This window comes from Monodelphis domestica, chromosome 8 (assembly GCF_027887165.1).
Source record: "Monodelphis domestica isolate mMonDom1 chromosome 8, mMonDom1.pri, whole genome shotgun sequence".
Classification (NCBI taxonomy): Eukaryota; Metazoa; Chordata; class Mammalia; order Didelphimorphia; family Didelphidae; genus Monodelphis; species Monodelphis domestica.
Genome location: NC_077234.1, coordinates 249,785,059 through 249,929,237, shown reverse-complemented (window position 1 = coordinate 249,929,237; position 144,179 = coordinate 249,785,059). Strand labels below are relative to the sequence as shown.

The 144,179-nt window shown below is 37.2% G+C and overlaps 2 protein-coding genes across 4 annotated transcripts; one reads left to right on the top strand and one right to left on the bottom strand.

The window, feature by feature from the left end:
* Window positions 1-30,608: 30,608 nt before the first annotated feature.
* CGGBP1 (CGG triplet repeat binding protein 1) lies at window positions 30,609-34,218 on the bottom strand. 2 transcript variants are annotated; one of them, XM_001363764.4, is made up of 3 exons: window positions 34,080-34,218; window positions 33,197-33,399; window positions 30,609-31,243 (listed from the first exon to the last, which is right to left on the bottom strand). In XM_001363764.4, the coding sequence occupies exon 3, from the start codon at window positions 31,222-31,224 to the stop codon at window positions 30,721-30,723; it is 504 nt and encodes a 167-aa protein (XP_001363801.1). In that variant the 5' UTR covers window positions 31,225-31,243; window positions 33,197-33,399; window positions 34,080-34,218; the 3' UTR covers window positions 30,609-30,720. The 2 variants fall into 2 exon arrangements, with proteins under 2 accessions (XP_001363801.1, XP_016280212.1); XM_016424726.2 differs by lacking the exon at window positions 34,080-34,218 and adding an exon at window positions 33,642-33,776.
* On the top strand, window positions 34,141-137,345 carry ZNF654 (zinc finger protein 654). Of its 2 annotated transcripts, none has more exons than XM_007500755.3 (9): window positions 34,141-34,269; window positions 72,723-72,868; window positions 97,715-97,796; window positions 104,961-105,096; window positions 108,428-108,630; window positions 109,128-109,267; window positions 125,663-125,804; window positions 130,784-133,103; window positions 133,628-137,345. In XM_007500755.3, exons 5-9 carry the CDS (start codon window positions 108,514-108,516, stop codon window positions 133,633-133,635), a joined length of 2,727 nt encoding a protein of 908 aa, XP_007500817.1. In that variant the 5' UTR covers window positions 34,141-34,269; window positions 72,723-72,868; window positions 97,715-97,796; window positions 104,961-105,096; window positions 108,428-108,513; the 3' UTR covers window positions 133,636-137,345. The 2 variants fall into 2 exon arrangements, with proteins under 2 accessions (XP_007500817.1, XP_007500816.2); XM_007500754.3 differs by lacking the exon at window positions 34,141-34,269 and adding an exon at window positions 34,415-34,754.
* Window positions 137,346-144,179: the final 6,834 nt, after the last annotated feature.

Here is a 144,179-nt window from a genome sequence, read left to right as displayed (position 1 = left end):
GGAAGATGGGGGTCTGTAAAAGTTAAAATAGTCTCTAGTAATAAAACTGTTCTATTTTATGAGGTTTATTAAAAATCAAGGATACACTATAATAAACCATGTGTCTAGGGCTGATTAGCCTATTCACATCTTACTCACTACATCTTGCTATCTCCGAGTAGAGGAAGAGAGAGGCCGAAGTAGGTGTTACAGCCAGTTTAAATACAAATAGTGATCTTGCCCAGGAGGGGACTCAGGTGAGATTATAGGGAATTCTGGGAAGTACCAAGGACTTCTGGGAATTGAAGTCTGGGGTTCAAATCTCCATTTTACATTATCCCCCTGAGGCCCGAGGAAGACTAGTCTCTCCACTTGTAAACATACCAACTTTGAAAATACAATAATTTGAGGATAAGAGGAAAAGAGAACAAAACCAATGACTGCTAGACGCATTGACAAAAATGTTTGAGTCTGATTCTAGGAAACAGGATCAAAAACAAGCATAGAGATAACCTGAATAGTGCCAAAAGAGCACACAGGTCAACAAAGAAAAAAACCAATCCAGATAGGATTGATGCACTTCTAAGCCAATACAAAGGACTTGAACCGAGTGTGAGACTCAAGGTTGCAACACTTGACATACGTTAAGACATAGGCCTTCCTTGTATCCACACTCTTTGTGAAAATAATTACAGACAAGTACCAAAGGTTGGCTATCATCCTGGCTCCCTCTATCCTGGAGAATGAAGGTAAGATCAGACCAGGGAATGACACTTCTCTATCAAAATAAAAATCTGGTCCTTTTTTTCCTCTCCTATAGTATGACAATTTCCTGTAGCGTTGGTTGCAAATGGGTGAGTGAAATATTACTGCATTCTGTCCTACAAACTTGTGGGATTAGAAATTACTTAATTGGACCCTAATACAAGGGCCTGTGAGAAATTTATTCTTGCTTTCTCAAGATTTTGTATGCATAGATTTTCAATATTTTGATACTGATTTTGAATTCTTCTTTAAATATATATATATGTATATAAATTAAAAGGGTTTAATTTTATTTCATTATTTTTTTTTCTTCTTTCATTTTTGTTTTTGTTTTTTTATTGACACACACACCCATAACTAAACCTTACATCCTCAGCTGAAGTGGGTGTTTTTCAACACCTTCTTCAGGGGGGATTGTATTTTCATAAAATCCAAGATTTAAATTTTTGTTCAAGAAAGATCTTTGAAACTTGCCAACTCCTAAATCCAGAGAATGAACTTTTTGCAGAAAGATACCTAAACCCTTACACTACAGGAAGATCCAGAATGAACACTGGGGTGCGGTTGATTGAACTGAAGGTTGACTGAACATTTATTTTGAATGTATACTCTTATGCCAAAGGAGACTGCTCCCTAATTGGCTTTTGTCAATGTACCCAGCAAAAACATTGGTTTTGCTGTCTCTCTCTCTCTCTCCTCTATTTCCCCCTCATCTATAACTATTGTCGTTTTCCTCTTAGAAGGTAAATTTTGTATACACCAGCAGTTAGAAATTTTTGGGGTGTAGGATGCTTATGTTTAGTGATCAATTGGGGAGACTAGTCCCCCAATCATCATCAGGAGGGATTATGATTTTTAGATTTCCTCCATCTTGCTTGGTCTAGCACTCAGGAATGTGCATACCCACATTATATGGGCATGTGCTAGCAACTGACAAATCAGAAACAACTGACTGCCCCCCTGGGCTGTCCTAAGCCAAGCTTGAGCCACCATTGGCACATGTGAGACGCAGGAAGTGAGGTAGAGAACTACCTTTGGAGTTCTTGTCACTACCTGTGGAGAGGGCTAGATGCCAGTTTGATCCTGGAGCTTGAGCTTGGAGGAGCCTGGCAGACAGCTTTCCTTCAGATTGGTCACGTGAGTGATAAGGACTGACTCCCTTCTCTGCCTTGGCTCTCCAAGGCCTTAAACTCCCATCTTGGCACAGCCTGAGCCAGAGCAGTTTTGAGTTAAACTCCTTTCCCTCTTTCTCTCCCTCTCTCTCTTAATTTCTTCCACCTGCTGTAATTAAATCACCATAAAACTCCATTCTGACTTGAGTGTTTCATTTAGGATTTTTATAATAAAATCCTTGGCAACCAATAATTATTATATTTAGTCTCAACCCCTAAATTTAACCCTAACAGGTCCGGGTTTGGGTGAGGAGATCCGGTCCCAACCACAAGTGTGGTGAGCTGCTGGTGGGGGTGGCTTTAGCTGCCTCCACCTGTCCCCCATTTGAGTCTAAGGGAGAGTACAAGGGAGCATATGGGGGTGGTGGTATGAGCAAATCGGGAAGGATGCTATCATAGTCCAGCAGGACTGATGGTGCCGAGGGACCCTAGGGTTTCCCCGCGCCCTCCCCCTCCATTTTATCTTTTAGGACTAAGGCATGGACAGGTTGCTCTGATTCCAAGAAAAAATATGGCTACAGCCAAAAAGGGGGTTCCAAGACTAGATCTTGCCAAGTAAGAATGTAAGGGACTTGGTCAAGGATTTTGGTCTAGACTTTGGAAATAATGTCTCAGTGGAGGGTACCGCCTTTAGGCCACGTGAGGTTGAAGGTGGGCCACTTGGAGTCACAGAAGGTCACTAATGTCCCTCTTTTGACTTGCAAAGAGAGACTGTGAGTGCGGGTCTTGAAAATTTGGAAGTGGGAGAGAATAAAGGCCAGTGGGGGAGACTCTGTCTGCCCCATGGTTTCCGAATCAAAAGGCCAAGAAATCAGGAGCCCGAATGAAAATAACAATGCCAATGATAAAACAAGGGCACAACCAACAATGCGAACAGTACTGGACAGTAATGACATGAACGCACTAAAACTACTCTACAACATTGCCAGAGGACAATATAGCGCCCCTCCACCCCCAGCCAAGGCCTCAGAGGACTCTAACCTCTGCTGCAGAGATCCAGGCTCTGTCCCAGGTTCCCAGGACTCTGGGCAAAGGGCCTCCAACCCCTTGAAGTGAGTCTTTTCCACTCAGACAGTTGAAAAGGGTCAATTTACTTTTGCTTTTTTTCAATAACCAAACACGCTTCCTGGTTGTTCAGGCTCAACTTCTTGTGAAGTCTGAGAAACACATATTAGATTGATCCGCACTCAGAAACAGGCAGAACCAAACCACTTATTGGGATTGGACTTAACAATAGGCCCTCTCCGTATAATCCCTGGAGCCAATGGATCTAGCCGGGCCACTTAGTCGTATGCCCTAATCCCGTGATTGGTTCCCCATCAGTCACACATCATCCACACGTTCTCTGACCCTTTCGCCCTCCAAACCAGTACCTCTATCTGTGTGCAGTCCAGTCAGGAAATCCCGGACAAGCCCCCAAATGTTCACCTCAGTTCTTGTTTCCCAAATTAGGAGGCACACCGGATAATGTAAAAGCAAGGGGTGCTGCTTTATTACAAGCTCAAGCTTGGATCCCACAGCTGCCAAGGCAGATGGAACCCCAAATGCAGGGGGGAAGAGGATTATATAGGGTAGGTTTGAGTTGCATAACAGGATATCTTATCGGAACACAGGGCAGGGTTGGGTCCTTGTGGTTAAGGGTCAGCTCAGGATGTCTATTTCTGTTTATCTTCTCAGAAAAGTTGGAGAACCTTGGGTGGGGTTAGGTCATGGATCAAGAGTCTCTGGGGAGATGAGTCTTGTGGTTGTTCAGGCCTTACAATAGACAGACAAACAGATGGATGGCGATAGATAGACAGACAGACAGACAGACAGACAGACAGATAGATAGATAGATAGATAGATAGATAGATAGATAGATAGATAGATAAAGATAGATAAAGATATACAAATAGAATGATAGAATGATAGAAAGATATGGATAGATAGAATTATAGACAGAAAGATAGATATATAGATAGATCAAATGATAGAGTGATAGATGCTAGATGGATAGATGATGGATAGATAGAATGCTAATTAGATAGATAGAATGATAGACAGAAAGATAGATAGATAGACACACAGACAGGTAGACAGAAAGATAGGTAGAGAGAGAGAGAGAGAGAGAGAGAGAGAGAGAGAGAGAGAGAGAGAGAGAGAGAGGGAGAGAGAGAGAGAGAGAGAGATTTTTCTTCTCTTGGTGTCATTTCAAAACTTCTTTCTACCAAGGTTAATCCAAAACCATTTTCCCTCAATTAAAGTCAACTCCATCCTGCCCAGATTCTTACTATTCTTATCTATTGAAATTGGAGTCCCCAATAAGAAGTTCAGTCTTATTTTTCTACTTCAGTCCCTACTCACTTCAAATATCTTGGCTTCCTGGTTTCTCTGCCTTCCTAAATCCCAGACAGATAAACCATTTCCAGTCTACCGCAACCATGCACAGGAGTGGCCACACCTTAGGTACTAATGCCCTTCTCCCAGGTTTATTACTCTAGGTATCAAAATCCATTTTTCATTCTGGAAGGTTGGAGCAATTCTGAATTAAAGAATTATTCATATCTAACGATGAGACTGATGAATGATATTTTAGGTACATTTAATGTGTATTACAACCTGTACAGAGAAGAATATTTGTCTTGCATGATGAAGAAAGATGGCCTGTTCCTGTAGGAACCAAGAAATCATTAAATATGAGTTAAAGCAGGCTCAGAATAGAAGATAGAGCAGTTTGGCAGATGGGTGGTACCAAGAATTAAAGGACTCCCTGGATGAAAGGATGGAACTTGAACTAAAAAAATAAAAAAAAAGAATAAGAGGTCCAATTAAGGGGAAAAAACTATACTATATACATGTATAATTCAGATAGTTTGCAAAGATAACAAAAACAACGAGGCATATTCATATGGCTTGAGATACTGTAGTATAATAGATAAGAGTACTAGATTTGGAGTAAGGAAGAACTGAATTCAAATCCTGCCTCAGATACTTATTAGTCAAATTACCCATAGGAAGTCATTTAACCTCACTAGACATTTAACTTTAAATTTGAGTGTGAGAAGATAAAGCAAAAGGTAGCCAAATAAGTGTATTGGAGTCACCAAATACCTGATAATGGTTTAATTCCATTAAGCAATCCTTTTTGTGGCAATCATGTTAAAACAAACAAACAAAAACTTTGTCTTCTATTTTATTGTTTTTCTAAATAATTACTGGGATAAGGTCCTTAAATTTAAAAATATTTTTAAAGGAGAAACAAAATAATTGTTAACAAAACTGAGCTACACTGCTCTTGAAGATTATTTTCAAGAACATATTTTTCTACTCCCCAACTTTTATTTGGCTGAATCTTAATTTAACCAACACTCTTCACTCATTCATTTTGTGAATTTTCTTCCACCATAATGTAAAGTTTAAAAAAAAAAACATGAAAATATGACATACACATACTCAGATTTTCTCATATACAATTTCCTATGAAAATTAAACAAAAAAAGATAAAAATATGAAAAATGTCTAAGATTCCTCTTAGGTCTATTTCCAGGTTTTCATTAAATGTACTTATTCATTTTTTTCTAGATTGTCCTTGAAACAATTAGTATTAGTGGATATTTATTTTCACAGTCATTTTCTGAGAAATAAGCTCATATTATCAGATTGTCTGCTAATAGCTGTATGTTTAAGGGTTTGGGGGGGGGGGGGGTTTGCTTCCTTTACTACCATTTTCCATCAATTCAATCCTGAAATCTAAAAAGCGCCATCATAGTGCAGTCACTCGAGGATCTCAAAAGCATTACAAATATAGAAAGTCATTCAGTATCACTTTTGGGTATTGTTTTACTATAGCAATACAGATTGATAGTAGGAGAATAGTGATAGGAGAAGAATGAAGAAAAGGAAGAAAGAGAACTGATGAGAACTTGGAATTATGTACTGTATATACAGCTTTTTGCATCACTTGCCCTCAATCTAAATTGTCTAATTTGTAAGATTACTGTAGAAATATTAACTATTAAACATTCTCTGAGAAGATTCTTGAGGGAAAGTAAAAATATCTATAGACTTTACTGTGGGTTAGACATTATGAATAAAAAATAGATGTGGGGACAGCTGGGTGGCTCAGTGGATTGAGTCAGGCCTAGAGATGGGAGGTTCTAGGTTCAAATCTGGCCTCAGACACTTCCCAGCTGTGTGACCCTGGGCAAGTCACTTGACCCCCATTGCCTAGCCCTGACCACTCTTCTGCCTTGGAGCCAATACACAGTATTGACCCCAAGACGGAAGGTAAGGGTTTAAAAAAAATAGATGTGTATTTTTCTCAATAATTCTATTTATTAAATATTAAATTGATGGTCTGGTGGCACTGATGGCATTTATTATATTTGTCTTATGTATGCATGTAAATGCTTTAAATTGGTAATGAACTAGAGGAATAATTAGTGTCATTTCAGTCTAGGGAAAAAAAGAGGATTCTATCCAATGTGACAAAAATTTATTAGCTGAAACAAAAAAAGCAAAAACCAAGTATCTGAATCAAAAAAAAAAAATGGGTTTATTGAGAGAGGGCTGGTCTCACAATAAAGCCGAGCTCCAGTTAGCAACCAGTTAGGAACCGAAGATCTCCAGCCTTGTGAGTCACCTCCTTACTTGTGCTAGAGAGACAATAATTTTCAGATATATTTATACTTCATTCTTACCCAATGGGCTAACAAAAAGAAGTAAAGTTCCAGGATAAAGAAGTGCAAAAAAGTTATAGGTATGGAGAAGTTTTTAAAAATCCATATAATATGCATGCTATGTAGTCCTTTTAGATAAAATTTTTACAGGAGAAATCTTGATGATTATTTTGCAGAAATAATTGAAAGCTTACTGAATAACACAAAGCGACTGAATTGCAAAAATACTTAAGAAAAATTCATATATCTACTAATGATGTAATCATGGGGGCTTGGGGAGTGGTCGGGGATCTCACATTCATACCAAATATATCTCCTCTGTCATTTGAGACCTAAAACTCCTTTAATGGGAAACAAAATATTTTATTTCACAATTAGAGGCAAAGTAAAACATGGAAAATGAATAGTTTTCTTTTAAGAAAATTAGCCCCAAAAGGGAAGGAAAGTCTTATCTCCTCAAATAGATTTGATTTAACAATGGTTGAGAATGGAGTGCTTTTGGCCTCTTCTGGGGTGAAGGTCTGCCTAAAGCAATGGCTTTTGTACCAGGATTTGAAAGGCCTGGGTGCCTGGGAATGAGGAAAGTCTTGTCCACTCTGTTGCCATCTGTAACTTATATGCCACCTATCAAATGCCACCCACCCACTTCAAGCTGCTATCTTCTCCAAAATGGCACCAGAAGTCATTTTCCTTGAACACTGAACCTCTAAAATGCTGGGGGTATTTTTTACGTCAATGGGCTTTATTTGAGGGAAAGACGGACACTAATAAACATATTATTATACTAAGAAGCTGCTTGCACTTTCTCTTTTAAGGTTAGCTTCCATCTACTCCATCTGTATCTTTATGTAGTTTTTGTTCCTTCAATTAGAACAGAAATTCTACTGACTTTTTCTTTCCAGGTTCAGTGCTAGGCACAGCCAGATGAGTAATCATCTCTTAATAAATGTTTGTTGATTGATTGGGCAATTAACTTAACCTCTTAATCCTTTGCCTTTTCTTCCTTAACCTATTAAATGGAGAAATGACTTGAATTATTTGCTTCACAGAGTAACAATTGAATTCAATTCTACAAGCATTTATTATGCACTTATAATAGAGTGCAAATAAATGGGGACAAAGCAAAATAATTAAGTCTATTCACATTTACAATAAATCTTGCCATTTTTTATATCTTTACATTTTTAATATACTCTATGGCTTACTTTTACTGCAAACACTACTTTTATATGATTGGCACAAACTTCACAAGATTGGGGCACTTAGCTGTTAAATCTTCACCATTTCTCCCATTGGATATTCATGTTCTCTTTAATAAATCGTCTATTTTTCAGGTCTAGCCTTGATTCTAGCCACTGACCCCTGAATGGGGAATGCAGAGGCAGGTTGGTCTCATTCCTTCCATGAGCTTCTTCACTTCTTGTGATCCATGTCATGGTGGAAGGTGGGGTTGAAGTATTACCTCTCCACTGAGGAATTTCTCTAGTTCTGTAACAATTCTGCTTCTTAATAGACTCGCATATTTGTGAGATGTTGCAATTCCCCCCAAAAAGCCTTGTGGCTTCCAGCCCGCCTAGAAGTTATAAAAATCTCCCAAACATTTGGGGGTGGGAGTTGGCTATTTTACAGTCTGAGGTGCCCGGGTCTTAGAAGCCCACCTGTACCTCTCTAGTCTGAATGAAAAGAAATTACTTTTGTCTAATCCTTAGTATTCCAGGCTTCATTTACACCTATCTTGCCCATAACTATATTTTCCTAATTTAATTTAATTCCTAATTAAAATTTCTTTTTCCTTTTACTATGGAGAAATGGATAATCTCTCCAGTTTCTAAATTCACCTAAAGTCTTTGCTTGTTTTCTAGGGAAAGTAATTAAAATTTTAATAAAATTAATTAATAATATTTAATAAAAGTGTAAACAAAACAGCTTCATTAACCGGTTTTACAGCAAGAGTTTGACTTTTTTGGGAGGGGTGTTTTTTAGGCACACTTTCCTTTGCCAACGTACTTCTTGTGGGCCTTCTCTATGCCAGGCATGTTGCCACTTTTCAAATCTTAATTCATTGATGCTCATGAGCATCTAAAAGATGTGCTGTTATCCTCCTTTGACTGTCGAGGAACCTGAAGTAAATAGCGATTAAAGGGTCTGGTGCCGGTGAGAAGTCCCTGATCCCCTCTAACAGGGTTAGTCGTCATTCTAGGATAGCTCGATGTTAGCGTAAGGGATGATTCTGGAAGGCCTTCTGTGATTATCTTAGGATCAATCCACGGTTTTGGATTCGGTAAATAACTGTTTTCCGTAGGTAATCATTGCTAGTACGGGCTTCAGTGGGGGCTTGGCCTTCAAAACCCTCAGCAATAATGAGGGTCTTGAACTCGTGATCCAGGACACAGCACTAGGCCTGACCCTGGGTTCAAAGCCTGGCACCACCCACCAAGCCCCCACTCTTATCACTTGTGCCACTAGCCCAGGCTCCTCCGGCTCCCCCTTGCCTATCAAGTGACTTCTGAGGCGTTGTCAAATGACCTCCTCTAGCATCTTAAGTACGTCTGCTCTAGTTTTAATATAGTCTTGGGTTACTTTTAACTTGGTGCACAGCTTGTGGTCTTCTTTGCGGCATACAGGAAGGTCTCTCACGGTGCTCTGGGTCTTGTGGTCTTGACCAGAAGTGCGGCTTCATTAGGAGACTCTCCGAATAAAGCTGTTACTGTCTGCTTGGAGACTCAGTTTCTCTTATTTGCCGTCCAGTGGTTAGAAATGACACAACACTTGCCAGAATCAAACAGCTAATGAATGTTTATTCTGGATTTGAACTCAGATCTTCGTGATTCCAGGCCCTGTGCTAGCCACCTCTGAGAAGGTCCGGATCAGTCATTTCATTGGTAAGTCATGAGGCCAATGAAGAAAATGTATTTTGTTTGACTATACGTCATTGTTACAAGGGTATTTTTTTCATTGTTTTATCGTTTATTGACTGTTTATTGTTAGAGGGGCAACGGAGGGAGAGATCTTTGTTTAAATCAGTAATTTAAACAAATAAATAGTATTTATTGACGTTTCACAGTGAAGAAGAAAAATGAGATCTTGTCTGTGAAAATACTTTTCAGTTATTCAGAAGAAAAATGCGAGGGCAAAGCCTGGCTAATTTGAAATGCAAAGGATTTGGGAAATACCCGCACTGAGGAAACCACTGGGAAAAAAAGCGAATCTTTAGTAAAGAAGACATAGACCCCGTAATTAAGTGGGCTATTTCATGGAGTTGGGGGATTTCCGCAGATAGGACGCTGAATTATTCAGTAGGCATTTAAGTTATTTTGTTTACGCAAATGGATGAGTTTCGATCCGTTTTTTTTTTTTTGAACCCTTATCTTCCGTCTTGAAGTCAATACTGTGTATTGGCCCCAAGGCAGAAGGTAAGGGCTAGGCCATGGGGGTCAAGTGACTTGCCCAGGGTCACCCAGCTGGGAAGTGTCTGAGGCCAGATTTGAACCTAGGACCTCCCGTCTCTAGGCCTGGCTCTCCATCCACTGAGCTGCCCCCTCGATCCGTTTTAAAGCACGTTGCTCATCATTAATTTATTCTGACTAGTTTTTTACATCCCTGCCTTCACTTTCAGCCTCAGTTGGTGCTGTGTATTTGTTGAATGTGGGACACTCGATGAGGACCCCAATCCGAGAAGTGCGGACCACGTAAAGTTGAAGTTAGGGAAAGGGTAAGGCAGGAGGGCGACAAGGGTGGCAGAGGGGAGGAAGCGAAGAGGGGCGCCACAGCGCGAGGAAGGGTCGAGGACGGAGACGAACCCAGCTCCGGCGGCTCCGCGTCTGGCTCTCAAGGCACGGAGCCGCGAGCCGCCCAGCCGCCCCTCGCACTTACCGACTTCAGAAGACACTGAACGGGAAGTGGCACCGACGGTCCTGGCTTTGCCACTTCTAGAGGTTTCTGTGCCAAGTGGACGTGCCCGCAGACGCGTCGAAGGAAAGGGCGCGCGCGCCATCCAAGGGACTCGGGAGAGAGAGAACAGGAAGGGGAACACGTGGTCGCGGGCCAGCCTCCCGGGGGTGTGTCCTGGGGCCGAGAAGAAGTGGGGCGGGACACCGACGGGAGAAGACTGAAGGCGGGTTGGTGGAGCCGCGGTGGGCACGGGATGGCTGGGCAGAACGGGGCAGGGGGCTCTATCGCTTTCTCCTTCTTTCTGTCTCTTCCTCCCTCCCGGGCTCTTTCTCTCTCCCCCCTCCCCCGCCTCTGTCTGTCTGTCTCTCTTTCTCTCTGTCTCGGTCGCTCTCTCTTCTCTATCTCTCACTGGCTCCGCCTCTCTCTCGCTCTCTCTGTGTTTCTGTCCGTCGCTCTCTCTTTACTTTCTCCGGGTGTCTCTTCTCCGTCTCTGTCGCTCTCTTTGCCTCAGACTTTTCAGTCGGTCTCTCTCTCTGCCGCGGGCGAGCCCCGCCCCTTGTCTCTCTTCCCTCCCCGCCCCCCCCCCCTTCCTGGGTCTCAAGCCTACCCCTCCCCCAACACTTTCTTTGGCCGGTGACTAGGAGTCATGAGAGAATGGAGACGGGGACTGTTTTTAAGCTTTCTTACTATTTCCGTTCTAGCACGGTTCTTGGCACAAAGTAAGTACTTATCAAATGCTTTTTGATTAAGTGCCTTAAGTACGAGAGCGTTCATGATCTGATCACGAAAATGGCCTATTGAAAAGGATTTTGAAAGTGTCTTTCTATTTCGGCATGCCAGAATGGAATAATACTTAAAATAATGGACGTAAAGTCTGTATATTGTCATTTTTAAATAACCTCAGTCTATTGCGCTAGACGATTGGGCTTAAAGTTTCAGGATCACAGAATTCGAATACAGTGCCCGGCTTGGCGATTGGATGACCCCAGTTCAGGCAGGATCTTTGACACCTACTAGATGTGTGAATCAGTCATTTGGCCTCTGTTTGACTCAGTTTCTTCAACCGTGGAATGGGGGAAACAATAGCACCCATTTTGCAGGGTTGTGAGATCTAACAAAACGTTTAGGCCATTGCCTAGCCAGCCGTAGAGGCTGCAAACGTTCCCTCCCTTCCCTGCCCTCAGAGATCATCTATCATAATGATTCATCCATGTTGGGCTCTACATGAAGGACTACACAGAGCTTGTGGCTGAGTGTAAGTGGGCAGCATGCAGATCTGTGTGTGCAGGGACTTGTACACACTACATGCAGCACATGGATCTGGGGGCTGCCTGAAGAGAGAAAATCCTTAAGTCTGGCAGCTACTGAGGCCGCCCAGAGAATTAAGAAGGCAATGGAAGGGTCAGCACGCCCCCAGGTGGGCTGGGGGAGAACGTGGGGGATGCAACTGGAGCCACCCAACCACTTGGGGGACCCAGGGGAGAAATGGGCCGAAAACCTGAGTAGAGACTAGGAGAGGCTTATCAGGAGCGTCAACTGATGCAGGGGAGACTGTAAGGAGGAAGAAGAAGTCATCGGCTTTGAGCTCGGAAATCTTTGGAGGGAACCATTTCAGTTAATAGTTAGACCAGAAAAGGCAGATTGCACGAGAATGAAAAGAGTCAGAGGAGAAGTGGAGGCACTGACGGTAGAGATGTTTCCCCCCCAGAGCTGGGCTGAGAAAAAGAAGAAAGAAAAAAAAGACAATAACTATCTTGAGGGATGTGTTTATGGAGAGCAAAGAAGGAACCATAGGTAAAGACTGAAAATAAAAGAGAATGGAAATGATGATTTGGGGCAATTTACTGGAGAAAGGAGTCAATGAAACATTTATTAAGTGCCTGTGTGCCTAGAACTGCTTTAAGCCGAGGATACAAAGAAAAAGCACGACAGGCCCTCCCCCTCAAAGTGTCCAAATCTAATGGGGGAGACACCTAAGCTGAAAGGGGGAGGTGGGAGGAGGTACAGAGATGTGGAAAATGATGAGGAAGATTCCCAGGTGCCCCCTCAGTGATGGAGGATCTGGGGTGAGTTAAGCCACATCCACTCCCCATTCTGGCCAGGGAGAGGGAGGCAGAGACCCTGAGGGTCAGGGAGAACCAGAAGTGTTTCAAAGTGATGGCATCATGCGGAGATGAAGTATTACAGATCCAGGAGTCGGGGGGGGGGGGGGGGGGGGAAGGAATAAGATTTAGCAGAGTCTGAGCAGCAACAGGACAGGGAGAAGGAATGGAAGAATAGACCCTCCCCCTTCAAAATAGTTCACTGAAGGACTGAGATTTGGGAGGAACGCCTGGGATGATGGCTTGGGACAGTCCTGAAGGGCAGAGCCTACACCCCTGTCAGGGGTCTAGGCCATAGAATTTTAGACCTCAGAGATATGGGAGAAATATTCTAGTCTGAATAGGTCACTAAAACAGCAGGAGAGATCTGAATCCACTGACATGACGCTCTATACACTGTGCCACCAGTTGCCCTATAATAATCATTACTCTTGGGGGCATCTGGGTGGCTCAGTGGATTGAGAGCCAGGCCTAGAGAAGGGAGGTCCTAGGTTCAAATCTGGCCTCAGACACTTCCCAGTTGTGTGACCCTGGGCAAGTCACTTGACCTCCATTGCCTAGCCCCTAACACTCTTCTGCCTTGGAACCAATACACAGTATTGACTCCAAGAGGGAAGTTGAGGGTTTATAAAAAAATAATAATAATAATCATTACTCTTCCCATTTTACAGGTGAGGAAACTAAGACTCAGAAAGGTCAAGTGATTTGCTCAAAGACAGTAAATTTTGGATCAGAATTGAAAACAGATTACTTGTCTAGAACTCAATCAATAAACTTCAGCAGCTAGGTGGCACAATCAAGCTAGAGTTAGGAAAAGCTAACTTCAAAATTCACTTTGACACTTGGTAGTTGTGGGGCCCTGGGTAAGTACCTTAACTTCCAACTCTTTTTTTCCTCTCCTCCAAAATGGGATATCAGTAGCACCCACCTCCCTGGGTTGTTTTAAGAATCAAATGATATATTTGTTAAATTATTTGCAAAAAAATTTATAGAATGCACTTAAAGCTCTATCTCTATACATGCCACCCGTTATTATTCTTATTAAATGCTTTAATAAATAATAATAAAAAAAATTAAAAGGCACTGTGCTAGCTTTTGGGTAATCAAAGTTAAAAATAAAAGTCATAGTCCCTGCCTTCAAGAAACTGACATTTTATCAAGGAATGTGAATGTGAGTAAATTATTCACAAATAAAATAAATGGTGCATAAAAAAGACATACAGGAGAAAATCGGGAGGCCAAAAAGGAGTAGTACAAGTACTATAATATTTATAGGGAAAATGGTGGTATTGAAGAACAGGGGAGACGGAAGGTTTTGTAGCAGGGAATGGAGGCATTGAAGGGAGAAAGGGAATATGGCTGCCAGTGAGGTAAAAGGAGAGAGATGCCCCCTCTTAAGAGGCTATCTTTGAAAATTGGGTTTCCTGAGAAATGGGCCACTTATGATAGCCTGCAGGGATGTCTTCTCTATGGAATAATGTTGCAGATACCCCAGAGCAGGTAAGCACAGACCCTCCTGAGGGACAAGCCTCCCCCCAGACTTAGTCGCCCGGCAGGGCTCCAATAAGGACAGTTTATAGTTGAAGGGCTGTCCTGAGGTTCAGCTCCCTCTATGTCCCCTGAAATGTTAGTCTTCTTATCTGACTGTGATATTCAAATAAAGATAAATTTTAATAACAAGTTGGATTGGGGAGGTATCAGGGAAGAGGGATGTCCCTAGATGAGGTTTTTGAGTCTCTCAGCTTTTGAGCTGAGACCAGGCCTCACAGGCTGGTGGAGGGTTTCCTTTATTCCTGTCTATGCTAATCTGAGCTAGCTTTCTTAATTTCAAAAGTCTTAGCAGTAGACAACAAGAGGAAGAAAAGTTCTGACTTTAAGAGCTGGTTGGGCCTGTCTCTTCGGGCTGATACCCCTAAAGACCAGCCTTACAGTCCAAACTGCTTCTCTTAAGTCCTTTTGTCGATGACACGATCACAGGATTCCAGGGAGAGAGCACACAGTTGGTAAATTCCGGAGTAGAGTCACTTCTATCCAGAGACAAGGAGAAAGCTCCTTCCACTTCCAGGGCCAGGAAGGAAGTACCCGTCACAAGACCAACTTCCACTCCCAGTTGCCCCTTCCCCCACCAACTGTCAGTCTTATCAATATCTTCTCTCTCTAATATTCCCACTGTTGTTTGTTCCAACTCAGTGGCAGAAAGTCCAGAACTTATTTTAGTTTTCCTTTCCACAGTACTTGAGATCAGGAAAGTATTTATATAAAAGGTGGCACTTGAGCAAAGTTATAGAGGAAAGAAAGGATTCTAAGAGGTAGAGGGGAGAGGGAAAGTGAATTCTAGGTATGGAAGTCAAGTCTGTGCCAGGGCACAAGAGATGGGTACGGGGAATAGGAAGAAGGTCAAGTTTGGCCACACCTTGCAGCATTTGCAGAGTAATGTGTAATAAGGTTAGAAAAGGTAGGCTGAGGTCAGGTTGGGATGGGCTTTTTAAAAAGTTAAACAGAGGAACTTATATTTTATCCTAAAGTAGTAGGAAACTTCTGGAATTTATCAAGAGGAGGAATGGCACTCACTGTCAGACCTCCTAGAAGAGACTTTTTTTTTTTTACTTAAAAAATGTCTATAAATATTCTTATTTGAGTCCTTGCCCTCCTTGGGCTATGTGCTTAAATTAGTATCACTGGATCAAAGAAATGTACTACTTAGTGATATTTTACGCAAAATTCTAAATTGCTTTCCAGAAATACAATGCATTAGTGTGCCTATCCACCTACAACCTCTCTAAGAGTTATTTTGCTCTTTTGTCATCTTTACCAAACTGATATTTGTGAGATGGGACCTCAGAGTTGTTTAAACTTGAATTTCTATTTTTAGTGAATTAATACATCAAGATTTTTGTAATATTTGCTATTGATGTGGTTTGTTATAGTATTCCTAAAGATGAACCTGTATTCTTGGTATAAATTCAACCTGATCATAGTAAATAATTTTTAATATAATAATTTTTTTATATTTTATTCAAATCCAAGAGATTTTGATTTATGGTTTTCCTTTTCCACTTTTCTCTCCCTTGTTATATATTAGTACCACATTTTTTTCATAAAATGAATTTTTCTCCATTTTTATAAATATGTCATGTGGTATTGCAATTAATTTATCTGTGAATGTGTATTATAATTAAATTGTAAATCCACTTGGGTCTGTTTTTCTTTTCTATTTTTTTCCTCACAAAGTCAGAAGTTGTTGGGTAGATTATATCCCCTTCATTGAAAATATTACTTTCAGAGACAGTGATTGTTGCAGAAAGACTGGAAAGTGGTCTTTTTAGCTCCATTCATTTAGGGAAGTAGACTCTATCAGTTTGTGCTTCTCATCAGCGTATCCAATTAACTATAATGGGCAATAAGTGTCTTTCCAGAAGCCCTACTTTTTTTTCTGGGCTATTCTGCAAATTGGAAAGTTGCCCAGTCTTCTCAACTACTTCTTTCAAAGTAGCTTTACACTGATCTGCTAATTTACGTGACCAGTAAACATGATTATTTCTCAGTAAAACACTTTTTGTTGGTGGTCTTGACAATGCACTTGTATATACTATCTTTTGTTTCCATCATAACTCTTCTGGCCTTAAGCTATTGATAGTTAGGCTTTTTTCAAGCTTCTTTTTCAGGTGAGAAATGTATCATTTGTGTTTTCATAACATCTCTTTCTGCTGAAACTCAAGAATAAAAGTCAAAAGGTCTTTTACCCAGATAGCAGCAAGTAAAGCCTGTGGCTTCATTTCTTGTACTAGAAGTTCTCCATGTTGATTCCACTGAGATTTTTGTTCTGGTCAGTTCACTCTTGTGTCATCAAACCATTCAGACGCCGTATCCCTTTATGAATGGTAGGATAAATTATAAGTTTCCTGAAGCCAGCAAAAGTGACGAGTTCTTCCAGCAATTTGTTCTCAAGAGCTCTGCCTTCTTCAGAAGGAATCCTGGCAGAGAATCCATAAACTAAGAAATACATTTCCCCAAACTCCTTAGCAATCATAGATGATTTCTGTTCCGTTGCTGGACAAACCTCTGCATATTTGAATAAATGGCTGGTCATCACGAAGACATGGTCTTGTTATTTCCTTCTAGAGAGAAAAAGTCAATGCAGACAAGTCCCAAAAGTTCGTTAATACTCATATTCTCCAAACAGAGCACAGTTTTCTGATGATGAATACAACTGATTCCTGGTGATAGGGGACTCCCAAACTCTCCAACCTATATTCAGGACAAAAGGCTTTTTCAAACTATCTAGGGCAATGCTGGTGCAAAATGTTTTGCAAATATTTCATTTGATCCTCAGGACAACACAATACTATAAAAGAAGTAATATTTTTACTTCATTTTACATGTGAAGAAACTGAGGCACTGAAAGGTTAAGTGACATGCCCAGGGTCACACAGCTAGTTAGTGTCCCAGGCAGGATTTGAATCCTGAGTACAAGTCCAGGACCGTCTCCACTCTACCTCCTCCTGTCTTTGAAAGCTTGTTCATACTTGCTCGTACATTAATCTCCCAATGGCTTTACAAGTTTCAGCCACTTGACATTTCTTATAGTTCTTCTTCTAGGTCTCTTTAATTCTCCATTCATGTGTGATGTTTTCAAGGGGTTAGCAACAGCAGCACAGCTTTATTTTTTTAAACAAATTTACAGTAATAACTGCCAAATTTTCTCTTGTTTATGGATGGCACTTGCTGTTTGCATCAGTCCCAGAATTCTGATGAGAACTCTATCCAATCAAAGTATTTTGGCTTGTCCATGCACACAGAAAAAATTGGATTAAGAATGCCTATTGCATTTAGAGGGGATTGGCTTCTATACATAGGGGATAGACAGAGCAGAGGGACAGTGCATTGGGCCTGGAGCTGAATCAAAGAAAGGAAGAGAGCAGACTACAGCTCTTTTACCAAATACACGAATACAAAGGTCCATCTTTTAATGGATCTTCTACAAGAGTTGCTATATGTCAGTGAAATTCAGAATGCAACTCCCTCCAAAGAAAGAAAAATGTGTATTACACTATGTGCAGTGCGGATGTGAGCAGGCCATGACATATAACTAATAAGGAATTCTGAAGAATAGAAATAAAAGATGTCATCAAGGAATTGTATGATAGAGAAGATGGAAAGCTCGCGTGACAAGGACGAAAGATGACAGGAAGATTGCCAGAATGCTTCCCAGGATCTCACAATGTCAGGAGAACACAAAGAAAGCCTCCAGGATGCTGTTTAGACTCCGATGGACATGGATAAGAGTTGCCTAGGAAGAGGAGCCACGGATAGTTGCTCTCTGCATCCCTGGAAGGAACTATTGATTGAATGAGATCAGGGATCTATGTGAATATTTAGCCAACAGATCCTAGAAAAATTCTTTGATCTGGAAGATTCTGAGGGTGTAACCAGTGGAGGACTGCTTCTGCCTTCTATAGGTCAGTGCTTCTACCTTTAGGAGAGGCTCTGCAAAACTAGCATTTGTCAATTTATGACTTCAGACGATTTTTCTCTTTCTGAGAGTCCCTTTCATCAATCTCTCCTCATGTCCTTGTTGGTGTCTTTTCAAAGACAGCAAGTTCAGCTTAGATCTGCCATTGTCATAGATATGCCATCAGCTTGTATCTGCCCATATTTATAGGTAATTCATATCTATTTTCTCCAATAGCCATTAGAAAGTACCAGATTCCCTTAAGATACTATGGGATGTGTGCTCAGATTCATACAAATCCTCTTTAGCAGATGAAAGCAGACTCTTTCTCAACTCCTGGCCAAGGAATCTGATAGTGGCTACTAAATAAGGCTCAGACTGAGACCCCCTGGCTGCCTAGAAAACAATACAGAGTACTTTGAATTCTTGGGATGGTGTAATCATCCCCTTGACAGTTTTTGGTCTAATTTAGTTTTATTTTAATTTTGATTATTAATTAATTAACTAATAAAAATATTTTTGTTTATTCCAAGTGTTTACACATATTTGTGTCTTTCCACTCCTCTTGCTCTGGAGAATCACTAAAATCAAATTTCTCACTGATTCAGAATTTGCAAAGCCAGTTGATTATGCTTGACTTTTTTTGGTAGGTTTAGGAGACTGAAAGGATGATCAAATGTAAGGATGTGCAAGTCGCATGTCCCAGCTCAATGTTTAGAGTATACTACTAGTTTTTTGAACAGTATAGAATTGATTTTGATGATAACTGACACTCCAGTGATGGGTAGTAGATTTGCCATGGTATCCATTTTCCTCTTGACACTATGAACTCCCTTTGGAAACTTCAAGCTCACACTGATATATACCTGATAAAGGGAGTTTTTGTCAACTCAGTCCTCCAACTCCAAGTCTTTTCAAAAGCTAAAAAGACACTTTCCTCAAATGCTTATCAGAAAAACTAGAATTTCCCAGTCCCTTCAGATACACTGTGAAAGGCAGCAGTGCCATCTATATTCTTGATATTAAAACTGGTTCTGCATAGGGTGCTATGAGCCAAGATGATTCCTAAGGAATTATTCTGAGGCCTCGATGACCTCCTCCTTTGGAAATCAGTCCCTCTGCTTTGAATTTTTACCCTCTAAGGTAAAGAATTGATTGTGTCTTTCTAGGCTGTATGTGTCGTAAAGAATAGTTCTGCTTCCCCAGATATGACCTGATTTACGTCGTTATGACATCTAGTTACTCTTTCCTTTATCTTTCCAAAGAGAGCAGTTTTTGTTGGGGGTTTGCCTGTGTTCCATTTCTTGCCAGATGACCTTTGAGTGTGTCAGTTTACTCTCCTATTTTAATTCCGCAGCCCATATATGAGAAGATATTTTTGCGCCTCTCAAAGCAAACCATCCCCAGCTGGACTCTTTGCAGAGATACCACCGACCACCCTTGCTTTTGATGAGTGCTTTGCTTCAGCTGACGAGGATGGTGGGCACCCGTGTCTGCTGGTGCAGCACAGAGCTCGGCATCAGACTTCTGCAGGTCTGGCTGCTTGGACCCTTTGCACTGGACAATTGAAAAGTGTAATCTGTGCTGCTAGAGGATTTTCACCACCACCATATTGCGTCTGAGGTTTTATGTGACTTTTATGCCCTACCCTAAGCAAAGAGCTGCTCCTTAAAGGCTCTCCATCAATGTGCTCCTCTTTGCTGGCTCTGGTGCCTGTTTATGCTACAGTTTATCTAATCCAATCTAATCCAATGTGCCAGTTATATAATCCAATCTAATCCAATGTGCCAGTTATATAATCCAATCTAATCCAATGTGCCAGTTTTTTTTTAAAGACAGTTTTGGAGGCAGCTAGGTAGCTTCATGGATTGAGAGCCAGATCTAAAGACTGGAGATCCTGGGTTCAAATCTGGCCTCAGATATGTTCAGATATCATGACTCTGGACAAGTCATTTAACCCCCATTGCCTCGCCCTTGCCATTCTTCTACCTTGGAACCAATATGTGGTATTGATTCTAAGATGGAAGGTTAGGCTTCAAAAAAAAGAAAAGACGGTCACTGCCCTTAAAGATACAATCTAATGGGTGAAGACAACACACAGAAGGAGACGGCAAAGTTGGGCAAGTGGGTACCCAGCATGTAGGCATCTAGGGGTTGAGCCAGGCAGGCCAGTAGATGCAGAAAGGAGTGATCAGAAAAGTCCAGGTGGTGCCATCAAAACTTGAGAGAGCAGCCTGGTGATGAGATCGGAGGTGATCCGCTTCATCTGCGAGGGACATTTTGGTTCCCAGGAGTTGAAACCAGTCAGAGAAACAGATGCCCAGTGGAATGTGTCTAATTAATATCTGGTCAGATGCTGGTCCAGGGCTTGGTACAGGACCTGCTACACAGTGATGAATAAATGTCTGTTGACCAAATGACTGACTAAACCAAGCGTTCTGTGATTCCATGATGTTCCACATTCCCTGTGGGGAACAGTTCCTGTATTGAGAAGATCTCAAACGTAGAGATTGGGGGAGGGGGGCAGATTTTCGTTACTATTGAAAGATTCTAAAGATTTCTTTAAAGCAGCTGTTAATTGGTAAGTTGAAAAGAGCTTCTCAGAGGGTGGTCTGTAGATGAATTAGATAGCAATATTTCCTGCTGTCTGTACAACAGGAATTTGTGCATGAGTAAATGGGTTTGGTAATTCATGGAACATTTCCTAAGTGTTGTGGTAGTCCTAGGACTGACTTTATTCAACATGTTGGGCAACCCTCTAGGTCTTAATTAATCATAAAAAACATTGAAAAGAAAAATAATTTGTTTGCTGATGCTCATAGACTCACCAGAATACTACATCAATTACTAGAATAAAGAAGAAAATATTTTACATAAGCATGAAAACAATCAAGAAAAGATTGATTATCAAACGAGTAACTGTCCCAATGAGACTAAGAAAAACACAAAATGGAAATTAAAATGGTAAGGAAGCATTAGAATAAAAACTTCAAATATTACAGGGGATAATTAGAAAGTATAAAAGTTCATTTAAAATCTGAAAGCAAAAGAGGAAATGTATTCCACAAGAACTAGCCCGGTAATGAATATAAACTCTCCAGAGTCTATGGTGGAGGTGAAGGTGGGGGTGAAAATGGAATATGAGGCGGGGAAAGGACATATCAGGGGAAAATAACTCCAGAGGAAAAACAAACCAAATCAGGAAGAAAGACAAAAATGTAAAGCAAGATTTAAAATACCCCCCAAAAAAGTTAGTGAGTAATCAGGAAGAACGTAACTTTGGATATCGGAAACATGAAAGTTCAAGAAAAGTGAATGAGACCGAATTTTTTCTGGCCAGCAGTGAGGGACTTTGGGTAGGAATTAGCTTAAACTCAAAACTATCACTCAAATGGTCATCTCAAGAGGAAAATAACCTTCCAAAATGTATTCCCAAGGACAACCCCCTACATGAATCCATACCATCAGCCATACCATGTAACAGCGGTACACACAGTGCACAGAATCCTTAGATCCCACTCGTGAAAACAGTGCTCCAGTGTTTTTCCTGGGGGCTACACCGCGAACAAAACCAAAAGGGTTGCTCTCACTTTAGGGGAGGAGAGTTTACGGTTAGATCCGCTCTCTTCAGGAAAACGGAGGCAAGGCCAGAGTAATATTTCTCATTTCTTGAAAAGGAGCAAAAATCCTTCCTAAATTCTACGTTAAAGTCCTATCACTGACCACACAATTCAGTATGAGAAGGCACCCCTCGACATGGGCACACACGCGTGTACAAACACACCAAACAGCTCGAATACACCCCGGATCATACAACACGCCACTGCCAAAGTAAGACAATGAGCACTGGCCATTTTTCCCTTGGCGCTAACGCGGGGACAGAGAGCTTCTCCCTCCCTTTGCCCCTTTCTCTATGGACAACGTCTTCCAGCAATCTGCCAGAGTTCTAAGCTTTCAGCCAGCTACCCGTTAAGAGGCTTCAGGAGCCTGGCCCAGTGGTGCAGTTCACAGGATTCTGGACACTGGGGAGGCTCCGGAGCGCTGACCAAAGAGGTGTCCACAGGGTCAAACTGACTCCAGCGCACTCGGTACTTCAGGTGACCACGTTGCTTCCAACCTAGATGATGGGGGAAGACCAAGCTTTGAAAACAGAAGCCAAACCGCCTGGGAGGAAGGAAAGCCAACGTCCCTGTGCTGTGCAGCGGTCTCTCCCAGTACTCCTGTTGCTTCTTGCCTGGTGGAGCCACTCCTCTGTACAGAGCAGCAACAAAACCTGCCGGGCCTGGCTCCGTGTCGGGGCACGGCTCTGCCATCTAAATCCAGGCCCGTGTTTCTGGGGGCTGGCAACTCTTTCTCTTCCAGTGCTTTCTTCAGTGTCAAGTGCAGCCGTTCCCTTCTTGATGAACTCTGCTCTTAAAAGGTTCTCCTTCCCCAGCCTTACCCCAGAAGGGGAAAGAGGAAGCACTCCCATTGGGCTGCTGGGCAGAGAGGTGGGTGATGGGAGAGACATCTCCTCAGGGAAGGGAGCCGCCCCCTGCAGCCCATGTGCCATAGGTTCGCCAACACGGGGCTAGAGCATCAGGCTTGGCATCAGGAGGAGCCGGGCTTACATCCAGCCTCGGACCCTTCCTCACTGTGTGACGCCGGGCTAAGCCCTTGGTGCCCTTCTGTTTTAGACCCGATGCTGAGACAGAGGGAAGTGTTAAAGAAAAGGATCTGTTCCGTTGTCCGGGAATTACAGCTTCCTTGCCCTGAGGATGTGGACAGGGTCCATTCACTGGCCAGCAGAGGAGTAAAGGTTACACGGGATAGGAGTAGGAAAGCTGGAAGGAACGGCAGCCACCACCTAATCCCACTCTTTTTTGCCATTTAAAAGGGGAACTCCCCAAGAGAGGGACTTGCCCAGGGAGCTGTGGGCCCTGGAGCCGGGCTCTGGACATGTGGTTCGGAGCAGACCTTTCTGCCCCGCACACAGCTATGTAGCTCCAGCTCCTCCTCCTCGAGCCTCGCAGCCTGCGTGCCTCTGCCTACCCTTTAGACTCAGCACGCCGGCCTCGCCTGTCTGCTCCATTTACCCCTTGGTACTCCTCAGTGATGGCCCATTTTTAAAAGCCGCGTTGAACAGTTCTGTTATCTATGGCTTAGCAAGTAATGCCTCGAGCTTCCATTTTAGACTCATTCAACGTCAGGGTCCCGCCATCTTCCACACACATCTAGGTAGCCCAAGGGTGAGTCGTGGCGAGTGTTGTTGGACTTCAGCAGAGGACCTCACTGGTGATCCTGCCTTGCCATCCCATGGACTGTCACTATGACATTCCATAAGAAACCAGGCATGATGCGTGTAAAAGCTCAAGTCATCCTCGATTTAATTATGACTCCTGCTCCTGTTTACATAGACTCAGGGCTTAGCACAGTGCCTGGCACATAGTACGCACCTATAAATGCTCCTTGGCCTGGGTGACCCTGGGAAAGTCACTGAACCCTCATTTCCTAGTCCTTACTGCTCTTCTGTCCTTTTGATTCTAAGACAGAGAGTAAAGTTTAACAAAACGATACTTGACTGACCTCCAGGCAGTCAAAAAACATTTATTAAGGCCCTATTATGTGCCAGGGACTGTGCTGAATATTAGTGGAACAAAGAAAGGCAAAAGAGGGTTCCTGATCTCAGAGGTCAAGGTCCAAAGGAGGAGACAATATATCAATCCCTACATTCAGAAAAGCCATAAGGAGGACAAATTGGAAATCCTCAACAGAAGGAAGGGGTCAGAACTAAGGATAATAAGGAAAGGCTTCCTATAGAAAGTGGAATTTGGGTTGGGATTGATGGTAGTCAGGGAGACAGAGAGGAGGAGAGAATGTGCTGAGTCCAGAGATGGAAGCGACGTCACTGGCCTGCAGAGTAAATTGGAGGCAGAAGGCGGGCCAAGGAGAAGCTGGAAGGATGGGGTGGGGTAAACGCTGAAAGACTGACGGCCGGAGGATTTTCTGATTGATTACGAGGTCCTGGGGAGCCAGGGAAGTTTACTGAGAAGGATGCTCAGACAGCCGAGGAGATTGGAAGGGGATGGAGGAAGCCAGGACGCCGGGATATGAACCATCACTACTGCAACAGCCAGGTATGAGGTGATGAGAACTTGCACCTTGCAGGAGAGAGGGGCGTACGCAAGAGACGTGAGGATCTTAAAGCGCAGCCCTCGGGAATAGATTGGGTGTAGGAAGGCAGGAGTAAGGAGCCGAGTCTCAGTGCGCGGGAAGGTAGTGGTCCTTCCAAAGTAAGAGAGAAGTCAGGGAACGGGGCTCGGGGGAAGAGCTAATGGATTCAGCTTTGGACAGATTGCACTGGCGCTCTTTGTGAAGCGTGCAGTTCATGGTGTCCAATAAGCAGGTGGAGTCATCACTTGGGCCTGAGGGAATAGATCTGAATATCATCACTATAAGGTTGATCATTTAATCCCTGGGAGATGATAAGTGAAATGGTCTAAAGGAAGAAGAAGGCCCAGGATCGAGCTCTATGGGATGCCCATGGCTAGTGGGCATGATCTGGATGAAGATCCAGCAAAGATGACTGAGAACAAGCAGACAGAAAGGAGAACCAAGAGAGAAGAATGTTCTGAAAACCTAGAGAAGAAAGTATTGAGGCGAAAAGGGTGACTACGGAAAGGTCAGGAACGATGAGGAGTGAGAAAAGGCTTTAGATGGGGCACGTAGGAAAGCTTTAGTAATGTGCGCGAGAGCAGTTATTACTGAACAATGAGGGTGGGAGTCAGACTAAGAGACTGAGAGAAGGAAGTGGAGACACCTGTTACTATAGACAATCTTCTTAAGGAGTTCAACGACAAAAAGAAGGAAAAAATAAGTGAGTGAAGTCAGGTTTTTTGAGGATGGGGGAGACCTGGGCCTGTTTGCAGTCTGTTGGCAGGAAGAGATAGAAAATAAGGGAAAGTGAGGATGATAGAGGGAGCAATCTGTTGGAGGAGATAGGATGAAATGCAATCACTTTTTCATAGAGGGGTTGGCGTTGGCAAAAAGCATGGCCATCTCATTACATTAGACCAAGGTGAAGGTGGAGGTAGCGGCAGAAGATATCTGCGTGATGTGAGAAGGGGAGGAGAGGAGAGGGAGTTTGAATTGAAAAACGTTTTAAGCAAAATATAAGGCAATGTTTTCAGCTGAGTGAGGCCACAAGAATGGATGAAAAGGTATGGAAGAGCCACTATAGTGAGTGGGATAAGAAGTTAAATTGTGTAACCGTAGAAAGATTGCTTTGCAGCCCAATTGAGATTATGTGACATAAATTTATGGTGGGTTTAGCATCGTAGCATAGTTTCATGATTTTCTCTACTTCTTTCAGCAGCACGTATAGGAATAAAGGCAGTAGATGGGGGGCTGAGAATTCGCAAGGCAAAAATGGAGTATTTCAAGGTGGAGAATTTGCAGGGCAAGTCTGGCAACCGGAAAAGGAAGCACGGACTCAAGGTGTGTAGAGTTCCACTACACTGGTTCACCAGGGGGTCAAGATGGGGAAGGGAGAAGTGTAATTAGTGTAGGGGTGATAGTCTGGGAAACTCAATTGCAGAGTGCCAGACTGGAGGTCAATGGTATGGATTAAGAACTGGGTTTGGGACTGTCAGGCAGTGGGAAGAAGTAGAATAAAAATAGAGTGTGACCAGATAAGGTAATTTTAAAAGTTCATGAACATGGAAGTTGTCCATTTGTGGGTGATGACAAAAGGATCTTCAGTCTCATAAGTATTTTGTCTGCTTCTTTTTCAAATAACAATTAATATCTCTTAAATTTGGATACCTTCATTTAAATAGTATTCCCTGTAGTTGTCCATTTCTACTTTGGAAGATTCTTGGGAAACCAAGGTGTTGATATACATTAGGAATCATAAAGATTAGCCTGAGGACCCCCCAGGGAAGACAAAAGCCAATTTTGCATAAGGCATTGTGTTACAACAATGATATGCTCTGCATTTACTCCAGGATATGAGAAAAATGGGGCTTAATATTGAAGCATGAGAGACATATTAGAAATTAGAATTTTTTTATTTTGAGCATTAGCATTTCACCTTAGTCGTATGTTTCAAAACAGTTGTGTATTTTGAGGGATGAAGTATACCATATACATCATACTCATCCCTGATCAATTCTGATGCTTCATCTTTCAGTAGCATCAATTAGTATGATGCCCTGAAACCCCTGTATAGTCCCATGCACATGAGTTGTGAGACCTAGAGATACTAAGAATTTAATAAGATTAGTACTTGATAAGAATGAACTAAAATTATCAAGAAAAATTATCAAGTTCTCATTAGATTAAAAAAAATTAAAATATATTTCTGGGATGGTTTAGGTGGGATTGCTAGAAAGACATATAAGATCTTTTCCAATCACATGATCCAATGAAAAATGGAGTGATAAGAAAAAATAAACTGTCATTTAATTTTTTACTTAATATAAAATAGCAAAAAATAACCTTTTCCTCTCAAAATATGTAATCATAAAAGACAAGTTTGATATTTTAAAACCCATATGCTAAACAATAATCACAAATTTCATGAAATTTGTATTTTTTTAATTTTCAGAATTAACTTTTCAAAAATCACAATTAAGAGGCATTCACCAAAATTATCCCAGTTCAGTATCTAAATTATTCATTACAAAGTATAACTGAGAGGAGTTAAAATCACAGGACTTAAAGCTGAAAGGTACCTCAGAGATCATCTGGTTCAACTCCCTCATTTTACAGATAGGAAACTGAGGCCTAAAATAAAATACTTAGTACCTCAGGGTAAATGTGAGCTTAGAAGGGAGGCCTTTTAATGCAGGCCACCTGACTACAAATCCAGAATTCTTTCCATAATTCCACATTCCTTAGAATTCATATTATCTAATACTAGATAATAAATGTGTTGACCTGTAAAGGACAATCTTGACATTTTCACTTTTGTAGAGGAAAAGTACAATTGTAGCATAAAGGACTTTTAAAAACTACAAATTCTTTGTTGAACTTTTGAAGATCCATAATTTACATTGAATGCCTGTTTAACATCCTAACACATGTATTTTTTTAAAAGCACTTACACAAATTTTCTGAAATCTGTTAATTTTTTGTAAAAAATTTATTTCTAAAAGTCACAGACAAAACTTTAAAAGCGACACAGACATTAATATTTCAGGATACATGCGTGAGCAAAGAAAATTAGCATTGAGAACAAAAATGAACAGTTAACTATTATTACAGTACTCTGAATATGAGTAGAATACCACTAGGTCAGTTAGTTTTATTTCCCTCAGAAACCTATGATACGGTGCAATGAAATAAACCAGGGTTTAAGATAGCCACTTCATTATTTAATTTAACCTAATCACTGGGGGAGGGAGGAAAACAAGCTAAACCAAATTAAATGTTATGTTGGTCTAAATAAGATTTTTGACTAAAATGATAATACTAAATGAGTTTTATCAATTAATTTTTTGAGTGGTTAAGGTGATTCCATCAACACATAACTAATGGATCTGAAGCGAATTAAAGCACAGGGAACACCTTTAAAGGAATAAAAATATGGAATTACCACATTTGAAAGACATTGTGATTTTAGATTTCTCATCGTCATAGGTGTGTTTTATTTAGTAAACATTTTAAAATAAATATATAAAATGGAAATTTTTAGGTATCACCCACATTACTTGTTCTTGAAAGCACTAGGTATTTTTTTAATACATGTTAGACACAATCTCAAATTATTATATTTTAAAGACAGAGCTTTATCTTAAATATTTCCTAGTTCCCTATAATTTAGGATTATAGGAAACATTTTCATCAGGGCCAAAAAGCTTTGAGAAGTGGCATTTGCAAAAGATTCTTATTTGATGGCAGGAACTGATAAAACAATATGGTTCTCTCTCAAACATAATCCTAAAGTTTCCCTGCAAGAAAGTTACATTGTCCTTCAATCTTGCTTTACCTACAAGTAATTTTCCTTTCCAACAATCCATAAACTATTAACGGTAAGCATATAATGAATTCCTGGAAGACATACTATTATGTTTAGTGAAAACACTATTAACAGGTAAGCATGTCTTGAAGAGCATAGTTTGTAAATGAAACATTAAACAACCTTGTATGTATGCATAAAACTTACAAAATAGAAAAAGGCTATTTTTTTAAATAGTATAGCATCACACTAACACTATATAGTTAAGGTTGAAAGGGTTTCTGTACAAAATGTCCATCATACCCCAAGGCAGCATGGGCCTTAAATATTTTTATTTATTCTATCCAACATACTCCAACTATGGTTTCACTGATTTGTCCCAGTTTTGGAAAGGCTAAAATTGGGCAATCTGCCTTATAAGTTTTGCGACAAAGTTAACTACTATCAGAGAAACAAAATGTCATAATCATTAAAGAAATATTACCATTAAAGCCCCAGAAGCATGAGATAGTGGGCAAGGGAAAGACCCCTGAGAATACAATCTCATGATCCTTATTGGAAGATGGGATTATGCCCTTATATATATGTGTGGTAATATAGTTAGGGGCTTGTTGAAGTACACAAAGTTATGATATGTAAATAAAACTCATCAAATCAGTGATAATAAAAATAACCATGGAAAGAGGAGTATGACCTATTGATAGTTTGCCTTCAGAGTAAATACTAAAATACAGAGAAAGGGAACAAGAATTATCTGAAATCAACAATCGGCTCATACACCTATCCTCATTTTTTTAACCTGAAATTTGTACTAGAAGTGTATTCCTAGTTTCTTGGATTTTAGTATCATCTTGGATGCTAAAGCAAACATAACCCAACTCCCAGTGCCTTTCTAGAAGAAAAATAAATGTGTTTTTGTTGGGAAAGATATTTAGTTCCTTAATTGGTGCCTCATCAATGATAGCACTATATGGAGAATTTGCTGCATTAATTTGCCATAACTGTAGAAACAAGAAGAAAAAAAAAGAACCAAGTCATCTAAGTTATAAAAAATAACTTTTTAAGACAGGCTAATTTTTTTTTGAGGGGGCTACGGAATGGAAGGGGAAGTTACTAAAACCAAATGAAATAAAAAAACAAATGAAAACCTAAACTGAGCTTCAACTAGCACCATGAAAACATTTTCTTAGAAATTTAAGCATGGAAAGTTGGCTCCAAAAAATATAAAATCCAACACTCCTTTTCACTTTGGCCTCATTTTTCTTGCGAGCACAGCATCATATGACATATTATGAAGTATTTTTCAAAGAAATCTTATTACCCTAAGTTACAAGAGATTCCACCATTGTTTTGTAACAGAAAAAAAAGTTAAATTTTTATCTTGTATATGTTCAAGCAACAAATGATATATATCAAAAAAAGCACTAGCCCAAGTTAGCGAGTGATTAACTTTTAAAAGCATATAATTTGGTTCTCCTGTGGTCTGGGATTGGAAGCTATAAAAGCTGTGCTATTTGCCTTACTGAGATAATAAGGCTCAGAAAGAGCTTATTCCTTGAACATGGTAGACCCTTCAGCAGAAATGATAATCATTTTCCCCAAAATACTTATGCATGATGCTGCCAGATGCCTACCTGCAAGCAAATATCTTGCCAGAATTTCTAGTTAGCTCCTATTTTATACTATCCCTTAAAACACTGAAGCACCAGAGATAAAGCTTTTTCAAGAAAGGCAAATGACACAAGCTTTCTTGTTCCTGGTCTATTTACCTCGAGGCATGTAGAAATTAAAATATGTAACAAAATTAAATGGATAAAAATGTCCACCTACACTGACCTGACAGCATAGAATCAGAGGATTACTCCATGCAAAAGGGTACTCCAACTCAGTGCAATTAGACTAACTTTTTCATAGTTAATACATCAAACCTAGATTTCCATGTCATTAAGAGTGAAATTTATATGCAAAAAAGGGTTTTGGGACCCAATGAATGCATGCATAAGGGGTGCTTGAAATTGAAACTGAAGTTCAAAGCACAAACCACACTTTCAAGGGTACACTTGGCCTGTGAAACTCTGATCATGTTAAAGAGAATAAAATCAGTTACTTAATGTCTTACTATGAGTCCTGGCCCGCATGAAAAAAACATATATTTATGCCATTTGCTGATTCTGAAACTACAACTAAATAAGGAAATGGAGAATGGTGGGATATAGTAAAGAATAGCTCAAAATGGGATAATAAGAGCCTTCTCCTGTTCTGAACTAAGATTATAGCAGAAGCACATTTTATTCTATTAGAGGGCACTCTGATTAGACCCTGCCCCCCAAACAAAGCAAAACAAACAAAAAATCCCCTTTAACTATTAGCAGTATTCCTTGGCAGCAATTCAGTTTCTTATGCTATTTCTCATTCTAAATATTTAAGGAACTTCTTAAGGAACAGTCATACATGGTAAAAAGCAGGGCAGAACTTTCAATGCATAAACTTTTTAGGGGAAAACTGTCAGTTTGAAAGAAAACCATCAGGCTTTAGATATTCTAGCACACTTTAAACTGAAATTCTGCCTTATACCACCAGTGGCTAAATTATCAATAAGTTCTGCAGTGAGGTTGTCACTTCCGCAGCTATATACACATTGCAAAACTATTCTGTATCACATGATTTTAATGAAATAAATATAAAAATGAACCACACAATCAACACATAACTTTAATACTCCACGTCATTTGTCTTGTTCACAATGATGGTAACCTCCCTGTCAACAATCTTGTGAGTTGAGGAGCTGATTCTCATTCTCATACCCATCAGGGAGGTAAGCTCTCCTTAGTTGGTCTGACTTGGGTATGGAGCCACCATTCTTCACATGGCGAGACAGGAAAGCACGAACTGCTGGGTGATCAGCCTTCTCAAGTGGGATGTTGGCTTCCAGGCACATTTTCACAAAGTCCTGGATAACACTGACTTTCTCTGTCTGCGCAGTACTGTTGCACTGAAGAGATGCTGTTAGAGGCCTTTGTTTCTTCCTTACATTCTGTTCTTCAAACTCTGCCTTTCTTTTGGTGTGAGTCTTGGACTTGAGGTGATCACTGATGGCAGACTTGCGAACATGATTAAGTACCACGTTGCAAGAAGTGCAGAACAGTTTTCCTCCATCTTCATGCAATTCACCTCCAAATTCAGTGACACGATCCAAAGGAGTCACATATAAAGCAGTCTTGGAACGGTTTCGAGCAGGAGGAGATGTTACTACAAATCGCTCCATTCTGGTTTTCAATAAGGGTCTTTCAAAATAAGAGAAACAAATAGGTAAGAACAGGAAACTTTATCTATGATCTATAACAAAGACGGGGGGCGATGGAAATTCCCTAAAATTTTTTGGAAAAATAAGACTAAAGAAAATCATAGTACGCCCTAGAATAAGTATCTCAGGAGAAAATTAGAGGCAAGTTACTACCCCGTGAATGAATTTCTTAATTTTTGAAGAAGTTAGCATTATAGAGTGATAGAATAAGAAATCAAACAAATATTTTCCAATTTCTGTAGCAAAAGTCAAATTGTTGCCAATTAGTATAGACTATACTTTAATCATATCTGAACCTGTAACTCTTCATCTTATTTTATAACTTATAGCTCAAGAAAAAAAATTAGAACTTTCCCCCTGTTGTGATATATATGTTAAAATTAGTTACAGTATTTTGAGAAGCAGAATTATAGATACCTACACAAAGTAATGTCAAAGGTGGACTATTTACCTGGCTAGGAATGTATCTGAAGGTCTTATACAAAGGTGCTAAAAAGTCTAAAACAACTATATAAGTGGTATAAATAACAAATTGAAGACAAATTTTAAATATTCAAAACTGAGCTTTTAAAAAGTTATGGTTTAAAAATGTGAGAATAAAATGATTATTATCAAGATTTTCAGTAAGTTTTTGTCTATGAACCAGCTTAGTAATAATAACTTGCATTTACATAATATTTTTATGTTTGCAAAGTGCTTTATATGTATATTATATAGCAAAACTCCACATAAAAATAATAATATGGTAATATTAGGCCTATTATACAAATGAGACAATGGGAGTTTTATGTGTTAAATGACTTGCCCATGGTCACATAATTAAAGAGTTAAATGGTCAAACCAAACTTAGTTCTCTACTGTCTAGGAGCTCTATCCACTAAACCATGCTGCCTCTTGGTTTCTTTCAGCAGATAACTGGCTCCAACAGGACAGTCATTAATTCTCAGCCCTTTACTAAACCATCTCTGAGCAAAGATTTTTTGAATTAACTTTCAGTGACCACATTATTTTCTATCTGAAAAGTTACACAAATAAATAAATACATATAAAGGATCTGTGATTTCATCAATATGTGGAATTCTTGATGTTTGAAAACTCCCTCCTCCTACATATAGAAACACCTCTCGTGTTTGTTAATACCAATTCCTGGATAGTTGCCTCAAGCACAAAGAAGAGAAATTACTTGCTCAGAGATTTTAGATTTTAGTGACTTCAAGCCCAATACTCTTTCCACTATTTCTCTTTAAAAGGTTATAGTTAAAAGGTAAATCCAATATGACTCAAAACTTAAAATACCCTTCATTTAGAGCAGAAATTCTGAAGTCTGTAAGCTTGTCTTTTTAAAATATTTTGACAATTGTACTTCAACATAATTGGTTTCTTCTAAAATTCAACATTATTTTATACAAAGTATTATTCTGAGATGGGGCCACAAGCTTCATCAGATTGCCAAAGGCATCACACTCTCTCTCTCTCTCTCTCTCTCTTAAGAATCCTTGATTTAGAACCTTAAATGATTTTAAGTAATCCACTCAATCTCAGATCTACATGTTAAAAAACATTTTTTTGACAGCCAGTAAGTCCTTACAAATGTACAACTGACCTGGCTTGCTACTTACTACACAACCAACCATCCACTAATTGGAATTTATAAAAGTGAAGAACAAGATTTTTCTGGGTTGTTGTGAGAATAAAATGAGTTAATATTCACAAAGTGCTTTGCAAACCTTAAAGCATTAAATAAATGCTAGCTTTTATTTAAATGGAAGACGTTTTAAAAAAATTTAAGCAATTATTAAGAAATAACCGTCCCATATGGAGAATCTAAAAATACAAAATTCTAAACATTACTAAATGCAAAACAAACCAGCAAAAAACAAAACAAAACAAAACAAAACCCTAGCAAATGCTATTTTCAAGTTTAAATGTTTACCAAGTTAGTTTCCAGTTTTGTTGCCTCGACACTTAGCAGTGAAGGGTTCCCAATCTGAGAAAACAGAGGTGTCAAATTCGGGCACCCTCTGTCTGTTCCAAACAGAGTTGCCTCCAAATCAGTTTCTCAACAAGTGGTGGTAGAGAAATGGTTTCTGGGCTTGCACCCTATTTTCGCTGGCGTACCTGGCAGTCATTCCCTTACTAGAGCAAAAGAAAAATGGAAGGGGGGAGGGGAAGGGAAAGAGGAAGGAAGTGGGAGTGAAAGAGAAGTACAAAAGTGTCAACAACAGCCACCAAACAGGTGGCTCAGAAACCCGTCCCCCGGGGCACCAGCCCCCAGCCCGGACCCCAAAAGCGCGCCCCCCACCCTCTCCTAAGCATACCCAATCCCGGCTCTGGTTACCCTCTCCGGACCTCCCCATCTTTCCTCGCCCCTCCCTTACTCAGTTCCCAAGCCGAGTGTTCCGGAAAGGAGGAGTTGGGCATCCCCTCGGGAATCGGGATTCCCACCCTAGACCGGACGAGCGCTCCCGCCGGCGCCTCCACTTCCCCGCTCCGCAGGAGGGGGAAGGGAGCGGGGAGGACGGGCTGAGGTGGGGGAAGCTTCCTCCCGGCCCCTCCCCCCGGCCCCTCGAGCCCAGACACCCCACCACCGAGAAGCCGACAGTTCCGGGTGGGGAGGGGGGAAGTTGGCGGCGAGGCGGCGTCGGCGGCGTCGGCGGCCGCTGACAGGTTTGCCGTCTTACTCCTTCTTCCTCCCACAGTCAACGGCTCCAACCCCCCCACCCCCACTTCCCCGCCTGATTCCGGGACAGAAGGCCCCGGGCCCGCAGCCCGCACCAACGGCCCGGCCCGCCCACAGCTTCCCCGCTGCTCGGTACCGTAGGATCAGGGCCGCCACTAGGGGAGGAGGACGAGAAGCAACCAGGAAGGGGGAGGAGGCGAAGGAGGTGGGAAAGGGAGAAGGAGGAGGACCAGTTGCCGCTGCCACCGTCGCCCGATCAAGCCCCGCGGCGGCCGCCGTGTCCCCCGCCGCGCCCCGTCCTCCTCCGCGGCCTATTGCGAAGCACGGTAGGCGGCCCCCAGCAACCGCCGTGAGGCGCTGTCCAACGGCTGGACGGCGGGTCAGACGGACGGCAACTCCGACCAATGGCAGCTAGAGGGCGGGAGCCAGGTTGACTGGCGGCGGGAGATGGCCAATGCAGATTGGGGGCGGGGGTGGGCGGAGCCGGAAGTAGGGCCCCGGCGGAGCGGCGCTTGTCCGGCTGGGGGGGGAAAGAGGGGAGGGAATTAGAGGAGGAGGAGTAGGTTAGCAGCGGCAGCGACGGCTTCGCTTGGGCTGGTACGCGCTGGGCTGCGAGAGCCTCATGGCGGAGGAAGAGAGCGACCAGGAGGCCGAGCGCCTCGGGGAAGAGCTCGAGGCGATCGTGGAGTCCCCTCCGGGCTCCGTCGCGTTCGGAACCGGGGTCGGGGGCGATGGGGAAGGCAGCTGCGGCTCTGGAAGCAGCAGCAGCAATAGGATCAGCAGCCGAGATTACTGCCGCCGCTTCTGTCAGGTGAGAACCTGCCGTGGGCCTCCCTCCTGGCCAGGAAGGGGTTTGAAAGGGGGTGCTTCCCCTTTGACCTCCCTCGCCAGCCCTGCATTTTCTCTTCCTTCACCCTCCCCGAGTCCATAGGGGTGCCTACAGCGCACGCTCCTCCCTGCGCCCCTGGGGGAGGGGGTGGGGAACAGAGGCTGCGGGCACCCGGGCGGGGGGCGGGGCTGCCGTGACCCTGGCACTATAGGGGTGCAGAAGGGGTGAGGGGTCAGATGGGAGGTAGGAGGTGTCGCCCCCTGGCCTGGTGGTCTTTCCTTCGACTTTAACATATTATCCCTCTCTCACTCCCCCAATTCTCATTACCCTGTTCCCAGAGTAGCTCCTGAGGTTTAAGTTATGCCTGCTTGAGACTACCTCTTTTCTGATGTTAACCATCCAATTTCTCGTTCCTGCCTCCTCCTTGTCTTCCCTCTCACTCGTACTATTACCTCCTTAAGTTTCGCGTCTGCGTTGCCCTCTCTTTCCACCTTGTTCTCCACTATTTTGGGGTGGGTGACATGTCAACTCTCTACTGCCCCCTCTCCTGTCATCTCTTCCCCTCCCCCGCAGCCAGGGTCTCCTGTCATCCCCTCCCTGACACCCAGCTGGGGCTACTTCTCTCTTTTGCCCAGGCCCTGAATCTCTGTGGCTCCGTGTTTTGTTTTGATTTTTCCTTTCTTCCTATGGGAAATTAATTCCCCCACACCCTATTTCCTATTGACCTCCCCCTACATAGCACCTTTCTCTATATTAACTACTCAGAAGAAAGTCGTTTTTCTTTAACCATTGCTCCTGTTACAACCCTACTTCTTCCTTTAAATTGCTGTCATGATAGTGAAATGACTGTAGCGGCAGTAACAGAAAACTCTTCCCTATTTCAGTCAACAGTCACTGTACTTCAGTGTAGGTTTAAGGCTTTGGATTTAATCAAAACGTTCCTTCTCCAAAAGTACTTACCTAGAGGAAAATTTAAGACGTATGCTTTCACTAACATATACATAAAATTTTAAGTTTTCATTCCCACATAGTCTCCAAAGAGCCTACTTCTGACTTTTTTTTCATAGTTGTAAGAGTTTGAGGTTTTAGAAAAAATTCTATTTTACGAAGATTTTTAATACATTTTTTTTCTCTTTGCTTTGCATTTTGTCTTTGTGACAGATAGGGAAAAAGGTAATGGGGAAACTGTGATTTAAGTAAATTTTACTGGCATTTAAATGTGTCATTCTAAGTTGGGTGTGGAAGAAGGATTACAGGATAAGGTTGATATCTTTATGTAAGTTGAAGTTCTGCAAGCTGTTTATTCATTGACTTTTTAGAATAAGTAGCTTGTGGGTGGTAGTCTTTGGAAGGAAGGTTGGCTTCACTGTTGATTGACACCGGAAGCAAAAGTTCTGTGTAGTGACTTTCTTGAAATAAACATCTTAGTGTTACTCCAAAGTAGACTATCTTTAGTGCTATGTCACTATCGTTAACCATCTAGAAACCATCTCACCTGGATGGAGGCTATGGCTTGTAAATGTTTTAATTGACAGTTTCTGAGATTTATGTTACAAATGATCTTTTACTTTGACTACTTGACTTCAAAGAAACCTGTTGGATACATTTGAAATCATTGTTTATTGTTAACCTGGTTCAGTAGTTTTTTTGTTTTTACAGTTTTCTCCTCATCATGTAATAAAAGAGTAACATTTAATTTTTACATGTTATTTACATTTGTCTTTGCAACTGTGACCTTTTATTTTAATGTAGAATCTGATCTAGGAGGTAGAGGGTCCCCATTTTTCCAGTACTTATAAATTTTGTTTCTTGTGGTGTTCTAGAAAATAAATAGGTAGTTATAACTTGTTTAGTGAAATCTAAGTAAATATGAACAAAAATATATGAAAAGGGATCTGTTCTGTTCTGTGTTGTAAAATGGCAACACATTAGGACATCCACATGCTTCACTATATCAGAAAGTTTTATTACAAACTGACTTGATATTTTTGTAAGATGCTAAAACTTCATTTTTTAAAGCTGTCTACAGGAGCTATGCCTGTGAACCTTTTTTAGATGGCTTAAAACATAAAGGTTCTTAACCTGAGATCCTACAATTTTTATTATTATTTTGGCTTCTTTTTCAGTATAATAGGTTCCTTTTGTAATTCTATTTATTTTAAATTGGGGGGGGGGGAGAGAAAGAATAAGTATATAGCATCTGCAGTGTGCTAGACACTTTTACACCTATTGCCTCATTTGATCCTCACACCAATCCCTGAGACTGTTCTTATTATGTAGAGAACGACTTGCCCAAGTAGACACAGTAAGTATATGACCAGATTTTAAGTGAAGTCTGCTATTCACTGTGTCTAGACTGTTTCTATAAACTTTACCCCTAGATCAAAGATAGTCTGACATTGCTGAATTTCATCCTGTAGTAAACAAATTTTAATGTAGTCAGCTTAAATTTCTTAGTTGTTTTTTAAGGCAGGTGATGCAATTTCTAATTGGTCTGAGTAAGGGTGTAATGGATTATAGAATCTAAAACATAAGTTTACTTTTTAAATTATTTTACTTAAGCTAACAGTTAATTAAACTAGTTCTCATTTGCTAAGCAGACTGCGTTAATCTTTGAATAATCTATAAAATAGGTAATATGCATGTAGAGAACTAATTTAAAAATTATTCTTGTACATGTTTGGCCTTGCAGGGCTGAAAGAGTAGAAAGAATTTAAGTAAACTTCCTTTGAGAGGAGTGGTAACGTGGAATCAAAATTTCAGTGTTTAGAAATGTCGGTACAGAACAGGGGCTTTTAACTTTTTTTTTTGTTATAGACACAAAGCATTGTCTGATGAATTATATGTACGCCTTCTAAGAATAAGATTTTAAAAATATTTTATTTTCCCAATTATATATAATAACAGTTTTTAACCCTCATTTCCTGAAAATATAACTCCAAATTGTCTTAATTTCTTCCTTCCTAGAGATAATAATCAATTTGATCTGGGTTTTGCATGTATTATCATGCAAAACATAAGAATAATATTTTAAATGCATAAAATAAAATACATAGTATAAAGGAAACCAGTTATCAAATATATAGCTATCAAAAATATTAAGGCATCAGGTTAACTTCTGGTTAAAATATCAAAGTTGGCTTTGTACCTCCTTCCTTAAGAAATAGTAAAACTTACCATAGATAATACATTGCACTAAAAAAGTACTTGGTGAAATAATTCTCTTTAACAATTACAACATTCTCTAATACTTTTCAAAGTAAAGCACCCCTAGTGTTCTGAAACTTTCTGGATGGGACGAAATTGGGATGATAGATAAACATAATTTCATGACAGTGTTGAACTGAAAGCCATGTGAAATGGATGAACTGAGAGTATACACCTCACTCATAATGAATCCTCCCTCTTTGACACTCCATACCTGCCAGTCTCTGAAATTTGCTTCAAAGAGGAGAGAGGGAGAGAGAGACAAAGTGGTGGTGGTGGGACACACACACACACACACACACACACACACACACACACACACACACACACACAAAGATTCTAAAAAAGTTAATGGGACCTTGGATTTTTGGATGAAGTTTGGTAACTTTATAACTTTGAAAGAACAAAATTAACAATTCAATTAATATAATGATTTAATTGGGGAGTGCTAGTTAATGTTTAACAACTGATTGGGGGTAGGGTGGAGTATAAATACAGCATACTTAATTTTTTCTGCTTTCTTAAGTCTAAATAATAGTTATAAAACAAAACAAGTAAAAAAAAGTCAAGCCTTTGGCTTATAGCATTTGCTGTTTTCTGAGGTATAAATGCTCACAATGAAAATATAACAATCACTTGGACACTGTTTGAGTTGGCTCTATCTCTCTCATATTAAAGTGATGTATTTTTTTTCACTTGCTTGGTGAAACCACTCAGTGGTTATAGTCTGGAGTAAGAAAGACCTTACTTAAGAAAGAACATACTTCTTAGCCAAGAGACCCTGAGCAAGTCACTTAATCTCTCTCTGCCTCAATATCCTCATCTGTAATATGGGAGTAACTAATAGCACCTACCTCTCAGTTGTTATTTGGATAAAACAAAATAATGCAGTCAATCTTCAATTTCCCTGGAGTAATATTTTTCCTAGAAAGTGGCTCAAAAGTCAAAAACATAAATGTTGAAACATTGAACCTATTGTAAATAGAGGGTTAGATTCTTGACATCACCAAAAATTCATCTTTTGCTAGAGATTCCAAAAACATACTTTTCTTTATACAGTTTTCAAAAAACATTAATTCTGATAACATGCAAGTTTAAAATATCTCAGAAAGCAATTGGTAACATGCAACACTTTTTTTCTCACTATTCTCTGGAATTTGGTAATCTTTTGTGCTAACAGTTCAATTAAAGAACAACGTTGATTTCAGACAGTAATCACTTTTCATAACATATGAAATCTACAGTACCATAAAAACTTTACTTCTTTTTTGTGATATAACAAATTTTAGATAAGTTAACACAAGATTTGCAGCTAACTGCAGACAGGTGCAAGACATGAAGTTTAACACCTTTCTTTTTTTGCCAAGCTACATCACTGACTTTGAGGCAAACCGTGAAAATTGCAATGAATTCATGGAGAGGTCTTTATGATAGTAGGGTAAATTAAATGGGAAAGTACTAGTAGTATATCAACCACTCCACAAACTTGTACACATTGCACCTCTCATTTTTTTTCTCTACTTCACATAGCCTGGAATGTGCTCAGTTGCCAACTCATAAGTGAAAATGAGGTTACTAATAAATCATGTGAATGTTCAAAGTTGTGAAAATTAAGCAGGAATTTTGAGGATTGATTGTATTTGTAAAGTGCTTTGCAAACCTTAAAATACTATATAAATACTAGCTATTTTTATTATTGTATAATCTGAGTAGTTATTCTAAACTCTAGAGGTTGTAATCTTTTACCTAAACTTAATTGGCATAATGAATCAGTTGACATTGTATTATAAACTTTAAAAGCAGATAGCCTAGTTTTGCCCCAGATCTTTTATACTGCCCCTATAGCTAGCATTGCTTCATTGTTCCCTATGAAACATTAGCATCAAATGTTGGAAAATTTGAAGATGCTGAATCACTTAACATTTATAGATGTAACTATTTGAATATTTATAGGAGTCTTATAACACCTGTATTTATATCTTCATCAAGAAAGGGAAAATTAAGGCAGTGATGGTGAACTGTTTAGAGACAGAGTTCTGTGCTGACCCCCCCCTTCCCCAAAGACAGCATGCTGGTCCCCCTCTCCCTCCATGAGCACTGGATGTGTTCTGCCCCACCTTTACCCCACAGAGGGGAGGAAGGAAGCACTCCCATTGGGCTGCTGGGCAGAGGGGTGGGTGAAGTGAAGATTGTCCCCAGCAGGTGTAGAGAGGGGGAGGGGAGTGGTCCAAGCTCTCCACTCCCCTCCAGCTCTGCTGCCTGTGAGCTGTCCACCTTACCCCCTGTGCACTCCCATTGAACTGCTGAGTAGAGGGATGGATGGATCATGGGGGGAAAATGTTATCAGGTATGGTAGAGATGGGGAAGGGAACAGTTCCACCTGAGTCTCTCTGCCTTTCTAGTAATGAGCTCTGGGGTAGTGAAGGAGGCTACGTGCCCACAGAGCATGCTCTATGTGCCATCTTTGGCACCCGTGCCATAGTTTTGCCATCTCTGATCTAAGGTCTCCTTCCCCTTTCCCTCTCTACACACACACACACACACACACACACACACACACACACACACACTCTATAATATGGGCTGTACTTCACTATTGTATATTTGCTTTATACTTAAGGGGATAGTCAGTAGATGTTAGGATTGATTTGCATAAATCAAAATAGCATACATGGAATTGAAATAAAAATAAAATCCAGAATACTAGATGATGTAAAAAAATACAAAGAACTTTCAATTTATTTGACATTTGACTTTCAGATAATCACTATATTACGTAGTTTTGTGGACTTTATTCTATGTTCGATATCCTGGGTACTTAAGAAACAGCATAATCTTCATTTTTCTTAATCTGAAAGGATTAAATAAAATGGGCAGATTATGAATTGAAAACTGGCTTTTCATATTCTGCCCATACATATTTTCAACAACATGTTTTTTTAAATTTCAATGACTAAATTACCAAAAATATACATCCTATTTCAGTAAATGTCCCAAGGAATAAGAATAATGAGTGATAAACTCCAGTGAATGTTTTACTACTGTTGACTTACTAGTGAGCACCTGAAAACATGCAACAATCTTATATTATCTCATAGTAAAGTTTGCTGGGGACTAATTTTGGTCATTATATTTACATAATGTTTAAATCATTTTTCAATTTCTGTTACTGTATATTGTGTTACGAGCATCAGATGAGATGATATATACAAAGTATTTTGCAATCCTTAAAGCACTATATAAATGTTAACTGTATTGTTTTCTTGGTTCCACTTAGATTGTGTGAGTGTTTTTCCATGCTGCTCTCAATTCTTTATATTCATAATTTCTTACAGTTGGTAATAGTAGATGATTACTATGTTATAGTACCACTTAAATGTATGATTATTGTTAATGTGCCACAGTGTATTTAGCCATTGCCAGGTTGTTGGACATCTATTTTGCTTCTATCATTTTGCTACCACAAAATTTCTGCTATGAAGATTTTGGATTTTGGTATGTATAAGGCCTTTCTGTGTTTGATCTCCTTGGATTATGTGCCATACAATAGTATCTTTGAGTAAAAGGGGCTAGAAATTTTAGGGACTATTTCTTTTGTAGCTGAATAGACAGGAAACTGAATCTCTGATACCTAACATCCATGGAACCCTGAGCAAATCACTTCACTCCTTAATGCTCAAGGCAGCTTTTTAGATATTAGTGGCAGAGAAGATTCTGATTAGTAGGGAGAGATTACGTATACCAGTGAAATCACAGGTCCAGTCCCTATACCTAATTTAAATTGTCTTCCAGAGTGTTTGGGTCAATTCATAGTTCTACCAAGTGTATTAATATGCTCGAGTTCTTGCAACCCTCCTACATTATTTATTTCCATTTTTTTTATATTTGTCAATTTGCTACAGGTGTTACCGCGAAAATATGGTTTCATGACTGAATTGCCAAAACTGTAAAGATAATTTTTTGTGTCTTGATTTCATATCAAAAATAAAAGTGGTCTCCATGGGAAAAATTCCCAAATATGAAATACCCAAGTCAGGTGGGTTTTATGGAGATTTTAATTAATATAAATAAAGGAATGTTAGGAAAAAGGAGAGAGAATAAGAGAAATATAGTATGAAGGGCTTAGGCCAACATGGCCTAGGCCTGAGCCGTAAGAGAGAGACTAGTCAGTCTTTAATCACTCACCACAAGATTTTGTTCCAAGCAAGACTCTAGTGATAAGGGACCCAGCTACTCCAATTAGTCTGACCTCCAACTCAACTACCAAAGCTGAACTACCTCAGAGGCCTAAACCAATTCCTTTTAAAGAAAATTTTCTCCTATGTCACCTCCCCTAAATTTCTACGTCTACCAATCACAGTAGATGTTTTCCAAAGAACTGACCATTCTTAATTCACACCTGAGTAGACTAAAACTTTTTTGTAATTTACACTGGAGTAGAGTAATCTTGTCCTTTGCAAGTTGCCTGATTAATTTGATCTTCATAGGTACTTAGCACCCCTTTGTATTAGATATAAAAATAGACCTAGCTTAAGGGTTCTTGCTTCACTTTTAAGTATGGTTTGGGGACTTTTCATTGTTCAATCAAGAATTTACAACTTTATTCTCCCCTAAAGTATGCCTAAGTATGGGTGGAGTAATGTTAAGAGTTCCCACATCCCTGACCAAAGTCCCTTCATTGTTTTAAAATGGGGAATGGTCCTAACCAAATGTTCTAAGGTAGAGTCTGAGAATTTTTAAGATTCACAAATCTGAGAAATTTTAAGATTCACATAGGTGAGGTGAAATCTCAATTAATTTAAAAAAAACTATTAGTAATTTAGAGTAATCTTTCATTTGTTTACATTATGCAGGCGTTTTGTTTTGTTTACCTACATTTTAGCAAGTGTTTGACAAAGTCTTTTTTGCCCTTCTTAAAGGCAAGAGGGAAAAATATTTGCTAAATAATAGTAAAAACAGGTGGATCTAGAATATCCAATGAATGGTCATTAATGGTTTACTGTCAACTTGGAAGTCTTGTGGAATATCCTAAGGATCAGTGCCTGGCCCTACAGATTTTAATATTTTTGTCATTAACTCGGGTAATTTTTGTCAATTACTTACCAAATTTGTAGATGACTCAAAACTGGTAGTTGTTATATTTTTAACATATTGAATGACACATTGTATGACAGAATTGGGATCCAAAAATATCTCAACAGACTTGAACATTGTCCAGTGGCTGAATTTAATGAGATTAAATTGATCAAGGGTGAATTTAAAATTTTAAATCTTGATTTAAAAAAATTAACTTAATACAACATGGAGACATAGTTCAACGATTGTTTGTCCGAAAAAGATCTGGTGGTTTTGGTGCATTGCAAACTCAATAACAGTGTTGTTTGGCACTCCCAAAGAGAGAGGTAAGGCAGTCTTTGGGTATATTAAAAGAAACACTTGATCAATAACACAGGAAGTGATTATCTTGCTATATCTTGCCCTATATCAGAGCCTCTGTGAACTATTATTTTCAGTTCTGGGTGCCACATTAGAAGGAATTGAAAAGCATCCAGACAAAGGGGATGAAGAGCATTAAGATAATGTTGTTCAGTGGTTTTCAGTTGTGTCTGAGTCTTTGTAACTCCATTTTGGGTTTTCTTGCCAAAGATGTAGGAGTGATTAGCCATTTCCTTCACTAAGTTCTTTTACAGAGAAGGAACCTGAAGAAAATAGGGTTAAGTGACTTGCCCAGAGTCAAACAGCTAGTGTCTGATGTGAACCTAGGAAAATGAATATTCCTGGCTCCAGGCCCTGCACTGCATCCGCCATTCTACCTAGCTGCTGAAGATAATGCCATATGATTATTAACTGAAGGGCCTGGGAGTGTTTAGCTTGGAAAAGAGTAGGATTAGGGAGGAGAGAAGATTGAGAAAGTGTGAATTAACACTATCTGGAGTATTAGAAGGGCTTATCATATGGACTATTGACAGCATGGTATTTGTTCTTCTTGGCCCCAGAGGAGCCCCAGCAAAAGTAGAAGAGAATGTGGAAGTTGCAAAAGTAACATGATGTAAAGAAAAATTCCCTGGCGATTGTAGCTGTCCAAACATAGAATGGATTGCCTTTAGAAGTAGGGCATTTTCCATCAAAAGCTCTTTGGGTAAAGCCAATTAGTTCAAGGGATTGACCACCAGGCTTAGAAATGGGAGGTCCCAGGTTCAAATATGACTTCAGACTCTCCCTAGCCATGTGACCCTGGTCAAGTCACTTATTTAACTCCAATTATATAGTCTTTGGAACTGATACTTAGTATTGGAGTTGTATTGAAGGAGGAAGGGAAGAAGAGAGATAGAGAGAAAGATTCTTTTTTATATCTTGTTCTAAAGCACTTATTAAATATGCATTGTGTTAATCACTGAGAATTCAGAGACTTGTTTTATTCTAATTATGCTAAAAAGTGTCATTTTCTTTCCTTATATACTGCCTTAGAATTACCAAAACAGTCATTGTATTCAATAGAGTTTACAACATATTTTTGATGATTCTCTGTCTTATGACAGTTCTATAACATTAAATAGAGGTAGCATAATATAATGAATATAGAGCTGATCTCAGATCTAAGAAGACCTGAGTTCAAGTTCTGCCTCTAATACATATTGGCGGTGTGACCCTGGACAAGTCATTTAACCTCTTACTCCCTTAGATAACTTTCTAAGGCTAAATTGCTGAGAAGGTATGAACCTACATTGTTAAAAGGAGTTTTCTCATCTTTGAATTCTCCTTAGAATGAAATCCTAACCCTAAATTTGTATCCCAAAGGTCTTAGTTTTAAAGTATTAAAGCACAACTTTAAAACTCCACTAAAATTTTTGGGATAGCCAGTATAGTGTAAGAGAAAAGTGTTGAATAAAAACTCTTACTGTGTATGCTGGAATTACCGTACATGCTGGAATATGACTTTGAAAAAAAGGAATTCAGCCTTTCTTTCTATGAGCTTTCTATTAGTTATAGAATATAACTTCTTATACTTCTTTCAAATCTGTTCTTTCAATTTACCTTCTTAGTTCAGCAAGTGTTTATTAAGTGCCTATTATGTAAGGAACTAGGAATACAAAGGTAAAACAAGACAGTTCCTGCCTTCCCAGACCTTATACTTTAGTGAGGAGGGTAATGCAAGTTATTAATATAGAAATCCAAATGGAGCATGAGATTTTTGCAAAGTAAAGTTTCATATAAGAGAGAACACCTAGATGGGCTTTGACATTTTCAATCTCTTTCTTGGTAGACTCTTAATAACACTTACTTTTTAAAAAATAAGTAGTTATTTCACCATGTACACATGCATGTCTTAGAATTTGCCCTAATTAAATAAGTTTCTAAAGAATTTTGTGGAGAGCACCTTTTATCGTTCTAATGACTTGGTTAAAGAAAGTTCAGAATATTCAAAATCATAGGATTTTAAAACAGGAATAAAATATCAGGGGTGGTCTAAGCCTCTGTGTCCAGGAGAAGTGAAATAACTAATAAGTAAACATTCAACCAAACAACCTCAAAGAGTATCCTTTTTCTAGAACTGGAAGGGACCTCAGTAATCTCTCCTTTAGGTCAGATCTCTTATTTTGTAAATGAGGGAATTAAAGCTCAGAGATAATGGAAAGCATAATTTCATACAGGTAGCAAGTGGCAGAAGAGTATTCAATATTAGTCTGGAGAAGGAAATGATAAAGCTTTCCATTATCTTTGCTAGGAAAACCCCATATTTAGTCAGGAAGAGGGAGATAGATACAACTGAAAAATGACAGAACAACATTCTAGTTTTTCTTCCTACTTGTCTTATTTTTAAATTTTGTTTTATTTTCCTCTTCCACCACCTAATTTGGGGGGTAGTCCTATAATTTCTGTTCTATACTCTCTTCTTTTTCTTTATGTTCTCTGCCACCCCCAAATTCCAGTGAACTTGTCCTGCTAATAGAAGACTTCTCTATATTCAGACCATCTTCCCTGATCTCCAGTTTTTAATCTATATTTCCTTTTTGGATAGTGCCACCTGGGTGTCCCATTGGTACCTTAAACTTGAAATATCTCAAACTGTCATCTTTCCCCAAAACTCGCCTCCCAATTTCTGTTGGTGGTATCACCACCTTCCTGCTGTAACCAAATATAAACCACACTTGTCTTTGACTCATCCTTTTCCTTCTACAACCAAGCTTTATTAGTTCTGCCTCTATAGAATGTTTAAGATACATTCTTTCTTGTCTACTCAGCCCTACCACAGACCTAGTTCAGAACTTTGTCACCTCTCATCTAGACTATTTTAATCGCTTTTTGTCTGGTCTTCATACACCTTCAATCTCTATTCTTTCTAAATGAGAACAATTTGTTCCAAAAGTCATGAAGTTTGTTGGTCAGCCATCAGAGACGTCAAGGCCATTCACTGCATCCTGGACTCTTGCCAATCATTCTGACTTTATCTTGCCACTGGACTTTGATAACTCTGGAAAGAGGTTGAAGCTGACCACTTGGTGCAGTTCTGCCTTACTTAAATCTATTCCATGTACAAAATCAAGACATTATCCCATATCATTGGTCTTCTTTGAAAATTAAGTACAAACAGCAAACATCATCTTGGATATTTTCACTGGTTCCTCGTTTCCTATAGAGTAAAAAACAAAGTATTTAACTTTACATCTAAGGCCTTCCATAATCTGCCTCTAACCCATTTTTCCAACTTTTTTTCTTCATATGCTTTTCAATCCATTTTTTTATTTTTTAGTTTTGCCTTGACATCTCTATATTTATTACTAATTCTCTGGAATGCACTCCTCTTTCCTGTAGAAAATTCTTCCTTTAGGGACCAGTCACTTGTAAAACTTTCTTGCATTGCCTCAGCCCTGATTACCTTCCTCCTGCCTTCTTTGAAGTGTCCTAGAGTTTTTTGTCTCTCATCTCTGTCACATTCTATCTTGCATTATATTTGTGTATCATTTTCTTAACCTTTGTGTCTATTCACCATCCCCTTCTGCCTCCTTAAGTCTGTGTCAAATAACATCTTAAAGGATTGGTAGAGATTAATCTTGAATAATCCCTTATTACATCTTAAACATTTATATATTTATTTGCTTATTTTTAAGGCCTTACCTTCCATCTTGGAATCAATATTGTGTATTGGTTCCAAGGTAGAAGAGTGGTAAGGGTTACGCAATGGGGGTCAAGTGACTTGTCCAGGGTCACACAGTTAAACCCAGGATCTCCCATCTCTGGGCCTGGCTCTCCATCCACTGAGCCACCCAGCTGCCCCCGATCTTAAACATTTAGATCATGAACTTTAACAGTGGTAAAATAGTAGTGAATAATGGCATCAGTTTTTATTGCTGCCATGTAAAAGTAAACCACTATTGTGCAGCAGTTGTGGATTCTTGTCTTTTTCCTTTCTTTCTTTTTTTTTTGCCAGTTACATCTTAGCAGTTACAAAGCACAAGCATGTTTAGTTTAAATTGAATTTGGACAAGCTAATACTTTAAAATAAACTTGTGAAGTGTTAAAAAAATAAAATATCATTAATAACTGTTTTAACTTTTATACCAATATGGAAAAGCAAGGACATTGGGGCATTTAAGGTGCTGAATGACTCCACTAATCTCTTTAGTTAATTTAATAATTAGTGACAAAAATATTCTCAGCAAGATATGCAACATTTTAAAGATATTAAGAACATGTATCTCTGAGACACTATTCTTAAAAGTTGATAAATTATGTATTATATCTCCATGCTATATTTGAAGGAGTTAATTTTTAATTGTCTTTGATAAAATCTAGCAGTTTCTATATTTTTTAAAAAGCATAAGTAGAATTTAGTTATAAAAAGTTTGATTTTCATTTATACCTTATAATGATACTCTATCCTGCACTTTGAAAACTAATGCTGGAAAATATTTTATAGAATTTACATATGACTGGAATTGGAGCCAAGATGGCAGAAAAGTGAAGTATTCAGCTAAGCTATTCCAAATTTTCCTACATCTGGAATTCTGGAGTAGCAAAAGCAACAAAAGTTCAGATGAAACCCTTTTCCTTCCCAAAACAACTTAAAAGAGGTTGATAAGAAAGGTGTGTCTCACTAGGATGGTGGACAGGTATGGAGCACAGCACAGGGCAAACTGGTGGAACCACAGACATGGAGGTGGCTGCATTGGTGCCAGTGGCAGCAGCTTCAGGAGCTCTCAGCCCAAGGATGGGAGTGAGAGAGTCAGACAACTAGTCAAAAGCAGATCACAAGGGACCCTTTGCTGCCACTAGGTTCAAGACAAATTTCATTGCCATAGTCCCAGGGCCAAAAGGAGTAAGACCACTTATTTCTGCAGGAGAGCAGACCAGTCACAGTCCCAAGGCTAGGAGGAATGCTAGCACAGGTGGCTACAGGAGAATAAGATCCTTTCCTGGCTAAAGACCAGAGCATAATTCTGGAAAACAGTGACCACACTCTCCTTAGAGTCATACTACCTTAGAAGCACTGAAAAGCTATAGACCTCCAGAACTAGCTCTGAAAATAGCAAGAAAGGCTTGAAGCTTGAGACATTTCCTCCTCAAAACCAGATGAGCAGAACCCAACTTTAACATAAAATTTAAAAGGCAAGAAAAAGGTTGGGAAAAAAATTAGAAAATAACAACAAAAAGAAACTGATCATAACACAAGTTAATGTGGTAACAGGGAAGTTCAAAGCAAAAACTCAGAAGATAATGATGTCAAAGCAGCTACAAGCAAACTCAAAGAAAAATGTGAATTGGATTCACACTCAGGAAGAATTCTTGGAAGAACTCAAAAACAATTTTTTTAATCATATGGGAGAGGAACAGCTAGGTGGCTCAGTGGATAGAGAGCCTAAAGATAAGAGGTCCTGGGTTCAGATGTGGCCTTAAATACTTCCTAGCTGTGTGACCCAGGGTAAATAAGTCACTTAACCCCAGTTGTCTAACTAACCATTCTTCTGTCTTGGAACCAATACTTGTATTGATTCTAAGATAGAAAGTATAAGGGTTGTTGTTGTTGTTGTTGTTGTTGTTGTTGTTTTAATCAAATAAGAGAGGCAGAAGAAAAATTGAGAAAAGAAGTAAGAGGGATGTACAAAATTTATGGGAAAGAGTCAATAGCTTGGTAAAAAAGGCACAAAAAATAATGAAGAAAATAACCTCTTAAAAAATAAATTGGCCAACAGATAAAAGAGACACAAAAAAATGAATGAAGAAAAGAATGTTGTTGTCCTGTAGGGGAAAAAAGAACTCCTTAAGAAGTAGAATTGGCCAAATGGAAAAAGCCACAAAAGCCCATTGGGAAAATAATTTCTTAAACATAAGAATTGGATAAGTAGAAGTTAATGGCTCCATGAGATATCCCAAAATAAATAAATAAAATTCAAAGAATGAAAAAAATAGAAGAAAATGTAAAATGTTTCACTGGGAAAATGTCTGACCTGGAAAATAGATCAAAGACAGATAATTTCAGAATTTTTGGACTACCTAAAAGCTATGATTAAAAGAAGGAAAAAAAAAGAGCTTAGACACAATTTAAGATATTATCAAGGAAAACTACCCTGCTATCCTAGGAACAGAAAGTAAAAGAGAAATTGAAAGAATCTACCCACCACCTAAAGAAATCCCAAGATGAAAACTTCCAGGAATATTATAGCTACATTCTGGACTCCCAGGTCAAGGAGGAAATTTTGTAAGCTGCCCGAAAGAAATAATTCAAATACCCTGGAGTCACAATCATATAAGATTTGGGGGCAGCTAAGTATCTTAATGGATTGAGAACCAGGTCTATAGATGGAAGGTTCAAATTTGGGCTCAGATACAACCTAGCTATGTGACCCTGGACAAGGCACTTATCCCCCATTGCTTAGTCCTTACTGCTCTTCTGCTTTGGAGCCAATATGTAATATTGATCCTAAGGTGGGAGGCAAGGGTTTTTTTAAAAAATTTATTGAAAAATCTAATCCCAAAGAATAAGTATATCAAAGAACAAATAATAGAAACAGTAAATAACTTCATTAAAGAGAATGACAGCAATGAGATAACATACCAAAATGTATAGAATTCAGCCAAAGCAGTACTTAGGGGGAAATTTTATTTCTAAATGCTTACATTAATAAAATAGAAAAAAAAAAAGATCAATGAATTGGGCATGCAACTAAAAGCACTGGGAAAAGAACAACATAAAATCCCCAGTTAAACCAAATTGGAAAGCCTGAAAGTGAAATTAGAGATTAATAAAATTGAAAATAGGAAAACCATCTACTACCAACTGGTTTTGGGGGTGGGGGTATAGAATAGATAAGCCATTGATTAATTTGATTTTTTTAAAAACAGGTCAAATTACCAGTATCAAAAATGAAAAGAGTGAATGTACTTCCATTGAAAATGTATTAAAGCAGTTCTTCCTAATGATATGCTAATAAATATGAATCTTAAGTGAAATGAACAAATATTTACAAAAAATAAATTTCTCAGATCAACCGAAAAGAAAACTGCTTAAATAACCCTATCTTCGAAACAGAAATTGAACAAGCCATCAGTGAGCTGCCTAGGAATAAGTGAGTTCTAGCAAATATTTAAAGGACAATTAATTGCATTACTCTATAAACTTTTTGGGAAAATAGTCAAAGAGTCCTATTCTAAATTCCTTTTACAACACAAATATGGTGCTGGTACCCAAATCAGGAAGAACAAAAACAGAGAATGAAAACTATGGACTAATTTCCTTAATGAATATTGATGTAATATTTTTAAGCAAAATAGTAACAAGGTGATTATAGCAATATATCACAAGGATCATAGAATTTGTGGGATTTATACCAGGGACATATACCAAGAATGTGGGGTTGGTTCTGTATCAAGAAAACTTATCAACATAATTAACAATAATAAAACCTACAGAAATCATGATTGTCTCAATAGATGCAGAAAAAGCTTTGATAAAATGAAACATCAATTTCTATTAAAAACTGTAAGGACCAACCTGTGGTCCCTATATATTTTTTTACCTGTGGGTGATAACCTGAGAAGGAGAAGGGAGACTGAAGGAAATAGGTGAATAATAAAGACTCGGAGACAAAAGGTTAAAACACATGGGGAGTTTCTCGATTTCCATGAATATTTCCCATGGACAAGTGTACCATAGAATTAATGGGAAATATGAGGAATAAGAAAACATGTGGGGGGTAAGAACTCCTTAGTGCCTCCTATGGACAAGAGTGCCAGAGGAAGCATGAGGGTGACAGCATCGCGAGAAAAGAGAGATTAGGAGGAAGAAGATAGGACAGAGGAATCAGAAGATCCAGGGAAGAGAGAGATTTGCTCGTTTGCCAGTATTTATTGGAGGTTTTAGGAATGTGGATTGGGAGGTGATCAATGAATATGTAACTTGGCATAGATTTTAACATTGGTTGAATTGGCGATGACGAGATCAAAGAGGTGGAGATTAACCTGACATGCGGCTTGTAAAGGAATGTGGTCTGACTATGTGTCAGCTAGGACCCCGTGGCCGCTCAGGAATTCTCTTGCCCTTTGGACTGTAACTTCTATACAATGATCATTAACTGATCTGACCATGTGTCTGGTAAATGAATATATAGGATACAATATCAATACATCAACCATTCTTCTAAGATGCTAACATGCCTGTTATGCTACACATCCCCCTTTTTGTTTAAAAATTAAAACAAGAGTGTATTATGTTAACAGTAAAATAAAAATTTGTAAACTCAAAAATAAAAATGGTAGTGAGTGTAATAAATCAAAACAAATTCCAAATCAAATAGCAAAATTAAATTAAAAATTATGAAAGACCAATAATAAAAATAAAAATAATCTTAACTTAGTAATAATCCTGTAAAAATGAGCAAAATCAAAGGTAAAAAAGTTTATCAAAGACCAATAATAATAAAAATAATAAGATGATATTAACTCTCTAGTGATCCTGTGACCACTCAGGCATTCTCTTGCCCTTTGGACTATAACTTCTATACAATGATCATTAACTGATCTGAAAATGTGTCTGGTAAATGAATATATAGGATACAATATCAATACGTCAACCATACTTCTAAGATGCTAACATGCCTGGTATGCTACAAAAACACTAGAGACTATAGGAATAAACAAAGCTTTTATTCTTTTTTTTTTTAACCCTTACCATCCATCCTAGAATCAATACTGTGTATTGGTTCTAAGGCAGAAGAGTGGTAAGGGCTAGACAGTGAGGGTTAAGTGACTTGCCCAGGATCACACAACTTTGAAGGGTCTGAGGCCAGATTTGAACCTAGAACTTCCTCTGGGCCAGGCTCTCAATCCAGTGAGCCAACCAGCTGCCTTCTACAAAGCTTTTATTCTTGAGGAGATATGACTCACAAACATTAAAGAATAAGAGCTTACATTATATTAATTATGAAACTTACAAATAAAATACTTCATTAAATAATTATGTATGATTCTAATTCAAATTCGGGTTACATCAGAGTTCTTAAAATTATTTCTTTTAAATTTCTCATTTAATAAAATATTTTAATAACAATGCCTGATATTTGTATGTTTTCATAATATTTACAAAGTACAGTGATCCCTGACCTACTGCGGGAGTTATTTTCCAGAGACCCCCACGATAGGTGAAAATCTGCAAAGTAGTGGCGCTCCTTCTTACTATGGGCACAGAGCAGGAGAGAAAACAGACCAATGTTACAGTTACTGAGCCACTCAGGATACAGAACACAACGCTGTGGTTGATCACCTTTTGTTCCTTTAGCCAATAGTGTCCCATGTACAATCTCACATTGGCAAACTTGTGCAAGCAGTAGTGGCATACTGCATTTCCATTGTGTACAGTACAGTATTTATCTGCAAAGTCCCACAACATAGCTAAAACTCCATGATACAGAATTATATATAATATATATATATTTTTTTTTAAACCAATGATACAGTTGAAGCTGTGATAAGTGAACCGTGATATTGTGAGGGACGACTGTACAAATATATTACCTTTTCAGTATTTGACAACTCTACGATAAGTTCTCCCCATTCTATAGATGATACCAGAGACTTGGAGAGATTGTGATTTGTCTAAAGTCAAAAGTCCTGAATCCACGTCCTTTTTTTCTTTATATTACACTGTCTACTTTCCATAGAATAAACACACTTTCTTTTACAAGTTGCTTTTCTAAAAACACCTACTCTGTTGAAATTTAAATTAACTTAATTTTTACTCATCTTTCATTTTGAAGAGGGCATGGTAACATCATAGGCTGTTATTTTGACTTGTTAGTCAAGTGGACTTAAATGAGGCAGTTACAAAACATTGACAGTCTTACTCCTCCAGAGTTTTCAAAGTTCAGTGGCAGGACAGAAATCAGGACTACAGTAATAATATCCCAGGATGCATTTGCTGATCTTGGCATTTTCAATATTTAAGCAAGCAATGAGCACTCAAGCATCTGCTTAAGCCACCTTCATGGCCATTGGAATAGATTATTCTCATTATTTCCCATTTCTCTGGGGGGAAATGGATTTGAGGCAAATTCGTTACCTTCAACCTTTCTCAACAGATGGTTTTATCAGTGTGTGTAGTAGCTACAGCCCATGTTGCAGCTTCTTGGAACCACAGGTGAGATCTGGGTGACAAGTGGATGCCAAAGATGTATCAGTAGCCCTGAAAAGGACTAGACAGGCTTACACACCAGAAGTGTTCATCTATCCTGAACATCTCAACTTCATTGTAGGATTGTAACTTCTTTTCTTCATCTTGATTTTAAAAATAAATGCAAATCTAGCACATCTACTTTATTCCTTATAAGTCTCAGGGTTTTTAACATATGTAATGAATATAACTCTTAAATGCAATTTTTTTTACACAGATATAAAGGTATCTCTTCCACATTGGAGGAGTTAGGGGATTTGGTGACTCTACAATCTGGAAAATCCTTGGGAAAAATTTTGGCCCTCCTTTCATACCAGAGAAGTTGGATTTTTTTCTCTCTTTTCTGAGATATTTACAATTCCTTATTATAAATTTTAGGTTAAGTATTTGGTCATAGGCTATATAGTTTCTAAACTTTTTCTGTGTCATCTGCTGACTTTTGTGTGTCTTCTGCAGCTTCTACAGAATTCCCAGAAAATTCTCATTTAATTTCTTATGCTGACCTGCAATATGTTGAAACCATGATGGAGAAAGTCATGATGTGGAAGAGATACTTGTACATGTTTATATACCCATATGTTTAGTCAAGGCAGAAACATATAGCAGGTAGAGAGGTAGCTTTGGAGTCAGAAAGACATTTGTTCAAATCTTGCCACTGAAATACTATGTGACTAAGTTACTTAATTCCTTAGTGCTCATTAATTCTAAGACAATAAATTACTCATGGGTTGTCTTTATGCTGCAGTTCTTGAAGTGTGGAAATACCAGCTCTTATTTACTTATTTTAACATCTGAGAACTTCATATAATAATTTAGAATCATACAATTTAACCATAGACTAAAAAAGAGGTCTTTATATTCATTCATATTGTATCTCTCACAAGATGTTATTCAGACAGTGCTTGAAGATTAGTAGCAGTGGGCAAATTCACTATCACCTGAAGTTTATTTCACTTTTGGACAGATATCATTTTTAGGAAAGTTGCTTATCTAAAGCCGAAATCTCTGCAACTTCCATTCATTGCTCCTTGTTTTGCTTTCTGAGACCAAGCAAATCAAATATATCTTTGCCACGGGACAACCCTTCACATACCTTAAGTCTTATCTTCAGGTTAAACATTTTCAGTTCCTTCAACCAATTCTTTTATTGTTTGGCTTGAATTTCCTCCCCATCCTAGTCGCTCTCTTCTTGTCTTTACTTTTAGTGTTTTTACTAAAATATTGTCTTAAGATGAGTGCCCATAGCATAAGAAGTTCCTGTTTAAAAGGGCCCAGGTCACAAAGGCCAACTGACAAGACGGGAAAAAGAGGCATCTATATCAGAACTAATTTTAGAGATTCAGCTAGCAAAATTCAGGGGACCAAAGAAAATTAAGCCAAGTGAGAGAAGGAAAAAAAAAGATATGTATGAAGCACTTCTAAAAGAGGTTAGAACATGGAGACCTTCAGAGGAAGGATGCTGTGGCTTTCTAGCACACTTGGTCTAGGATAGCAGTCTTCATGAAAGGAGAGTATAAATAATTTGTATTACTCAAGACTTCGATTTTCATTTGGGGACTAAGAATTGTGATTTGGAAGAGGGAGTGATTAGGAGGTCCTTTCTGGGGCCTTTGCCATGAACTATGATGAGGTATCCTTATACAATGACAGTTGTATGTCAGGAAGATGGAGGGAGACTGGATTCTCACACTAAATTCACACAGATTCACACACTAAATATCTTGGGTATCAAAAGAAAACTCAAGATCTAAGAAGCACCAATGGCTAACAAACCCCGTGGTAATTGGACTGAAGTGGGCTGAATCAAAATTAGAGGCAAAATTGTCAAGAGGGATCAGAAGAAAGTAGATAAATGAATTAGGATTAACCACAAGATCTTTCAAACTTATGACCATGAAATCCATTACATTTCTTTATTGTGAATATTACCCTACTTCTCTGTTCTCCCTTGACATTTCATAATAAATCTACCTTTAGAAACCCTTAAGAAAGTGTATTGTTTTTAAAAATTAAGGGAAAGGGAAGAAATGGAGGTGGAGGGAGGGGGAATAGATGTGTGTGTATTATAGATCTTATTTAGGAGTCTTGACCATTTTTAAAGGCTTGATTTAATTAGTAGAATCTGGAGGATATTTACACATAGTAGATGCTTAATTTTGATAAATGAATGTCTTGCTCTGGCATGAGCCCTGGAGCTTTGGAAACTTTAGAATATAAGGAAGGTTATTTCCAAAGATCCGAAGCAAGCGCCAGTGAGCCTAGTGTGTAAGGAAGGTAGGAGAAGGTAAGGAGAAGGAATTTGGAGATATCAGTGTACAGGAGACCTGTTGCAATCTATGTATGGTTCCATTGTTAGAACAATTAGAAGTTATTATAATGAGAATGGGACAGCTAGAATATGGAGCAGGGCATTGATGACAGGCTTGGGGTCAGGAAGAATCATCTTCCTAAATTAAAATTGAGCCTCAGACTCTTATTAGCTGTGTGACCCTGGGCAAGTCACTTAACCCTGTTTATCTTAGTTTCCTCCCTCATCTTGAACTGGAAAAGGAAATGGTAAACCACTCTAAAGAAAGCCCTATTTGGAGTCATGAAGAATCAGACATGTCTGAAAATGACTTGAGCAGCAACAAAACAGAACAGACACAGGAGAAAATGAACAAATACTATCTTAAAAAAGTATGCATGCATACATATGTTGTAGGTTCAAATTAATCTTACATGTTCTTTATTAACCACTGTGTGGTAGCTATGTTTTCAGAATTGTACTATCAGAGTAATAATACAAAAGTCTAGGGCTGCCAAAAGGACAAACAGTTTTTTCAGCAGTCTGTGAAAGCTTTAATGCCTACCATAATTATCAATAATTGCTGTTCATTATGATAAACTTGATTTATCAAAGAAAGGATTACGTATATTCATTTTGTTCCCTTTGGTAAGTCAAGAGTACTTGAGAAGAATAGTGATTTCATAGTTTATAGATAGCTTTTCTTCAATATAGACAGCAACATCTTATTCTCATATCACCCTAAATAGGGTTTCTGTGAGTAAAGAATCTAGTAATCAACTAATGATGCATCTCTTAAGTATCATATATATATATATATATATTTATATATATATATACACACACATATATAGATAGATAGATAGTCCTTGGAGAATAGTTTGTTGCTTATATCTGAAAACTTTTCAGATTGGTATAACTTAACAGAGTTAGTATGTAATTATTATAGCTTTAGAGATCTCAGAGTCATCTCCTCATGATGATTACATAAATGGAAGGAGGCAAGAAGTATGTAATACAGTTTAAAATTGCATTTGAAAAATATTATACTTTAAAATTGATGCTTGAAAGGTTAAACTTTCAATTATTTGGAAGTCAAACTTACTTGTAATGCAGTTCTAAACTAAATTAACAGATGAAGTCATATTGCTTTTGACAGGGTATAAAATTTATAGTGTCAAGAGCAAGTGATGAAATTTAGAGAAGTTACAAATTAGTTTCTAAAGTATTTAGAGTTTGAGAGACTTAAGAGGGTCTAGTGCTGGAACTGAAAGGGATTCTGAAGAAGAATCAAGCTGTTCAGTGATAAAGACAGGGGGAGGCCATTTGACATTTTAAAGAAACCATCTCAAAGAGAAGGCCTTATAGATTAATATTGGAGATACCCAAGGAAGCATGGAATGGAGATGAACAGGGACAATAAGGTAAGAGAACAGGGGCAACTATGTGTATTGAGAGGCAGCCCTAGAGATGGGAAAGCCTGGGTTCCAATCAGGCCTTAGACACTTACTAGCTGTGTGACCCTGGGCAAGTCACTTAAGCACCTTTGCTTGACCCTTACCATTCTTCTGCCTTGGAACCAATACACTGTTGATTCTAAGATGGAACATAAGACTTAAAAACAAACAAACCAACAAACAAAAAGGCAAGACTACTAGGACAGCATACAGTGAAGTAGCATCTTCCAAGTAGAACTAGAATGTAAACAGTAGTCTTCAGTTCATGGAAGTAGAAGGGAATCCATGTGAGGGATTGTTACCAATACTTCAAACATGGTTTTAAACACCAATAAACATGAATATTTTAATATCCAAAGAACTAAAAAAAGGATAATATAGGAAACTGAACTTCTATTATATACAGTTTTTATTTTTAAAAGAAATTCAGTTTAGGATAATAGTAATGAAATTTTTCTGTATGTATCTTCCAAAGTTCTTTTTCTTTTCTTCATTGCATAGATAATTCCATTGAATTCATGTTACTCATTATTGGTTCATCTACCTGGATTTCTCTGATTCTGTCCCTTTTGTTGTTTGTAATGCAATAATATGCCATTGCATTTTTATATTATAGTTTGTTTTACCGTTCTACATTGTCTGAATTTTGTTTTCAGTTCTATGCTATTATAAAAGGTATTCCTATATTATTGTACACATGAATCCTTTTCCTATTTCATGCCATCACTGAATAAAAAGGCATCTAGAGTGACTTTTGGGGTTTGATTCTAACTGATTCCTAGAATGGCTATTGTACCAATTCACAGCTGTCCCAGCAGTGGGCCTGTGTTGCCATACCCCTTCCAGTAGTGAACATTTTCCTTTTTCATTCATCTTTGTCAGTCCACTGAGTGTGAGATAAAACCTCAAGGTTGTCTTAATTTGCATTTTTTCTTTTCAGTGATTTGGAGCAGTTTTAATAAAGTGCCATTTACTTCTTGGGAAATAGGTTTCAGCATTATAAACCTGTATGAATTCCCTATGTATCACTAGTCAGTATTTACTATGTGCCAGGAACTGTGTGAAGCACTAGGTATACATAGTAAGGGAAAAAGCCATTTCTTCACCCCATATAGTCTAATGGGGGATAGTATAGCATGCTAACAAACATAATCAAATAACATATGGGTATCCCTTCCACATTATGACATTATGGAATTAGAAGCACAGGGCCCCCCAGATCTGGAAAATCCATATAAATTTTTTTGACCCTCCCTTTGTACCAGAGAAAAAGTCTGAATTTTTTTAAATGGGGTGTTTGCTGTACCATATTGTAAAATTTGGGTTACATATTTGGTCACAGGCTATATAATTAAATATTTTTTCCTATTTTGTATGCAGCTTCAGCAAAACTCCCCCAAAATTCCTATTTGATTGCTGACCCACACAGTATATCAAAATTGAGATTACAATGGGGAAAGTCACCATGAGGAAGGTATACCTGTATAGGAAACTTGAAAATAACAAACAAAGGGAAGACATTAGAATTACCAGGGATTGTAAAGGCAGGATTTTAGCTGAGACTTGGGAGGAGAGATAGAGATGAAGAGAGGGGGCATTCTAAGCTTGGGGATTAGCCAGTGAAAATGCCTGGAGAGGGAGATAGAGCATAATCTTCAATAAAGCAAAGAGAGGGGCAACTGGGTGGCTCAGTGGATTGAGAGCCAGGTCTAGAGACAGGAGGTCCGAGGATCAAATCTGGCCTCAGACACTTCCCAGCTGTGTGACCCTAGGCAAGTCACTTGACCCCCATTGCCTAGCCTTTACCACTCTTCTGCTTTGGAACCTGCCTTGGTATTGATTCCAAGATGGAAGGTAAAGGTTTTTTTAAAAAAAGAAAGAGCAAAGAGGCTAGTGTTACTAGATTCCAGAGTGTATGGAGAAAGTTATAAAGTATAAGAAGACTAGAAAGGTGAAGGATATAGATAAATTATAAAGGACTTTTAACTCCAAACACAGGATTTTGTATTTGACTTTGGAAGCATTAGGGAGCCACTGGAGTTTATTTAATGGGGAAGGGGGTGCAGGGAGCGACATTTTATGACCAAATGGAGGATGGATTTCATTGAGGAATCACTGGATGGCAGGCTGTTGTAGTACTATTGTGAAATGATGAGGGTGTGCACTAGGGAGTGGTAGTATCAGGAGAGAAGGATATGTATTTGAGACATGCTGCAAAAGTGAAATCATAAGATCTTGGGAACAGATTAATTATGGGGGATAGGAGAAGACACAAGAGTCAAGTGTGGCATCTAAGTTGAGAGCCTGAGAGACTAGGAGGATGGTGTTAGCCTCTTCAATAATAGGAAAGTTAGGTGTGGATGAAGGCTTAAGGGGAAAAATAATGAATCCAATTCTGAATCTGTTGAGTTTAAGATGTCTATTGGACATCCAAATCAAGATATCTGAAAGGCAGTTGGGAGACGTGAAGAGGTCAGGAGCAGGATAAGTGGGATTTGAGAATCATAGAGATGATAACTAAATTTGTGGAAGCTGATAAGATCATCAAACTAAAATAAAACTTACACTTAACTAGGATAATAGTGAGGATAGAAAGATTAAGTGAAGGTTTTTCAGGTTGAAGGAGATATAGAATGTTTATAGGCATTATGGGGGGAGCCAGTAGAGAGATTGAGGATGTGATAAAGTGGGAATGAAGAGCAAATGGGAAAAGGATTAGAAGAGATGAGAAGGAATGGGATTGCTTGTATGAGTGGAAGAATGGGCCTTAGTGAGTAAGAAATAAGGGTACCTCTATGTGAGAGGTTTGTGAAGGAGATAGCAACAAATTTGCAATCTGAGTGATAAGAGAAAGTGAAGTAAAGCTCACAATGAGAGGCTCATAGTTTTCTGTAAAATACAAGGCAAGGATTGTGAGGTGGGGGAAGTTGGGGAAGTTTGAGGAGGAATAAAAAGTTTTGGAAGAGCTGCCATGGAGAGTGGGATAGGGAGATGTATAATGGTTGTCTAGTAGGAGTTACGGTCCAGTTGAGGTTGTACTTATTGTGGGCTCAATCAGTAGTTGATGGGAGTTCTCCAAGGCAGGGTTAATGACAGAATAAAGGAGGCGTGCAACTCTTAAGACAGTGAAGAGGGGGCAGCTGGGTAGCTCAGTGGATTGAGAGCCAAGCCTAGAGAGGTGGAAGGTCCTAGGTTCAAATCTCACCTCAGTCACTTTCCAGCTGTGTGACCCTGGGCAAGTCACTTGACCCCCATTGCCTAGCCCTTACCACTCTTCTGCCTTGGAACCAATACACAGTATTGACCCCAAGACCGAAGGTAAGGGTTTTAAAAAAAAAAAAAGACAGTGAAGAATTGATTTGGTTCATCACCGGAGTCAAATTGGGCAAAAGAGAAGAATTTAGTTAGTGCAGGGGTAATGATATGAGAGAGAACTAAGGGGGGGGTCAAGGTTTAGGTCTTGGTGTAGATAGATGTCATATCTCTATGAGAGAAAAGTCCCTTTTCCTCTGAACAATTTCCCTTCTAATTCTTGCTTAATTGATTTTGTTAAAAACTTTTTAACTTTTAGTAATTAAAATTTCCTTTGGTGATTATGTCAGTTGAGTAAAAATATTCTCCCAAACTAAAGTTGTGAAAGGTATACCTTTCCCTTCTCTTCTGATTTATTATATGACTTTTAATAATTAATGTATCTGTGTGGAGATCACATAAACCTAATTTTTGTCAAAAAGTTTTCCATTTTCCCAGCAAAATTTAAAGAAATATTTTTATAAAGTATAGAGCATCCATGTCCCAGTAATTGGTGTTCCTGAGTTTATATAATACCATGGTACCATGTTTGATTGCTTCTGAGTCTTATCTAATCTGTTCCTTTGATTAAAAAATTTTAACCAGTGCTAGATAGGTTTGATAATTATTAATTCATAGTATAGTTTGATATCTGAATCTTCACTTCATTCTCACTGTTATTAATTCCCTTGAGACTGTTGACCTGTTCTTCCACATGAATTTTGTGTGTATGTGTGTGTTTCTATAAAGTTGGTAGTTTCATATGGTACTAAATATCTAGATTAGTTTAGGGAGTATTGTCATTATTAATATATTTAGTATCACTTAACCATGAGCAATCAATACCCCTCTAATTATTAGTCTTCCTTAATTTTGCTTCAGTGATTGATTAGTAATTGTAATAATGTCTGCCATAGCATAGATACTTAATAAATTGATTGTTGATTGATTATAATTGTCTCTTTTTTCCTGCATCTGTGTGGTAGGGTGGTGGATAGAGGACTGGACTTGGATATGAATTCAGAATATGAATTCAGATCCAGCATCTGGCACTTACTTGTGTGACTCTGAGTATGTCACTTAACCTCTTAATACCTCAGTTTCTTCATCTGTTCTGTGGGGATAATAATGACTATATTCCTGGTTTGTTTTGAGATATTTGTAAAGCACTTTGCAAGCATGAAAGGGCTAGATAAATGTTAGCAATTATCCTTATTACTCTCCTGCTTTATTTCTCTCAGATTTAGGTTTTAAGATTATAATAGTTTTACTGTAGTTTTTCAGCTTGCTTTTTCTGTTTTTGCAGATAGTTTATGTAGTATTGTAGTTTATTGTTCTTTGAATGTTTGATAGAATTTGCCTATATCTAAGCTCAGAAGTTTTTTCTCAAAGATTGGGATAGAAGTATCTTCTTATATTAATTCTTTAGCCTTGTATGTGTTCTTTGTAAGTTTACAATATTCTCTTTTTTTTATGATTGCTTTTACTATTATGGTTACTGATTGTTTTTTTCCCCCCTGAGATGGAACTATTTATATTTCCTACTTATTTTTCTGTTCACATTGGCATTTCTTGTTTTTGTAATCAGTTTTGTTAGGATCTTAATATGGCAAAGTAGATTCTAATAATTGCTTTTTGCCTTCATGTCTAAATTTGCCTTTTTTTTGTAATTTGTTTTTTCTCTTGATCAATTTGTCTTAGTTTTTTTTTGGGGGGGGGGAACATTTTCATTTTATTCATTCTCAATTTTCTTGGATTTTCAAAATTCCTGTATTAGGGTTTTGTGATTTGTTTCTTTTATTATTATTAATTTTTTTGTTTTGTGCCCAATTCGTTGAATTGTTTTTTTTCCCTTCACACTTATTGATGAAAATATTTAGGAGGGAAATGTTAAGTTTTCTGTTAATGAATCTTTGGTCTGGACACCAAAAGTTGTCTGTTATTTTCTTCAATGATATGATCTATTGTTTCAGTGACTTCTTTGATATTTGCAGTCTTTATGATTATGTTATTTTATTAAGTCTCCATTTAAGTTTGAATCCTTTTTGTAAATAATTCTTATTCAGCATATATTTCCTTATCATCACTAATGAATGAGGCTAATTTCTTGACAGTTTAGGTCCACTGTTGGAAATGAGGCACTCATAGTTCATTCAATAATTAACAAAAAGGGTTTAATTTCACCAAAGTATAGCAAAGGCTACTAAACAAGGATACAACACACTTAGCTTGGGTAGACATAATATTCCCTTGACTCCATGTGGAAGAACATTTTGTTATCAGCCCAGTGTCCAATGACTCAATGACCTTGGGATATCTGCCAAGTCTGAAGGGCCCCAGATCCACATGAGTGAGCTCTTTTATGCCCTTAGGTGAACAGGAAACCACATCAACATATGTCCTGAGGCCACCAGTCCAGAGACTGCATCTAGAGCTAGGCAGCTTGAGCCTTAGCCCTTTGAGCCAATCAGTTCTTATTGAGGGGAGTGCTATTCTGACATAGTCCAGGAGAATGGGTGAGGGTGCTATTACATCCCACCCCTTGATGGCAGGCCCCTAAAAAAAATCTCCTAAAGGATATAGCAATACATAAATGACTTTTGGACAGTTATAGACTCAAAGAATGGGGTAACGTTTTCTCTATCTTTTGGAACTGTGCTTATTCTTTGTAATGTTGCAATATTCATTTTTTCATGTCTGCTTACATTATTGTAGTTATTGCTTGTTCATTTTTTTCTGAAATTGTGCTATTTCTTTTTTTTTCTTTTTTTTTCCTATCTGCCTATTTCGTGTTTTTGTAAACATTCAATTGTGTTATTAATTTTGTTGGGACATAACTTGGCAAAGTAGTTTCTAATTATTTCTTTGATCTTTGTCTTCACACATAAATTCACTTTTTTCATTTCTAAGGGGGAGTAAATTTTTTTTGCTCTCTTTTGATCAAATTAACTAAGTTTTGACAGTTTTTTGGGAAGAAATTCTCATGTATTGGTTTAATTTTCTTTTATTTAAAATTTAGTTTCTTGGATTTTCAAAACTTCTATTTTTGTGTTTAGTTGGGCTTTTTTGGGGGGGCATAAGCAGTTGAGGGAAAAGAAAAAGAAAAAAAAATTTTAAGGATTGCCAAAATAAAATAATTTACAAGCCCTTTGAAGAAGTAATCAAATAGAAGAGTAGAAAGACCAGAAATCCTAGGTTTCCATTAGAAAGGCTCTGCCTGTAAGGGGTAAATTTAGGGGGTTTGGACTAATATATATTACTAATGGTCGCCAGGGATTAATTCAAATCCCAATAAAAACACTCAAGTCAGTTTGGGAATTTTATGGTGCTTTAATTAATATAGAGGGAAGGAATTAAGAAGAAGAGAGGGAAAAGTGTATAAGATTTCTCCGGCCTAGCCTGAGCCAAATGGAGTTCAGAAACCTCAGCCACAAGGCTGCTCCTCCAAGATTTAATTTATTTCGGCTTCTAGCCATGAGACCTCCTCTGAGATGAGGGGCCTCCTAAGAGGATAGCGTTTTAGGAAAGGTAAAGGGAAAAAAAAAGGAATCAGCTTAAACTCCGAGAGAGCTCAGGAAAGATGCCTCACCTGAGCTGCTCCCAGTCACCACACCAAGGATGCTCACTGCCAAACTTGGACAAGAGCTGCAGGCACGCCATGACATCATCACAAAGAGCCAGAACCACGTCTCCTTGAAAGACCCAGAGAGTGACCCAGAGCTCAACATCTCCACCGCCCAAGAGCCAGAGATAGAGTGAGAGCCACGTCTCTGTGAGAGAGCCCCGAGAGAGGAAGTGATGCCAAATATATAGATTGGTTTTTACATCACTTCCTGTATCTCACGTGTGCCAGTGGTAGCTTAAGCTTGACTTAGGACAGCCCAGGAGGTCTGTCAGTTGTTTCTGATTTGTCATTTGCTAATACATGTCTGTCATAGGCCATCCTCCTCAACACTTAATCCTTAAGTAGGGGTGTATACATTCCTGTTTGCTAGGATTTTATAGATTTCATCAGGGTGGAGAAAATCTAAAATTCACAATCCCCCCTGATGATGATTGGGGGACTAGTCTCCCCAGTTGATCACTAAATATAATCATCTTGCACCTCTAAATTCTTTTTTTTTTTTTAAACCCTTACCTTCCATCTTGGAGTCAATACTGTGTATTGGCTCTAAGGCAGAAGAGTGGTAAGGGCTAGGCAATGGGGGTCAAGTGACTTGCCCAGGGTCACACAGCTAGGAAGTGGCTGAGGCTGGATTTGAACCTAGGACCTCCTGTCTCTAGGCCTGGTTCTCAATCCACTGAGCTACCCAGCTGCCCCCGAGCACCTCTAAATTCTTAACTGCAGGTGCATACAAAATTTCACCTTCTAACTTCTACAATAGTTAGAGATAAGAGGGAAATAGAAGAGAGAAAGACAGTAAAACCAATGTTTGTTGGGACAAAAGCCAATTAGGGGGTGTCCCCCTTTGGCATAAGAGTATACATTCAAAGAAATGTTCAATCATACTTCAGTTCAATCAACCGCACCCAAAGTTCATTCTCTGGATTTTAAGAGTTAGCAAGCTTCTTTCCTTGAAGATCTTTCTCGAACAAAAATGTCAAAATCTTGAATTTTTATTAAAATACAATCCCCCCCTGAAGTGGGTGTTAAGAAACACCCAGTTCATGCCTAAGATCTCAGTGATAAAGCCCATCTGGTGCATGATGCCAGAACTTAACACCACAGTTGTGAACCTCCTCCAAAACTGCAAGGAGTGAGGTAGAGGTATCTTCTTATATCTCCAATTTGGACCCATGTTTGTTCTTTGTAATGTTGCAACATTCATTTTTTTTATTTTTGCTTGCATTTTTGTAGTCACTGTATAGATATATTGTCCTTTTATTATGTATATATTTTTCCTCTTAATCTTTTCCATGTTTCTCTGATTTCATGTTTGTTGTTTTTTATCGCACAGTAATTTTCTAATAGTACATTCAAATGCCACAATTTGTTAATCGTTCTCCAATTGATGGACCTCTACTTTGTTTCTAGTTCTTTGCTGTTAAAAAAAGTGCTATAGATATTTTGGTATATATGGAGACTGACTTATCAATGTGTATACTTTGGTGTATAATGGTAGAATTTGAGTCAAATGATATGGACATTTTAGTAACTTTATTTGTATAATTTTATATTGTTTGCCAAATGGTTCCAATAATCTACCTATCTACCAACAGTGCACTAGTGATCTGTCTTCCCACAACCCCTCTAATATTTGTTATCCACATTTTTGCCAATTTGCAGGGTATTTGGTGAAACCTCAGAGGGTTTTAATTTTCATTTGCAAATTAAAAAAGTAGGAGATAGAAGGAAATTAACATTTAGATACACCTATAGGCATTGTGCTAAGAGCTTTAAAATTATTGTCTCATTTGTTCCTCATAACAACCCTGTCCCATTTTTATACTTGAGGCTACTGAGGCAGGCAGAGGTTAAATAACTTGCCCAGGATCACACAGCTAGGAAGTGTCTGAGGCCACATTTGAACCTAGAACCTCCCATCTCTAGGCCTGGCTCTCAATTCATTGAGCCATCCAGCTGCCCCCATTTTCCTTCATTTTAAATCTTCCCATCACCAACTTCACTCAGTCTCCTAAAGGTTCTCTTTAGAGACTATGGAAATATTTTCTATGCATTGTTTGCCATTCCCCTCTATTTTCTCTTACTTCCCATTCTGCAGTTTAGTCTAGCCAAAGAGAATTGATTCTCTTGTAGGTAGGGTATTGTGTGGTTTGACCATTGGTGTTTTAGGTATGTTTCTCCATCTTCAGCTTTTTACATTTATATTCTACTTTAACATTTTATTTCATTATCCTTGCCTTTCTTGATTGCTGTAATTGCTTACTTTTCTTGTACTTCTGTTGTCTGAAATGTTTGCAAAACAGATAATCCACTCACATCTGATTTTCTCTATAGAAATGCTTTTTATTGAAAGATCATAATTAGATACAAGTTTGCAGAGTGTGTTACCTTGATTCTCTTCCTAATACATTTTCCCATTTTCTTCTGCTGTTTCTAATAGTTCTGTGTTATTCAGATCTATTTTCTTTTGATTTTGAAAGTCTGGCTCCTGGTCTCTTGCAGAATTTCTCATTTATTAAGATTAAAATTCTCTGAAGACATTATATTAATTTATAAACACTAAATAGTGAAATTAGATTGGAGTGAGAAAAGGCACATAATCACATGACTGATCAACTATCTAATCTAAGCTCCTGCTCACTGCATGTCTCTGTTAGGTAGAAAAAGGAATGCCTGCTGTCCTGCCAGGAATAAGAGATCACCCTGCTTCCTAGCAAATAGAATGCAAACTTCACTGATCCATAATTTATAACCCCAGGAGTGCCACTTTTTTCTAGCTCTCCCTGATTGGACAGACTTGACCTTAGTCTGAGTCACAGGCCAGTCTTTCAGATACCAGTAGTCATGTAGGACAAGAGGCAAGCTTCTTTCAAGATGCCAGGAGTCAAAGGCATCCTCCTTATACAGATAAACCTCAGGCCCTGTTCTTAACCCATATATGACCAAAATGGATTTTCAAAACTTTCATTTTAAAAAGGAAAGAAGGACACAGATTTATGTTAAATTCACACATTGGAATTGTTCAATTTAACCACACTAGGTCTTGGAGTTTGCAAAGAAGGTTTTTGTTTGTTTTATTTTGTGCTTTTAACATGCAAGTATTGATAAAAGCCTTACATTGGTACTGACCCTAAAGGGGAGGGCCTCTCTTGGGCCAGTTTGATCTTATCTGGCTTCCAGAGTACTCCACCATACCTATAGCTATCGTCAAGGAATCAATATAGATGAAATCTTACCCTTGCTATTTCTTAGCATCCAGGTCTTTGTAAGTCGGGGCCTGTTGCGCCAAAGGAGGCAAGGTATTAGGAGGCATCGTTTTCTGGCATAGCTGCAAACTCTTTGTGATGAACTATTTTCTGATTGGAGAAGGAACTACAGTAAATACTAATCCTTTCTCCCCCAACTAAAAACCAAGTTTAAAAAAGCAAACAAACAAGATCTTTTAATAAATAAGCATGATCAAAACAAAGTGAATTCTCATATAGTAGCCATGTTTAAAAATGCTTATCTCTTTCTCCACCCTGAATATTTCACTTCTCCATCAGGAGTTGGGCAACATACTACATTATATGTACCTCTGGTCATCTCATTGATCAGATTCAAAATTTATTTCTTCTCAAAATGTTGTTCTTGTAATAAATTGTTTCACTCAGTAGTTGAGCATTAATTCATATGTCAACCTGGAAAAACACAGAACTACTAAATTAGTCATAAAACCAAGTCTTCAATAAGGAAAGAGATAGGTCTAGTAATCGACTGCTATCACAGAGCCAAGTGCCAAAAACTACCCAGACCTTGGGGCTGTGGGGAAAGTAGGTATCTCTGGGAGAATGCACCATGCGACATGATTCTCAAGGATATTATATACCATTTGGGGAATTAAGGACAGGGAAATTATGATTGATTGGCATTACCATGGTTACTAGGAAATGAGAAGTCCAAGATAGGGTTATCAGGGAGAGGCTCGTGCTTTGCAAAGGATACAAAAGGGAAAGGAAGAGGACTTTGATAGTCTCTCCCAACTGGGACCATCAAATACCTTAAGGTGTATGGTTCGATCTGAAATGGGTGAGTATGGAAATTCCCCTCTGGGTGAGTTCTCAGCGGACAGGGGCAGAATTGGGGTCTCCAGATTCAAGTTGACACATGACACAGGATTTTCCCTTTTTGCAATATTGTCATTACCGAGGTTAAATAAAAATCCTTAACACTCTGCATACTTTCTTCATTATATAATTACTCTTTATAATTAGCCAATATCTTTGGGAACAGAACTTAAAATTTAAGCTAGTATGATGGTTCAGTTTAGGTATTACAAAGGTATTAATTGCTCTTTGTTGTTTCTGCTTTATGAATTGTTCTCAAAGCCATTTCTTTGTGCTCATTCTTAATTTTCTGCATTATCAAAAGAGATTATTAGAAAGTGATTTATGAAGGACTATTCTTTATACTTTTTTTTTTGGCTTCTACCTTAGAACTAATTGTCTTCTCCCCCCCCACTATATTTTCATTTCAATGTGCTTTAGGTGAGGTGTTCCACATTATAGAATTGTAAAATTAGCAGTGGTTAAGTAGCTAAGATAAAGCTACTGATGGCTGTAGAAATTTCAGAAGAATTAAGCAAGTCTGTCAAAAACCTCTAGGTAGTGGGTTGAAATAAAATTTTGAACTCTATTCTGTGTAATAAAATGCTTTGAATCAACTGCTTCTGTAGTGAAGTTATTATTTTTATAAGAAAAAATGAAAATTCAGTAGAGTACAAATGTCAATTTGAAAATTACTGATGACATTAATTTATTATGTCATATCTTGAAATGTAGGGATTTTATTTCCATTTTCTTGTCATTTGCTGATTACAATTATATTCACAAAAACTAATAAAAATATTTCAATTCCATGAAACACATCAAATCAATTAAGAATGAAATTATAAACTCAGTGTGTTATGTCAAACCTTAGGAACCTATGGTTTGTTTTAGGATATATATTTAGGCTACTAAACCTTAAAATTGAACTAAAACTTTGGAACATCTTGCTACTTTATATGCCATAGTTTTTATGTGCCTAAGATACTTGTGGCATTGGAATTCCAAGATAACTTTAAATTTTTGTTACTTTTTAATATTCTAATTTAAAACCTTGTCCTTTTTATGTATCATGAAAGAATTCCCTTTTATTCCATTTTCCCTAATACTGAAAAAGACACACTATTTCCTCTATTGAGCAAAGCGAATCAGCATTTCTTTGGATTCTCAATTCTTAATGGGGGGAAAATCCTTTTAAAAAGGCATCCTTAAACTATGGGAGTGGAAACACCGAGAAAAAGCAACTGCCTGAATACAGAGGTTGAGGGGACATGACAGAGGATAGACTTTAAATGAACACTCTAATGCAAATACTATCAACAAAGCAATGGGTTCAAATCAAGAAAACATCTAATGCCCAGTGGACTTACGCGTCGGCTATGGGGGGTGGGGGGGAGGAAAAGAAAATGATCTATGTCTTTAACGAATAATGCTTGGAAATGATCAAATAAAATATATTAAAAAAATGAAAAAAAAAAAGGCATCCTTTTATAAGTTTTAGTAATGACATTTAATATTGGACTGCATTTTTTAATGGCTACGTTTATAATGTTCCATTTTCCAGGTGAATTTTTGACTGTTTTGAGGAAGGGGGTAGATAACATTTTTTTTTATTCATAAGGAAGTATGTGGCTCTGACCTTATGTTGATAAATTAGAAATTTATTAATAGTATTTGATCAGGTTTTAATTGAGGACACTGAAATTGTATCTGCCTTTTAATTAGACTCACTATTTGACTGTGTGTCTCAATCAGTTGCATTTAGAAGTTCCTTCTACACTGTAGCCATCTTAGCTTGGAAGTCTTGCACTTAGAAACAAATATTTTACTATTCTGTTTTGACCCAGCAAGTATTTGTTTATCAAACTTATTTCACCTATCTGCTTTTGTACTTGTAACAGAAACCAGGAAGAGATCTTAAGAGTGAAAAGATCTAATAGATAATGATTGAGAGTGATGAAGAATTATATTTATGCCATTTTAGGACATTAGTTCAGGAAATAGGAACCGTGAACATCAAGAGAGAGTGAAAGATGTGAACCCAAATTGAAACAGGAAAATTCTTACCTTTTCTCCTAGCATGCATTGCCCTACTACTACTTTAACTTTTACCATAAATGGAAGAGCAGAAGTGGCAGAAGGTGTTTCTGTCTTTTCATATAACTGTGCCCCAAAGCCCAAATCTTTTGTTTCATATCTACCTAGATGAATTCTGGATATAAAAATCTGTCCCTGGATAACAAATTTACATAATTTATTTAGCACTAAAGTTATCTAATCAAAGAAAAAGACTTTGGTGCACAAATTTGAGTCATTTTAAATGGTCATTTGTATTTTCTTGTCTTCTTAGGTAAGCTTGATCAATTCATTATTGTTAGGTTTGGAAACAAAGTAAAAGAAAAATTGTTCTTGGTAACTTTTATAATGTTAGGAGATAGTGTGCCATAAATTAAATCCTCTTTCTGCATTTTGGATTAATGTCATTATTTTGTTATGGCTCCATAAGTAGGATGTGGCCAGTTATTCTCTTTGTTCACTTATTCTCTATTTAAATTTAAAGATATTTTGCAGACTGTAATGTTGTGACTATCAAAATTTATTTGACTAATCTTTGACATTTTTACATTAAATATACAATTAGTGTATTACCACAAATATATGCCCAAGACCACATTTGCCATAATTAACCCATTTTAAAAAATGAAATGTCATATCAGTATGCTAAGGAACTTCTTTTACCAATGCAGATATGTGCCTCTGCAATTTAATGTTTCAGAGCTATCTGGGTCACCATGAGGTTAAGTGACTTACCCAGCATTTCGCAGTCAGTGTGTGTCAGGGACTTTACTTGAACCAAAATCTGTACTCTGAGGCCTTGTTCCAAGCTAATACCACATTTTCTCTCATCACCAGTTTACATAACTACTAAATCTAAAAACTTCTTTCAACTCCTAGTTTTTATTATAAAGTTGTGTGGTGGAAAAAACATTCAATTTGAAACATATGTGTGTTTTGTATTCTTTGTTACTATTGCTTGTTCTTAGGCAAATCAATTTAAACTTTTCTTGGCCTCAGTTTTTTCATTTGTTAAAAGACATCGTGCTATGTTTGGTAAGATGAAATTTAATAGAGATAAATGCAGTCTTAGTTCAAATCAGATTTTAAAAATTAACTTTGAAAGTTCAGGATTAAGGGAGTTTTGCCTATCGTTTATGTGAAGAAATGTGAAAGGATTAGTATACTAGAAAGTTCATTAGTATGACTCAGTATCCAAAAAGGCTAAGATGATCTTAAGGTACATGAAGAGAGTAATGATGTCAAAGAGAGTCTAGGAACATGGGAAGTTTTGATACAATAGCATTCTACCCTGGTCAGATCACATCTGGACTAGACATTGAGCCTTACGTGTATTCCTTTAAGTCTAATGACTTGGGAAATGAATATGATAACTAGCTTAATCATCTTTTATAGCTTAGCCCTAGAGAATTAGAAGCAACAGTTGGAAGTTTCAGCTTCATGTAAGGAAAAATGAACTGGGAACTATCTAAAAGTAGAAATGGACAATTTTCCATTCAAGTAAATAAATGGGTGACCACTTCTCTTCAAGTTTATGTTGAACTAGATGATAGCTGTGATTTTAGTCGAATTCCCTGAGGAATATCATGAATTATTAACCTTTTTTGTGTTTCAGACCCCATTTGCAGATTTCAGAAGCCTATGGATCCCTTCTCAGAATGATATTTTTAAGGGTATAAAATAAAATACATAGGATTATAAGGGAAAGTAGTTTTATTGAAAAGCAGTTATAAGAATATTTTAGAAGAACATGTTAAGAATCTCTGAACTGGTTTTCCATAGCTTCTTCCCACTTTAAATCTTATGATATTCTAATCTGCCACACATTTAGTTTTGAATATTATTAGTCAAAAGGAAGAATAGTATTGGAAGGAATTGATTGTCTTCTTGCAGAACTAATGAAATGGACTAGTAGACTCTGCTTTTGGTTGGGGGTTGGGGTGTGTATAAGCTTGTAGCCTGGATCAGGAATTCCTGTAACAAATGCTTCAGGAGGAAAAACGGAATCTATTTTAACTGCCTTTCCTGCAGTTTAGCAATAAGAGAGATGGCTATTAAAATTGGAAACTAAGCAGGATCCAGGAGTGAGATATGTGTTCTAGATCTCTCCTTTATCACTTTATTCTTTTTATTTATTTGCTCCAAGAAGCTAATTAGAAAATAACTTTTTTTTACACAAAACAATTTCTTGAGAAATTGTCACTCTTACTTTCATATTTGAAAATCTAATGACTTTTTGAATCACTTCCCCATTATAGGTGGTTGAAGATTATGCTGGAAGATGGCAGGTCCCTTTGCCACAGCTTCAGGTTCTACAGACAGCACTTTGTTGTTTTACAACGGCCAGTGTATCATTCCCAACTGAATGTGAGCACGTACAATATGTTTTGAGTAGCCTAGCTTTGTAAGTATTATTTTTTTCTTCATTATAATATTGCCTTTGTCCATGTATTATCCATATATTAGTTTCTAGTTATTCCTTTCCTAAGAAAATAATCTCTCCCCCAATCTACCAAAAATATAAAGGCAATCCCCCCCCCTTTTCTAGAGTTTTTATTTTTAATGTTGTAACTTTGCCTTCAGTCCTAGTATTAAATTGTAAAATGCATAAGGATCAAATGAGATACTTGTAAAGTACTTATCACATAAGTACTATGTAAATGTTAGCTATTATTAGTTTCCATATTTCTCTTATAGAACAACTAAAATTAGATTTTCCAAGGATTTAGTAGATAGAGCACTGAATTTTAAGTGAGACAGTCATGTTTTAAAATTATGCCTCAGGTATTTACTAGCTGTGTGACTGAGTAATAATTATCTTTCTCAGCTCTCAAAGAGGATGATCAAATGAGACAACATAAATAACGCATTTTACAAATGTTAAAAGTACTATATAAGCTCTAATTGTTGTTATTTTATAATTGTTGTTGTTATTTTTACCCCAATTGAAGTTACTAGCTAACTATGATTGTGCTGTAGTATCCCAGAGTGTAATAATCTAGAATATCAAAGTTATGAAAATAATTCTTTAAGGAACATTTTGGGCCAGAGGTGGTGAATAAAATTTTCTTTTAAAATTCTATGTTTAAAAATTCTTAAAATGGTTAGATATGTATAAAAGCATCTGTACATATATTTGTGTATATGCATTTATATTTATTTATTTATAGATATTATATATATAAACATATATTAAAGTACATATGTATATATGAAAACTTAATACTGTTGTATAATCTGGTTTTGTTTTCTCAATTGAGACTTTTTAAAAAGTGACTCTTTTTAAACACCATGAAACAAATTACAACCAAAGGGGAAAAAAATTACTACTGAGGTTGGTATGGAATACAAATCATGGTGGTATGTGTTAAAACAACTAGGTATTTTTTAACAAATTGAGAACATGGAGAATTTGTATTATCATCTTATTTTGAAATAATATTTTTATATTGTGGCAACTGATTTCATGTGGCAGCCAGGTGAATGCCAAGCTTGGAGACAGGAAGACTTATCTTCTTGAGCTGAAATCTGGTCTCACATGTTTATTACCTGGGTAACCGTGGGGAAATCACTTAACTCTGTTTACCTCAGTTTGCTAATCTGTAAAATGAGCTAGGGAAGGAATGACAAACCACTTTAGTATCTTTGCCAAGAAAACCACCTCAATTGGTGTCACAGAGTTGGACAAGATTGAAAACAACTGAAAAATAGCAAAGGAGTGAATATTTTTAAGTGTTTGTAGTTTGTAGGCCACCAAAATAATATATTATTCACAGTGAATTTTTTCAAAATAGAAGGAACTGATTTTTTTAAAGGTAGCTTTTAAGCATTAAATAGTAGTGTTGGTTGAACCCTTTAATTTATCCTTAACCTGCGAAGATTTGTGGAGTTTTTTCTTTTATCTACCTTTATCAGCCATATCCTAAACATGAAAAAGACTCAACGGTGGCTTATTTTAAAAACCATCAACAGCTATTTTTCTAGAATAGAATTTGTTATTCGCTTGCCTTTCCATCCTTTATAATTAATTGAGTGGTGTGTATTAAATGGAAATTAACTTTAAGTTTTTCTAGCCAAAATGGAATGTTATTGTTAATATCAAGAAGCAGATTGAAAAATAACCATAGCTTCTTATATGATTATTTTTCTCTACAATTGTGCAATCTGTTTGGAATTTTGATTATTCCTTCTATAGGAGTCTAATATAACTTTTAGGTTTATACTTAGTTGTTGAAAAAGAACAGCAATATTTTTGAATAGCCTAGCTTTAAAGGTAAATACTCTCTTCTTCTTGAAGTATCATTTTTGCCATTGTCGTTATCATATAATTGATTCAAATCAAGACTTTCCCAAAGAAATGATCAATTTCTAGTATGATTCTCTGAAGTTTTATAACATTCTTGAACATGGACTAAGGAAATATTTGGATTGATTTCTGAACCTTTACTCACCTTATTGCCTGTTCCTGGAATGTTTTGATCCCCAGCCCTGTCTTATAAAACCCTAGTCAAATGCCACCTCGAATAGGAAACATTCCCTAATTTCTTCTTCCTTTCCCTTTCTAAGTCAGTTACAATTGTTGTCCCAGAGATCTCACACAGCACTCTTTTCTACTTATTTGTACACATATATTATTTTATATTATAATTATTTGTGTCATATCTGGACTTGGGAATTGGAGAACCCAGTCTTGAATTATCACTGCTCTACTTATTATCATTTACTTTTCTGAGCTTGGCAGGGGGTGACAGTAGGGAATGACATAGTCAGCTTGTATTTTAGAGAGATTACTTTGACAGCTGAGTGGAAGATACATTATAATTGAAAGACTTGGGGCAGGAAGACCAAACAGTAGGCTATTATATTACTCCAGTCATGAGGTGATGAGGATAGCACCATGTTTGTGTCATGAAAAGAATTTGGTATGATTCCTTCTGCCTTTTTTCTCAAATAATTTATATAGTATTGGAATTAATTATTCTTTAAATGTTTGATAGAATTCACTTGTGAATCCATCTGGCCCTAGGCATTCTTTCTTAGGGAATTCATTGATGGCTTTTTTTGTTGTTGTTGTTTTTTTTCCCTGGGAAGAGATTATTTAACTATTCTGTTACCTCTTTTGTTAATATGGGCAATTTATGTTTTTGTAAATATTTGTCCATTTCACTTGGATTATCAGATTTATTGGTCAAAATATAGTTCCTAATGATTTCTTTAATTTCCTTTTCATTAGTGGTGAGCTTACTCTTCATTTTTGATACTGATTATTTTATTTTCTTCCATTAAAAAAAATCAAATTAACCAATATTCTGCCTATTTTATTAATTTTTCCCATACAACCAACTACTGGTCTTGTTTATTAGTTCATTGGCTCCCTTTCAATTTTATTAATTTCTTTTTGATTTTTAGGATTTTCAATTTAGTCTTTAGTTCAGGATTTTTAATTTGTTCTTTTTCTAGTTTTTTTATTTGCATGTTCAATTATTGTTCTCCTTTTTCTCTATTTTATTGATATAAGGGTTTAGAGATATAAAATTTCCCATCTCCTATAAATTTTGATATGTTCTCTCCTCATTCTCATTTATGAAATTATTTATTGTTCTATAATTTATTCTTTAATTTACTCCCTTTTTAGATTATTTAGTTTACAGTTAATTTTTATTTGTCTTTTTGTGGACCCTTATTGATTATAATTTTTATTGCATTATGATCTGAAAAGGATGCTTTTATTAGTTCTGCTTGTCTGCATTTGTTTGTAATGTTTTTATGCCCTAATTGGTTATCTAACCTGCTTAGTGCTTTTTTGGGAGCTATGTTCTGTTGAAAAGAAAGTGGCATATTCCTTTTGTGTAATTAGAATTTTCTACCCCAGGATTCTTTTTTCCAGCATCCCATTTGCGTATTTACACTAACGTACTAACATAGGAAAGATAAAAGTTTTGTATAGCTCTCCTCTCTCTCTTTTCACAGGAATACGGTTTGTGGAGGTTGAATGAGTGCCAGGCAGGAGAATTTTACTCATGTGGTTTTTTTCTTAGGCTTTCATACTTTTATTCTTTTATTTCTTCTACTTCAAGTGATTATTAATAAATCTTATAAAATATAATACTTGGAGTTATTGAATATTAATTTTACTTTTAAACTTTCTATTCCCATTCAGTTTTCTCCAGAGATCTATCAGTTTAAACTTTTCTAAAATTTCACTAACTTTTCTTTTTTCTTGTTTATTTTTTGGATTGATCTAGATCTGAAAGGGAGAAATTGAGGTTCCCCACTAGTATAGGTTTACTATTTCCTACTAAAACTCGTTTAATTTCTCCTTTAAAAACTTGGAGGCTTATATGCCTTAAAATCTCCAAAAATTTGGTGTATATATGTGTAGTATTGATATTCATGTCTGTAGTATTTTTTAGCATGTAGGGGGTAAATTTAGGGTTGAGGCTGAATATATTTTTAGTTGGTCCCCAGGGATTTAAATTATAAATCCCAATGAAATACTCAAGTCAGAGTGGAACTTTATGGTGGTTTATTACAATAGAAGGAAGAAATTAAGAATGTGAGAGAGATATGGAAAGGGGAATTGATCTACTCTGGCCCTGTCTGAGCCAGGCAGGAGTTCAGAGGTCTCAGCCAAGGGGCCTCTTTAGAAAGCCAAGGGAAATGGGAATCAGCCTTATCACTTACCACGTGACCATCTAAAGGAAAGCAGTCTGAGGTCTCACGCTGAGCTCCTCTAGGGTTGAGTTCCATGGCCAAATCCGCAAAAAGTCCCTCTCACAGGAAATGATGTGAAATATAAAGGCAGTTCTTTCCATCACTTCCTGTGTCTCACATGTACTAATGGTGACTTAAACTAGGCTTAGGACAGCCCAGAGGGGTCAGTCAGTTGTTTCTGATTTTTCACTTGCTAGCACATGTGGGTCATAGACCATCCTCCCCCACACTTAATCCTTAAATGGGGATGTATACATTCTTGTTTTGCTAGAATTCTAAAGACTAAGCAGGGTTGAGTAAAACTAAAATTCACAAGGAAGATGTACTTTCTTTCCTTATCTTTTTTTAGTTAGATCTATTTTTGCTTTAGCTTTGTCTGAGATCATGATTGCTACTTCTGCTTTTTTTTACATCAGATGATGCACAATAAATTCTGCTCCAGCCCCTTACCTTTACTCTTAGGTGTCTCCCTGCTTCAAATGTTTTCTTGTAAACAAACTTATCCTAGGATTCTGGATTTTAATCAGCTCTGCTCTCTGCTTCCTTTTTATGGATGTGTTTATCACATTCACAGTTATGATTACCAACTGTGTATTCTCCTCCATCGGATTTACCCCTGCTCTTTCTCCTTCTAATCTGCTCTTCCTCACAGATGTTTTGCTTTTAATCACCACCACCTACTTTCCCCTCCACAGTAATACTTTTTCATACCTCTTTGGGTGAGATAATTTACCACATTCTACCTCTCCCTGTCCTTTTCTCTCAGTATATAGGCCTCTTTTTCACCCTTTGATTTTATTTTGCATATCATGTCATCCTAATCAACTATCTATGTATGTTCCTTCTAACTGCTCTTGTAGTGATAAAAAAATTTTATACATTAAAAATATCATCTTTCCCCATAGGAATGCATACAGTTTGACCTTATTGAATCCCTTAAGTTTTCTCTTATTTACTTTTTTTAGGCTTCTCTTGGGTCTCGTGTTTAGATGTCAGATTTTCAATTTAGATCTGGTCTTTTTGTCAGGAATGCTTGGAAATCTTTTATTTTATTAACAACTATTTTTTTCCTTACAAAGAATATACTCAGTTTTATTAGATAGGTGATTCTGGGTTTTCAACCTAAATCTTTTCCCTTTCAGGATATTATATTTTGGTCCTTTAATGTGGAGGCTGCTATTGCCTATGTAATCCTGATTGTAGCTCCATGGTATTTAAATTGTTTCTTTCTGACTACTTGAAGTATTTTTCTCCTTTGCTTAGAGGCTCTTGAATTTAGCTATAATATTCCTGGGAATTGTCATTTGGGGATTTATTTCTGGAGGTGATCTGTGGATTCTTTCAGTTTCTATTTTACTCTCTTGGTCAAGAATATCATGGCAATTTCCTGATAATTTCTTGTGTTATGATGTCCAGGTTTTTGTTTTTGTTTCTTGTTTCTTTTTTATAGCTGTTGGGTAGTAGAATAATTTTTAAATTCTCTCCTGGATCTATTTTCCAGGATTTTTTAAAATGAGATATTTCATGTTTTGTTCTTTTTTCACATTTAAAAAAAAAACGTGTTTTATTGTTTCTTAATGTTTCATGATATTTCAGGAAGTCATTAGCTTCTAGTTAACCAAATTCTAATTTTTAAGGAATGATTTTTCTTCCATGAGCTTTTGAATCTCTCTTCTTGCTTTGCTTTCATTTATTTTAAACTTGAGTTTTCTGCATTTCTACAAGTTTTAATTTTGTGGTGTACTTGCCTTTGGGTTGGGAATTCTGAAAGCCACCTCCCATTGTTGATTCAATCATTCCCTGAGATTTCTGATGAGAGCACTGTGAGCTACCCTGTGCTGGGAGCTCAAAGTCTAGCCTCAGGCTTGGGCCAGTGCTTTTGATCTCACTCTGGGCTTGATCAGGTTAGGCATGCTGTGGACTATCTTACCCTGGGGCTTGTAACTTCCCCTTGAGCTTAGGTAGAGGCTAGCTTTGGACCTCCATCTAGACTTACACAGGCCAGTACCCTGTGGACTGTCTTGTACTATTGCTAGGGGCTTTGCTCTGGGCTAACACAAATCAGATGTTCCTCACAGACTGCCTCGTGCCTCATTCCAGGCTTGGGCCAGGGCTTGTCACTTTATCAGGTATGTGTGGGGTTGCACTGCTATTGGCCTAGATGGGGTCTCAGGGTCTCAATATTAGCTTGGGCCCAGGTTCAAAACTTGGAACAGTAGATGATGGGGGTCCGAGGGTTACTGTTGATTTGTTCCTTACTCCTGGGTATAGCCTCCTGTGGGCTAAGCTGCCCATTCACCCTGGTGGCCCAAACTCTCTGCCTACCTTTCAAGTTGTTTTCTTCATGACAGTAGTTTCACTCAGTCTCTGTCGTTCTTTCACTCCAGTATTTATTTTGAGGCATTAATTTAAGATTGGTTGGGGAGGATTCTCATAGTGATTTGAGATTTCTCTGCTTTTACTCAGTCATCTTGGATTCACCCCTCCTTAAAAAAGTAAGGTATAACTTGTGATGCAAAATTTTCTCGTTTACGACATTCATACATTACATACATACACACTCATACATACATACACACATATATACATGCATGCATGCATACAAGTACATACATACTTACAGACTTTTAGACAAAACTGAATCTATAGTTAGAATCTTAAGTAGCGTGGACTATAATAGGTTTTGTGAATCCAGACATTCCCTTGAACTTCCTAATCTATTGTATAAATGGAGATTTGGAGCCTTTGGACTTCATCCCCTGGAAGTCCCTTAGTATTTCCCAAAATTCCCTTTTCCTGCGTCCTCATGTTTTGCATGATGGTATTTAAGTGACTAACTCCTCCCACTCCCCCCCTTTTTTTTGACCTGTGACCAAGCCGAATTCAGGCAGTTCTTTTGCTCTAGTTATTATTCATAAAACTTTTAAAATACAATACTTAGTTATTGAATATTAATTTTAAAACACATTTTGGTGACCACAAAGCGACTGCAAATTCTCAAAAAATTTTGAGCAGATAGCCTTACCGTAAAGATAGTAAGTTTGCCTGGTCACACTGCCCACCACGAGGGTCCGGTGGTGGACTGTGCTGCGCTCTTACCCCACCTTGCCACCTGTCACTGCTGGCTGTTTCTTCTGTCCGTCTGCTTGGCCAGCATTCCTCACCGCTCTCTACCCAGCTTGGAGCCTCCTCTTGCCAAGACCAGACCCACCACAAGAGCCTACCAATCCCTTTCCACATGTGTATATCTAGCCTGCCATAACCATTTTTCAGTGTGGAGAAAAGAACCTCACACCTTCTAATTTTCAAGCTGATTTTTTTTTTTAAGCTGATCCTGGACTCCTAGTTGAGAAGGCTATTACTAAAGGTTTTTCACAGGGAGGGCAGTTAGTTCCAAATCAGTAGGTTTAAAGTCAGTTTGGGGGAATAAGCCTTTTTCCCCCCCTTCTTTCTTGATCCAAAACACAAAGGAGAAGTATTTTTTCTCTCATATGCAAATATGCTATTGTTTTCCCTCAAAGTTTTGCTTCTTTCTGTTTACTCTGTAAACAAACTCCATTCAGCAGCTTTTAGGAAAAATGCTATTGCAAAGCATCCTTGAAACTCTGAAACAACAGTTTGAGTTGGTAGGGCTAAAAAGTGCAGTTTGGATCTGCTTGATTTTTTTCCTGGGACTTTTTATTTTCATTGGAGATTTCCCAAGTTATTTCCTTTTTCTCAAAAATATGCCACGGGCTAGGCTGCTTATGCTTCAAATCAACCTGAAATATTTTGACAAAGTTCTAAAAGTCCTAACTGCTCTCAACATGCAGAGTGTAGATTCTGCCCTATGCTTCTATGAAAAAATTCAGAGCACTGACAAAAAAAATCTAAATGGATAATAAATACTGGGAGAGGGGAAGGAAACTATAAGAGATCAGGAAGTTCTTGCTAACTGTTTTGAGTTTATTCTTCTCCTATAATAGTGAACAAGTCTATTGGGATTGGTGAAAAGGATTTTGACTGCACTGCCTGACTGTACCTTCTCATTGGTTTATATTATTGTATTCAATGATTTCTTTATGGTTTAATTTTTTTAAGTTCATCTGTTTTAATTTCATCAATATCTTTCTGTTATACTGAATCATTTTAAGCTATGTTTTGCCTATATTGATCTTTTGTACCTTTACCTTTGCTGAAGAACAAAAATGTCATTGTAAGCCCATGAACATCTTGCCCAAAACTTTGTCACTAGGTCCAGTAAAGATCACATGTTGCCTTTGTTAATTGTCATATAGATGATGATGGATGGATTTCAACAAAACTGGTCAAATTGTGTGCAATCTTTGGAGAATTTAATGAGCTAAGAATTTAAATGGTAATTCTAAGGTGTCTTCAGTAATAATTTTAATTAACTAGTGGTTTCTGAATGGAAGATTTTTTAAATATTTATATTATTAAAAATGTTGTATTAAAGGTAGAGAAACAAAGATATGTTCCTACCAAGGTGTTTACATGTAGCAGAAAGCTGGAAAAAGAGCTCCTGCAAAGCTCTTGAGTTTAATTTACTTCCACCAGAACAATCTAGATTTCTTAGTTATGTTCTAGACCCAAATAAATTTCAGTTTGTTTAAAAATATATTTGCCACGCTTGAAAGATTTGCTACATCTGTAAAAATTGTGACAAATATCCATCAGTTCATAGGGTTTTTTTATGTTGTACAGCAACTTATGTGAAATATGATAGTGGATTTGTTTGCTTTTGTAATTAACTGGGCTATTGTGAATTTTGGGGACTTTGGTACTTCTTTGAATGTGCATTATCTACTGTGTTATTGTTTTATTCTGAAATCATTTGTATTCACACATGGCTGACACAGTGTATCATTGATTTTAAGCTATATATTTTTTATTTTTAAAACTTTTATTATTGTTTTTCCTTGCATGTGCAATATAGTATCTGAGTTTTATTTTTTCTCTCCTTTTTGTATTTGAAGCAGCTGTCAACAGTATTGAGAAGATTTGTCTTTAATTTTTTTTATTTTGCAATAATATAAGTTTAAAATACATTTGTTCTAATATTAATGCATACCCCCAAAGCTTTAGAATATAAAAATGATACCATTGATTGTTTAAAAGAATTATGGGACTTCACTTCATGATTCTGTCTGATTCCAAAGGAAGGGAATAGACAGAAGAGCCACTCTACAGTGCTAAAGAAGCACAGAGCATTTGCATAGTGCCTATGGAGCACAAGGTCAAAGAGACCAAATCCCAGTGGGATTGATGTAATTTTGAGCCAAGACAAGAGGACTGTTTAACATGTGTTAAATGCAGGACTTCCTTGAGTCACATTCTATCAAGCACTTCCTTTTCACCAACATCTAGACTCCCATTTGCTGCTGAAATCTAGTCCCTTTTCTGTCTTTCATGGTGTGGCAAATTTTCTATAGTCTTGGTTACTGATTGGGTAAATGCATAATTGCTTAAATCTTTTTAATTGGGCCCTAATTCAAGAACCTGTTATAGATTTGTTTTTCCTTTACTTAGATTTTTTTAGACATAAGACTTTTACATTTTTTTTATACACAAGTTATTTTTCTCTTTTATTTGGATTTTTTCATGTTTTTGATTTTCTTTTGCAAATTGATTCATATACCTCATAACTCAGCCATGCCTCCCTAAGTGATTCCTGTGTTTGTTATTATTCACCTCAGGGGGGCCAAGTTATTGTTGTGAACTTTGATTTAAATTTGAACAATTTTAGGATAAGAAACTTACTACCTCCCAGAATCCACAATGCGCCATGATGATAGATGCTGGCAGAGACCACATGCTGCACCAGAATATCGAGAGTGAACTTTGGGATGTGAATTGAACTATGGGGAGGTTGAAATGCCTTTGCTTTAATGTATATATACTCTTATGCCAAAGAGGACTGCCCCAAATTGGCTTTTTGTCAACCTAGTAATCATTACTTTTGTTCTTTTTTTTCCCTTTTATCCACAAATAATTGCAATTTTTAAATTGATTGTGGCTCCATGATCCCTTTGGGGAAACTGGTGTGTATAAATAGAGATTTGGACTTCATCCCCCCAGAAGTCCCTTAGTATTTCCTCAAACCTCCTTTTCCTGCATCCTTGTTTATGGTATTTAAATGGCTGTAACTCCTCCCACTTCCTCTTTTTTGACCTGTGATCAAGCTGAATCCAGGCAGTTCTTTTGCTCTGGTTATTATTCATAAAACTTTTAAAATATAATACTTAGTTATTGAATATTAATTTTAAAACACTATCTTGGGGTTTAAAGTGTAATATGAATACACTCATAAAGCTAAATATAGTTGTTTAGAACTAAGAATGATTAGCTAATATATTATTGACTATAGTTTACAACATTTACAGAAATTTTGAAAATATACATACAGTTTACTGATAAAGAGCTCTTGGGTTTTAGTTTGTAGTAAATATAGTCACTGTCAACCTTGAAAAGAGGAAATTCCAAATGATAATATTAGTTCATGAATTTGGAGATTTATTTCAATTGAAGAAAAAGATCTTTAATCAGTGTAGAGAATTTAAATCAGACTAGCTTTCTTAAAATATTTAATTCTATTTTTTATTTATATTTCAATGTGAAATTATATTTATATATAAAACTATTGATTCATTCATCATAGATTGAACAGTTGGACCCCTAACTGTTACTTGTCGTTCCTTATATTAATCACTTGCTAATTCTTTAGTATGTTGCCTAAAACAACTGTTTCCCAAGCTTTTTCCATTCTCAAGTTTTTAATTTTATTGTCCATTCCTCACTTACCCATGGCCCTATTTTCAAGAGAAAAATTAGACTTTCTATTATGCTGACTGATGAGATCAAGGCAGGCGGGCTTGAGATAGCTCATTAGCTGTCTCTGCATTAATTTTCTCTTCTCTTCTTCCAGTACGAAAGAAAGAAGTGTTGTTCCTTTTCAGAGCCAACCTCTTAGCCAATACTCAAGGTTCTGTCCTTTGGACTTCATTCAGTTGTTTCAGTTATCTTTTCCTTTCCCTTCCTGCCAATTACAAGCACCTTTTTTTTTTAAAGCAACTTCATTCCATCCAACTCGAAGACTCCTTTCCTTTTGATTTGAGACAAGCATATATCTCCCCCTCCCCTATGTTGAGAAAACCTTTAGTTTCCTACCACTCTTCTTTCATTTCTACTTCTCACTGTTCTGTCTACTTCCTCTATTTCTGGTGGATCACCTCCTTTTATTACAGTCTCACCAAATTGGCTTGCCCTAGGCTTTCTGATTCTGTACCTTTTTTTAACACCATTCCCTCTCATGGAATGCTTGATTATACATTAAACTTAGGAGTTAGGAAGAGCTGCATTCAAATTTTGTCACAGAGTATTGTGTTTTTCACTCACAAGGCCATCACCTTAGTTCAGGGTCAGGAATCTAAATCAGTGCTATCAAACTCAAATAGAAATGGTAACCACTAAATGGCACATAAAGATCCTCGTGGGCTGCATATTAATTTAGAAGATCATACTTGATACTTCTAATCTAGAGTAGAGGTGTCAAACTTACAACCTTCAAAATCCTTAGATTAAACTGTAATGGGAAAATGTTTAACAAAATAAAAATATAGTACAACAAAAATAATGTTAATTTGCGGTTTTCCCAGTCATTATGGTACCAACATAGTTTGACACCACTGATAGACTAATGTAATAGCCTTTTTTCTTTATAATAGCCTTTTAGTTGACCTCCCTGCTTCTTTTCTTTACCCTTCTCAATATATACATAGCTGCATAAATAATCTTCCCAAAGTACAAATGGGTCCTTAACCAAGTCATCTCTTTGTTTAAACATTTTTAGTCTCCTTGTTGGTTCTAGGATAAAATACAAGCTTCTGAACCTTTCATTTTAGATCTTACATAGTCCAACTTTCAGCTACCTTTCCAACTTTATTTCATACTATTCTTTTTTACAAATTGTATTTTAGGCAAAGTGGATTTTTCCTCAAAATTGACAGATTGACATTTCTCTTCCTTATTCCATCTACCATTTTCAGAATATATTCCCTATGTTCCACTGCCTTTTGGAATCTCATTGTCCAGGCTCTATTTATGCCATTTCTTTTATGAAGTCTTTCTGGGGCAGGGTGGGGAAGTGTCTTGTCTGTACAAATAAATGAGTACAAATTGGGAGATAGTTCAGAAGTGGAGTGGGTCCAAACTAGATTAAAATTTATTTAGGAAATATTAACAAAATAAATCAAAATACAGATAATATTTCATTTTATAACTAAATCAATATGTGGTCTTTCAGGAATCTTTGTACAGATTGTTGTTCAGTCATTTTTTTCCAGTTACTCTTTGTTACCCCACTTGAGGTTTCCTTGGCAAAAATACTGGAGTGGTTTGCTGTTTCCTTCTTCAGATCTTTTTACAGATGAATAACTGAGATAAACAGAGTTAAGTGACTTGTCCTAGGTCATATAACCAGTAAGTGTCTGAGACTAGGTTTGAACTCATGAAAGATGAGTCTTTAGGACTCCAAACCTAGTGTTCTATCCAGTGTATAATGTTGCCATATGGATAGTGTATGTGTGGATTAGTGGCTCCAATTTCTGTTTGAATTTGCTACCAAAGAATATAAATTATCTTGAAGTTAGAGACTGATTGATTAATTTTTGTCTTTTTTATTACTATCACCCAGAGCAGTGCCTAGTATAAAGGAAGCATTTAATCAGTGTTAATTGCATTGATTGAGGTCATATTCTTCAATGTGAGTACAATTAGTTGAAGACAAGGAGTATTTATCATTTTCCTTTGAATGTGCTTCCAATATCTATTGTAGTACCTTGCATATAATGTAGGTAAATTAATGCTAGTTGAATTAAATTGCAATGTATTACACTAAATATTGGGGATTACAAAAAATGTAAGTCTTTGCCTTCAAGTAGTTTACTTCTTACTGGATGGTATTTCATGGAAATGGGTAATTAGGGGGGTTGAGCCAAGATGGCTGAGAAGGTATAGGGGCCCATCCATTTTCTACCAAATTACCCTCCAAATAAAGCAATGATATATAACACCTCAAAATGCATTCTGGAGAAGCATAGCCCACAAAAGCACAACAGTGCCCCAAACAGCCCCAAACAACCTGGAAGACCAGTGGAAGGAATATAGGATACTAGGGTGGAAGGTGGAACACAGAACACGGCATGCCAGGACTCACCCCACTAAAGCAACATGCCTTGGACATGACTGAAGCAGCAACCAAGGCTTCTGGAACTCTCAGCCACAGATGGTAAGGGAGATTGAACAGTTGTTCAGGAGATTACAGGGGTCCCATTGTTAGTGGGTGCAAGAACCTTCTCATAGCCCATATGCAAAACCAGTTTATAGTCCTGCAATACAGTCACAGGGTGAGAAGGAACACCAACATACACCAGCATTTGCAGCCACAGGGGAGTAGGGGACCCTGGTCACATTTCCAAGGGATAAAAGATTGTTTGGGGTTACTCACAGATCAGAGCACAGGCTAGGAGAATATAAATACACTTCTTACATCAGACCACCTTGAAAGAACTGAAAGCAGTTGGATCTTAAGTGCCAGCTCTGAAGATAGCTGCACAAAGAACCTGACTTAAAAAACAACAACAACAACAGAATAGGCCAATTGATCAAAGAGGCACAAAAATCCGAAGAGGAGAAGAACTCTTCAAAAAGCAGAATTGCTAAGTGGAAAAAAATATACAAAAATGCACTAAAGAGGCAGCTGGGTGGCTCAGTGGATTGAGAGCTAGGCCCAAAGCCGGGAGATCCTGAGTTCAAATGTGGCCTCAGACACTTCCTAGCCATGTGACCCTGGGCAAGCCATTCAACCCCCCATTGTCTAGCCCTTACTGCTCTTCTGCCTTAGAACCAATACACATTATTGATTTTAAGATGAAAGGTAAGAAAAAAAAAAGATGAAAGGTAAGGCTTTTTTTTTTTAAACACCTAAGAGAAAGAGTTCTTGAAAGAAAAAATTGGACCTTTGTAAAAAGATAGACGAAAATTTGCTGAGAAAAAGAACTCTTTACAAAGTAGAATTGGCCAAGTTGAAAAGGAAGTACAAAAGCTCACTCAAGAAAATCATGTCTTAAAAATTAGAATCAGGCAAATGGAAGCTAATGACTCCATGAGACATCAAGAAACAATCAAAGTCAAAAGAATAAAAAAATTGAAGAAAATGTAGACTATCGCACTAAAAAAAAAACTGATCTGGAAAATAAATCCAGAAGAGATCATTTAAAAATTATTGGACTACCTGAAAACCATGATAAAAAAGAGCTTAGATATAATTTTTCAATAAATCATCAAGGAAAACTGCGCTAATATTCTTGAACCAAGGGACAAAATAGAAATTGGAAGAATCCACTTACCCAGTGAAACTAAGGAGTATACATAGACAGAGGGCAGGGGAGGAAGTTGAATATGATGGATGATTTAAAAATTAAAATTAAGGCATGAGAGAGGAATGCATTAGGAGAAGGGGAAAGAGAAGAATAGAATGGAACTAATTATAGCACATAAAGGAATGTTCACAGTGGAGGAGATCAGGAAAGTGGGGAGGACATGTGAATGTCACTCTCAACAGAATTGGCTCAGTGAGAAAGAACATACACTATCAGTCAAGTATAGAAAAGGTATCTTACCCTACAGGAAAGTAGGCAGGAAAGGGGAAAAGAAAAGGGGGATGGAGCTGATAGAAAAGAGTTGGGGTGGTGGAAGTCAGAAACTAAACAGAGGTAAAGAAGATGGAAAGTGTACACAGTAATCATAATGGTACAGAAATGTTTTATAAGTCTTTCCTAAATAAAGACTTCTTTTCTCAAATAAATAGAGAAATGAGTTGAATATATAAGAATACAAGTCATTCCCCTGTTGACAAATGGTCAAAGGATATGAACAGACAGTTCTCAGAGTAATTAAATCTCTCAATAGTCATGAAAAAAATGTTCTAAATCAGTATTATTTAGAGAAATTCAAATTAAAATAACCCTAAAGTACCTTGCCTATTGACTATCAGATTGGCTATTTTGGAATATCATATTCCATGCCTTTCTTTTTTTCAGTGTGGATGCAGCCAGATCCTGAGTTATCCTCACTGTGGTTCCTTGGTATCTGAATGACTTCTTCTTGGCAGCTTGTAATATCTTTTCTTTGGTCTGATAGTTCTTGAATTTGGCTATAACATTCCTGGGTGTTGTCAGTTGGTGATTAAGTATAGGAGGTGATCTGTGGATTCTATCAATCTCCACGTTTCCCTCTTGTTCAAGGATTTTGGGGCAGTTTTCTTTAATAATTTCCTGTAATATAATGCCCAGGCTTTTTCTTCTGTCATGGACTTCTGGTAGGCCAATAATTCTTAAATTGTCTCTCTTTGAACGATTTTCTAAATCCTCTGTTTTGTGAATGAGATGCTTCATATTTTCCTCAATTTTTTTCATTTTTTTTGGTTTTGTTTTATAGAGTCCTGCTGCCTTGTGAAGTCGCTCGATTCTAGTTGTTGTATTCTGGTTCTTAAAGACTGGATTTCATCCTTAGTTTTTTGGTCGTCCTTTTCCTTTTGGTCGGATTTTCTTTGGAGGTCATCTTTCATCTGCTTTGCCTCATCTTTCATCTGCTTTGCCTCATCTTTCATCTCCTTTGCCTCGTTTTCCAGCTGGTTGATTTTGGCTTTCAAGACACTATTTTCTGTTTCTAGATGACTTATCTTAGTTTTTAAGTTCTTTTCCCAATTGTCTTCAGCCTCTCTTAATTGTGTTTTGAATTGCATTTTGAGTCTTCCAAAACCTGTATCCAATTCGCTGGGATTTCTGATTTTTTCTTTGCTGGGTCCTCCCCCTCTGTTTCATTCACTCTTTGCTCATTACCTGTGCAGAAGCTGTCTATTGTAATTTCTTTCTTCTTTTTCTGTTGTTTGCTCGAGTTTACCCCTTCTTTGCTCCCTGTATTTGGCTGTGCTCTTGCTCCTCTCATTTTGTTTTGGTTTTGGGGCTATCAGTCTCCCCTCTTGGAACTTTGTTAGATCTCTTGGTACAGTCTCTAGGGGAGAAATGTTAGCTTCCCTGTCCTCTGGAGGCTTTTGATTGGATTGAGTTCAATTGGGTTGGGCTGTATGTGGTATGAAGCTCTGAGGCTCTGAAGACTCCTGGAAGGCTGGGCCACCCAGGCTCTCTCCAGTTCTCTCCAGCTGCTTCTCTGCTGTCGGCAAGTGCCTTTCCAGATTGGCATTTTGAACAGGAACAGAAAATGACAAAACTTGGAGAGGATGTGGAAAAACTGGGACATGAATGCACTGTTAGGAGAGTTGTGAATTAATTCAATCATTCAGAACAGTTTGGACCTATTCCCAAAGGTCTATTAAACTATACATATCCTGTGACCCAGCAGTAAATTACTAGGTTTGTGTTCCAAAGAGATTAAAAAAAGAAAAGGAGGAAGGACCTTTAAATGCAAAAATATGTAAAATAGTTCTTTTAAGGAGGGGGCAAAGATTTGGAAAGTGAAGGGTTACCTATCAGTTGGGGAATGGTTGAGTAAGTTATAGTATATGATTTTAACGGAATACTATTTATTGTGTTATAAGAAATGACAAGCAGGAGAAGCTCAAAAAAACCTGGAAAGACTTGCATGAACCGAAGCAGAGTGAGATAAGCAGAACCAAGAGAACATTGTGCAGGAAATGCTTTAGGAATTGACAGGAATACTTCATATAGAACAACTGTTGGATAACAGCTATTTTTAGCAACATACTAATCTAAAACTATGCCAAGGGACTCCTGATAAAAAAAAAATATATACATATCATCTACCTCCAGAGAAAAAGAACTGAATCTAAATCCAGACCAAAGGAAACTTTATTACTTTCTTAATTTTTTTTTCTATTTGAGTTTCCTTCCACAAAAGGATTAATAAGAAAAATGTTTTACAGTGTTTGGGTGATAATACATATATAATCCAGTAGAATTGCTTGTCAGCTCTAGGAGGGAAGAAGGAAGAAGGACAACATGAATCATGTAATCTTGAAAAACTTATGTGTAAATTTGTCACTGGAATAAGATAAAGAATAAAAATTTAATAATAAAGAAAAAAATTAAAAATATGAAAATTGTTTTACATGATTGCACATGTAAGATCTATATGAGATTGCTTACCATCTGAATGGAGGTGAGGAGGAAGAAGAGTAGGAGTGACATCAAAGGCCTTATAAAGAGAAGTGGCTAGGCAATAGTGTGCTGTTTTGGGCAAGAAATTCTACCTGAACAGGTTTATAGCATTTAGCATTCCTCTTGAACTGGACCCTAGGAAGAGAGAAAGTGGTTTTTGTAGTTAGGGTGACCTGGTGATTTTTCTTTCTCTCCAACTTTTACTAATAAATAATTATAAATTAATATACAGTGACCACGAAAATTCAAATCATTACAAGATTCAATATTCTTTTAAAAGGTTTGGAAACTTTCTATATGCAGTTGGGGGTGTAAGGGGTAAATTTAGGGCTTTTTGACTAATATATTATCCTTATGGTTACCAGGGATTAATTCAAATCCCAATAAAAATACTCGTCAGTTTGGGGATTTTGCGGTGATTTAATTTAATATAGAGGGAAGGAATTAAGAAGAAAAGAGGGAAAAGGATATAAGATTTCTCTGGCCTAGCCTGAGCCCAGGGGAGTTCAGAGACCTTCCAGCCACGAGGCCTCCTCCGAGATGAGGGGCCTCCAAGGAGGATGGTGTTTTTAGGAAAGGTAAAGGAAAAAAACCAATCAGTTTAAACTCTGAGAGAGCTCAGGGAAGACACCTCACCTGAACCATGCTACTAAGCTTCTAGGACTGTATCAAGGACGCTGACTGCCAAGACAATAGCTGCAGCCACACCAAGATGCCTCTGCTGCCCAACGAGAGCCACAGCCACAGCCACCTCTCCTTGAAAAGAGGGCAGAGAGAGGAAGTGATAAGAAATATATAAACCGTTTTTTGCATCACTTCCTGTGTCTCACATGTACCAGTGGTAGCTTAAGCTTCACTTAAGATAGCCCAGGAGAGTCTGTCAGTTGTTTCTGATTTGTCATTTTCTAGCACATGTCTGTCATAGGCCGTCCTTCTCAACACTTTTAATCCTTAAGTAGGGGTGTAGACATTCCTGTTTGTTAGACTAAGCAGGGTGGAGTAAATCAAAAATTCACAGGGGAAATTTTATTTTTAGATGGCTAAGTAAGAATTAGGTGGTTTGGGGGGCAGCTGGATGGCTCAGTAAATTGAGAGCCAGGCCTAGAGACTGGAGGTCCTAGATTCAAATCTGGCCTCAGATACTTCCCAGCTGTGTGACCCTGGGCAAGTCACTTAACTCCCATTGCCTAGCCCTTAGCACTCTTCTGCCTTGAAACCAATACACAGTATTGATTCCAACATGGAAGATAAGGGTTTAAAAAAAAAAAAGAATTAGGTAGTTTGAAGTGGGGGGAAATGTACTGACTATTTAAGGGAACAGGAAAGTAGATTTGTCTAAAAGTTAAGAGACAGAATGGGCTGTCATTCTAGATATGAGGTTAGGGGCAACCTGTGTAAATAAAGCTGTAGAGGCAAGAAATGAAATGAGAACAGAAAGGCCAATTTGATAGGAAGGTTGATTTTGTGAAGAGGAGTAGTAAAGTATGAAATTGGTCTAGAAAGAGAAGCTAGAGCCAGATTGAATAGGACATTGAATACCAAGTTGATGAATTTTTTATTTTTTCAAAGAGGCATTAAGGAGCTACCAAAATTTTTTAGGTAGGGAAACGTTAGGTGTGTCAGACTTCTTGTATGTTGAATTGAATTGAATTTGGGAAAGAATTGGATTTGGATTAAATTTGAATAGCTTGGCTTGAATGGGGCTTCCATTATTTGCTAGGTATGCATTTTTGGACAAGACACATATTTATTTATAGTATCTATTGTTTTAACAATTAAAGGAAATGATTTGTTGAAAAGCAACTTATATTCAACTATTGTAATACTTTTTTTAGCTAGTCTTGTTCTAGGTCTAACCCTTTCCTAATCTATACATTTCATGATCTTGCCCAAGGAGTCTTCCTAATTCAAAATCATGCTCGTGTCAGTCCTTACTTATCAGGTTCCAACCTGACTTCCTTGCCTATGTCTCATACTTTTTACTCTTCATATGTGCTGTTTTCTAGCCAAATTGGGTCATTCACTGTTCCCAGTTTTTAATCTTTCTTTTTTCAGTATCCATTGACCCCAGTTGTCTTCAAGTATTTGAATATTTGACCTCCAAAAATAGAGATTTGCCTTTATTCTGAGTGACCCCAAGTGCAAAAAGTAGAAGCGGTGGTACAGAAAGTCATGTTTCAACACATTGTAAGGGAAACGTTTAAGAAAGTAGTTGTCCAGGAGTGGAATTGGTTACGGGAGTTAGTAAGCCACTAAGTTCCCTAAATTAGACGTCTTCCAAACAGTTTGGATTACTCTTTGTTGGAAATGCTGTAGACTAGTGTAGAGGATTCTTAATAAGATGTGAGTCAGAGTAGACTGCCTCTACAGCCCTTTCCAGTTCTGTAAAGTGTAATGGAAATGGAGAGGCTGATATTTCATACCCAGAAAATTTGTTCTAAATGGTGTATTGAATCCATCTCAGCCAATTGTTAAATTTTCATTGTAACCACTTACACATTGCAAATCAGCAAGTACTACAAATCAAGACTTTATTGATTGTCTAGGCCAGTGATGTCAAAATCAAGTAGAAAATTATCTCTGTGGCCTAATATCGATTAGAAAACTACATGTTGATATTACATATGTTCTATTATATTTTTGTTTATTTTGTTAAACATTTCTCAGTTACATTTTAATCTTCTCCTGAGTTGTATGGGTAGTTTCAGGTGAATGTGACTACCCTGGTCTATACCTAAGAAAGTAATGTAGAAAATGTTAATAGTGCAAATGAAGCTTAAAAGTGTGGTTTGCTTACTTTTGTTTCTGGATTGCTGATTGTTAAATATTTATTAGCATACCATTTGTGGATTGTGATTATTCACTTACTGGTATGCACAACTCTAGGCTTAAAATAGTGAGCTGTCTTAGGAAAGAGAAAAAAGAAAACCTGAAGATTAAAATTCCTGAAAGAATGCTCAAGTGTAGTTTTTTTGTTTGTTTTTTTAACCCTTACCTTCCATCCTACAATTGCTACTGTGTATTCATTCAAAATGGTAAGGCTTAGGCAGTGGGGGTTAAGTGATTTGCCCAAGTTCATACAGCTAGGAAGTTTAAAACTGAGGCCAGCTTTAAACTCAGGACCTCCAGGCCTGACTTTAAATCCACTGAGCCATCTAGCTGCCCCCTAAAGTGTAGTTTTAAGTATTTTATAGATGCAAAGGAAGAGAGATGTTCAGGCGTGACTTGATCCACATACTTTTCTTGTCCAAGTTTTACTTGCAACCAGGAACAGGAAATGTTATTCAATTCATTGGTGGGCTTTTATTGACAACTTTAAATACACATTTTTATCTTTGAGATATATGTATTCTTGAATTTTTCTGTATTACTGAGCTATTTCCAAAATGAGAAGTGCTGTTAACAGTTGAAGATAAGAAAGAAGCCAAACCATTGAAAGACATTGTTTTATATACTTTATAACTGACCCTAATTGTTAGTGTTTGTAAAGGTTTTGGTAAACTGATCTTGAGATTTTGAATTTCTGGTTTGGGGGTTTACTTTGTTCCTTAACTCCAAGTTTACTTTTACTCCTATTCAGCTTATACTCTACCTCTTTTCTCAAGACTGTAGGTGGTTTTTTCTGCCAATAGGTGGCATAGGGCCCCTTTAAGAAAGATTATCCCAATATGAAAACAAGGTATTAAAAACAGATTAACCTAATTCAGGCAAGTATTTTTAAAGGTGAAGCTTTCAAAAGTTTGAAATGTGATCAACTTGACTGAAATATTTTCTTGGGAATATATTAAAAATGTTCTCAGTTTTCAGATAGCTAGAACCTAGCCTTTGGTAATAGAGATGGCATGCCCAGTCTTTCCAAATGTAAACCAACAACTAAATGTGAAATGTGGTCATCTTCAGAAGTCTGTTCTGTATTTCTTTTCCCAAGATTTGAGCACCTTAATTATAGGTAATATGAATTACTAAAAATGAACTATTTAGAAAACTTGTATTTCTTGATTCAAGAAGAAATGCTATATATAGCACTTGGAAGGTAAATTTAGAATTAATACTCTTTTGGTTCTAAGGCAGAAGAGCGGTAAGTGCTAGGCAGTGGAGATTAAGTGACTTGTCCAGGGTCATCCAGCTGGGATGTGTCCAAAGTCAAATTTGAACACAAGACTTCCCTTCTCTGACTGTTGTATATGGATGTAAAAAATAACATTGTATTGTAAAGAGCAACAAATATAAAGATTTAGGAGATTATAGGAAGGCTTTTATTTTACTTTTAAATTTTATTTTTATTATACAAAACACTTCCATATTGATCACAACCATATATAACCAAAACCCCCAAATAAACCCATAAATACAACTCCAGCAGTTCATTCTCTGGTAGATAGCATTCCTCATCATAAGTCTTTCAGGATTATCTCTAAAAATCACATTGCTGAGAGGAGCCAAGTTTTCACATATAATCATCATACAATATTGCTGTTCTTGTGTAGTGTCCTCCCAGCTCTGCTTATTTTGCTCTGCATCCATTTGTGCAGATCTTTCCACCTTTTTTCTGAAATCATTTTATTATTTCTTATTGCACAATAATATTCCATCACCAATGCATACCACAGTTTGTTCAGCCATTCCCTAATTGATGCACATCCCCTCAGTTTCTAATTCTTTGCCACCCCAAAAAGAACAACTATAAATGTTTTTGTACAAGCAGATCTTTTTTTTATTATCTCTTTAGGCTGCAGATTTAGTAGCAGTATTACTGAATCAAAGAGTATGACAATTTTATAACCCTTTGAGCAGAGTTCCAAATTGCCCTCTAGAATGATTAGATCAGTTAGGAAGCCTTATGAACTGATGGCAGAGCAAAATCAGGAAAACAGTATACCCTGTAACTAAAATAGCATACGAAAAGAATGGATAAGTTTAAGCGAGTCCGTGGTTATTTAGGCACTTACTGTATGCCAAGCACTGGCCTGAAAATGGAGGAAAGCAAAACCATAGTCCCTGCCTTAAAGGACCTTACATCCTAATGAGAAAAATAGAGTGCATAAACGACTCTGTGCACGTTTCATGTGGTCTGAATGGAAGTTACTCTTAGAAGAGGGAAACTGGGAGGAGGAAGTGACCTGTAAAGGCCTTTGATAGAAGATAAATTTTGAGCTGAGTCATATTGAAAGCCAGGGAAACTAGGAGACAGAAGTAATAAGAGAAAACATTTCAAGCATGTGGGACAGTTAGTATAGTTGTTGAAAGAATGTGCCTTGTACAAAGAGCATCAAGTAGGCCAGGTTAGCCTAGAAAGGGAGAATGGGGCCAGATTATAAAGGGTTTTAATTGTTTATATTTATTATGTTTATGTTATAATTATGTTTATATTTGATTCTGGAAGTAATAGGGAGCCACTTGAGTGTGTTCAGGAGGAGGTGTCATATAATGATTGATAGAACAAGTAAAATATCTTTGTTATGTATTTAAATCAGTGAGAGATGACTTGTGTCTGCAGCCTTCCTTTTTCTCTGCCACTCATTCAAACAACACGTACACAGTACCAACATGGAGAAAAATGTCGTAAGATCCTATCAGTCAGACTTTATCTGGTATAGTCTCTCTGCTTATGGCTTTTACGAACTCTCCCTGCTTTCTTTGGAGAAGGGTACTAGCAGTTGATAGGGAAAGAAGTGGGCTATATAACTGGGAGTAAAATTTTTTGTCAAAAGCAGTTTGGCTCAGTAGAACAAAACCAGCCTTAAAAGCTCTCCTCCAGTGAAGTTTTCCTCATTTGTGTGTTGAATATACAAGATTCCTTTATAGATTTAATCACAGAGATAAATGTGTTCAAAGGAATCCTTTGATTAGTATCAAAGAGATCATTAAACTAGGAGATGCATTCTTTTAGAAAAGATATTTACCATTTTTGTGTGTGATGCCCTTCAGCGTCCAACTAGAATAGCAATTCTTTATACTTGAGTTTCTCCACATGTTCCAGTTTGAGTGACAATTTGCTGGTTACATCAAATTCCTGAACATCAGATTTTCTCAGAGAGATCCATACTAGTCAGAAAAGATTGAGTCACATAAGAAAACAGAGTGAGGAGTTCTGTTTTTCTTGAATTATAAAAAATGGATCACAACATTTCAGAAAAATATTTCTTGGAAATAACAATTCTTTAAGCTTTTGTTCAGACCTTAAAAAAAAAACTATTTTGCTGCCCAGACTAGATCCAGCAGTAATACTGATATTTTTCTTTCCTCATATTTTCCTCTTATGCCCAAATAGTAATGCTAAACAGTTGGATGGTAATTTAAGTCCTTAGAATGAAGGAAGTTATTCTAACATTTATAAACAAGTATTATTATGGACATAATAGGTATCCTAGTAAATATGATTTTCAATTTATTTATTGGAAAAGTTGGTCAGTAGCTATATTAGTCATTGCATTATCATTGGTAGAGTAAAAGATAGATATTTTTCTGGTGACTTTCTTGTAAGTAAAGATAGGACTGATACAGACAATACTACACATTTATTAAGTGCCTGTTATGTGCAGAGTAGCTGCTCGCCAGGCAACGGCTTCGACAGGCCGGCTAAACCTTGTGAGGGTGGCCATCGCGTCGTCGACCCCTGGTGAACCAGGGCTTTGCTCACCCAGCATGTGAAGACTGCTTCGGCCGAACAGATGGAAGAGACCAACGGCTGAGATGGCGCCGCAGCAAAGCACTGTGGAGTGCTCAGTGTGTTGGAGCACAAAGGACAACACGGCCACCCAATGCAGCTGAGGAAGTCTCCAGGTGTAACGACTTTTCGTGCCACTGGACCCAGGCTTCCAACACCGAGAGACTGCCTCTGTGCATCAACTCTTCCACTTAAATCTTCATGCACAAATGTCTTTCTGCACAAAAACGTCATCCTCGGTTACCGAGAGACTGCTACTACTACTACTACTACCACTACTGCTATTATGTGCAGAGGACCTGCAGTATAACTATGAATGGTGAAGTGTGAGATTTGTAACCAAGTAAGCAGTTAAGTTGAACACTTAACAGATTGGTCAAACGTAACAGAATGTAGACAGTTTGCTGTGATGGATCAGAACTCAGCTAGTGAAATCTCTTCAATTTTTAAAAATTTGTTTAGGGACTGTTAGGTGGGAGGTCCTGAGTTCAAATTTGGCCTCAGATACATCCTAGCTGTGTGACCCTGGGCAAGTCATTTAACCTTAATATTGATTCTGATGGGAGGCAAGAGTTGTTTTTTAATAGGTCTCTTATGCTTGTTATTACATGGTATTTGTAATTTTAGACTTTTTAGATTGAGGCAAAACTCTGAAATCTCTTGATTTTTTTAGGAGTTTCTTTGAATTGCTGCTGTTCTTTGGAAAAGATGAATTTTATGAAGAGCCATTAAAGGATATTCTTGGTTCAATCCAGGTAATGAAGCTTATTATGTTACATTTCCTACATAAAATATATGTTACTAAAACATATAAACTGCCTGTTATTAGCTTGCTTAATGATTAAAGTTGTAATTTTCAGAAAGTTATTTTTTAAAAAATTGTTTACTAACGGCTCTTTTCTCATTTGACCTAGAATTGCTCCAGATTTCATTTTTGGTTTTGAATTTCTATAGCCTTGTTAGGATGCTAAATTCTATAGGAGTCAGATAAAATTAACTGAAAGTATTAGGAGGATTAAAGTAACATATTATGAAGAAAGAAAAGATGTTGTGTGAACATAGGTTTGATCTTTTATTAAACAGATACCATTATGACATTCAGCTCTTTGCAATAGTCGTTCTCTGATGCTCTAAATATGCTAAATTCCATTGGAAGAGAAAAATCCTTTTTTAATGGGGGTTTTCACAAGTCCCTTTATTAAAATATAGTTTACAACTTAGGTAATGTACTTGAGGCATGATATTTGTATCCAGTCAGTGCATTCAAAGGCAGCATAAAAAAAATACATACATATGTATATATATATATAAACTTTTCAGAACATTTTTATGGTTGGACGATTTTGGAATTTGGGGGTTATTTTTATAGGAATATAGTTCATAGTTAAGTGGACTTGGGAACCAGAGAAACTGGGTTTGAATTCTACTTCTTCTGTTTACTACCTCTGTGCCCTTGCAAAAATACATCAGTTAGCCTTTCTGAAGCTCAGTTTCCTCATTTCTAAAATGAGAGACTTTGACCAGATGGTCTCTAAGAACTCTTCTAGATATAAATCTATGATCATATGAATTTTTAAGGCCCTTGTCTAGGATGAACTTCTTGAGTCTGAGCATAGGAAATTCATAATAGCTAATAGCTGCCAACTGTTATTTAGATCCTAAAGAAAGCATTCTTCACCAAATGTAGAACGTCATGTATTTCATGAAGGGTTATATGTGTGTATATGTAGTCCTCCAAATTTTTAAAATATTTTGAAAAACAGAATTTATTAATACTATATATAATATATGAATTATTATACATACACATAACAAAATGCTCTGGGTTAACTCTGAGATTCTTTTAAGTTGCAAAAAAGTTGCTACACTGCATTGATAGAAGACTTTGTCCTTTGTGGAATTCCTTATACCAATAAAATTACATGCATAGTCCTTGTCCTATTACAATTAAATATAGTGTGGCTAAGAGACAGTATTTGCCCTTTTAGGTATAATTGTGTTATTTCTTTGGAATCAATAAAACATTCCCCTTATACTTGACATTAATTGCCTCTATTATTAGTGAATACAATGAATATATACTTTAAATAAGTAATACAACAACTTAGTGGAATTTATTTCTGATTTATATTACATATCTTCTGAAGAGTCATTGCCTTTAAATTATAATGGAAATCGACTTTCTTCCCCATTGATGGTTATCTTTTTTTTAGCTTTGTCCTTTGTCCCTCCTTAGAGGCTACTGGTCATTACAATGGGATATATTCCTGGGCAAATGTCCCACTACTTCATGGGTAAATCCTTATGCCATTTAGTGCCCTTTGCTTAGCTCTCCTCTGGCCTCCCTCGTCTTCTGTTTATTAATCATCATGTATTTCACCAGACTGAGACTTTTAGAAATGGAAGGGACTTTAGAGACCACCTAGTACAATTCCCTCATCTTATGGACTAAGAAGCTGCAGCCCAGAGAAAAGTGACTCCCCTGGAAGCAAGTGGGCAAGGCAAGGACTCAAATCCAGACTTCTCAAGCTTAATTTTGATGTTCTTTTCATTCCTTTCCCAGATAATTAATGTGTAGAAAATCCTTCACTATGTCAGGTGATCTAAAAGCATTAATATGTACAATTCTTCTATAATGTGACATACATTCCTAAAAAGAGACAAGGGGCAGCTGGGTCACTCAGTGGATTGAGAGCCAGGCCTAGAGTCGGGAGGTCCTAGGTTCAAATCTGGCCTCAGACACTTCCCAGCTGTGTGACCCTGGGCGAGTCACTTGACCCCCATGGCCTAGCCCTGACCACTCTTCTGCCTTGGAGCCAATACACAGTATTGATTCCAAGACAGAAGGTCAGGGTTTAAAAAAAAAAGAGAGAACCTAGTAAAAACAATAGCAAATGTTAAATGATTAATACATAAATGCTACAATAAATGATGGCACCATCCACTGCCTCAGGCTGTTGCTAGGGTTAGTGAAGTCATTGTTAGAGTGAGAGAACTGCCTTGATAGACCATAACTCTAGAACTTGGTTGTAGAGGAGACTCATTGCCCTATGGCGAAAGTTCGAAGAGAAAGTGAGTGGGTATGAACAGCTCTCCTCCATTGACTTGCTCCTGCTGAACCCCAAATGTACAACAGACTTGACCCTTTACCTGAAAACAGACCAAAGGCTTGCTTGTGGAATTGGGGAACAGAAGGGTTGCAACTTTAAATTATGGTGAAGTAGTGCGTTGTTGCAGCATGAAATTGAGAATAAGTAAGAGAGGCTCACATTATGCATAAATTGTGCCCCAGTAATTAATTGCATTGAAACAAAATCCTGTTTTCATAACAAGCAATCTAACAGAAATGGCTGTACTTAGTTGATGATGGAAAGGTATGCGTATACCCATAGACATCTGGGAGACAATGACAGCTTGGTTAGAACCACAACGTACTGAGAAAGATGGAATTGCTTTTGCTCATGGAAACAAGTCCAAGTGGAAGATAACGCTAAAGGAGTAAAACCCTTGGAGAAAGAGTGACGAGTCACGAGAGGGAAATGAGTATATTTTTAACCATCTCCCTTTTTCTTTAGATCATGAGATTGATTCTAAATCTCTGCCCGGTACAAATCTCCAATTGAATACTAGCCTAGAATGGGACGCTGTTGTCAGAGTATATCTTTACTCCTTTCAGAAAGAAACCTATTGGAGGAGGTCGAGTAGCACATATGATCTAATCACCTGCTCATTTCTACTAGTTTTTACTCAAACCAGTAAACCCAAATGCTTCCACCAAGGTTTCTCCGAGCCTCTATACAATAAGTTAAAATATACCCTCTTTGTACAGTGTATCAAAGTTTTCATTTTGCCAGTGGCTAGGTACATAACAATTATGATAATTCCATAAGCCATGAAAATGGAGTTTGAGTTATGGGGACAAGATGATCATGGTATCAGTGGTTCAAAGTGGCTAGTCTTCATTGCCATTGCTCTTTGGAGAGAGGGGCTATTCTGTACGGTGCTCCTAGTCTGTGCTCTTGAACCTTTTAAAAAATAGCAGCGTTGAACCAAAATGAAAATATGACGGGAAACTGACAGAACTATACATACAAATAAATATTGGTATTTGGTTAGAGAAGAGAAAAATCAGAAGGACTTATCAAAAGCATTGCACCCATATATATGGGCTCAGATTGTATTTATTTAATCTCTACTTAAGATTTAGAGAGACTTTGAGACTTCTGGAAGTTATAATCGTTTTTTAGTAAAATGATTTGTTAACTTTATGCTGTATTTTAATTATGTACTTCTTTTTCTGTTATCTTTGGGTGTTTATGCTTCAATTAAAATAATGATTTACCTTGCTGTGAAGAAAATTAATGTTAATTGCTTTCTGGGTGTGACACAAATAATCTCTGATCACAAATATTTTATTTTTTTTAACCCATACCTTCTGTCTTAGAATCAATACTGGTTATTGGTTCCACGGCAGAAAAGCAGTATGGGCTAGGCAATAGGGTGATGTGACTTGCCCAGGGTCACACACCTAGGAAGTGTCTGAGACCAGATTTAAGACCTTCTTTCTTTAGGTTTGACTCTCAATTCACTGAGCCATCTAGCTGCCCTTATTAGGTATTTTAAAAAATGCACACAATAGAACTGTAAAGACCTCCAGGAAGTGATGCAGAGCGAGAGGAGCAGAGCCAGGAGAACATTGTACACAGAGACGGATACACTGTGGTACAATCGAATGTAATGGACTTCTCTACTAGCAGCAATGCAGTGACCCAGGACAATTCGGAGGGACATATGAGAAAGATGCTCTCCACATCCAGAGGAAGAACTGTGGCAGTAGAAATGCAAAAGAAAAACAGATGATTGATCACATGGTTTGATGGGGATATGATTGGGGTTTTGGTGTTAAAAGTTCACTCTATTACAAATATGAATAGTGTGGAAATGGGTTTTGAACAATGACACATGTGTACCCCATGGAATTGCTTGTCAGCTCTGGGAGAGGGGTGGGAAAAATCATGAATCATGTAAACATGGAAAAATATTCTAAATTTTAAAAAAATGAATACAATATTTAGGTGTGTTGCTCCATATCATTATGGACAAATTAATAAAATTATCTAAATCTGTAGTTATCTAAACCTTTTGAGAGATTGTATCTTTTAGAAAAACTAAGAGGAAAACTGTGATTTATTAGTGTTTAAGTTGATGCAAATTGATATCCATCTACAAAACATAAAAGGCAAATTCCTGATAGTAAATGTATTTTTATTACCACCTTGTTTCAGCCAATTAATCTTAAACCCCTTAGAGATAAAGATAATATGATAGTTGCCTCACTAACTACAGACAGGTAAGAAATTTAATCCCTGGGGATTCAGAGCCAAGCTCAGTACTCAGGTATGTCAGAGACCTATTTAAGTCTCACCTTTACTTCTTGTGGATTTCTTGGGCCAAAAGCCAACTCAACTGCTGAATAGTGACTAAACTTTTTATACATCCAGAATAACTTTGGTTTTACCACAGTGTTTGAACAAGATGTTTTTCCCTGATTCAAAAGGAACTATTTTTATTCTTTGGAATGGTCAAAATGTCTTCAGAAATATCTACAAGTGATCATACTTGAACATGATCAGAATCTTTTTGTTAATATAAGAACATTGCCCAATAATATTTTTTGCAGTAACATAAACATTCATGTTAGAAATTATCTTGAAAACACAGTGGTGGGGGCAGCTGGGTAGCTCAGTGGATTGAGATACAGACCTAGAGATGGGAAGTCCTAGGCTCAGATCTGGCCTTAGACACTTCCCAGCTGTGTGACCCTGGGCAAGTCACATAACCCCCACTGCCTAGCCCTTACCACTCTTCTGCCTTGGAATCAATACAGAGTATTGATTCTAGGATGGAAGGTAAGGGTCAAGAAAACACACAGACACACAATGGTAATCATTAAAATACCTTGATGGCTTCATGAAAAATAATTTTTAGAAGAAACTTCATTTTCAAGTTTTATAGAACATGAATTTCAGATAGGACACCGTTTTCTGTAATCCTTCTTATTTCTGTTGGCCACTTGGTACCTTTAAAAAACAATGATTCTACCCTAATTAGAATTTGTGTTGCTTTTTCAGTGAGTTTAAAATGATCACATTTTAAATGACTATTAACAAATTAGAGGAATAAGGAAGAAATTAGTTTTCAGATCTATGAATAAGGCAGTAGGTTCATGATTAAAAGATAGAAAGATACATAGAAGATAAAGTGGATAATTTTTATTATAAAATTTAAAATGTTTGCACAAATAATGATGTAGTTAACTACATTACTTTTAAAGGAAACAATTAACTGGTGAAAAAAACTTTGCAGCAAGTTTCTTTGATAAAGGGTGTTACATTCAAGATATATAAGCAACTGATTTGAAAGAATGCTATCCACATCCAGAGAAAGAACCGTGGGAACACAAATGTAGAAGAAAAACATTTGCTTGATCACATGGTTTGATGGGAATATGATTGAGGGCGTAAACTCTAAATGATCACTATTGCAAATATTAACATTATGGAAATAAGTCAATCAATGATACATGTAAAACCCAGTGGAATTGCCTGATGGCTACGGGAGGGAGGAGGTATGAGGGGAGGGAAAGAACAAGAATTATGTAACCATGGAAAAATATTCTAAATTAATCAAATAAATTTTAAAAATAAATAAGATAAAATGCTATAAGCTGTTCCCAATAGATAAATGGTTAAAGGATACCAACAGACAATTTTCAAAGAAAGGAAGCCAAGCTATCAGTAACAAATTGAAAAAAAAACATTCTAAATCACTAATAAATAGAGAAATGCAAATTAAAGTAACTCAGGTTCTACTTTGTACTTATTAGATTAGCATAGATGACAAGGGAAAAAATGGCAAATATTCGAGGGAAAATAAGCACATTAGTATACTAGCATACTGTTGCTAAAACAGAATTGTTCCAGCCTTTCTGGAACTGTGGCCAAAATGTTATCTGATCATGCATACTCTTTGATCAAGCTATCCTGGTACTAGGCTTATACCCTAAGCCAGCATCAAAGATCAAAGAAAGAAGTAAAGAACCCACATTGAACAAACACCTTTTTTTTTTTGATAACTCCAAACTAAAAACTAAGAGGATATCCACCTATAAAATTCTTCTCATAAACATTAAGGAGTTCAGCAAAACAAAGTCCCACAAAAGATATTCTGTCAAATAGAATGACTGGACAAATTATAGTATATGCATATATTGGAATGCTATTGTGTCATAAATGATGAAATGGACAATTTCAGTGGGAACTAAAAAGACTGATGTACTTACTGATGGAGAGTAAAGTGAGCATAACTAGGAGAACAATTTATACAATGAAAAATAAAAGACTTGTAGAACTTTTGATCAATCTAGAGGACAAACCTTGAAACATTTCACTTTCTCATAATGAGATGAGCTTGAAAATCAGAACAAAGCATGCAATTTTAGATATGACTATTGTGGGAATTTATTTTGCTGGATTATTTGTGTTTATGATAGTTTTTTTTTTAACTTTTTGGTAGGATACAATGGGAAGGAGAGAATAAAATGCTTGCAAAAATAAATATATTTTTTTTTAAGTGAAAAATAAGTTGAATAGATTAACCAAAAAAAGGAAGACATTTGGAGAGTGAGAAAAAAGGAACCCCTTTTTATGGCGTTTGATTTGGAAAAGTTCATTAGTTTAAAAATATGTAATACATATTTAAAGTTGATCACATGGAATTATTTGGTGACCCTTCAAATATAAATTTTCACCTAATAAAATTATGTAAAGGTTTTGACTGGCATTTTTTCTTTATTAATCATATACCTAAATTTCAACTTTTAAAGTATTCAGAAAACTAAACTAATTTCTCTGTTTTAGGAATGCCAGAACCATCTCAGCAGGTATGGAAATGTGAATCTGGAACTCGTTACCCGAATTATTAGAGATGGTGGACCATGGGAAGATCCAGTTTTACAAGCAGTTCTTAAAGCTAAGCCAGCATCTCAGGATATAGGTATTTAAAGTATACATAAACTAACATTGAATCAATAATGTCTCCCATTTGTTTATATTACTAAAGAATTGAATAGCAATGTTTTTGCTATATAAGTTATTTTTTTAATTATGGGCAGTATTCGCCATGCTGCTTCTACAACTATTCCAACGGTTTTTACTTTACATAATTTCTAAGTACAGAATAATATATTAAAAACATGACAAAACATCTCAAAATTCAATATTATGATTATAAATATAATGTTAATGTAAACTTCTAAGATCATCAATAAAGGTCTTCAACATCTCAGACCCTATGCCAAATTAAGATCAAAACAGGTATGTGATTTAGAGGATGATATAAGTAAATTAGGGGAGCATGAAAAATAAGGAAGTACGTAGGATGTATCAAGATAGAGGATCACAAGAATTCCATTAAATTAAAAAGGTTTTGAACAAACAAAAGATAAGAAAAGAAAACCAGAGGGAAAATTTTATAGCAGATTTCTCTAATAAAGCTTCATTTTTCAAATTTGTAGGGAACAGTTATATTTGTAAAAATATGAGCCATTTTCCAATGGATAAGTGGTTAAAAGATCTGAATAGGCAATTTCCCAGAAGAAGAAACCAAAGCTATCAATAATTATATGAAAAAAAATGTTTAGCAGTTGATTTTGAGACACTAAATACACTGTTGGAGGAGTAGTTAAATGGCCCAACCATTCTGAAAGACAATTTGGAACTGTAAAACTGCATACCCTTTGATCCAAAATTACTAATGCTAAATCTTTATCCCAAAGTGATCAGAGAAAAAGGAAAAGGACTGTGTGTATAGAAATATTTATAACATCTTTTTTTTGTGTGTGTGATGGTAAAGAATTGGAAATGGAAGGGATGCCCTTCGATTGAGGAATGGTTGAAAAAGTTGTGGTATATGATTTGTTATGTAATACTGTAATACAAAGAAATGATGAGCTCTTGAGGATAGATTAAAAATATTTTTTTCATTTTCTTTATTTTTCTTCTTTTTCTTTTTCAACATGATTAATATGAAAATAAATTTTGCATGATTTCACATGTATAATTAGTTTATATCATATTGCTTGCCTCTTCTTTGGGTATGGGAGGAACTGGACGAAGGGAGAAAATTTGAACCTCAATTAAAGAAATTAATAATAACAATAAAAGAACCAAAGATCTTTAGTCCAATGGCAGAGCATCTCTTAGCTCCACAGCAAATTTTATGTGTTGAGTCAACTATCTCAGATCCTTCAGAAACTTTTTTTTCCAACCGCCAATGTTTGAGGTTTACCCTAAGTTCTACCCTTCCCTCCCCTTCTTGCTAAAGATTCTTCCTTCATGAGGGCCAGTCCAGCCAAGATTGTGGGTAACAAGGAAGAAGGAGGAATTAGCACTTCCAGCTGTTTGCTGTTATTGCTACTTCTCTGGTCCTAGTGTCATAAAAATGTCCAGAAGACTTACTGGGTCATTTGAAGTGTATATGAATTCTATTCCCCAAAACACTATCACCTTTGTGGACCCTTTTTTCCCCATAAGAATAAATGAAAAAATGAGGTGGAGCAGATGATGGACATGGAGGAAGCCTTTCTCTTATTTTAAACAATAAAATATCTCAGAAATCATCAAAATGTGTTTTCATTTTCCTTCATTCAAGAGGGTAGGGGGAAGCCTGTGTTCTACTTCATAGGGGATTGGTGAAAGAAAAGTAGCCTGGGAAGAGAAAAGAAGTCAAGGCATGAAGTATAACCCTAGAGCTCCTCCCCAAATTGAGAGCCAACTGCCATAGTCTTCCTCTTTCCAGCTCCCTCTTTCCCAGCAGCCTACTCTGCTGAATCTTGCTTCTCAGGGAATGAGAAACATCACCTGTTAGAGAAGACCTTTAGTCCTACTAGTGGAGTTGCAGAGGGGGCAAGAGTTACTAACTTTCCAAATCAGAGCTCTGAATGGGAAATAATTTCTTACTGATGCTGTGTAACCCTCTTTACATAGAGAAGTTAGGTTTCATGGCACCATATGCCAATTTACTCTGAGACTTAGGGGACTTTGGGTTGACTTGGTCTTTGTTGCCTGCCTTGTGATTGAACTACCACATATAATATTTATGCCTATGATAGGAAGGGCCATTCTAGTTCATAAATGTTGACATATATGTATGTGTATATTGCACACAGGTCATTTAGTTTAAATTAATAATATAAATGTTAACATATATGTGTGTTATTGTATGTGACCATGCATACGGTCACTCAAATTCCATACAAATAACTTAAGAATATAGCTCATTACTAAGCTGGAGATTTACCTGTATTTGAATGCTATTTGGAATTGGTGATGATTTGAGTAGGGACATTAACAAGGAGAATATTTTATAAGCATATTGTAGACCATAAATCATAATTCTTATCTCTAAACTAGGGTGGATTTTCAAAGAACCCTTCTCTGGCATATATACATGTTATAACTTTTAACAGAATCAAAAGAAGCAATGTAGACTAGTGGTTAGAAGATTAGCTCTAGCCAGGATGACCTAGGTCTTTTGGAAAACCTAGATTTAGTTCTATACTTTCACAGATAAAGTAATTGGTGTTATCCTTGGCAAATTGCTTAATGTCTCAGTGCCCCAGACATAGCTCTAAGCCTTTTTAAGTTGCAGAACAGTTGATGCTCAAGTTGTTTCTTCAGCTAGAGCTTCCTATGAAAATGAAATCGTAGGTCCAAACCAAAATGACAACCAAAATCTGAATCTGATTATCAAATTAGCTACATTTGTCACAAATTTAGACTTGCTTTCCCACTGTTGATCTAAATTAGGGAAAGTTTAATAGTTTCGAATAGCAAAACCTAAAGTAAAGAACCAGCTTCATTTTTAGACTCAAAAGAAAGTTGCCAATTTCAATACCTTACATACCCTTAAAAAAAAAAGTTTGGTGATAATTCCTTTTCTTTATATATCACCACCACTTTCTAGTGATTAACTTATACATACACACACTAACTCACATACTCACATACATTTGAGTGAATGAATATTCACTCAAAAATTGATTGAGTCTGAATTATATACTTCATTCCAAACCTTTTTCTAACTCCTAGGCAGAGAAGGTTTGATTTACTATTAGTCCTCTGAAGTCACAGTGGATTACTCTGTTAATAAGAATTTTGAAATCTTTATCATTGTTTTACCCTTTTCTAATCCTCTAATTAAATTTTGTTTAGAAAAGCAAATGTTATTTTGTAAGCCAGAAGTAAAAATGGGAAAATTTCAGGGAGCATTGAATTATTAAATTCTATTTCTTAAATAACCATCTTTTTTCTGTTTTCTAATATAGTTAACAAATATTTGAGTTCTGAAAATCCACTGTTCTTTGAACTGCGTGCAAGATACCTTATTGCTTGTGAACGTATACCAGAGGCAATGGCTCTTATCAAATGTTGCATAAATCATCCAGATATCAGTAAAGACTTATACTTCCATCAAGCCTTCTTCACATGTCTATATATGTCACCATTAGAAGATCAACTATTCCAGGAGGTACTAACTGAGAATCACTCTAAATACTATAAGTATATATTGGGTGTGTGTCAGCGTATTCTTTTTTAGATTGTCTAAGTGTTAAGCAAGCTGCTAACCACGTTTTTTTTTCCCCTGATACCTTATTTATCTCATTTTTATATTGTATTACAAATAGTATAAAAAGCAAATAATCAAACCAGCATAATACGCCAAGAAAACACTATTTGTGTTGAACTTGGGATATTTTCAGAAAAAGACATCAAGTAAGAATAATAGAAACTTAAAAATTAACTTTTAAACCAGTTCTTAAGAAACGGAATGTTTAAATTAATCATTCTGACCTTTAATTTGACAATGAATTTGTCCCCAAGACAACTTTTACCAGAGAGCTTCATAAAAGAAAACTAAGCAGCAGTTACTTCCATAGAATAACATAGGATAATTTAATTTCAGCTGTACAACTATTTGTATATTTGTATGTATTTGTGTGAACCAATCTTATTTTAAATTTATAGCATGTATTGAGAACTGATTGTAAGAATGGAATTGATATCATCTGTAACACCGAAAAAGAAGGCAAGACTACATTAGCCTTGCAGCTCTGTGAATCATTCCTAATTCCACAGCTCCAGAATGGAGACATGTATTGTATTTGGTAAGTGTTTCTAATAAGAAATTCTCCCAATACGAAGGGAGATAATTTTTGAGTAGCAGAGTTTGGGATATAGGATTACAAAATAAAAGTGCCATTAAAGGTGTTAGTTTTCTTCTCTGAATAGCAGTCTCTTTGTTCTGATGAACAAATAAAAATTAACCATTTAAGCAAAAAAAAAAGGCATGTTATTGTCTACTTCACAGATTTAGAGGTAAGGGAATCAGAAGTTTTCTAGTGTTGAATATAGATTTGTTTGAAATAGCATAATTTGTAGAATCATTTTTTATTACATAATTATGTTTGTGGTGAAAGAGTAGCTTATTGGAGATTGGGCTAAGAAATTTTTTTTTAAAAAATCTTTACAGGGGTCAGCTAGGTAGCTAAGTGGATAGAGAGACTGGGGTGTGGGGGATAAGAGTACCCTGGGTTCAAATCTAATCTCAGACACTTAGTAGATGTGTGACCCTTGTCAAGTCATTTAACCCCAGTTGCCTAGTCCTTAGTGCTCTTCTGCCTTGGAACCAATACCAAGGCAGAAGGTAAGGGTTTTTTAAAAAAATTATTTATAAGCATTGTTTAAAAAAAAAAGCAACAGTTTGTTCAATGAAATCTGTTAAATGCCTACCTAAAACAAGGCCCTGAAAATGCAGAACAGTCTGTGCCTCAAGGAGGTTTCCCTTCAGTCTAACTTTATCATTTATAATGTGGTGTAAAACTCTAAAGTTATCACCTCATTTTTATTTCTTATTACCGTAATAGTCTGTTTTAATTTTAAAATTGGTTTTCTTGCTGAGCATGGTAATCTGCAAAGATGTTGAAGTAGAAATGGTTTAAAACTCCAAATTATACTTGTTCAAAAGCTTACTGTAAAAATGTAATTAATTCTAATAGTATAATTCTAATAGTATGAAAAGGAATACTTTTTAACAATTTTCACAATTACACATATGTGTGTATATTTTTTGTATGTAGCTTTTCTAAAAATGGAAGAATTATGATAGATAACCACTAAAATAAATAGAGTTCCTATACTGTTCAGTATTTTTAAAAAACTTTTAATATTCCATGACATCATAGTTGTGAGACTTCCTAGAGAGGACATATTCCTTGCTTCCCTGCCATGAAAGCAATTCCCAATTTTCCCCTTTTTAATCTTGGAGTGTCAGTATCGGCAGTGCTAGAATTTAGGTGTATCCAGAGGGATCCCCACTTCTGTGCTGACCAGCCTTGAATAATATTTTGGCACCTTCTCAAAATCTACCTAGCTTTGGACCATTAACTTTTATTCTAAATTGTTTTGATTAAGTGGTGAGCCTTTTTGCTTTCTTCTCTCTCACCCCTATCTATTTCCTTCCCTTTCTGTTCCTTCCTGTGAAACCTTAAGATGCTTTCCTGTATCTTACAGTGTTCCCCTTAAGCCCCTGGTATCTTACTATCCTTTTTCTGTTTTCCTTCTCTATTAGCCAACTTACCTTTTATCCTCATTCTGTACAGACGAAACATAGACACTAATCGAGATGTATCACTATGTGCAGACCCTGGAGTAGAACTGATTAGGAGCTTTTTAATAGAATTATCAACTCTTATTAGGATAGTTTTTACATTATCAGTACGTGGACTCAAAGGAGTATATCACCATGTACCTGGAATCTTCTTCTATCTGGTGGAGTGTGAGGCATATAGCAGGCAGGCCTTTTTTTCCTAAGAGCTTCCTCTGCTTTAGTAAGGATTATTCTCTCTTCAGCTTTGCATCCTAAATACAAGTAACTAGGCCCTTACTCAATGACAAGCCTATATGAGCAAGCAGTCTAGAGGAGGAACTTTGTCATTAAATAGTTTTTGTTATACATAACCTGGTACTTTATGATGCCGACTTGAAACAGGTGCTGAGCCTTTCCTGTTTCTGTATGTTAGGAAGAGATCAGATCTGGATGCATATTTGTTTCCCTAGGATCAAAAGATGCACACACGCACACACACACGCATACACGCACACACATACATGCACATGCATGCACACGCACGCACACGTACGCACACACGCATACACGCACGCACGCGCACACACACACACACACTACTATTACTGCTCTTCTTGATACCAGAGTCATACATTTGTTAGTGTACGGTGACAGAGCATATAGTTCTCTCTTCTAGCTCCAAGGGAACTCTTACATTGAACTAGGAGGTTAACTCGAGGCCCAAACCAAGCCCCCTTAATCTGACATGCTTTTAATAATTGAATAAATTAGAAGTATTTTCCTGGAATCACTACAGATCTTGGCTGATCCTCTATTAAATCTTCTTGACTTTAACCACCCTGCTTTGTCTGCTATTTTAAGTCATTGCTTCTTTGATGCTTGCCAATTGGCACAAATTGTTCCCATCTAACTAGGTTCTTACCATTTTACAGTCTTGATTAACTACTACAAAGCTATTAGCAATGACTGCCAACCCTCTGAACCCCATATCCTAACTTCTAAGCATAGACTTCTGGACAGAAACTCTTTATCAGACTCCCTTCAATGCAATAAAAATCTTCATTGGTCATGTCTTTGATTAAGCATCAGAGGAGTATTCCTATTACCTATCTCGTATTACCCATAGGTGACCAAATCCAGCTAGACTTTTTTTAGAAGAATCTTGAAAAACAGTAGAGATTTCTCTTCCTGTTACGAAAGCTACCAGTGATACCTCATTTTATCTTGTTGTGATCACATAAGAAGTCAAACAAGCTTCCCATATTAGATAAGTTATACTTGTTTCCTGGTTAGTTAGGTGGCACAGTAGATGGACAGCCTGGCCTGGAGTCAGGAAGAATTATCTTCCTGAGTGCAAATCTTGCTTCAGATACTTAACTAGCTGCGTTACCCTGGGCAAGTCATTTAACCCTGTTTGCCTCCATTTCCTCATCTGTAAAGTGAGCTAGTTTGCCTAAAAAAACCCAAATGGGGTCATGAAGAATCACATCTGACTAAAAAACAATTGAAAATGAAACCAGAACAGTATTGGATGAGGAAAGAGTTAAACCTTACAACCTTACTAAGATGCCTTTGACTACCTTTCAGAGTAAGCTTTAGAAGCTTTTAATTCAAGTCAAGGGAACATATTTATCTACATAATGTCCCAGAAGTCTTAGAGTAGTCTTGGGGGTGCTGGAGGGAGAATTCAGGGTGGGGAAACTAAGGCCTATTTCATGGCAGTAGAGTTAAAAGAAAGATAAAGATAAAAAAAGACCAAGGACTTTGCTGTCAATCCATTGAAACCTCCTGCACCAAAGTCAGAGAAACCTCATATCACTCTAAATAAACCCTGGCCCAATTCGTGGGGTGAGGGAAAGATATCTAACTTTCTTCAGTCAGTGGTGGTACACAGCCACAGGATACTATTCTTAATTAAATATAGATGGCACAGCAGATACTCCATTCTATCTTCTAATAGGCAGTCAGGAGCCATAGCCTGTGTCCTCATATTTTCTTTTTCTAAAAATTTTAAATAATTTTTTTCAATTACATACAGAAACAATGTTTGACACTTGTTTTCTGACATTCTGTGATGTAGATTCTTTCTCTTCTCCACTCCCCAGAGCAGGAAAAGTTCTGATACAGATTATATCATTGCTGTCATGCTCCATATTCCCCATGTCGTAACCGAAGCCACGTATCGCATATGCTATAAAAAACTCAGGAAGGAAATAAAATGGAAGATGGTGTGCTTTGATCTCTAGTCAGATTTCAACAGTGGAGAGCATTTCATTGTATTTTCCTTGAATTCCTTCCATCCCCTTTTATCTGCCCACTCCAAATCCTTAAAGGTGACCCTCATCCTTTAGGATTCTTCACTAGAGAAACTATACCATAGTACAAGATAGACTCATAATTTCTTCTTCAATCCCAGAAAACTTGGCCTTCGTTCTTAGACATTTCATTTCTGAGCCTTAGTTCTGGGATCTCTGGACATCTCTCTTTTATGCTGAAGAAACTCTTAAAGATGCCCCTGAACAAAGTATCTCCATTTATTTGGATTGATTGGACACGTCCATCCTCTAATCTTTCCCTGAACTCAGTGAGTTTGTTCTACTTTTCAGTGAACCCACTGGTGCATGCCCAGATCCAAAGAGCAAGAGACAAGAGTGCCCCCTAGTGGTTTGACCAATAGAAACCTTGTCTTTTCCTGTCCTCTAACTCTCAGTTGTGGTAGATTTCTTAGCCCCCTGTCCTGCCACTGAAGTCCCACTTTATGTCTCTCTTTCTATGGGAACAGTAATTGCTGAAGTCCCACTTTACTTCCTGGAAAGGCATGTCAATTCCATTATAGCTCCTTTCTCTACCCCCCCCCCCCCCCTTTTGGCTACTAATTGCCTTCTTACTGCCACCTAAAAATGGAAGTTCCATGAGGACAGTGCTTGTCTTACCTTTGCCTTCACATTCCTAGATCTTAGTAGGGTGCTTAGTATAGAATAAGTACTGAAATGCTTTCCTTTCCTTTCATTAATTCATTCCTTAGTAAGTAATTGATGAAACAACAGTTCAAAGGTAGAAGCTTCATAGCCCTTCCCATTTACAAGATCCTGAATTCAGTAGGCTTAAATTTCAAACGAAAGAAATCTATATTACTGATTTTTCCAAAATATACATATTGGAGCTTTTTTTTTTTTTAATTTAAAGGTTAAAAAAGCCTTTCTCCCAGATTCCAGCTTCTTTTGTTTGATTTTGCCAAGAACTTTGCTGATGTAGATTTCAGTAGCATGTATCTTGTTCCTTGTTGGCCTCTGCAATTCTCATTAATGCTATCCCCTGTCTGGAGCTCATGATGAGCTACCGTTACCCACTCGAGCTCAACAACTCATTTGCTACATGGAAAACATCCGGGTAATACTATGCCGGAGAAGGACAAGTGCCCCCCTCCCCCCAAAGGGAACAAAAGATGATCATAGATTCGTAACTGGAAGGAACCTTTATAGGCCATCCTCATCAGCCTTCTTACGGATGAAAAAGCTGGCTCAGAGGACTTGTTGCTTGCCCAAAGTCATAAAATATCAGAAGGAGTATTTGAAACTGCATCTTCCCCACTCCCGAGTCTGGCACTCTGTCCACTGCAATATGCTGCCTCTGGGAAGTCATGCCATGGACTAGCCAGCTTTACTTTGAGTTCTGACAACATTATGTGATCTTCATTTTCCAGAAGATCTTTTTGGACTTTTGAAAAGGGAAACAGCATTTTTAGCTTCACCTGAAGCTAGAACAGCTTCATCAGATTGACAGGGTTTCTGACTGTCATTCAGGGAAGTATAGCCATTGCATACCCGGATTTCACCACAGCAATTGTTTTAGTCTCTCATGCTAGCCTTGGAGATGCAATGGACAGATCGTTTAGTTGTGTAGATTCAGAACTGTTTGAATTAGCAGACTCACTGTAGTCATTAATGGTTTTAGTGTGAGTCCAGAGGGAGAGTTCTTTGGTTGAAGTTCCCCAAAGGTCTGTTGGCATCTTTATTAGAGGCTTGGATAAAGCTGTAGAAGTCATGTTTGTCACATTTTCAGATAGCATGAAGCTGGGAGGAATAACTAACATGTTGGCTAGCAATTCTTACGTCCAAATAAAAATCTCCCGAGAAATGGATCAGATCTAATAAAGAGACCTAATTGCAGAATTTTATACCTGTTAAAAAAATACTGCATAAAGCAGAATCTGTAGACAACAATTTGTATAAAAGAGATCTAGAGGCTTTAAGAGACTGCAAGCAGAATTAGTCAGCAGTGGTGAATAGTAGGCAAAAAAACCCTTGCTATAATTTTAAGCTACATTAAGCAGTGTGTGACCAGAACCCAAGAAATGATAGTCCACCTGAACTCTGCCAAATCATATCGAGAGTAGTGCATTCAATTGTGGATGCTATATTTTATGGAGGATATTAAGAAACTGAAGCACATTCAGAGAAGAGAGATCAGAATTGTTAGAATGGAAACCATGCTGTATGAGAATTAGTGGAAGTAACTGAGTAATGTATAGCAAAGAGAAGACAAGCTGGAGGAGGAGAGCAGCATAGAAATATGACTACACCTTTGGGGACTTTAAAGAAGAAAGTGTCTTCAGTGTAGCCTCAAAAACTTGAACTAGAGTAATACCTGGAAATTATAAGATTTGCATTTCAATTTGATATAAGTAAAAGCTTACATCTATGCAAAAACTGAACCGTTAAAGTAGAACCTGAACTTATCTTCATTCAGGTATGAGTTGGAATAGATGGTAGTCCCTTTTGAGTAAGCTGTGTTTTGCATTGAGCCTGGAATCCCCTTCTATTTTGTATGGTAAACATGCTATGACTGCTGTCTATCAGCATATCCCTCCTTTACTTGATCACTCTTGCCTCCTTCATTCTCTGGACTGTAATTTTAATGCCTAATTTTTGGATTCAGGAAGTCTGTTCAGTCTGTTAGAACTAAAAACAAGGAAGTTATTTATTAAAAAAGCCTTCAGAGTCCCTGAACATTTTCTAGAGTCCTAAGTAAGTAGTCTAGTGACCATTTGCAAATTTAAGCAAGGAATCACCTATTCAGTTCTCTGCACAGAAGTCAGAGATATGAGCAGTGGTTCCCAGAGGGGGAATTAATAGGAATAAACAGCAGTATCACTGACTTCCTCACCATCAAGCAGTGCACAGTCGAGCAAAAAGTCTAGAAATCAGGATGAAATATAGACAGCATATTTTAGAAATGGGGGGAACTTGTGATGGACTTTTTTGCTAGTGAGACAAGTGACAGACTATTCTGATTTGAAGTTCTAGTATTATGCTTTTCCTCAAATTCATGAAATCCTAGAAAAAATCTGGAGCCAAATATGTATTTTAACACAGGAAGGGCCTACATCTAATGATCTAATTGCCCTACTCCCTTTACCCCAGTTTCAGTTCACCTAGCACAGAGGCCACATTCTTCAGTCATACGTAAGAATGTGTCCTTAAGTGCAATACTCCATCACATTCACACACACAGTTCATTCAGCCATCCTTCAATTGATGACCACTGTTATTTTCCAGCTTTTTGCCATTATGGAAAAAAAAGGTACTATAATTTTTTTTTTTTTACACATGCGACCTTTCTCTTTTATTGATCTCTCTTAAATATAGGCTTGGCAGTGTTTTATCTGGATCAAAGTACATATATTGCTTAGAAACGTCTTGTACTTAATTCCAAATTGTTTTCCAGAATGTTAATATCCATTAATAAGTCTCCCTCTATATTAAGGTGCTTATTTTATCATAGCCCTTCCAGCATTTACCATTTTCCTTTTGTTTATTTGTTTTCATTGCCACTCAGTATATGAGATAGAACCTCAGAGTTGCTTTAATTTTCATTTCTTTAATAATTAATGATTGGGAATATTTTCTTTCATGACTCTAGATAGCTTGGTTTTCTTCTCTTGATACAAATAAAACCCTTCTACTTCTTCTTAGGTCATTTATCAATTGAGGAGTGGTTCTTAGCCTTATAAAATTTGAATCCATTTTTTAAAACTGTCCCTTCACAGTTAAACTTGCTGCAAAGATTCTTCCTACCCCTGAAGCTACCTGTTTCCCTTCTAATTTTAATACATTGATTTTTTTTTTGTTTGTTTGAAAACTTTTTACATTTTCTGTGATCAAAATTGTCTATTTTATCATCTGTGAGCCTTTTTGGTCTTTGTTCCTGAGATTGAAAAACAGTCCAAATAGGCATTTTCTCCTTAAATGTCCTCATAGTTACCTTAATGCCAGGCCCCAGAAAGACCCACAAAAATACAAAGGAGGGAATTAAACTAGTTTCTTCAAAATTCTTTCCAAATTATAAGAGATGCTCTGGTCTTGATAGAGGTATCTTTGGACATTGGTATAGATTTTGGATCTATCCCCAGTGCCCTTAAGTATCCATGACTAAATGATATGATCTCAAAATATAATCATTAAACATGTGCTTCCATTCTACCTTATCCTTTTACCTATGCAAAGTAAAAGGAAATCTATCCCCAACCCTTCTACTTAAAGGATGTTAGTCATCATAGGTTATTCTAAAATATTCCTAGTCTACTCATTTGTCTTCACTCGCAATGAGATATACTTTTCATAGGATTTGGAACTGAAAAGGACCTTAAATTTCCCATTTTAATTGTTTTATGGATGAGAAAATTCAGACCCCAAAAGGTTCAACATTACTTTTGGTCACAACAACAGACTCCCTCCTGGGATAGTTTATGCCATCTTTGGAGGAAGTTTTTCTTCCACTAAACATAAATCTTGACATTTTTGAAGCTTCCACTCATTGTTCCCAATTCTTACCTCTAGAGTCAAGCAGAACAAGCCTAAACCCCATATTACAGCCATTTTCAAATACCGCAGCAGCTATATTCCCATTAAGTCCTTTCTGCAGACTAGACATTCTGAATTTCTTCAACTGATTGTCAAAGTGAAGTATTCGGTTACCTTACCTCCACAAGTGTGTTCCTTTGACAGTGTCTTCCCTAAAACATCTTCTAATGCTCAGATCTGAACATGGTAATCCAGATGTTGTCTGCTTAGGGCAGACTATGTTCCTTTCCAGCAATGCTTTAAATTTCTATATTAATCAAAATATAATTCCTTCTGGGGAATTCTCCATACTCTAGATATAAGGAGTTGTATATTTTTATCTAAAGAAGTTAAAGAATATAAGCCAACAGTTTTTTTTATTTAATTTGCCATAAAGTCAATCTTTTTTTAACCTAGCTAACAAGATTATTTTTTATTGTAAAACACAACTACCCTATCTATTCATTTCCCCTCCCCATTTTACTTAGGGCTAATTGTTAGAGCTATTAGAGCCCATGATTCATCTTATGTGCTTTCATAAAACTATCTATCGCTTGGACCTAAGCTTCCTAATTAGCATTTGGTTGTATTTCCATGACAGTCCTTGCCATGGCCTTGTGTCCTCGTTTGTTCAGTTATAATATCTGTCAGGAGGAAATTGAACCTTTGAAGAAACCACTTAATGGACTTTCTCCAGACAACTGTTAAAAGTGCTTGGTTTAATCCTCTTTGATCTTTTCTTTTCCTTTTGCGATCCAGAAATGTTAATGTTTCAAACCTTTGTGTAGGTGTCACTCCAGTAGGGTCTGACAGACATTTTCTACAGCGACCAGTTAGCTACATGGTATGACTAAAACCCTTCCCTATGACTGGCACTGCAAGAGCGTCACCTAGCATAACTTTTAACTTGGCAGAAACTCTAGAAAAATGAACAGTCTTGCTGGTAAATAATTGGGGTTGTAGCCATCGTTTTAAAAATAATCAATCCCTAGAACTTCTTCTTAATCTTCACCTTCCATCTATAATAATCGAAGGACTTATTGAGGATTGAAGAGGTGCAGGGGATAAGGATTAGAATCAATGCTGTGTATTGGTTTCAGGGCAGAAGAGGCGTAAGGGCTAGGCAGTAGGAGTTGTAACTCGCCCAGGATCACAGAGCCAGGAAGTGTCTCAGTCCAGATTTGAACCGAGGACCTCTCAATCCACTGAACGGCTTAGCTGTCCCCACTCCCTAGAGTATATTAACAAAGTTGACCTTACTATAGATTATCTGAAGCTCTTAAAGACTTTTTTAAAAAGCAGATATAAAAATATTTAAGTTGAAAAGCTATAAAAAAGTATTGTGATATAGTGGCCAAGAGCCTGACATTAGAGAGAGATTTGAATTCTAGTCCCACATTTTCCATTAACTGGTTTTGTGACTTTGACCAGCCTGAGTTTGTTTAGCTGCAAATGGTGAAAAAGTTTAATTGGAAGTATCTCTAAAAGTCCCTTCCAACTCAAAAATTCTCTAGTTTGATGGATTAAATGTAGCATCTACACTGGTAGAATATGTATTTGTGAAGATTTTGGTAATTATCTATAATATTGTTTTGGAATTTTCTTCTGGCTATTTCAGTTTTGTTTGTTTTCCAAGCAGATTATCAGCTGGTGTAATGCAAGAATTGTGTCTTCTTTTAATTTTTTTACCCTAAAACTATATTTACCAAATCATATATTAATATATTGTGCTTCATTTTGATTTTAGAAACTTTTTCTTTCTTTTTACATCAGTGATTTCATATGCATAGAGATTATCCAATAAGGAAACTCCCATAGCCAATGCAAATGAACAACTGTAGCTTTTAGGGGGAAGGGAGCAAGCATTTATGCAGCACCTATTATGTACCAGGCACATGACTTACAGACTCTCTCACCTCGTCTTCACAATGCTAGGAGGATGGGTGCTATTTTTATTCCCATTTTACAGTTGAGGAAACTGAGGCAGCTAGAGGTTGACTTCTCTGGCGTTCCAAGGCTGCTGACTATCTGAGGCTGGATTTGAACTGAGAAAGTTTGCTGACTCCATATCTGGTACTCTACTCTGCCACCTGGCTTCTTTAATCTTGAAGAACTGCCTGGGACGGTTATGTAAGAGACTACATGACTTCGCAGGGTCACAGAGCTAAGACAGCTCAAAGAACGGTCGTGAAGTCCAGGTTTTTCTGATTGCTAGGGGAGTGCTCTTATTTTGCGCCACATTGCCTTGCCTTAGACGCTTACTTTAAATGCAGCTGTTTAGCTTCTCTAAGGCACTTGGTTTCTTAACAGTTTTATGAAAAGGCATGCATTTAGACACAAGGAACACTTAAGTGAAGGGCCCTCGCCTGAATCACGTTGTTTAAGTCTCAGCCCTTATGCTATTTTGTCTTTAGATGTTCTTTAGGGGAAGCACTATCAACACTGTTCTTTACTGGCTATCAGGTTTAAACACTGTCTATAACTCCTGCTTCAAACTTTGACTTGGGACCTTCTTACTTGTTACACTAGCAGACCTTGGCATTCAGTCTACTGCATTGATTCACAGGGGTATAAAATAGGATCCGTTTACACTTGAAATGAAGTGGCATTCCCTGTTTTCTTCTTTAACCTTGGAGGACAATTTTCAAGCATTTCCAGAACTAAAATTTCATCAAATATTGCCAAAGGACAAACTGATAGAGGAAATTCCAGGATGAGGAAACTTTCTATCCATACATGCCAGCACTTTCTCTGCAAAATACTGTCTTAGTTGCCTAGAGCCCTGAGAAGAAATATGAGTGAGTTGCCCAGTTTCACACAGCCAGTCTGTGTAAAATAAATCAATAAACATTGGTTAAGTATTTACTCTATGCCAGGTACTGTGCTAAATAAATACTAGGAATACAAGAAAAGAGGCAAAAGATAGTATCTGCCCACAAGGAGCTCATAATCCAATGGGGTAGACAAAATGTAATGGAACTATAATTAAGAGTAGCTGGAGGGGGCAGTTGGGTAGCTCAGTGGATTGAGAGTCAGGCCTAGAGATGGGAGGTCCTGGGTTCAAATCTGACCTCGGACACTTCACACCTGTGTGACCCTGGACAAGTCACTTGACCCCTGTTGCCTAGCCCTTACTAGTCTTCCACCTCGGAACCAATACACAGTATAGATCCCAAGCCGGAAGGTGAGGGTTTAAAAAAAAAAAGAGTAGTTGGGAAAGGCTTCCTGTAGAAAATGAGATTTTAGTTGAGGCTTGAAAGAAGCCAGGAGGTAGAGATGAGGGAGAATATTCCAGGCACAGGAGACAGCCAGAGAAAATCCCGGAAGCCAAGACATGGAGCGTCTTGTAGGTGGAATAGCAAGGATGCCAGGGCCATTGGTTAAGAGAAGAAAAGACCCTGGAAAGGTGGCAGTTGGGGCTTAAGAGGATGAAAAAAGTCATGATCAACTTTGTATACTAAGCAAAAGATTTTGTATTTGATTCTGGAGGCTACTGAGAGTCATTAGAATTTGTGGAGTAGAGAGGGGGCATGGTTGGATCTGCACTTTAAAGAAAATCACTTTTGGTGATTTTGGTGATGAAAGATGGATTGAAGTGGGGAGAAACATGAAGTGGGCAGACCCTCCCCCCCCCAAGCAGGCTATTGCTAGCATGAAATGGTGAGGACGTAACTAGGGTGATAGAACCCTTCAGAAGAAAGAAAGGGCTGTATTCAAGAGTTTTGCAAAGTAGAAATCAATAGGTCTTGGCAACAGATTGGATATTTAGGGGGAGGAGAGCATTGTTGAGGGATAGTGTGAAGTTGAAGGTGATTCTTCGATTGTGAACCTGAGAAAATGGGAGGATGGTATTGCCTTATATAGTAAGAGGGAATTTAGGAGAGTGGGATGGTTTAAGGGAAAAGGGGGAAAAGAATGGATTCAGTTCTTGATATGTTGAGTTTAAGATGTTTATTGGGTGTCTAGTACTAGGTATTCTGTAGATGTGAGATTAGATGTCAGGTAAATTACAAATTGAATAGCTCAGTAAATAGAGTGTTGGGCCCAGGGTCAGGAAGATGTGAGTTCAAATCTGGCCTCAGACACTTAAGAGCTATGACCTTGGGCAGATCACTTAACCTCTATTTGCCTTAAGGATATGGCAAACCACTCCACTGTCTTTGCTGGTAAAACTCCAAGGAGAGTGTGTTCCATGGGGTCACAAAGAGTCAGACACAACTGAACAACAAATCGCAAAATAAATTTGAGAATCATCAGTGTAGAGATGATAATTAAATCCATAAGAGCTAATGAAATTGCCAAATGAAGAGGACAGCTGAGTGGCTCAGTGGATTGAGAGCCAGGCCTAGAGACGGGAGGTCCTAGGTTCAAATCTGGCCTCAGACACTTCCCAGCTGTGTGACCCTGGGCAAGTCACTTGACCCATTGCCTAGCCCTTAACACTCTTCTGCCTTGGTTTTGTGACTTTCTGACTTGGTTTTGTGATACAGTATTGACTCCAAGATGGAAGGTAAATGAAGTAGTATAGAGGGAGAAGAGAGGGCCAAAGTCAGAATGTTATGGGAAACTTACAGGTAGTGGATGAAGTCATAAGCCCAATTGTTAGAGATAAAGAAAAACGTCAGAGGAGAGAAAAATGAGAAACTTACTGTAAATTTTTAAAAAGTGTGACCAAAAGGACAGAAGTGATGTAGGATGCTAGTTAATGGAGATAGAATAGAAGGATGAAGTGAAATGTTTTTGAAGATGGTGGAAATGGACTTGATAAGTGATAGAATAGGAATGACCAAGAGAGCAGTCTATTAGAAGAGACCAGAAGGATTAGGGTGACTTGTGGAGTCGATTGAAACAACTAAGGATTAAGAAGGATTAAGGTCACCTCTTTGAGACAGCAGTGAAGGAGAGAGTGGCAGAAGCCATATGAGTGATAAAGAGATGGAAGAGGAAGAGGGAGCTTACAGTGAAGGGCCTCAGTTTTCCCCATTAAATATTTGGCAAAATTCTCAGCTGAGAGGGTAGGGATAATGGGTGACCATGGGATGTTTGAGGAGAGATTAAAACCTTTCTTTGAAAGAGCTGCTTGGAAGGTGGGATAGGAAGTTAATAGGTGAAGTGTATCAGGATTGCCTTGCAGCATTGAGGGCCCAGTTGAATTTGTGTAACACATTTACAGTGGACCCAGTAAGAACGGATACTTGATTTTCTCCACCATCATTCAGCAGCATGTATGTAGGTACAAAGGCCATACATCATGGGAGTGATTGAAATGAGGCTTGACAGAACAAACATCAACAGATTTTGGTATAGGCAGGAGGGATTCGAGAGAGAAGGATGGGAGTGTTGAATTTATTCACTCGTGGGTCAAGATGAGGAAAAGAAGAGGTAGAGGCTAATGCAGGAAAAATTATCTGGGTGAGAAGTCTTGTAACAGAAGGCAGAGGGAGAGGGGAAAGCCAATTTACTATGTTTAGAGAAAGACGAAGTTCACGAACATTGAGGTCGTTTATTTGTGTGTGATGGCAAGATCAAGGATAGGGTCATTTTTGTATGTGGCTGAGGTAGGGTGGAGGAGTAAGTCATGGAAAGTTACTGAGTAATCAGCACGTGAGGGATAGTTAAAATGTACGATGAAGTCTATTCATAGAAGAGCAGGAGCTGAGGAGAGACAATTGGTGAGCCACATCCTAAACTTATCGAGGAAGGAAAGAGAGGGACCCGGCAGTCTACAGACAGGATCAAGTGAAACAGCCACCATTATTTGGATTGAATGGTATATGTGAATAGCATGAACCTCAAAGGAGAGATTGCGGAGTGCTCGAGACAGGGAGAAAACCTGCAAGGGGCAAACGGAAACAAGAAACATTCCGCCTCTCTTGCCTTGACAAGGTAACTGAGGGACCGGAAAAGGGTGGGCAGGGGGTTGTGTCATATGGGAAGAGACAGATTTCAGCCAGTGGGCACACATAGGAGTAGGAGAGGGAAAGAATTAGGATGAAGGGAAGATTGTTGCCTGTTGCACAGGCATCCCAGAGGAATAGGGTGTGGACTTTGGGGGAGGAGGCTTGAGGGGGAGCGGAAGTTGGAGCATTGAGTGGTTAGGGCAGCACTGGTGAAGACAGGGTCTGTGTGCCCTGGGGGGCCTGAGGGGGCTGCTGTATTCACGGGTTCCACCCCTCCGCCCACTGTCTGGGGTAAAGGGGGGTCGAGGGCTCTCACAGGCAGCTTGAAGTCACAGTTTGAGCAGGCGATCTCTAGAAGGTTCTCCAGCACTGGGTTAGGCCATTTGAGAGGCAGTCAGTATATATGGTGAAGACCCCAAGTATGAGGGCACGAATTGGGCAGGAAAGAAATGTGGAGTCGTGCCACCAAACTTAGAAGGAACGGGAGTGACCTAGAGTTAGCAGAATTCTGATTGGGTGCTCGAGAGGGATGGCTTTTACCTCTACTCGGTGATAAGAGGAAGGGAGAGAATCTAGGATGAAGAAAAAGGAGTGAGCCAACACTTCTACCTTGTCCACTGAGCTGAGGAGAGCGAAGGTACAGTCGGTACTGGAAAGGGTGTCCGGGGAGACAGCTAATATATGGAAAGAAAGAAAGGAAAAAGCTTAGGTTAAAGGGAAGTGTGTCGCCTTTGGAACAGGCATTCCGTAAGGCACAGTCTGAGGACTAGGTGGTGTTTGGTTGGATGGCTGGCATGGGAAGAAGGAATCAGTGGCTGGGGGCCAGGGAATGACTTAGAAGGGTTTAGATTCACTGGGACGTGTTGGATGTGACCTGGTATAAGAATGTTCATCAGTGAGGGAAAGGAGCCATTCTTCTGGCCCAAAGTCGGGTGGCCAGATGGAGTGTGGCGTCTCTGAAAGATGAGGGAGATGAGAATATATTCTAGGAAAAGATGGTCACAGATTGCAAAAGGTCAAGATCTTGTAGGAGTGGGGGCTAGGAAGGGTGTTGGATTTGTCGAGTGGAACATCATTAGTGGTAGAATGGGGAGGACAGAATTTGATTGCAAGAGGCTGACGAGAAACTCATTGGGCTAACCTGACTGGTTGTAGAACCCCCCCGCCCCCGGCCCCCATGACATTGAAGGAAAGAAGGTAGAGAAGTCAAAGGAACAATTTTTAAGCTTTGGAAAAACTGTAGTGTGTTTAAGAAGTAGCCTAGTAGTGATTGAGAGATTGCACATGTTTTCAAAAGAGGATGAACTTGTGTGAGTCCTAAATTAAGATTAAGAGCAGGCATTATGCATCTTTCTGAATAGTAAGTTATCTTTTCTGTGACTTGGAGGAAAGGAGGAAGCAAGGACGTTGATATTGATATGATTAAGTCATTACAGTAGGAGACCAGGTCTTCTATATTGTGTGTGTGTGTGATTTTAATCATTACCTTCTATCTTAGAATTAGGTATTGGTTCCTAGGCAAGTCAAGAGACTTGCCAGGGTCACAAAGCTAGGAAATGTCTGAGGCTAGGTTTGAACCTAGGGCTTCTCATTTCTAGCCTGGCTCTATCCACTGAGACACCTCCCTGCCCACTTCTGCTATCTTTCTTGGAGGGTAGTTTTTCTTAGGTGATGGGAAAAGAAAAAGATCCAGAAAGTTTGTAATGAAATAAAATAAGGAGTCAAGGGAAGTACGGGATCATTAAGCAGCAGCGAGAGAGCTTCCTTTGAAATGTTTTTTCTATGTACACATGAAAGACCACTTCGTATCATAGTTTAGATTAGAATTCCAAGTGTCTGCAACTAATACCAGAATCTGATTCTGGCCTGGGATCTGACCACCCTCGGATTGCCACTGGGTTTTTTTAAACCACTTCTATTTCTGCCTTTCAAATCTGATGGCAAGAAACAAGGTGGAGGATATGAATAATCACCACCACTTGTCATATCTTATAGTGGTGATTCCTTTTGTGTATTGGTTGGACTAGATGATCTCTGAGGTCCCTTCCAACCCTCAGATTCTGTACGAATTCCACTTACTTTGCATACTTCTGTCTAACCTATCACAGAAAAGGATAATATAGCTGTAGTAAACTTAATGGTATTTTAAAATTATTTTCTTCTCTTTTACAGGGACTTGATTTTCATATGGAGTAAACTGCAACTTAAATCCAATCCTTCAAAGCAAGTTTTTGTAGACCAATGCTACCAGCTTTTAAGAACAGCAACTAATGTGAGAGTCATTTTTCCTTTCATGAAAATAATAAAAGATGAGGTAAATAAGAGTTTTTTTTTAATTTTGCATTTTAAATGAAACTTACATGTTGCTGAAAGCTCATATTATTTAATTATTGAGAGAGAGAGAATTTAAGTATTCTTACATTCCTTTTGCATAATTCTCTGATGTCAGCATAGTGGGATATACATGCAAAGGCAATTTAAGTGGGAAGAAAATAAATTCAATATTACTTTGCCATTCACTCATGACAGTTTTGTCTGGGAACAAAATTTTAGCTTTACACCAAAATGTAGTCTATTTTTTAAAAATCCAGTTGCCAATTTTTTTTTCTAGTTGCTAATTTGAGTATGTTAAAGCCTATATACAGAAACTAACTTAATTTTCAGATTAACTTGTTTGTTTACACAGTGGTCATTAAAAAGAAGCTTTTTTCATTATAAATTAAATTACTAAATTACAATAAGTTTTAAAATTAAATAATCAATCTTACTTTCTTGAACTTAAGGGTAACTTTAAAAATTAAAATCCTTTTAAACTTAATACTTATATAATTGATGAAGTTTGCAATATGGGTACATCTTTTAATGGTATAGATAAGAAACTATACCTTTTCTTTCTGTATAACTTATTCATGATCTATGAAATCTTCACTATATTTCCACTATCATAGTACAGACCTTTCTTTAGATCCCTCAACATTCCCTGTGATATTCCATCCTTTGCAGCTTGTAGAATGACTGGAAGGCTATTTTTTTAAGTGTCTTCATTTTAGGAAAAAGCTTGCGATCATTCAACGCATAGCACAGTTTTCCAAATGCAGTCTAGTCCCCTGCTTTCCAGTCCTGGCCCAGGTCATTGTCCTGCCACAGGATTACGAAATGTGACTACTCAGTCAGCTTTATGGACCATCTGTTAAAATGGATATCATGGTTTTAGATGGTCTTCATCCAATTGAATTTTTCTGTGTGGATTTTTAGATCAACTTCTGAGTGGTTGTGGATTTTGTTTAGGAAGCTATGGACACAATCTATATAATGTCATTTGAGAGGACTCCAGCAAGTATAAATAATCTCTCTTAAATTTGAATTTAGGGCTGGATATCTTCCACTATAGTGTCAAATGCTTTTGAAAAGCATACTTCTCTTTTTTTTTTTGCTTCCCTTTATACTAATAGTTAAATCCTCAAAGTATCTGTCATTGCATCTCTCAAGGAATATTTGTGACTGTAATACATTCATGGGAGACAACTTGTTGGAAACAAACCTTTAAGGTGGACTTTTGCTTTTCAGATGCTTTTTTTAAAAAATCAATTAAGCAAGTAAGATTTTTGTTTTCTCTACCTTTTAGTCATTTATATGACTGTGAAGATGTAGTCCACTATAGAATATCACATGTGAACAGCGGTTTGCCTTGGGTTTTTTTCCCCTAACTTTTTTTTAAATTAAAGGATGTGTTCAGGAGAGTGATTAGAAACAGAATACAAAAATTAAAAAACAATTTAAGCCAGATGTGATAGGAGCAACTAGGTCTGTCAGCAAGCCTACCTGGTTTTTAACTAAGTTGCTGACCTTTCTATTTTTCAATATAAACAGAATATATGAAGGTTAAATAGATTTTCACATTTTTAGAAATATTGCCTTTGATTTGTATTTAGAGTCTCTTCATAAAAATTTTGTTAGGATGGAAAAATAGACATATGATTTAGTAGATTTGTTGTTTTTTTCCCTAAATAAATGTAGTCTTCTCCTTTCTCAAATTTTTTTGAGAGTTGATCATCTAAGATCTTTGCAATCATGTCACCTTCAGCATAAAGCTCCTTTGAATATATCATTTTTACTTCCTCATGCAGTACATACATGTGGTCATCCATACTAAAATAACTTTTAATTAAAAATATAAATCTTGACAAACCTTTTTCATTTTTGTTGTCTTAGGTTCATCTGAAATGATTAGTTGTCTCCCATCATCTCTCTGTAAACAAATTTTTACTTTTCTACCACTTCTCACTGTTTAGTAGTAGTCTCTCCGTAACCGAGGATGAGGATTGTCTTTGTAATGATATAGTGCAAAATCTTGTACTGTTTTTCCCCTTAAGATTTTGTACATAGATTATACTCTAAGCTCAGTTTCCATGTTTCTCAGCTTAAGTAAGGAGATGGAAATGTTGTAGGCTTTGTTTTTGTTTTCCTCTTATGATCATTGATTTACATTAGTTACATTTCCTTAAGAAATAATTATAAATTTTTATTTTTTTATCCAGTTTTAATTTAGAGGCATCAAAAGTGTATTTTAAATAGGTCAGGTTAGAGTTGTTTTAATTGCTCAATGTACCGTCTTATTAAATTCTTCTAACTTGATATTTTGATTTGAGAGCAGTAGGGTGGAAAGGAGACCCTACAACAAGTTGTTGGCCTGACTGTACAAAAACAGTGGGCTCAAACTGATTTTCCACATTGGTAACTAGTCATTTTGTATATGTTGAATTATAATCAACTGCATTGTAGAAGTGGGAAAGGAAGCAGTATCCCTAGGTGTTCTCCATTATGTACTTCCTGTCCTCACTTAAATTGTGTTCATGATACATAAGCATGAGGTTTCTGCTTAATCTAGAAGCTTTTTGCTTCCTTTTTATTTGTCCCTTAGGCCTTAGAAATGTTTTTAAACAATTTTTTCACTGTCATCATCCTCTATGCTTGCTTTTACATTTAAGTCACTGAATAGTAAAGTAATTGATGGTTTAATTTAGAGGATCTTTTCATGTTCATAGAATTTTTCTCTCTCCTTGTCTTCTGCAATAGATGTGGGCACACAATCTTTAATTCATAGTGGTCTTTTACACGTGTTTATCACGATCTCTGAAATTTAAAGTGACCAAGTGTCCTGAAATGATGTGTCCTGTTGCCTTTGGGTAGGATAAAACTGGCTCTGCCATATCCTTCATTTGCCTTTCCAGCTTGTGAGCTTTCTTTCCATTTAGCTGCAACTTCTTTTTTTTCCTTCTGGTTTTACTTACTTACAACAACAGTCAATAGATAAAATGGACTTTTTCTAGTGCAGTGTTCGCTCTGGTCACCAGACAAGGATCTTACATTTTGAGGGCCAACTGGTAATTGAATATATAGAGATGGTTTCAAATTTTGTGATTCTTACCATTCAACATGTTGTAAAATTAAAAACTTTTAAAGCCCCAAATCAAGGGACTTGACCCATGTCAAATGGGTGTATTTCTCAATATGGGCCTTAACATATATATCACACAGAATCTTGAGATTCTTTAATTCCTTCCCTAAAATTCTAGCTTCAATTTTGAACACAAAGCTATGGAGAGGAAAAGCACCTCTATATTTCATTGTGGCTCCATTTAACCAACTTTCTGTATGATTTATACATGTAATGAGGAGTCTTTAAGGTAAATTTTCATTTGTCATAGCTTTTCTGCATCTGTCATTAGTATGTATATGAAATTGTAGTATTCTTAGTTTTCATATTAGAAACATTTTAAGACCATGCATATCATATTGCAGTACTATCAAAAAGTCTAGTCATTTTGTTATTTGACTTTGTCCGAGTTAAATTCAAGAAATTCAGGTACATTAAAAGTTTATTAAATGTTTTGCAAAGCATCTAGTAAAAACAAGTAAAATTTACTATAGAATGTGTTTAGAATATAGATGGCAAATGTCCATTAGAGCTTATTTTGACATTCCAGCTATTTAGGAAAAGAAAAAAAAAGATACTATAGACATCCAAAGTGTGGTACAATAATTAATTGGATTGTTTGAATTTATATACATGCCTATTACATCCTAAACACAGAAATCTGCTATTTGTTTGCATATGTGTCATGCCTACTTCTTAGAATCTTTTACCGTATTCGGAACCATTCAGCTTATTAGATGTGGCTTGACTTAAATATAATAGAATAATCCTGTTCAAGTAAGCACTAATTTTTCTGCCTTTCAAGTCACCAAAACAAGTTTTCAAAGCTTGAATTGAAAAGTATTTCAGTTATCTTCTTTTGGGTTCATTATTGGCTTCTGTTTTTCTCAAATAAGTTGTCAACTGTTATTTGCATCATTAATAGCATTTTTGGTCCCTCATTTAATTGTGAACTTTTAAAATAAACTTATTTTCCTCACATTTGGAAGGGTCCACCTAATTATTTGCAGATAGATAGACTTCATATTGCAAATAAGCAGGCAACATATAAAATTATTTAAAACTGCTTTCTGAAAAAATGTCTACATTTCTATTAACATTTGAGCCCTTTAAAACTCAATAATACCAATTAAGTAACATTATCCAATATATAAATGTGAGGAGTTTTTATTTTGTTTGGTGCCACCAAATATTGCTGCACGATATTCTCTAAAATACTAGAAACTTCTTCTGTAAACTATAACTGCCAATAGCTAATGAATTTATGAAAATGGAATCCCAGTACAGGGATTTAGAAATTTGGTAAAGACACTGCTTCTGACATATTCTCCTATTTTTATTGGTAAAATGAGGACATCATATAGCTGCCTAATTTCATATGGAAATATAAATTTGACAACTAAAGAAGATTACATTTTGAGTTTTAAGCATTAATAGTTGAAATCTCATTGCTCTTCTGTTACTATTTATCTCAACTGTTTTATATCCCAGATTGATTTTCACTTGTCTCACTATGAATTGTTACTTGTCTCATTTGATTGATTAATGCTCCATGAATAAGATTGACAGATGATATAGTGAAGTATTTTTATGTGTCTCTGTGATGTTTGTATGTGTATAGACAAACATATTATGTGTGTTTAAGTGCTATATGTCCTTGATATAAGAGTTAGACATTTCCATTTCCTTTTATTTGAAATTTCCCCAAACATCTTCAATTACAAGGAAATTGGAAAGAGACAAACTTGAAAGGGGGGTGGGGGGGAGATACTTATTTGTTGTGCTTTGGTTTGAATTTGTGTAGTGCCAAGATAAACTCCTTTCATAAGTAATAAAATAAAATTTTCTTTCTTCAGGTTGAAGTAGAAGGCTTACAAATTTGTGTTGAAATATGTGGATGTGCTCTCCAACTGGACCTTCAGGATGATCCAAACACTAAATGTCTGATTTATAAAGCAATTGCTCATTTTTTGCCAAATGACTTGGAGATTCTCAGGATTTGTGCCCTCTCAGTATTTTTCCTTGAGCGCTCCTTGGAGTCCTACTATACTGTTGAACGGCTCTATAAACATCCAGATGAAGAGTACAATGAATGTACTAGTTCTGTCCAGAATCGTGTTCGTTTTGAATTGCTCCCAATTTTGAAAAAGGGGTTGTTTTTTGACCCAGAATTTTGGAATTTCATAATGATTAAACAAAATTGTGCAGCATTACTGAGAGATAAGTTGACAGGTGGATTTTTAAATGAAAATACACTGGAAAATGCTATTAGTCATCCTGAAAAGATGAAGGAAACACAAGTTTTAGATGAAGAACTAGTATTTCTTATGGACCTAAGCAATGGGGAATATGATCCTGAAGATGTACCTGGAGCCCAATCCAAAGGTCATGGTAATACCAAGAAAAACCTTACGACTTTTAATGCTTCTAAAATAGACCGTAATGTTCCAAGACATAAATGTGTGTTGTGCAACAGAGAATTTCTGGGTGGTCACATAGTACGGCATGCCCAGGCTCATCAAAAAAAGGGCAGCTTTTCATGTGTAATATGTGGTAGAAAATTTAGAAATAGAGGACTTATGCTGAAGCATTTAAAGAATCATGTTAAGAAAATACAAAGACAGCACTTTGCTGTAGTTCAGCAGGAAGATCAGGGAATTCCTATAACAGAACAAATAAATTGCTTTGGTGCTTCTATTTCATTTGAAAATGGAAATTCAGATATAAATGAAATAGAAACTACCATTGCATATAACATTGAAAACAAGGAAGAAGGAGCTTTTGAGCAAATAGCTGAAGTGACTAAAAATTGTATATGTGAACCTCATGATGTCATTAAAAATGGCAGTCCTGATAGTTCTCTAATTGATACCCTAGAGCCTCTCACCACTGAAAGTTTACCTAGATGTATTGAAGATGATGATGATTTCAATCGAGAGACTCCAATACTCCATAAAATAAATGGAACTGTTTGCCCTCAGAAAGATCTGGATTCTATGGATCAGCAAGAAAATTTCAAGTGCCCTGCTAATGGATGTGTCCGAATATTTAAAAAAATAAGATTTCTGAATAAACATGCAAGGAAAGCTCATCCAACTGATCTGAAGGTACAGCAACATATAATGAAGTGGAACAAAGGAAAGTGCCGGTTTTGTCAGCGGAAATTTGAGGATTCGCAGCATTTTATAGATCATTTGAAGAGACATATATACCCAAATGTATACTTTTGTTTACATTTTACCTGTAATCAGAGATTTAAGCTGTTAACTGAGCTTACAGAGCATACAAAGAGTCACAGTGTTTTTCAGGCTCAGTGTAATTTTCCAGAATGCCACGAGCTTTTTGAAGAGCTTCCTCTGCTCTATGAACATGAAGCTCAGCATTATTTAAATGCAACACCAGAACCTTCTGCAGAAACAAGTAGGAATGTTTTGGATACTCTTACAAAACTTCAGTGTGAGAGTCAGGAAAAAGACTTATCTGGTAGTGAAAAAGAAACTGTTGATCTGCCAGTTCCCACTTGGAAATCAAGGAAAGATTCTACAGAACCAAAGACATACATACAAAGTGTTGAAAAGAAGACAAACAGTGTAGTTCAGAATGGGAATGACCATTCTTCTGATGTCACTGCTTCAGCTAAAAGCTTCATAGACCAAAAGATGCCTGTTGTAGAGCCAAATTCTGAAAAAAGTAGTGTTATCAGTGACCAACTGTTAGTCAATGGACACAGTGAATTAGAGCAGACATCTTTGATTTCAGCAGATGCTGCCCTGAAAAGCGAGACAAGTGGAACAAGGACAGAAAATGGTTCCATTTCACAGAATGTTGAAGTAGTACCACAAGAACCCAGTCCCCTAGTAGTCGTCTCTCAGTCACCTTCCAAACCAAATCCACCAACCGAAAACACTTCATATGGTTTAATTTTAACCAAGCCATATGTGAGACCATTGCCTCCCAGTTATCTTGACGAACGGTACATCAGTATGCCAAAACGTAGAAAAACTCTGACTGATAAAGCCGATGCCCATTCGGATCAAGATAGCGTTTCTAGCACATCCTCAGAGAGATTTCGATGTGGCAACTGCTTGACCATCTACTGTAACTCAGAAGCACTTGAGGCTCACCTTGCACAAAAGAAATGTCAGACGCTGTTTGGATTCGACTCGGATGATGAAAGTAAGTCTGTGTGTGTGTAGCAGGAGGGCAGATAGATCGGTGAAAAGTCGTGGTAGAATTGTAACCGCAACACTAAGAAAAATACTGATTTTGAAGTCATAAAAATGAGAAAAAATACAGGGAATGATCGTTGTCAGAACATAAAGCTAATGGGGTGCAGCCTTCACAAGAAAAGCATGGGAAGGGTTGAGAATTTTTTTAAACTGCTTTGATAGATAAAGGAAAAAATTCGGAGATGGAAAACTGCTTTTTTTTGTGTTGTACAATAAGAATGTAGTAGAGAGCGGTGTTTAGAGTCAAGAGGCCTGGGTTTGAATGTGACTTTGCTTACTCTGCCTGTGTGACCTTAGATAAACCCCTTAAAATGAAGGATTTCAGTAGATGGTGACAGATTTGAAGTCACTTCCAGCTCTAAATTGTATAGTCCTGGTAATTAGATCTAGTAAAATTAATTCATATTCTGCTTTGGAAATTTCATCAGATATATACAAAAATGAAGGTAACAATTATGTTCTTCTTTACAGGTGCCTGATAAAATGTTACTGAAAAGTCTATCAAGAAGTAGTGTGAAAAAAAAAGCACTACTAGAAAATGCATCATCAATTTGCTCTTTCCCAGTTGGCCTTAATCATAGAGTGGTCTCAGATTACTAAAGAACAATATAAAGAAAAAGCACATTTTCTAGAATGAACTCACAGAGGAGATGTGCCAGTTTTGACTCCAGAAGGGTTACTACAAAGATCCCAAAGTACCAGTTTTCCAGAAGACCACACATAAGAGTGTATGATCAAAGCACAGCAGCACATTCAATTTAACTTATTAACACCTCATAAAGAAGCATTCAACCCAAGAAGAAAAGTAGCTGTGGCCTTAAAGAAAGGAATAATGTGAATTTGTAAAGAAACAAAAACAAAAGATGAATTTTAAGGAATTCAAAAGCTATTTTCCAAACAGTATGTTCTTTCTTTTTATGCATGTACAAATAATGTCCTTCACTTCTTGATAAAACATGACACAAAGACATCACTAGCAAGTTGTGATTTGCTTGGAAACGGAAATTTTTAAAAATCTTCTTTGATGGTTATTATCATATTAACCCTTAAATTTTGTGGGAATGCCTTTTAAAAACTTGTTTCCAGAAAGTGAAAAATCTTGGCCAGGTGTGATATTAGAATTTTTAAATGAAGTTCCAAGAAATTTAGGGCCAAAATGTTTCCAGACTTTTGATTTAAACCAAAACTTGTTCGATTTTACAATGCAGAATAAAGTTAACTGGCACAGTTATCTTTTAATACAATCTTAATATAAAATTGAAAAATAACTTTTTAGGTGTGGGAATCAAAAGAAGGCCAAGAAAGGAAGAATAAAGTCTTGAAGATACGTTGAAGTTTCAAGTGTACACTTGCGCATTTACATACACACATCTTTTGGTGTGAATTATCTAAATAATGTCTTAAGAAGACAAAAGTTATCTTTAGAAATATATTAGAATTAGGGCAAGAAACCATTTATTTAATACTCCAGTATCAATGAAACAATAATAAATTTGGGCTTTCTAAATAGAAATATTTTTTTAATCACATCCCAAAATATGGAGAATTTTTAACAGAATTTTGACTTTAAGAATATAAGTATCGTTACAGTAATGGCCAATAATTTTCCTATGAGAGGTTTTAACCTCACTGCCAATAAACAAATAAGAAGAAGGGTCTAAAAGAAATAATACGCTCAAATATATATTATTTTCATTTGGAAGCTTGCATACATCTCTTATTTTTTTTTAAATACTAGGGTTTTTCAACTTGCCCAGGCTGGAAGTACAAGAGCATGAACATGATCCCACCTCTGACTGTACAGGAGCATTGACCTGTTCACCCCTTCCCCTGCCTCCCTTCCATTTCCCACAGCTCATTCTAAAGTGCAGACACCCAATCTTCATAGCTTACTGTCACTCAACGCCAAAGCTCAAGAGATTTGTCAGCCTCAACCTTCCCGGGAGCTGGAATTATAGGTCTGTACCACCATGCCCAGCCACAGTTCTCCTTCCTTAATTATCTAAAAGCCAGAAACCAAGCTACCCAAAAACCATTAGCAAAAAACCCGAAATAAAATTTTCTCTTAAAAAAAACTTTGGTTTTCCAGGGCATATAATGACTTCTTTGACTCAGATATATAAAATGTACAGAAAATTGGACATTTTTTCTTTTCAGACTGAAGCTAGACTTAATCAAAATAGAATTTATAATTCAACATAAGTGATCCATAAAATATTTTCCTAATTTTAGGTTTAAAAAATGATTCATTATACTGGCAGTGTCAAATTGTTTTGTGTAACCGAAAAGCATTAAAATCTATAGAAATCAAATTTAGGGTTTATTTATGGATAACACTGGAATTCACATTTGCATAGGGGTTATAGGTTTAATTATATATGTGTTTCTTAAGTATCTTTGGCCACATATTGGCTACATCTTTTTAACTGAAGACTTCACCATGTGCTCTCATTTTAGGAATCTTTTATCTCCATAACATAATTTTTGTAAATCCTTTTGCTTAAATACTTAGGCTCTAGCATTTTTTGGACAAAATGGTGAAACTAAATACCAAATTTAGCTTTTTTTTTTTTCCTTTTGGCAAATCATCAGTTTGTGTTCCTAAATCAAAAAATGCAGATTTCTTGTAGTGACCTACTAAAAGTTAGAGGCTACAAAATGCTTTTAGCTATTTATAATTATTTTCACCTACTAGTTTGTTTTTTGTTTGTTTCCAAACTATCTCAAGTACTTAAACATTTTTTTGTCATTCATTTGCAATCAAGTTTCTAGTTTTTAGAATTAAGAGGAATTTCTCTTCCCTGGGCTCCATTACTGAAAAAGAAAGAGGAAAAAAAGGCCTTTAAGTACTATTAAAATTCACTTTAAAAATATATATATAGTATAATACTAACAATCTGCTTGGGAACAGCATCATTGATATAATTTAGCAATTTTATATGAATGTTGTTGAATTTAATTCATACTTTTACCCCAGATCTAGTTACCAAGACTCAAACTCTTATCAGATTTCTAATGTTTATAAAATGATTTAATAGCTATGTAACTCTTATTTTAAACTCATGTCCACAGTATGTCAAGTTTCCACTTGAAACTTGTTAATATCTAGTTTCAAATAATTCTAACCATTCCCTACCTATTTGTCATTTAGCTTCAACTTAACAATTTATGTTTTTGTTGCTATAAGAGAAAATTTAGGTTCTTGAAAGCCATGAAAGTTTAATTGGCACATAAAGCTAAATGAGAGTTGTACCATAATACAATATCATTTTATAAAACTTTTTGTCAACACGTATCCAGCTTCTGTTAGGTATGTGAATTTTAAAGAACCATCTGTTCAGAGTGTGCAGAGTAATATCATGTAAATTTTTATAAAATATAAACCTAAATTAAGTGACTATTTTTAAAGTTCTGCAGAAGAATTTCCAACGGTGCTGGTTTTGAGTGGGGAAGACGTGAGGGAGTTGGTTCCATTTCTCTTTTCCTGTTGTAGTGCTTTTTTCTAATCCATTTCTAAGGATATTCTTGTTTTACATGGGTAGAATTTTACCTTTTTTAGACCATTGCTTAAATTGATTTTTCTTCTTGAAAATGAAAATTTGCTTCAGAGTCAACTGTTACTACTTGAGGTTCATTATGGTTAAGCAAATAGAAGTATGAAATGTTGCTGCTCAAATATTATGAACTATGTTGAAAGTGGGCATGTGTGTGGGAAAGGACACTGGTACTTTGGGCATTTAGCCATATTCATTTTTAAAAGAACTACCAATTGTACAAATTGAGTGGATAATTTATAACATTAAAATTGTGGTTTTCAAATCACACTGAAGGTTCAGCTGTACTCATTTATTTTTTATTGGTTTAACACCAGTTGTATGGATGAGAACCCCAAAAGGGTAATAGTGTTTATTTCTTAATTTATTTGGTACTGTATAACACCTTTTCTGATTGACTAAATGCAATGTATGCATTTTGGATCTCTATTAATTTGTAAAAGTTATTACAGATTCAGCAAGAAAGGAAATTTGTGCTTCCTTGTTGAATGTTAAATTATTTTACTTTGCATTTTATAAGAGTACAAATTAAAACTGAGCCATCGAACTGCAATAAATCAACAGTAGTGTTTCATTTAAAGAAATTTTTGTACTGTACATAGATCTGTTCAATAAAACATTGTCCTTGTTGTTAATTAGTGTTCAGTTTTTGTAATAGTTTGCTTTTTCATAAAAAATAATTGGAGTATCTCAAAACATTTGATATTCTCTGCTACCTGAGTGATTGAACAAATGTGGTGAACGAACTTAACATAGATCTCTTCCAGCTCTAGTTCTGAGAGTCTGTTATTCTCATTTTTGAAGGTCTTTAATACAGTAGCAAACAAAATACCAAAAACACACTCCAAAAAACACCAAACATAAGTAAATATGTAAACTTACTAAAACAAAATATAGAATTTTAAGTTGGGCAATTTGGGAATTTAATGCCAACTTAAATGCATCATAGCTATCAATATGCACGGAATTATAGATCTATAATAGAAATTTGGTTTATTGGATTATTTTATTTTTTGATTATCAGGTAAAAGCTTAATGGAATTTTTGTACAAAGCATTTTATTAAGTATCTGATTTACAATGAATTCAGGTAAGTTGTTTGAATATAGTACTTTACCTAGAGGAGGCAGAATGGGGGATTCGTGTCAAATGGGCTGTCTCAGAGTGGAAAATTAAAATTAGAAATCATTAAAAGACTGTCTTGGACTTGTATTGAAAAACTGTTAAATAATGTGTGAGGTTTTTTCCTCCCAAAATTAGGGATCTTGTTAAGTCAAATGCAAAAACATTATATTTGAGAGACTATTACAAAAAGAAAATTCCTTACCTAAATATATTCCAAAGTAGGGGGGGAAATAGAAGAATTCAGTGAAATGTTTGTAATTGAGTGTGATAAATTAGAATAATAATTCTCATGAGCCTGTTTTACCTTATGAGAATTATTATTCTGTTTTCTTGCCTCCCCTCCTTCTCCTCCTCCCACAAAAGAAAGTAGAAGGGGGAAACAACTCAACTTTTTAAAAAATGTGAGCATTACTTTGTGAAAGCTTTGTAATAGCTACACCTGGTCCGTGTAGGAATTTATACAATATATTGTAAACATTTATTGTAAAATAGGTGATGCATGTACACAACTATAAAATAAGAACTTGGGTGCATGAGGGGCCAATGGTGCTATGAGAGTTCACAAGGCCAAGGAAGTAGTGGGGGAAAGCAGAGGAAAGGAAACAAAGAAATAAGGGGTCTGAGGGGTAAAGAGACTGCAGAATTAGTTTTGAGAACTCCTAGAAGTCTAGTGGCTGAAGAGAGGTGGGGAATCGTATTCAATAAGAATGGAAAGATAGGCGATGGTTCACTTTTGGAGGGCCTTTGATGCCAAACTAAAGAAGGAAGAAAAAGAAAGGAAATAAGCATTTATTGAGGGTCTCCTATTATGTACTAGGCACTATAGCACTTTATAACTATTATCTCATTTGATCCTCATAACCCTGGGAGATGATTATTCACATTTGGTTCCCCTGGAAGTGAACCTATTATCCCTGTATTGCCCGGGGTCACACAGCTAGGAAGTATCTGAGGTCACATTTGAAGCTAGGACCTCCGACCTCCTGTCTCTAGTCTTGGCTATCTACTGAGCTACCTAGCTGTTCTTGAGGCCATTTTTTCTCATCTTATGCAGCAGATTACCTCCACTTCTCATCTCTACTCTTTTCCTAAATGCTGGTTCCTGGTTACCTGCAAACACATCCAAATCTCTATCATCCTTATAAAGCCTTATAGATCTACTATACCTATTAGCTATTATCCTACATCTCTTGTGCCCTTCTCAACTAAAATCCTTGAAAAAACCCTCTCATTTTCTTCTAAATTCTCCGGAATCTTCCTACCTCTCTCTCCAGAGTTAACAAAATATTCTAATGGGCTTTCCTCAGTCATCCTCCATCTCTGAAACATTGGAAACTGATGACCATCTTGACCTAGATAGTCTATTTTCTGGCTTTATGGGGCTGATGGCTCTTTGTTATACCTTCTTTCTTGTTCTTTTATCTTCAGTGTTTCAGACACGCATTGTCCTTGACCCTCTAAATCTGTCCGTACTTTCTCACTTGATTTTCTCATCGACGTCCGTAGGTTCAGCCATCGTCACACACACGTATATTCTCTCCTGAGCTCCAGCCCGCCACCACCAACTCCTTCCTGGACAGTTCGAAGTCTCGGTCCCATAAGGCGTTTCAAGTTCAATATATTCAAAAGACAATGCATTCCCTTTTCCTCTTCTGAGCCTCCCTCTGATGGCTGAGAGTAATGACCTTCCAGTCTCCCAAGAGCAGACACTCAAGTGCCATCCTGGACTCTTCACCCTTTCTTTTCTCCACCTCTGGAATGGATGTCCTTTTGCATACAGCTATTATCCTAGTTTGGCCCATCCTTGCTTCTTGTCTCGATTATTGTGGTAACCTTCTAACTGGACATCTCATTTCAAATCTCCCCTTATTCCAATTCACTTCCACACGGCTACTCCCTTGTCAAAGGCAAACTCTTGTGTTTATTATGTAAAGCTCTTTTCAGTCTGCTTATCCATCACTTCCTCCTCCCATGGTGCTGTCAGGTGAAGCCACACTGCCCTCGCGTAGTACACTCCCACCTCCTCTTTGTGTCTTTGCACTGGCTGTCCTTTGTGCTCAGAATGCTTTCCTTCCTAAACTCTACTTCTTGGAATCCTTGACTTCCTTGAAGACTTGGTTAAAGCCCTGCTTCTTCTGGTCTTTTTTGGCACCTGGAGCTACTAGTGCCTCTCCCACTCAGCCAGTGATGGAGAACCTTTTAGAGATGGAGTGCAAGACCCCACTCTGCAGACCAAGTTAGGTGCCCATGCTTGCCCCCCCAGAGACCATATTCTGTTCCCTTCCTCCCACTGAGTGCCAGGTGTGCCCTGCCCCCCCCATACTCCACCCAGGGGAGGGATGATGCCCTCCCATTGGACTGCTGGCCAGAGGGGCAGGTGATAGGAGGCGAGGGAAGCAAGCACTTTGCTTCCCTCTAGTTAAGTGAGCTACGATCCCCTCAAACCTAGAAAAAAAGGCAAAGAAGCCCCACCTTACAGGAAAACTCCTTATTTATAGGAGGATATAACTCTCGGGTTAAATGACAACCCAACACATTCACCCCAGCCTGCTCCAGCCTTCCTGAAGGAGGTATCCTCCAAATTAACTTTTTTTAGCAAATGGTTAAGGGTTGAAGACAGGTTTTAATCTGGATGCAGGACTGATTGCTCCCTCTGACAAGCCACTATTGTATTTTCCACTTGTTTTCCTTCAGCCAGGCACTCCTTTGAATGCAAATTGAACAGGCTAGTAAGAAGTGAGGGGAAGATGAATGCAAATTAAAGCTCAAATCTGCTTATGAAAGAAACTAGAGAAGGGAGATGAAGAACCGCAAAAAGGCTGTTATCCTAGCCTGGGGTTCATACAAATTATTCCTAAATCCCTAGACTACAGTTTTGAACACTTTAAAAGAACAAATTCAAAAGACACATCCCCAAACCTCCAAAATACTTTGTATAGTGTAGGACTTAAATTAATATCCAGAAACTCCAAGTATTAATTTTATAAAGTTTATTAATAATCACTTAAAGTAGAAGGAATGAAAAGGAGATAGAAGTAAAAAAAATTATTGAACAAAATAAAGAACACGTAACTAAGTTCTTGCCTGTTTAAAAAGCCCACTTCACCAAAACTGCGACAGGAAAAGAAGAGAGTGAGAGGCAGGGCTACACCAAATTTATATCCTCCCTATGCCAGCACGTAATGTGAGGAGAGTGGGGTGCTGGGAATTATAGTTTTAGGGTAACAGATTCTAATTCCACAATCCCCCTGTGATCCTTTGGGAGATGAGTCTCCCCAGTGGATCATTTAAACATAACTATCTTTTCCCACTAAAGATGTTCTAACTAAAGGTGCATACAATATTGCACTTTCTAAGAGGAAACTATAATAGAGATGAGAAAAATAGAAGAGAGAGAGCAAAACCAATGTTTGCTAGGCTCATTGACAAGCCAATTAGGGGGCAGTCCCCTTTGGCAGAAGAGTGTACATTCAAAATCAATGTGTTCAACCCCCCACAGTTCAATTTCACTACATCCTAAAGTTCATTCTGGATCTTTTGGTGCAGTGTGTGGTTTCTGCAGGCTTCTTCATGGCACCTTCTCCAAGCTGTTCACTTTCTTGATTCGGGGAGGTAGCGAGTTTCTTATCCTAAAATTACTCTTGAACAAGAAAAATTTTTATAAAACTGGAATTTTATGACAATTATGCCATCTCCTCTGTTGACAAACACATGAATCACTGAGGGATACTTGTCTGAGTTATGAGATATATGAATCAATTGTCAAAAGAAAATTAAAAAAAAACATTTAAAAAATGAGAAAAAAGTAATATGAGGAGAGTGGGGTGCTGGGAATTATAGTTTTAGGGTAACATTCTAATTACATAATAGTAAAGGCACTGGTTAGTTCTGATAGTAAAGACATAAGTTGTTTCTGTCTCACTCAGGACAGGTAATGAAGTGGCCATTGCATTCTGAATGGGGTGGGGGTAATCCTGTCCTGCTAGCAATGCTGTCTTGAAGAAAGCTGCTTACTAATTCCTCCTGGGGAGAGAGGGAGGGGAGCAGCCTGGCTGCACCTCCCTCCAGCTTTCTAGTTAGGATCTCTAGAAAAATGTCCTGCAGGGATGGGCTCATTGGGTCCTTGGAGCATTGAGTCCGTGGCACGCATGCCCACAGAGAGGCCTATGTGTGCCGTCTCTGGTACACATGCCATAGGTTCACCATCACAGCACTAAAGCTATGTAGTCACTGAAGGCTTAAGTAGCCTTCAGTGGTTAGCTATGTGATGCACTTATATTTAATTTAAATTTATTTTCAGTTCCAAATTCCCTCCTTCCATCCCTTTCCCCAAATGTTGAGAAAGCAAAAAATATATCTTTTTAGAAATACATACAAATGAAGGCATATGAAACATTTCCACACGATGTTGAATAAAGAAAAAGAAAAAGATATATACTTCAATCTGTACTCAAATTTCCCAGTTGTTGATGGAAGTAGATAGCATTTTTCACCATAAGTCATTATACTGATCAGAGTAGCTGAGTCTTTCATGGTTCTTAAAATATTGCTATAACTGTTTAATGTTTTCCTAGTTCTCATTTCATTTTGCAATAGCTCATTTAAGTTCTCCCAGCTTTTTCTGTATTCCATCACAATATATATTGGAGCTTGTTCAACTAATCTCCAATTTTTCCAATCTTTCCAACTTTTGCCATCACAAAAAGAGGTGATACAAATATTGTTGCATATAAGAGTCTTTGGGGTACAGATCTAGTATTGTTGGGCTAAAGGTAGGCACTACCTTATAACCCTTTGGGTGTCGTTCCAAATTGTTCTCCAAAATGGCTGCCTAGTTCAGAACTCCAACAACAGTACATTTGTGTACCTGTTTTTCCTATATCTCTTTCAACATTTGTCATTTTTCCTTACTGTCATGTTAGCAAAATTTTATTTTAATAGGCTGTGTTGGCAAACCTATAGCACACGTACCAGAGGGGGCTCCATTCCCACTCTCCGCCATGCCTGAGGACATTTTTCACATGACTTTCTCTTTTCTGCCCAGTTGGAACTTTCTCCCTCCCCTGTCCTTGGACAGGTGATGGAGGCAAGGGTTCACATGCAGTGTGAGGGTTGCAGTTTGGGCTCTCAGTCTCTAAAATATTTACCATCACTGATATAAGGTGGTACCTCAGAATTATTTAAAGTTGCATTCCTCTAATCAATAGTGATTTAAAGCATTTTTTCATATACCAATGAATAGCTTTGATCTTCTGAAAATGGCCTCTTCATATCCTTTCGTAATTTGTTAATTAGGAAATGGCTCTTTATAAATTTGGCTCAGTTCTAAGTATGCCTTAGAAATGAGACCGATTTATCAGAGAAACTTGCTATAGAAAAAAAATGTTCCCCAAGTTTCCTGATACATTTCTTATCTTGTCTATATGGGTTTGTTTGTTCAGAAACTTTTCAATTTAATGGAATCAAAATTATCCATTTTTGCCTCCAGTGATCTTCTCTATCTGTTGCTTGGTCATGAACTCTTCCCTTATTTATACATCTAACAAGTATTTTTTTCATGATTTGCTTATGATATTACCCTTATTCTAAATCATGTACTCATTTTGAACTTATCTTGGAATATAGTGTAAGATGTTAATCTCTACCTAGTTTCTGTTAACTACTTTTGAATTTTCCCACTGCCTTTTGTTAAATAATGAGTACTTGCTGCTAGTAATTTGTTCTCTGAGTTAATCAAATACTAGTTTACTGAGGTCATTTGCTTCTGTGTATAGTATGCCTAAACTGTTCTAATGACCAATCACTCTTATCTAGCACCTGTTTTGATGATCATTCTATATTATAGTTTGAGATCTGGGACTGGTAGGCCATTTTCCTTCACATTTTTTTCTCATAATCTTCACCTTTTAAAGTTCTTTCAGATGAACTTTGCTGTTAGTTTTTCTAGCTCTAGTTTGGTAAGTGCTTCAATTAGACTGGACTGTTGCAATAGAGGCAGGATGTAGGGATAGACTGTCAGAATTGCTCTTTTTATTCCTTAAAAAAAAAGTTCTAATATACTTAGGTGCATCAATCTTTAGCACTTAAAAGCTGTATGATGATAGATAAGTCTGAAAAATGGGGAAATGCTATTTTACAGGATTTTGATGGAGAAAATACTTTTGTAAATATCAAAAGTGCTATAAAACATGAATTGCCATTTCTGTCTCCTCCCAAGTTTTGTCATTTTCCTTTTCTGTCATAAGAGCCAATCTGATCAGTGTGGGGTAGTACTTCAGAATTATTTTAATTTGCATTTTTCTAATTATGATTTTCATCATTTTTTGCATGACTATAGAAAGCTTT

Coding starts and splice junctions, on each gene's coding strand:
- CGGBP1 (XM_001363764.4), bottom strand. CDS start 31,224: ATGGAGCGATTTGTAGTAACATCTCCTCCTGCTCGAAACCGTTCCAAG.
- ZNF654 (XM_007500754.3), top strand. CDS start 34,566: ATGGCGGAGGAAGAGAGCGACCAGGAGGCCGAGCGCCTCGGGGAAGAG. Junction 105,097..108,427: donor GCCAGCATCTCAGGATATAG/GTATTTAAAGTA, acceptor TTTCTAATATAG/TTAACAAATATTTGAGTTCT. Junction 108,631..109,127: donor AAGATCAACTATTCCAGGAG/GTACTAACTGAG, acceptor TTAAATTTATAG/CATGTATTGAGAACTGATTG.